Source organism: Talpa occidentalis, unplaced genomic scaffold (genome assembly GCF_014898055.3).
Source record: "Talpa occidentalis isolate TD23 unplaced genomic scaffold, MPIMG_talOcc4v2.1 talOcc4.9, whole genome shotgun sequence".
NCBI classification, from domain to species: domain Eukaryota; kingdom Metazoa; phylum Chordata; class Mammalia; order Eulipotyphla; family Talpidae; genus Talpa; species Talpa occidentalis.
In genome coordinates this window covers 12,167,182-12,308,292 of record NW_023605305.1, presented here as the reverse complement: position 1 = coordinate 12,308,292, position 141,111 = coordinate 12,167,182, and the positions used below count along the sequence as shown (strand labels likewise).

The 141,111-nt window shown below is 50.8% G+C and overlaps 1 protein-coding gene and 1 long non-coding RNA gene across 2 annotated transcripts; both read right to left on the bottom strand.

Moving 5' to 3' along the window:
* Positions 1-18,806: 18,806 nt before the first annotated feature.
* Positions 18,807-28,451, bottom strand: LOC119235723 (uncharacterized). The gene is made up of 3 exons (XR_005122900.1): positions 28,289-28,451; positions 23,907-23,999; positions 18,807-18,823 (listed from the first exon to the last, which is right to left on the bottom strand). It is a non-coding gene; the product is annotated as an uncharacterized LOC119235723 (long non-coding RNA).
* Positions 28,452-32,253: 3,802 nt separating this feature from the next.
* LOC129145120 (uncharacterized) lies at positions 32,254-101,858 on the bottom strand. The gene is made up of 7 exons (XM_054691170.1): positions 101,796-101,858; positions 101,467-101,661; positions 96,774-96,821; positions 96,420-96,549; positions 55,834-55,884; positions 46,213-46,322; positions 32,254-34,530 (listed from the first exon to the last, which is right to left on the bottom strand). Exons 1-7 carry the CDS (start codon positions 101,856-101,858, stop codon positions 34,360-34,362), a joined length of 768 nt encoding a protein of 255 aa, XP_054547145.1. The 3' UTR covers positions 32,254-34,359.
* Between the last annotated feature and the right edge of the window lie 39,253 nt (positions 101,859-141,111).

Here is a 141,111-nt window from a genome sequence, read left to right as displayed (position 1 = left end):
CTGGGAATTGTCCTTGACACCCTGCCTTCCCTCAACCCGTCACCACATCTTGCTGATTTTACCTCTCCATGCCTGAGATCCAAGTCCAAATGACCTTTCCCCGTCACCTAATATCCCCCTCCTACCTCCTCTTTGGATATCATTTACTTTTTTCTGGTAGTGTAGTATTTCATTTCTTTCAGAGTCAATTTGATAGGAGAATGTACTCATTTAAAGTGTTCTGAGAAATACAGACACCTATCACCATATCAAGATATAAAACTTCATATTTAGGGCAGTTTTAGGTTCCCAGAAAACTAAGAAGACGATCCATGGATTCCTCCTGCCTGTACTTTGGCTCAACACCCCCTGCCATCATCATCCCCAGCCAGAATGGTACATGTGTTACAAGGATGTATACACAGATCATTGTCGCTAGAAGTCCATCGCTTACATTAAGGTTCTCTCTGATTTGTGCATTCTGTGGGGTTCAGTCAAATGTATAGCATTAACCATTTAGTGTCATGGAGAGCAGTTTCACTGCCCCCAAAATCCTCTATGCTCTGTCTGTTCAAGCCTCCCCTTTCCCCAATCCCTGATAACCACTGACCTTTGACTGTCTCCACAGTTTTACCTTTTCCAGAAGGTCATATTGTTAGGAGGAAAGGATGTCCTGAGCAAACTCCATACAGGTTTTGTGGACTCCACCCCCACTCCATCAAGACACTGGGAACTACAAATCCCATGGCCACCGAAGGGAAGGTTGGGAGGAACTGAGGGCGGAGTTAAGCAACTAGGTTCTCGGTTTGAGTATTTAATCGGCCATGTGGCCATGGGTGGCCCTCTTGGCCACATGGCATGCTCCGTTTTTCGCCAGCTCTGTGGATCACTGGGATTCCACGTCAGCAGAGCGGGTAGGATGCATTTACAAACGTATTCCCTCTTTTTCTCCCTGAGTTATTCATTTCCCTATTTCCCCTTCCCTGTAAATAAACTTTTATCAACATTTTGTGTGTGTCTGCAGTTTAGCATTAATAAGGCCCCTTTAAACATGTGGGTGAGGACCCACAGTCAGGCAACCTGTTTTATATCAGGGTTGCTCTGTAACAATATAGTTGGAGAAATACAGTACGTAGGAAAATGTATTTGCCATGATTAATTTCCCTAATACCTGAAGAACTGCTAGAAATTCATAAGCAAATACCAAATGTCTTCTAAAATCACAGAAAAATGGGCAAAGACACAGAGTAAATCACACATATAACCTCACACACACACACATGCAAAGACATAAAGATGGCCTATAAATATGGGGAAAATTCTGGAAGTTTGACAATGTGCTGGCAAACAGGCACTCTCAAACTCTGCTGGTTGGAATATAAACTGGTATAATCCCTATGTAGATTAACAATATTATCCCTTTGACCCAACAATTCTTTTCGGGGTTTTTTTTTTTTGTGGGACCCTCGCCAGCGGAACGAACTGGCGCTGCAGAGGCTGGGGGCAGCCTTGCAGCCCAGCACTCAACCACTGCGCCACCAGCGGAGGCCCTCTCTTCCGGGTATTTTATTTTATTTATTTATTTATTTATTTATTTATTTATTTATTTATTTTTAATTTTTTTTTTATTTTATTTTTTTAATAGAGGCATGTTTTTATTTATTTATTTATTTGTTTTGTTTGTTTGTTTATACATGCACTGGGTCCAGCAGAAGCGCGGGAGAGTGAGAGAATTCACCAGAGGCAGAGAGGGGAGCAGAGCAGGCAGAAGGACCGAAGTACACTGCTGAGGGGAGCAGCGGGCGGCAGGAGAGGTCTGCACGCCATGTGGGACCCTCCTCCGGTGGCCAAGGAGCAGCCGGGGATGGAACCGGCACTGCAGAGGCTGTGGGCAGCTTTGCAACCCAGTGCTCAACCGCTGCACCACCGGGGAGGCCCTCTTCCGGGTATTTTAAATATATACTTGCATGTGTACAAAGTGACCCATGTACAGAGTTAATTACCTGAATAATTCTTAAAAGAAATAGAATTTAAACCCTATGACATGTTTAAGTACAATCACACATTGCCTAACAATGGGGACAGGAACATGCACAGAAGTGCCATCAGACAATTTCACCAGTTGTGCGAACCCTAAAAGGTACAACCTCCTGCATACCTATTCCACACCTAGGCTACCTAGTATTGCCTGCTAGGACCACCTGCATACATACAGTCCATAGTTGATTGAGACATTAAGTGACCATATACTGTAACGCGTCCATTCAGTGGGATATTATGCAGCTTAAAAAAAGAATGAGAGTGTACGAACACCCTTACAGGGAGAGAACTCCAATATATATTGCTAAATTTAAAAAAAAAATAGAACAGGGATCAACATACCTTTTTTGATAAAGGGCCAGGCAGTCAGTACTTTCATCTTTGCAGGACATCCACCCATGCATCACAGCGACTGACTGTGAACTTGCCTTGCAGCATGAAACCATTGCAGACATAGCAAGTGGGTATGGTCAGAACTGGCTGGGTTTGGCCTGCTGGCAGGCAGTCCTTTCTCAGATCTCTGTACTGTATACATATTTTTCCATTTTGTGTGAATAATGTGTGTGGGAAGGAGAGAGCAGAGATAAAAATATATGTTCTATTTGCTTATGTGTGCATAAGACGTGGACAGATACATATTAAGTGAGGGGGTGTATCGGATCAATCAGGAGGCAGAAAAACAGGGAAATATGAACAGAGAAACTTTAATATAAAGAATTGTTAATTAATAATATGACTAACATACTGTTAACATGTTTAACATAAAGAATTAATAATTAGTGAAGGAGATGAGCTCCTAAAAGGAATAGAGACCCTGAAGCAGTGATATCCAGTAGAGGCTGCCACAGTGATGGACACATGCTGTATCTGCAGGTCCAGCACTGTAGTTGTTAGTCACATGTGGTTATTAAACACTTGAAATGTAGCTAGTGTGACAGAGCAACTGCATTTTTAATTTAATTTGATTTAATTAATGTTTGTAGTATAAGTGCCTGACATTAAGCTTTGATTGCCAAGGCATCCACTTCAAAGACATTCATGGGAAAAGAATGCATTGCCAGCTATACAACCAGCTGAAGAGCCAGGTCTCCCCATCCCTGAAATTTCCCTTTAGAAAGCCCTGATTGACCTGGGTAACTGACCTATGGGGTGACCCTGCTTTTCCTTTCCAGAGCTTTAATTTCCACTCATGTTTTCAATTCACCATAATGAATGAACCCAGAAACCTTAGGCACCCCACGTTAGGCCCCAGGAAAGGCAGAAGTCCATGTCCGTGTCTTGCTTCCTCACCCCAATGTTTTTGTGTGACCCCAAGCATGCTGTGTCCCTCTGGTACTTATGAGTACAAAAGCTTGTTTTTCAAGGTTCCTTGCTGGTTGTTGCTAAGATGCATCTTACAATTATAATAAGACCCACAAAGGGGGCTCCAACCACAACACTGGCTGGGTGGGGGGGAAATGTCTGTGCAGGTTGCCCCACCAGTAGTATGGGCCCAGGTGAACCACCCCCCACCCTCACCACCACATTCCTAACCAACAGCATCACTATTATTGGGCTAAAACCAACACAAAACAATGGCTAGTGGCCATTGGCTAGTGGCCTATGGCTAGTGGCTACCATAGCAGGTGTGGGGATAGTCGCTACCTGTAAGGCAAGGAAGGGACAAACTTGGCAGAGTCTCTTGCCCCCTCAAAGCTTAAATTCACCTTATTGGAGAGGATGTGGCTGTAGCCCAGGGACACATGCACTACTGGAATCCTGCAAACTGCTGGCAAGGAAGTCATCCACTAGCAGCCATCCTGCAGAGTAGAAGCCAAAAAGAAAAGCACCAAAACTAGGGAGATAACGCCTTCCTCCTGCAGTTTCCCTCAGTGTCCCTACTAACAAGGTCTAGCACCAGGGCCTGTCCTGAAGGAGAAATGTTGACAGAGTTGGAGACTCCAGTATCACATAGAAACATAAAGAAGGTGATAAATTGATAATTGATACAGGATGGATGGATGGAAACTGGATGAGAACAAAACCTTTCACTATATCTCTTGAATTTTTTTCTTTTGAGTTTGAGTCATATAAACTTATTACTCACTATATTAAAAATAAGATGCAAAACACGCCAATTGCATATCAATCCAGACAAATCGGGGACAACAAAGCATCTATAGAAACAAAAAGGGCCACATAGATCAGTAAAAATAACTTTATACTGAGGAGATTAACAATCATAAACATATTTGCACTACTAATAACCACTGAAAAATATATTAAAAAGCTGATAGACTTACAAGGCAAAGTAATAGGTGAATTTACAATGGTAGTTGGAAATGTCAGCATAACCCTCTCAGAAACAAAAGAGGACAAAAGCAAGGATTTAACTTGAACAATTAGTGAGTGTAAGCTAATATATAGATAAATGTAGCCACACCCACAATACAAATCATTCTCAAAATCAGGCAAAACATGCAAAATTGGATCATGTACTAAACTAAAAAGGAATTACTCATAAATTCCTAGGAATTGGCATCTTACTGACCAGTTAGTACATCAAATGCACTAGAAGTAGAAATCAATACCAAAAAGGAGTGGAAGCTGAAAGAAATTCCTATGTCTGAAAATTTTAAATCACACTTCTAAATTGTCCATGGGTAAAGATGATATAATAATAGAAATGAAGAAAGACCTGACATTAAACAAAGATATACACAAATCAGCAAAATGTTTTCTAAGTATTTCTTATAGGAAAAATTATACTTTGAATGCATCTTTTTGAAAACAAGGAAGTAAATTAAAATAAGGCCAATATTAAAGCAGCTAAATATAATAATAAATTTCCCTGAAGAAAAAAAAATAGTACATATAAGGGTACCTATTAGTTAAAGGAGGGAGGGGGAGAAGTAATTGACAAAAACAAAAGTAGATTTGTCTTTGAAGGGAAAAAAAAAACACTAAAACTAAGACACACTCTTGGCAAAGACAGAATGGTGATGTATATAATGACAACAAAAATAAGTGTAGCTACTGCAGAAATATAAATTTAATTAAAATTAAATATACACTTAAATTAATTAAAATTAAAATAATTTTAAAGCTACTAATAATAAAACTTAAAAACAACAAAAATTATGAAAGAGTTTTGCAATATCAGGATGCTTTGGATTGCAAATAATAAAATTTATTTAGACTGATTTTCAGAATAGAAATTTATTATCTAACAAGAAGGCAAAAAAGTAGATCACTCAGAGACTGGTTAACTGTACCTTTGTGAAGTTATCAAAGTCAAAGTTCTTTTCACCATTCCATGTTTCTACCTTCAGTACATCTGACTTGTCCACAGACTAGCTTGTCTCCTGGACATAAGATCTTTACAGCAGCTTTAGGCTCCACATTGTTGCCATTACATTCACAATCAAAATGCTTCTTTCTGTGTTTCTCATTTTATCAGAGGAAAAAAAATCTTTCCCCAAAGCCCCTCACAGAGAGCCCCTAAAGACCCCCTAGACTCTTCTATCTCACTGCGTCACAGACCACATCGAAGCTCATCACTTACAAGGAAAAGAGGACCACTGTGGGGGCATAGGCCAAACCTTGGTCACTCTCCAAGTCCCTCTCCAAGGCTGGGATGCGCTGGGAAACTGAAGTATACAACTGAGTGGAGAAAAATGGCAGAAGAGAGAAATAACTGCCTGGGAGGAGTGGACACTGTCTGCTGTTGATAGAAGCAAATTTATGCTGCAGCCATTTGAAAACCTCAGCAATTGCAAAAGTTCTTGGGAACATATGAAATGCTCAAATTGATAAAAGAGAGAAGTACTTGAATCAAATGTTCATTTATCTGAGAAATTATTATTGGGTATCTGTTAAGTTCTAGGTCACTGAAAAATGTGATCAATAAGCCTTCCCACTCCCCCCAATCCACCCCAACTCACCTCGCACTGGGGGAAAAAAAAATCACTGGCTCAGGATGATTTTACAGGTAAATTCTAGTGAACTTTTACAGAGCACCTAGTTCTTCTATTATTCTAGTTTTCCTAGAGAAGAGTGGAAGGAAATTTTGCCAATCAATTTGGTGAATCTAGTTAAACCTTGATTTATAACCAGATATGACCAATATGAGAAAAGGTAAAATTTATAGGCCAGTTTTACTTATAAATACATATGCAAAAATTCTAATTCAAAAATCCTAAATAGGATTTAGTTTAAGAATGAACAGATAATTCAGCATTAGATAAATCTACAGAGATATTTCAGAGGAAAAAATTTTTTTCAATTAATACAGGAAAAAACATCTGTTTGTAACTAAAGTAGCTTTTTTTTTTTTTTAAAAAGATTTATTTATTTATTTATACAGCACTGGGTACAGTCAGAAGCGCGGGAGGGTGAGAGAATTCACCAGAGCCAGAGCGGGGAGCAGAGCAGGCAGAAGGACCGAAGTACACTGCTGAGGGGAGCAGCGGGTGGCAGGAGAGGTCTGCGCGCCATGTGGGACCCTCACTGGCTGCCGGGGATCAAACCAGCACTGCAGAGGCTGTGGGCAGCTTCGCAGCCCAGCGCTCAACCGCTGCGCCACCAGGGGAGGCCCTAAAGTAGCTTTCTTATCCTGCTAAAATTTTTCTGTCAAAAACCTACAACTGTTATCATAGTTATTGGACAAAACATAGGTTTCCCACTAATATGGAAACCAGACAGCATACTTCCCAATACTGCTACTGTCCAGTGTTGCTGGTAGCTTGGTGTACAATAGGGAGACCATCACAATTTAATGAGGAAAGAATGAATTATTAACAAATAGTGGCTTGTAATAAACATTGGCTTATAATGTGGAGAAAGTGAGAGCAGTCTCTTAGGCAAAGCAAACCTAAGCGACCTCTCGATGGTTTAAAGACACAAAGTGAAAAAGCAGTCATAAAGTTATTAGGGGCAAGTGTTGTGACTTTGGGATTGATAAGAATTTCTTAAAGAGGAAAACAGGTGGATTTGACTAATTCAGAACCAAAGACTTTTGCCTATATTAGTCAGACACACGTTTAGCTTGGAGAGAAGTACACAATTCAAGGCTGGCATCAGAGACCCAGTCCTTCCATCCTTAACACATGGCTCCTAACTCATGATCCAATACTCCAGCCAGTGAGATGGAGAAAAGAAGGATGAAGAGAATGCTTTCTTTTCAAGTATATGTCCTGCAAATTTTTATACTACTTACTTTTATGTCCTGCTGGGCATAACTTAGTGATATGGCCGCACCTGCAAAGTGTTCTGGGAAATGTAGTCTTTACATCAGGAAATCTCGTGTCTAGTTTAAAAATCAGAGTTTGTTGTTTTAGTAAAGGAGAACAATTGTTGGAGATAGCTACACAACCACCCCCCAAAACAAAAACACAAGACCCACAATACCATAGAGAGAGTTAACCGGCAACTAACAGACTGAGATATATATATTTAATACCTATAATTGATCTTAATATCTAAAATGTAGACATCAGAGAAAAGGAGAGAAGGAGAAGATTTCATATAAAACAGAGGAAAGGAAAGGACATGGGCAAGCAATTCACAGAAAAGGAAACCAGAATGGCTAACAGATATTAATCATGGGTTACTAAAGATTAATTAACAATCTCTGATTATTCATTATCAGAAAAATTAAAGATTAAGTTAGAAATGGATACTACTTTACATCCCAAGATAACATATGGGATAGTATCACACTGCCAAAGATGTGGGGGGAGGGCAGCAGTTCCTCTGCACTGCTGGGGGAGTAAAAATCGGGGTGGTCTTTGGACAGCAGTGCAAAGGTGTTTAGTGAGAGGAACAAAATGCATGTTCACTTTGCAATGCAAATTCTGTATTGTGAGTAAACCCCAGAAAAAACAATTGCTTAAGAACACAAGATATGTGTGGGTCTGCTACTCCTAAGTGGCTTGTTCGGCCACCATCTTGTTACCTACAGTTCTAAATCCTAAGCAAAGTCAAAATGACCTGTTTAGTTAGGTACAGGATCCCAACCCTGCAAGGTCCCTTTCAAATCAAACAAGAGCACAAAGCTGGATCATGGTGGGAATGCTATGTAATACGAGGTATGGGGAGGGGGAAATGCCTGAGGCAGGCGGAGGACCGATGTACAACAAAGGACCCCAGAAGCTGATCAGTGGAATGCCTGTTGATAACATCAAAACCATAGCTGGGGAATCAGGGTGTGATCTCAATGGCAATACAGAGTCACTAAGCAGATGAGAAGTGCCTGGAGGGCAGACTCAGAATCCCTGATCTTCTACATTCTTCTCCTTTCTTTAATCTCCTTCCCCTTTCCTTTTGCTCTGCCCCCTTATGTTGTATATCAATAAAAAGGCCAGGATCTTGCTCTTCAGCAGCATCCTGCATTATGTAGCCTACTCCACAACTCCTGTTTCTTTATCAGTGTAGTGTTGCCCGACACAACAGATATGTTCAAGGCTGTTTATTGCATCATTGTTCATAATAACAGAGTCAGAAATAACTTAAATGCTCTTCCAGAAGGAATTAGTAAATAAAATATAAAATGTGCAATTGATAGAATATAATATAACAGTAAAAATAAAAGTGTTAGAGCTATATTAATAAGATGAGCTGATCTCCAAGAAGCAGAATAAGCTAGAGAGCAACACATAGGTTACCTACACTAAATAACACACATAACAATACCGTGTGTCTGTGTGTTGCTTACAGAAATGCATATATAGCCATTTAAAATGTAAACGCATTTCTAAGTGTAAATCAAATGGGCAGAGAGGCTGAGAACAGTGCCTATGGGGGAAGGGGAATGGACTGGAAATGGAAGATGAACTGAAAAAATTAAATTAAATAATAAAATAAAGATGAATAATAAATACATGCCACATTGGGGCAAGATTGAAGCTCCTTAACCACAGATCTGGACTGGATTCAAGTTTCAAACCACAAAACACCCCATTTTACAAGTAAATGGGTGCTCCATAATGTCTCTTGAATGAATGGATGACTATTCCCCAAACAGAAAATCGCTGAGTCTGATGTGTTACAACTTGGGATTTGTGTAATGATTCATATGAATATTTGCCTCTTTGGGGCTTGCATCATTTGCCTCCAACTGTTTAATCTCATCAAGCAGTGCACTCACAATTTCAAGTTATTTCTTGCAAGGCCATTATCTTTGCTGGGGTTTTTTGTTTTTCATTTGGACTTGTGTTTCGAAAGCATCTCTTTCCCTGCAGGTTTTGAGCCATCTGTGATAAAAGAGGTACTTAAAATTTCAATAACAACAAAAACAGATTAACTAAAGGTTTGTCTTTCATGTAGAGTCTATTTCTGTTCAACTTGCAGGCACCGCACTACAAAGAGTCTTTATTTTGTTTCAGTCCCTTGAACGGGAGGCCCAGGTACTGGCTCAAGTGCATTTGTTCTCTTTTCAACTGTTTCCAAGTGTGGAAATTTCTTCCCTCAGATATCCATGTGGCTTCATTCACGTGTCTGCTCAAATGTCATTTTTTTGGAGCAGCTTTTGCTATTTGTAACAACATCCCCATTTCCCTCCTTAGTTCCTTGATTCAGCTTTTATTTTCTTTATGACACTTGGTATTATATCATATTCTATGTTTGTTTGCTTAGTACCTGTCTCTCTTAGTATCTATCTCACTAGAATGTGAGCTCCATGAGAACGGAGACCTTGTCTCCTCTGTCCACTGCTCTGTCCCCACGTGGGGTGAGGGGTGAGTGCCTGGAGCAGAGAAAACACTCACTAAGTATGCACTGGCTGCATGAATGAGGAATTTTCTGAAGAGTTTGGTAAAAACCTCTCTGTTACATTCTATTTAGTTCCCTACATTTCTCATAATGAACCCAATAATCATTTTCCCCCATTTGCTGTTCATCTTTCCACCCTGTCTATATAGTTCTTCACCCAGTATTAAATGAGCACCTACAATGTGCCAGACACAGTGCTGGAAGATCTTGTGGCAAATGTGATGGACCATGCCTCATAATTTTTGTATTTGCTATCAAAAGTGACAGGGACCTCACGTTTCTAAAATTGGGACACCCTTATAAAAGGTTGCTCCAGGCCAAGCTCTGAGTGATCTCATTATATCCCAACTTCACAACAATCCTATGAAGGTGATAGTATTAGAGTGTCTCAAATTCCTCTCCTGTAAGTGTGTGGTTGAAGGTCCATAAGTACAACAAGAGAATCATCTTGTCAAAGCCAGACAGAGGCTTCCAGAGAGAGGCACACAGGGTACAGTTACGTGCAACAGGCACAGAGCCCCTGCCAAGACACCCCTCTTCTCCCCTCTATTCCCTGTGGGCTCTAGATGCTCTTCTCACATCAAGCACACCTTTGCCTTCAGCTTCACAATTTGTCCCACCACTGTCTTATCACTCAAAATTTCCATCCAGAAGAAATGTAGACACACCTGGTCATGGGGGCTTTAAGACCTATTTGAAGGTGATGCCAAGCAGGTTCACACACAATCACCTTTTCCATTTCACACTCAGCACTGCCTCTTCCTTGGTATTTTTTACATTATTTTAGAGAAGAGGAAATTGGCAGTCAGAGAGGGTAAGAGACTTTCTCTACATTAGGGGCAGATTCAGGATTCACCCCCAGGCCTGCTCCTAGTCCCACTCAAATCCACTCTGCAATGGGACCATTTTGACCCACTGAGGCCTCCACCAGTTTCCCTTCATCTCTGCCTGAGGGCAGCATCACTCACCTGGAACACAGGAAATGTGGATTCTAGTCCTGACTTCGCCCCTAGTTTGCTGTGTGACCTTGGGCTGTGCATTTCCCCTTTCTGACCTTCACTTTCCTTATCTGCAAAACAAGAGGGGAAAGATCCACATGTGTATATATATACATGTAATGTGTGTATGTATAATACATATAACATTTTAAAAAATAGTCCCTTTCTTCAAATGAAATCACATAGAAATACGATACACAAATATGTATAACAGGTTAACATGGAGCTTCCCTTGTTGAATCTGAAGTGGGGGGTGCTGAGCTCTACCCACGTGACCCTCCCCCACCCCTGGGGAGAGTCATGAATAGGTTTGAGGGGTGTGTGAATCTCCCAGAATGTGTGCTGAGTTGAGTGTGTGCATGTGTACATTTTTCATCAGTCTCAAAGAGGCTCACGATCCCCATTGTACATGGGGACGATGAGCTATAGATCATGGCCGACATCCACCAGGAGACACGCTAAGCATCTCGTGTGCATTCATTCATTTCATCCTAACAGTCCAATGAGTAGGTCCTAGCGAGAGACTCTCCATTTAATAGATGAGAAAATGGGAGAAGAGTGGGTAAGCCGGTTACTAGAGGTTGTACAGGCTTTTTGAAATATCTCCTAGTTTTGTTTTAGGTTTTTTTCCGTGTGTGTGTCCATCAGTGTCCTCTCTCTGATCAAGTTTTATATTCTTGGAAAATGTTATCGTGCCTGCTATGGGATATCACTTTTATTAACTCTTATGTTTGCATTCAAGTCGGTGATCGTTTGAACCAGGCGGTGCCCAGGACACACCTTGCATAGCTCCAGCTGCCCCATGCCATCCCGCGTGCCATCAGCCTGAGTGTCCGCCTTCTCTGAGCCCTGGGATAGTGTTTGATCAAGAGTTACACTGGGAACCTCACCTGGGATCACCTGGAAAGTGACAGATCATCTCTGATCTGAGTCAGGGTCTTGCTATGTGTGTTTTTCAAAGAAGAGAAGTATGGCTTTCCAAGGCTCCAATGATGAGGTTCCACTGCCCGATTTCCTTGACTCAGGGGAGTCTTTGCAGAGAGGCTGTGGGTAGGGAGGGTGGAACCCATGTAATAGGCAGGTTCCCGCCTATTACAGGAAATACTGTTATCAAGCTTTGGGCTAAATACCATACCCGCTATTTTTTTAAACTTCACAGTAACCAGAGGTCGGTAATATTGCCCCTATTTTACAGAAAAGCAAACCAAGACTCAGGCAGGTTATGGAATGTCCTCGTGTTCCGTGGTAGGTGGTGGGGCTGGTATTTGAAATCTCTTCTTAGCAGTACGTCACGAGACTACAGTCCTGTACGTTGCCTATACACAGTATTCCTGTAACTTCCAGACATTTATTGTGGCCTGTCACATTAAGAGCTACAATCTGCTTGGATCTTGTGTGTACGTGGTGCGGCAAGGAAACAGTAGGAGGCACTTTTTTTTCCATATGAATATTCAGTTTTCCCAAAACCATTTAACAAAAGGACCATCATCTGCCCCCTTGTTGTAAATCTAATCTCCACATAAGTGAGGCTCCGTTTTTGGGCTCTCCAGTCTAGTCTGTGTTTCTTTTTCTAGTCTCCTGTCCACACTTTGTTTTCTTAGTTTCTGGAGATTTCTAACAATCTTTATGTACAAAAAGTACTTGTTTCACTTGTTCTCCGAAACTTTGCTCCTATTCCATTCAGGGCTCTACTCAGCGTCCCTCAGAGAGGCCCCCTGAGCACCTGCAGGCAGTGGCCGTTCTGGCCATCACTCTGTATCTCCTCTGCATAATTTTCCTTCCTAGCACTTACCACCACCTGACACCTGTCGTGTGTTTATTTGTGTATTTCTTTTTTTTTAAGGTTTATTTTTATTTTTATTTATTTATTTATTTACACAAGCACTGGGTACAGTCAGAAGCGCGGGAGGGTGAGAGAATTCACCAGAGCCAGAGAGGGGAGCAGAGCTGGCAGAAGGACCAAAGCACACGGCTGAGGGGAGCAGCGGGCGGCAGGAGAGGTCTGCGCGCCATGTGGGACCCTCCTCTAGTGGCCGGGGAGCAGCCGGGAATCGAACCGGCACTGCAGAGGCTGCAGAGGCTGCAGGCAGCCTCGCAACCCAGCGCTCAACCGCTGCGCCACCTGGGAGGCCCTAAGGGTGCATGAGGGCAGTTGTGGTGTATCCCTAATAATATAATAAGTCATGTTGGGGGCATAGTAGATCCAACATTCTACCATGAAGTGTTGAAGTAGTGGCTCACTGATCAAATGAGTGGATGGATGGGAGGGCTTTAAGTAGGGACATCGTAGTTTCAGAATGCTCACTCTGGTTGGAGGACAGTTAACAGATGACAGTGGGATGAGACTGCAGGCTGCTGGGCAGGCTGCTAGGAAGGTGACATGGTGCTTAGACTTGAGATGATGGTGCCTTTCACTAGGGTGGGTAGTGAGGGGTGGTGGAGAAAGCGGACAGAGGGAGGTTTGTGGAGGCCATAACTCCAGGACTTGATGACCAGGGAACTGGCGCCGGTGGGGGTGCCATTTGCAGCTTGTGGCTGCAACCTGCATGCAGGCCGGGGTACAACCTCAAACCCATGAAAATGATGCTGGGATTGTCCAGAAGACTACAGAAGGCACTGACAAAAGACACACATCTTCTTCGAATCCAACTCCATCTGCTCCTAGGGAGAGTATGTGTGTGGGCGGGGTGGGGGGCAGCAGAACAGAGGGAGCACCTGCAGTGAAAGGGGCTGCTGGGCATAGATTATGTCAACAATTTCAACAATGCAGGCATTTCAGACTTCCTGGCATTTGCACAACGGAGGCTCCCTTAGGATGCTGGGAGAAATACCATCCAATAACCAGCAAATACCCCTGGCCTCCTAGAGCCACAGCACTGCCAATGACCTTGGCAGTAATGACATTCAGAGGAAGATCCAAGTGAGCACAAGGTTAGGTGGAGGGAACCCCCCCACCAGGAGCTGTAGCTTCACTAACATCAAAGGGTATGACCGTCTGGCTCTCTGGCCTGGTAGCAATAGAATTTTTCTTTTGCACTGAGTGCACAGGATGAAACAGATCTGCCTTCAGCAGGCACCCCACTTTTTATTCTGGAGACTCTCTCGACACGGTATGACGCCTGACCTCCCTTCCAGGTTCAGTTGCCAATAGTGGATGAGTTGATACCCACAGCAGCACCAAGGCCGAACCCAAGCCAGCCTCCAAGACAGTCTCTCCTTAAGTGCCATCGATCTGGGTCCTGCTTGGCAGTTGTGTGAACAGCGGCTTCTAAATAACATGAGAACCTCTTTGGCTCGGCTGTTTCTTAAGCATGGGAGCAGCTACTCGCTGGAGGGGGCTTGCTACTTTGTACAAGTTGGGGCATCTCAGTTCACCCTGATATAACCCTGGCTCCTTATTGTGGGCCCTGCAAGGGTGGAATGTCTTTGTGGTCTGGCCTCTAGGCTTTGGCACAGGCTGTTCCTTCAGCTTGAAAGGCCTTCCCCACCCCTTCTGTACATGGCTTGCTCGCTTTGTCCCGAAGGCTCAGGCAACTATCATTTCCTCCAGAATCGCTTCTTTATCACTCCCACCTGCTCCCCAGGTGTCCCTCCTCCGGCTCCCACGGGCCCTGGGCTCCTTGCTCCTGGTGCTAAACATACTCTGGGGGTGGGAGGGGAGGGTGGGGCGGGCAGGAAGAGGGGAGGAGGTTGGGGAGAAGGATGTTTCTACTCTTCTCTCTCCCTAGACCAGCCTGAGGCCATGTGCCACTCTTTATCTTTTATCTCCATCTCTTATCCTCAGATTCTTTTTCTTTTTTTTTTAAAAGATTTATTTATTTATTTATTCATTCATTCATTCATTTAAGCACTGGGTACAGTCAGAAGAGCAGGAGGTGAGAGAATTCACCAGGGCCAGAGCGGGGAGCAGAACAGGCAGAAGGACCGAAGTACACTGCTGAGGGGAGCAGCGGGCGGCAGGAGAGGTCTGCGCGCCATGTGGGACCCTCCTCTGGTGGCCGGGGAGCAGCTGGGGATCGAACCGGCGCTGCAGAGGCTGCGGGCAGCTTCGCAACCCAGCGCTCAACCGCTGCGCCACCGGGGAGGCCCTATCCTCAGATTCTTAATAGGGAAACCAAGGCTCAGAAAAATTAAAGAACACCCTCAAAGTGACACAGCTAGAAATGGATGGAGCAGGGCTGTTACCCGACAATCTGTTTCCAGAGCTCCCTCTTCACGCCTCTCAGCTGCATGACTCGTGAGAGCCATTCCCATTTTACAAGGAACTGCTATTATTCTCATATCAAGGATATTTACATAGGGCGCCTCCAAAGCCCACTTTCAACTTGGCCACACAAAATTTGGGTCAGAATTATGCTAATGAATTACTCCTTGTTACCTGGTTCAAATTTAACTGGTATCCTGTATTTTATCAGACAACCTGACAAGCCTGCCCCCTGCAAGTGCTCACTCAGCTTCACAAAGGCTTTGCTGCAGCCCAACCCTTCGCATTTCCTGGGGACTCACACAGGAGACGTGGCTCAGACTGACACTCATGTTTGGATGCACCTGACTGGTGAGAACTGAACCCCTGATTAACTGTGGGCCAGGGTTGTCTGTGCTGGAGTGGACCACGCTGGGATTCCAGAAACAGGGGCTTAAAAACCAATTTTTTGGAGACACAAAAGCCCAAGTGTAGAGGTGCCCCTCTTTACCACAGGCAGGTGAAAACTGTGGCAGCCTTGTGGGCAGCCAGCGCATTCCCCCCGACCCCCACCCCCGCCTGTCCAGCTCTCTCCACCCGGTTCCCCAGCCAAGGGCGCCATCTTGTGCCAGCCTCCGGGCTGCCAGCGGAGGCTGCACAGGGAAAGGCCTAGAGAGGCCTGGATGGTCTCCTCCTGTTCCCACCTAGCAGAGTCTCCTTCCTAACTCCCTAACTCACGCCTTCTCTCCCGCCCACCCTGACGCCTCTACCCTTCTGTGGACACTCACATCGACCTACTAAACAACACCTGTTCTGGACCCTAGAGGTTCTCAGAGCAGCTGCAGGTATGTGAGAAACAGCACTGGGTCAGGTGACCAAAAAACTTAGGTGGGGACCCAGGGAAACCACCCACTAACTATATGACCTTATGGGGACACAGGTACCCCTCTGCAGCTATTTGTTTTTTAAGGCTGTGATAATAACCCCTGCCTTCCATATCTTGAAGGAAAACTTGTTTGGGCATGCAACAGTGCTTTGAAAACTATTCAGTGGCTTGGCAATGCGAGTATTTATAGTATCATTGCATAGCATCTCTCAGAAGTGTATGTTGTTAATAACAACAATGGCAGCGGCATTTCCTGGGCACGCTATGCCCCAGCTCTGGTTCCTGAGCGCGTGGGCCTCTGACTCCTACTTTCAGGCCCGGAGGCAGCCTACAGATTGGCCCCTCTGCGCGGCGTTACTGCCACCAACACTGCACAGCAGACAGCTCGAGTGACAGTACCGTGTCATGCATCTGCTCAGATGCCCCGTGCTTCAGTTTCTTCATCTATTTAATGGCGAATGGTCTCCTCACTTCTTGTGAGGATTAAATGAGATACAGCGTGAAGCATCTGACAACATTAGCAAGCTCTAAGTGAATCTAGTTAGTATTTTCTTCGGATGCTGGCTGCTAATTCAGATGATCCCTTTTGGGAAGCAGTGTGGAGAGATGGCAATTGCGTGGCGTTTGTAGTCAGACAAAAGTGACTTTGAATATGTCACAAACGTCATCACCATGGCAGATGTCTGCATCTCTCTGAGTTGGCTTTTCTTCCCCAAGATGTAGGGACAGAAATAGAATCTATCTCCGTAGTTGGATGAGGATGAAATGACATCATTTTATAAAGTGCACTGCATGTTTCTGTAACTGCCTAATTACCAGATAAATGTGACTTACAAAGTTCTTCCTCCTCTTTCTGTCACATTCAACCATCCATCGATCCTCCCATCCATCCATCCATCCATCCATCCATCATCCATCATCCATCCACCCTCATCCATCCACCCTCATCCACCCATCATCCATCCATCCATTCACCATGCATCCATCACCCATCCAACCACCATCCATCCATCCACCATCCATCCACTTCTACAATGACCAGATCCCATGCTCGGTGCTGGGGATATAAACATAAATGACATGGGTCTTGCCCTTCAGGAATCAGCAGTCTTGTGGGAGGAACAGTAATAAAAAGAACCACTTCTCTTTACTGAGCACCCACGATGCAGCAGACACATCCTCACAAAGACTGGGGAGGGCGGGCACTTAAGCTCCCCACCAAGTGAGATGACCCCAGAGGACTTGGTTTCAACCAGTGCCCTCTCCTGTCTCCTGGGACCCTGGTCAGGTACGCATGCAAACGCAGGTGGGAAGGGCATCCACCAGCTCTGAGAGGGGCTGACAGAGCCCAGCCTGGGGAGGAGGGGCAGCAGAGGGCTTTCAGGGAACGAGTGAGTGAGATGCCCTGGGTGGTGGTAGGGTGGGCAGAGGCTTGGAGACACGAAGCAGCAGGGCATCTTCAGGGGACCTGAGAGTTGTAGGGTAGCTGGTGCAAGCGAGTGGCGGCGGAGTAGATGCTGCTGGGGAGGTGGATGGAGCGGATCTTTGGCTGTCCGGATGTGCACTCCATGCTATGGGGGAGGGTGTGGGTTTCAGAGCCGGGGTGTGAATGCAAGGCGCTGATGTCATCACTATGGCAGCAGTGTTGGGGGGTGGGTGGAAGGAGGAGCCAGCCTGGAGGACTGAGCTGTAATCTTGTTCTGGAACTAGATTAGTGGCTGGAGAGGAGCACCTGGGTAGGGAGGATGTGACAGGATTGACCTCCTGGATAACTGGGGGTGACTGTCACCGACCAGGACAGGGAGTCCAAGAGGAAGAGCAGAGTTTGGGGTATGGGTGAGAGAAAGTGGTGAATTTGTTCTGAGTTGCTATTCAGTAAGCGAAGCACCATGGTCCAGGTACTGGGCACTTTACTCCAAACCTACCGGCTCATTATAATCCTATCATTGCCCCGACTTTACAGATAATGAAACTGAGTTTCAGAGAAGTCAAGTCTCTTCCCAAGGTCTCATACCTGGTGAGTGGCAGGGCCAGGATTTAACCCACCTCTGCCTGCCTCTAGGCCTGGTGGGAATGGAAATTGAGGTGGGATTTTCAATGTTCCCGTCAGGAACCCCAAGTCTGATGTGTCCAGTTGTCAGCGCTGGGCTCCTGAAAACCTGGGAAGGTGCAGATTATGCCCCTCAACCTGTTCTCCTCTTGCCCTCAGAGAAGCCTTGGGGATTTCAGCCCTTCTAAACTCATCCTTGGTCAAGCTCACCTTGGGCCAAGCTCACCCTGCTGACCCACGAGGTCTGTGGGGCCCACTCTCCAGCCCCCAACCAGGTCACCTCCTCTCACAGAGCCTTGCTCAAGATGACCTGAGAGACAGGTGCTGGGTTCTGGCTTGGCATCTTGGGGGCACATGAGAAGCAATGGAGTGAGAGAAGGATAGGAGGGGGGATGTGTCTGGAGAGCTTGCCACCCCTCAGAAGGGAGCTAGTGAACTAGAGTCACCAAATGATTGATAAAAATTGCAGCAAGGGTTTTCATGTTTGGGGCCTAGTGTTGTGCTACCAGCCCTTCTTACTTCCCACCTTACTTGGTCCTCACAACAACCCTGTCACTTAGGTCCTATTACTGTCTTCATTTGACAGAGGAGGAAACTAGGGGCCCAGAGGGGTTTACTGACCTTCACAAAGCCACACAGCCATCAGGAGCTTGAATGCCCATCACAGTTACTCTTCCTCCTCAACCTGTCCCCCTCTACCTTGGTGGGTCTGGTAGCTCCAGGGCTCAGGAGAACAGAGGTGAGTTGTGGAGTCGGGGGACAGGGTTGGTGGGTCCAGACTCCCGGAACTGGTGCTGAGGCTGAAGGGGGAGGCAGACGATCCGGGTTGTAGTCTCCACCTGCCCTGGTCGGGCTGTGACCCTGGACGTGCTGTCTCCGCTCTGGGTTCAGTGCTCTTCTCTGTGTGAAGTGCTCATTTGGCTGCTGTTTGTTTCTTCCTAGATTAAAAGGATGTCATTCTAAGAGCCTCCCACAGGGGGAATGTTGTCAAGGACCCAGAGGCTGGACGGCAGGAGCTGGCGTGTGCACCTGTTCTGTGCCCCAGTTTGGGGGCTTCAGGTCTTGTGAAACTGCGGTTTCTGGGACCTCAGCTCTGACGGCTGCTGCACAGAAGCCACTGGAGGGCGCGCTGTCCCCACAGTTCTGCCGAGCTCCCGCCAGCAGCTCTGGGCACTGAGGAAGAGGAGGCTTCTGAGTCGGAGCCCGCGCCTGGGAGGCCTGCAGGCACAGCCGGGTCCTCTCGGGCCACAAGGTCAGCAGGCCCAGGCCCTGGGAAGGGTGCACGGGACTGACCTTCACTGCTGGGTGGAGGTGTGCTGCTGACACGGTGAACTCTGGGCAGACTGCTTTGTCCCTTCCAGCCTCCGTTTCAAAAGCTGTGAAATGGGGACAGCTGTGTCTGCCTGAGGAGCCTGCTGTGGAAATGCTGTGGGGAGGGAGAGACAGCTCAGTGCTGTGAGGACTTGGGTGTTCTCTGTGCCAGAGAATCTCTTGTTATTACTATCAAAGAACCCTCGGTGGCCCTTTTCAAGGAGGATACTGTGTCTGGTCAGGGCCCACCGTGACCTGAGTGGCTCAGGCACTTTCCCTAGACACCTCCTACATATCCTCACAACAGCCTCATGAGGTACGAATTATGATCCTCCCATTTCAGTAGATCAAGTCCAGACCCACATAGGTGACATGGGCAGTGGTGAAGGGGGGTGGGGAGGGCAGACCTGAGATTCAAACCCACGTCTGTCTGCTCCACACCCTTGCCTTCAACAACTATGAAACCCCACCCTGTCTCCAGCCAAGGCAAGGGGGTCTGGTATATCCCTCTACAGTCTCTTGGGTTTCAGATGAAAGTCCTTTCTGTAATCCTTTGAAAGTGTGGGCTCCCCTTCCCAGCGCTCTCCCATGAAACAATATGTCCTTGATATGGAAACACATTTCAGTGGGGTCTGAAGTCCTTGAATTGACTTGCAATTTCCTCTCCCCTTGGACTTGTGACTGCCCTCTGAGGAGAGCTGGCCTGGGATGCAGGTGGCATCACCTGCCACTTGACCAAGCTCTCATGAAGAGTAATTGGCAGTGGGTAGAAGAAACTCAAGTTAGGGGCTGTTCTCAGACTCCCCTAGATGTTCGGGGTTCAGGTTATCTGTTATGAGGGAGAAACACACTTTAGGAGATGGTCCAGTTGAAGAGCTTCTAGTTTTTTTCAGTGTTTATTTTCTTTCTTGATGAGAGAATGATTGTGTTATTTGCACAGTTGTAGATAAACAGAAGGGTGGCCTAGTTTTCACAATTTCCATTCTCTCTGCCCTTCCTTTAGCTTGAGAAGGATGGAGAGAACAGCCAGGTGATCTCTAGACTCTTCCAACCTGGGGAGCTCTTGGAGTCCCAGCGTTATGGAATTCTGGGTTGGGAGAAGACGTAGAGACCAGACCTGCCTAAGGTAGCCGAAGGTCAGTGACAGGTTGGGACCAGCATCTGCCTGTTCTCCTGGGCTTGTGCCAACACATTTTGCTAAGTCATTTGCCACCTGGAGTGTGATTAGTTTAGAAAACCCAGACAAGGAGAGAAGGGATGGGACAGCGGAGGCGGACAAGGAGGTGCTGACCTTGCTCTTTGAAAGCTCTAGTGGGGAGTTGATTGTCTTCATCTGACGTCAGCCCCTGGACAAATAATGGCCACGCAGAGCAAATATTATGAGAGTAAATGTGTAAACACAGGCTGGCGGCAGTTTCAGTGTCAGAAATAGGCCGAGGACTCCAGGTTCTGCCAGCCCAGACCCCCTGATGCTGCCACTAAGTAAATACTGGGGAAGCAGGACCTGCCAGCAAAGATGGGGTGTGGGCTCCCCCTGAGAAGCTGCAGTGGGGCTGAAGGGCAGTTAAGAGGCTTCTGAGAGAAGTGGGAAGAAGCAGCTTGCCCAGGAACTAGGTGAGAATGCCCAGGGATGCAGGAAGGGAAAGAACTGTCAATTATTGAATGCCCAGACCTGATGGAGGACTTTATAGAGATTCTTATTTAATCTCCCCAGGAGCCCTAGGGATGGATTTTTTTTATCCCTGGTTTTACATGAGGATGCAGAGCTCAGAGAGGTTGAGTCACTTGCCTTCAGTCACATATATAGGAAATGGTGGAGCAGGGACTTGGACCCAGGTCTTCTGCCCTAGAGTAGTTCTTGGGCAAAGTACTAGTCAAAAAGGAAATACCCAGACCTAGAGAACTGGGGTTCTGGTGTGGACCTGGGAGTGGTACTTCCAACAAACACCTTGGAGGAAGGGTGTCTTTGCCACTAAGATGGGGAGTAATTGAGCAACAGCATGAGTTAGCCAACTTCTGTAAATGGATAGATAGTAAATATTTTAGACTTTGCAGGCTTTACAGCCTATTGCAACCATTTAACTCTGCTGTTGCAGTGTAAAAGCTGCCGTGGACAATTCACACCTGTGTGTATAATTGTGTTCCAACAAAACTTTATTGATAGAAGCAGGTGGTGGGCCAGATTTGGCCTGTGGTAGCTCACTGACCCTTGCTCAATCCACAGTCTCTCCAGCAACCCTGTGGGGGGGGTCCATTCTGTAGATGAGAAGACGGAGGCCTAGAAAGTTGGCCATCCAGAGTAAAACAAGGAGTGCATGAAGAACTGACTTTAGAACCAGACCTCTTGATTCCTAGCCCAACAGTGCTGAAAAGTGAGAAGCGCTGATAAGAGTGCTTGGCCTGCATGGATTGTTATTGTTTAATGAAAGCAGACACTGCTCATCAAGCTCATCCATGTGCCAGGCAAAGTCGTGAGTTCGTATCAGCTGTACCCAGATGTTGAATGTCATTGTCCCTGTCACTTGGGGCTGTCACAACCTCCTGGGAGGTAGAAAGGCATCTGCATTGTGTCAAAACCAGCTTATCTGGAGGGCTCCCACATACCTGATGTTCTACAGCTGGACAACGGGGAGGTGGAAGCTGTTGACAAGACACATTTGTCTTTCCATTCTCATGTTTGCGTGCACACATGTGCGCGCGCACACACACACATGCACACGCAAGCATACACTCCCAAAAAACACCAAATGATCAGTCCGGTGGTCTCCTGGTCACTGGTAGGAGAACACAGATTCCAGGACCTGGAAATGATCTGTCTGGTTTACATGCGACATCCTCGCTGAGAGCACGAACCGGGGAGCTTCCTGTTGTGGGGATAAGAATGTTGGACTTCCTGTTGGCCTAGATTCCACACCACCCTCTGCTGGGTGGCCTTTGGTGTCACTTTCCTATTTCATAAATGAGTGTAATTTTCCTAATTCACAAAACAAGTGAGAAACACGTTTGCCAGTTATAAGCCATTTGTTCATTCCTTCATCCACTCACTCACTATATTCAGCATCTACCAGGTGTCAAGCACAACGAGATCATCTTGATTTAAAATTCTACAGATCTGAGATATAATTCTTCCTAATCCTGAATAGGAATCAGCACATAAATGATATGTATTTGGGTCAAGGATGCCTTGGACTAAGATTTCTCTCCAGGTAAAATGTTTCTCTCTCTTTTGCATAAAGCAGGTCTTGGCAAGAATGCACAATCGGCTCCACCCCATCCATTCATCAATCCATCCTTCCATCCAGCTAGCTTCCTACCAGTCCCCCTACATTTGTATGGTTCTGGCCAATCATCACATATCTGGGTGCAAGCACAAGGGGATCCAGATGTGTCACCTTATTCCCCTCTCAGGGACCCTGTTACAAACCTGCGCTGTTACTTCTCATGGGCACCCCGATATTTCCTGGGGACTCATTAGTGAAATAGATGGGTGGGAGAGCAGATGTCCACCCCGCCCCACCCCCTGGACACTAAGGAAGCAGAGATAGACATAACAGGAGATAGACATAACTCAGGCCGGCCGCGCCACTGAGCAGGGGATGTGCAGGCTCAGGGAATGCTGGCGCCCTGCCCGTCCCGGGCTGCACCTGGGTCCCCCCCTTGCCTTGGGCTCTGCTGCCCAGTCCTCCATCATTCCTCATTTTCTAGCCACTTCCTGAGGTTGCTCTTTCAGCTTCCTGAAGATTCTGCGGGTTCCCAATAGCTTTCCAATACATTCCTTTTTGCACTCCTGAGACAGACTCAGGTTCTGCCCCATGCACCCATCACTCTGACCAATGTATCCTCTGAGATACTCTTAATTTCACCATGAGGAGGCTGAGGCTCAGAAAAGAGAAGTAAGTTCCTTGGGGACAGCCCCAGATCATGAGCAGCAATAAGATTTAATGCCAGGTGTGTCCGAATCCAGAGCCCACTCTCTCAACCCTACAAGAAGGAAGGGACAGCAAAGCCTTCCCGGGAGCAGGCACTGAGCTGGGCACATGTTCTCAACAGTGCAGCCAGGGGCAGCTCACCCACTTAGAGATATGAAAAGTGAGGCCCAGGGAGACAGATAACTGATTTGCAGGTCTCAGAGCGGAGATCAAACTGAGTTCACCTGACTCCAAATCCTGTGTAATTATGCAGAAGTGGGCAGTGAGGCTTGGATTGGCGGGGGGGAGGCTCCCCTTTTCCAAGTCTGCAGCGTTCTGATCTCTGCCCTTGGTGCTCCCCCTGCCAGACCCTGAGCAGTAGACCCCCACTCTGGCCATTGGCACATAAGCTCAGGGGGCAGCCCCTGGAAGGAATCCTCTTCCATGGCCCGGTGCCAACCTCAACCCCACCGGCAGTCTGCCTTGGTCAAGGGCCGGGGGCTCACCACACGGCTTCTCTATGCCTCGAGGCCTGGAAACCCTCCTTTCAACAATTCAACAAATGCTTATTAAATTCCTGCTCTTGCCAGGTCTTCTTAGGTGCTGGGGACACATCTGTGAATGTGAACTTGGCTTGGCCAGAGGGGAGAGATGCGCCCCAATCCAGGCCTCCCCCTCCCCATTTGGCCTCCCTCTTCCTCCATCTTCGCTCCCTCCCACCCTCCCCCCTTTCCCCCAGCCTCCTTCTTTCCAACCCCAGCCCCTCCCCAGCCTCCCAGCCTCCCGGCTCACCGCCACTCACCTCTGCCCCAGCCGTTCTCTGAACTTCTCCTGCAGGACCAGGCTTTGGGCTGTGCTTCTGGACAGATCTCCATTTCTCTGGGTCTCGAATAAGCTTCATATGGACAGTGTGAGAGAGAGGGGTTTGGACTACCTGTCATTGAGGTTCTACTTGCCTACAACCTTCTAGAAAGCCCCCAGGTATGCATAGAGATCAGCGTCTGGGTGGGGACAGAGGCTAGACTTTCTGGACTGCACTTTGGTGGTAGAGAGGAGGCTCTGGCATCAGGAACCGAACAGATGGTCTCTCTGGTGAGGTCTGGAGGGTGCAAACTCTCCTCGACCTAAACCCACAGCCCCGTGGGCGGAGGAGCCAAGCAGCCTGGGCCCAGGTCACTCACCCCATGACTTACATTCACAACCCTGCTCAGGTTCTGGGTCTCACCCTTCACCCCAGTTCCCCAGTTTCCTTTGCCTCTTCTGGTCCTGCCTCAGCCTCCTGATCTCACCAGTGGTCTCTCCTGCCCCTGCTTTCTCTCCTGCCCTCTGTGCTCTGTGGCATATTATTTTTCCAGTCCCTGTAGTAGTCCTGGGGTCCTCTCCGTTCCTCTGTCCCCTTCCCATCTTCATTTTCTCTACAACATTTTTTCTTCTCTGTTTGTCTCTTAATTCTCATTGTCCTCACCAAAAGGGTGCAATGGACAGCATCTGAACAGAGAAGTTGAGGAACGGTGAGGACTCTAAGCCCTCGGTACCCAAGAAGCTCTTGTCATTTTGTCCTCACAACACAGATGCCCTGATTTTCCTAGTGGGATGTGGCCCTGGGAGACCCTCAGCAACTTGTCCTTTGAGGTTTATAATGTTGCATAATCTCGCCTGATCCTCACAGCTACCAATAAGGTGGGGTGCACACTCATGTCCCCATTTTCTGGGTGGGGAAAATGAAGCTCAGAGTAAAGAGTGACCCACACATGGGTCTGGGGCCAACACTGACTCTGGGACCTCGATACTGGACCAGAGCACCCTCCTCCCAGATGGGAGCACTATTTCCATTGATTCTGGAAAGCACAGGGCTGCCAAAGAGGGTACTGGTAATGGTTCCCACCCAGCCCCCACTGCAGTCTCTGTGGGAATGTGGGAGAATCAGCACCCAGTTCATTCACCCCAAAGCACTGCTGTAGCAAATTTGGAGCAGAGGCTGCTGTTCTTCGAAGCCGGTAGAAACAGGAACCTGCTCTGAAGAGACTAAGGGGGAGGGGGAGGCTGGTGAGAGAGGCTGAAACCTCCCACCCTGGCACTCAACTCAGGAAAATGCCCAGCTGAGCCCAAAGAAGCCTGTTTCATAGTGCCCATCCAAGAGCTGGCACCATGCATGCTCTCCAAGCTCTGTCTCCCTCCAGGGTGACGGCAGGAAGGCCCGTGTGTGGCCCAGGATTAGCGCCCTTGTTAGTGCCACGGAGCAGGTACAGTGAGTGTTGAGCACCCAGAGAGCAGAGGTCTCGCTGTTGACCTTCTTATCCCACAACAACTTGAAGGAGTTTTGCCCAATTTGAAAAAGCTGTGAAATTTAAATTTGATTTATTCTACTCTTGGGAAAAACAAAACAAAACAAAACAAAACAAAAACACCGAGAAGCTAATAAACTATTTATTCAAAAAAACCTCGTGGGTAATGGAGTTGAAACTGGATGTGAAGCCAGAAGCTATTTATATGTGCTCTTCAGCCTCACATCATGTGATGTCAACGCCCCCATTTTACAGACGGAGGCTCAGAATGGTGAGCGACTCACCCCTTCTTGGATATTGGATCCAGAATGGGAACCCAACAGTGAGGGTCCAGAACTCACATTCTTTTTTTTTTTTTAAAAGATTTATTTAGTTATTTATATAAGCACTGGGTACAGTCAGAAGCGTGGGAGGGTGAGAGAATTCACCAGAGCCAGAGCAGGGAATAGAACAGGCAGACTGACAAAATACACTGCTGAGGGGAGCAGCGGGCACGGCAGGAGAGGTCTGCACGCCATGTGGGACCCTCGCCAGCAGCCGGGGATCTAACCTGTGCTGCAGAGACTGTGGGCAGCTTTGCAGCCCAGCGCTCAACCGCTGCACCACCAGGGGAGGCCCCCAGAACTCACATTCTTAACAGCATGCTCAACTATTATGTGCTGAGAACTCTGTCTACACAGCTCTTCAGTCTCATCTTAATTCTGCTAGATTAGAAGATGGAGACTTATTAGAGCTGGCCTGTGTGGGCCTCTCCTCTGTGGCGGCCACTTTGCAAAGCACAGCTCTCATATCGTTTCATTCACCCTAGCAGCGCAGTGGGAACGCCCAGTTTTATAAATGAGGACGCAGAAGCTCAACAATAAGGTTCAAACTAACCTCAGAGTAGTGTCCAAGCTCCTTAGCCTGGCATGGGAGGCTTGGGAAGGCCCTTGTGATTGCCCTATGGAGCGAGCTCCATAGTCTCATCAGCTCCCTTGTCCCCTCACACCCAACCTTCCAGCTCTATTTGCATTTCTCCGAGAGCATCTTGGCATTTTGTGCCTCTGAGTTTTTGCAAATCCTGATCTCTCTACCTGGCATACCCTCTTTATTGTCTAACTCCTATGTCTCCTTCAAACCCTAACTGGGATGTCACCTCCTCCAGGAAGCCTTCTCTGATTGTTTATACCTGGCTGTTTTGTCCTCCCATAGACTTGGACCCCCTCATTCCCCATATAGTGTGTCTACCTTGGAAGGTAGACTGTCATTTACTGAATTTTAAAGTTGGGAAACTGAGACACAGAGAGGTTAATTCTTTGTCCAAGAACACATAGCTAGTACTGGTGGACCTGGGATTCAAACCCAGGTAGCCTTCCTCCAGCATCCCTACACTATCCTGCTTCTGAGATACTAAAAAGTCGAACTAGTTAGAATGGAGCAAACTCGGTGTATAATGATCAAAATGCAATGATTGTTGATTATTCAAGTGAACAAGTGCTTTCAGAAAAAATGAACTACATGAAAATCCTTTAAATGCTCAGAAGATGGCAAAACAGGTAGAGGGGAGTCTCCCTAAAAGTTTAGCAGCATCTACATCCCCCAACATGAGATGCTGATTGAAATGGGGAGCAGGTATTGTGTGGGTAAGGTGCTGGCTTGGGTGATGTTCCAGATGCTTCCCTGGCGAGGAGGCAAGTGGACAGCTCCCGGGAACAGGTGGGGGTGTTCTGGGGCCACTTCCTCTCCCCTCCACCCTGGCCTGCACCTGGCTGGGCTCTGGATGGATGACATCATGGGAGGGGGGACTTCTGTCCCCAGCCTCGCTTCCAGGATGCATTTTCAGCTCTGGGACAGAAGTTCAGGGGTGACATTTATCTGTCTGGTTTGAATTAGATGCTCGGCTCTGCAGAACCTCTGACTCATTAGCAGTTTCATCGCCCAGCCGGGCGCCTGCAAGATGGTAACATTTTATTATTTCCTTGCCTTTTCTTTCTTTCTTGTTTCTGTCTCTTTCTCCCCCCTCTCTTTATTGCTTCAAATTTCCATCTCATACCGCAGAAATGCAAAGGCTGCCACAGTCCCCGTGGGACATATTCAAGTCACTGGCATCTCTAGTGCCCACACCCTTCATTCTCTTCAGTGTCGCAAGCTCCAGGGCAGGACTTACAGGAGAGTGGGAATCTGTATTTTCTGCCCCCACCCAAACACAATCTGCCCACACTTGGTCCTGTCTCATCAGCTTGTGTTAGTTGCAAAACTAACCTCATGCTGTCTTCTTGCTTCCCCCCTTCCCTGCTGTCCCCCTGTTCTGCAATCTTTCAATCAGAACTTACTGGCCACCCTTGAAACTCTCACATGCTTCCCAGCCTCGAAGTAGTACAATCCTACCTGGCAGCCAAATCCCTTTGGTGGGTACTGACTGCCTCTCAGCCCCCGTCTCCTACACACACAGATTCAGACATATTCGCCTCCTTGGGGTCCTTAGCTTTTTAAGCTTGCTCATGCCTCAGGGCCTTTGTACTTGCTGTTCTTCATGCCTGGGCTGCAGTGCCCGTGTTCCCAAGTCTTTGTTCAGATCACTTTTCCAAAGCTGCCTTATGTGAGAAGACTTTCCTGACAGGCTTCTCTAAAAGACTCTTCTGCTGAGACTCCCAACCAGTCTGTTCTAGCCCTCACTCTGCATTATCCTCCCCAGGACTTACTTCCACAACAAATTAAATCAGGTACTTACTTGCTTGTTTATCTCACAAGCGATTGTAAATGAACTGTGAGGGCTGTCTTATTCAGCACCATTTCCCCAATACTTAGCTCCATGCTTGGCACATAGCTAGAGCTCAATACAAATTTGCTGAGCAGAGAGTATATTCATGGGGCCATTCACACAGTGAATGTCAACTGAAGGTGAGGTGGTTGAATTTACCTTTTTGACAGCCAGTTCCTTGAAGGCAGACTCGTAAGGTCCTCCTCTTCGTCTTTCTCAAGATGCTATTCTATGCTGTGTGATGTCGGGCAAGGTACTTAACCTCTCTTGGCTTTAGTTTCTTCATCTGTAAAATGAGAACAATAATGGGACCCATGTCGCAGGGTTGTTAGGAGCATGACATGAGTCACTGCATGTCAAGGTCTTAAGACAGTGCTTGGCACAGAGTAAGTGCTCATTAAGCATCAGCTATCATTGCACTGCTGGTTTTGCACACAGCAGGTGCTTCAAACGCTAGAAGGGGACTGATAGACATCGAGTCGCCTTGAGCTGAGCCCAAAGAAGCCTGTTTCATAGTGCCCATCCTGGGAGCTGGAGAATGGTCTGATAACATAAACTGAACTGAACTAAGAAACCACATGATGTCGTCAACTCCTGCTGAGCTCGTGGTCTGCTCAACCCCAAAGCCTTTCTTCACAGTCTCACAGCTCAGCCAGCGATGCCTCATCCTGTATTTGTGGGTTTCACTTTACTTTTTGTGGTCTCTTGCTTTTTTTTATGTTCCGGATTATAAAAGTAATATATACCCACTGTGGAAGGTTTACAATGAGCATAAAATTACAAAGGGCAGGAAAAGAGCAGGCTACAAATCAGCATGAATGGTTCGAATCGTCTTGCATAAAATGTTTTTATATATTTATAAAGAGAGGCAGAGAGAGCAAAGGATGCTTGAAAAGATGTTCACGAAAATGTCTGCAGCATCTTTCTATCTGCTTGATTCCCATGTGATTTTTCTATTCTACCTTCTATTTTTTCCTTCGAGCTGTTTTTCTTTATAAGAACAAACATGCACTACCTTGTCAAAAATAAATTTTTCAACGATAATCATTTTAAAATAGAAACCAGATAACTTGGCTCCCTCACTTAAGATCCTGTAAGGGTTCTTCATTCAAGACATTCTCATTGTGTGGGTACTGAGTGCCAGGCTGGCTGTCCCCTCCGCCCCTTACTTTATGGTCTTCCAGGCGCCCATCACTATCTCAGAGTATTGTTCTTTATAGGTTTCCTTTTTATTGTCTAGATCCCCCTAGAACTTATGTGAAGACAGAGCTCTATATAATGCTAATGTCTGTGTTGTACTTTTATCCCCAGGGCCTATGACAATGCCTGGCTTGTAGTAGACAAGCAATTAATATCTACTGAATGAATGAATGAATGTTGAAGGGCAAAAACAAAGAAGTAAAAGAAAATTCTAGGGCCTCCCAGGTGGCGCAGCGGTTGAGCGCTGGGTTGCGAAGCTGCCCGCGGCCTCTGCAGCGCCGGTTCGATCCCCGGCTGCTCCCCGGCCACCGGAGGAGGGTCCCACATGGCGCGCAGACCTCTCCTGCCGCCCGCTGCTCCCCTCAGCAGTGTACTTCAGTCCTTCTGCCTGCTCTGCTCCCCGCTCTGGCTCTGGTGAATTCTCCCACCCTCCCGTGCTTCTGACTGTACCCAGTGCATGTATAAACAAAACAAACAAATAAATAAATAAAAAAGCATGCCTCTATTAAAAAAAAAAAAATTAAAAAAAAAAAAAAAAAAAAAAAAAAAAAAAAAAAAGAAAATTCTATTTCCACCAAGCAGCGATTATAGTTAGCATCGAAAAAAGTTTCCTTCCAAACTCTTTCTATTCTCTGTGTGAATATAGTTGAAAACACATTTTGTTCTTTTCCCTTTTGAACCCAGCACAATAGCCGAAGCACTTCCCAGGGTATTAAGAAGTATGATTTTCCTGGAAGGGGCCCAAGGGACACTTGGCAGTGTCAGGAGACACTTCTGGTTGTCACAGTTGGTGGGATGGGTGCATGGCTATAATGCACAGGGGACCCCCCCCGACAAAGAATGATCAGACCCCAAATGTCGATCACGTGAGGCTGAGAACCCTCCCATGTAGTCCATTGTGAGTCCACAAGACAAGATTTACCCAATCTTTTGTTGGAAACGGAGTTGTTTCTCGTTTTCTACTAATACAAATAAGGTCTTGAGAAACAACCTCAGACATAACCCTGTATTATTTCCTTAGTATAAATTGCAATGCTTGATTTTCCGGAACTTAAATGGAAGGACAACACTGACCTTGCTTGAACTTCATTTTGTCCTTTCAACTGGGTAGTCCAGCCCTCTGGGTATTCTGTCCTCTGCCACATGTGGTCTCTCCCAGCTGTGAGTCATGTCAAGGAAAACATCTAGACTCCCAGGGCCAGGGTGCACTCTGATCAGGGCTGCCCAGCAGCACCTCACCTGTCTGTCAGCACAGACTGCTCCGGAGCAAACTGCCATCAACTGAGTGGCTGAAACGAGTGACATTTATTTCCCACCATTCTGGAGGCTGGAAGTGCAAGATGGAGGCGGCTCGGATGCATCTAGCTAGAGCCCTCTTCCTGTTCGCAGACGGCTGCCTCGCTGCTATATCTTCACGTAACTGAGAACCTTCTAATCTCTTCCTTCTCTTCTAAGGGGACTAGTCATGGGGCGCCATCCTCGCCACTTCATCTAAACCTAATCACCTCCCAAAGGCCCCACCTGCCAGTACCATCTCACAGGGCATTAGGGATTAGGGTTTCAGCATATGAATGGGGGGGGACACAAATGTTTAGTCCAGAAGATCACCTATCTAAGATTTTAAATCTCATTTGGGCAAAGCCTGCTTAGCCTGGTTCCATGTCTGTCATGGCAGCAGAGGGCAGAATCAAAGCCAGGAAGCCTTGCTGTCCTGACTTATACTAGCTAAACCATGATTGTTCAAGCCAGTCTGGACTCCTCTCTGGTGGGAATTTCTTTTGGGGCTTGCAATGCCCTACTTCAATAAGAAGAACATCATCTAGATGGAAAGTGTTGCAATGTGTACAAATACAGCCTGTACAACACAGAACATTCATTTATTCAACAAATATTTACTGAGCCCCTGCTATGTACCAGGGACTGTTCTAGCACTGAGGACACAGAGATCAAACAAAACAGAGAAAGCTCTGCCCTCACTCTAGAGGGTACACAGCCTCAGAAACAAATGATGCAAATGCAGTGTCAGGAATTGAATAGTGCATGAAACAAGGATACAGTGGGGACGGGGACAGAGAGTTGTGGGGTGCTCTTTGAGATGCAGATGCACTGTCTGAGGAGGGAGCATTTTAAAATGATCTGAATTGAGAGAGTGAGTGAGCTCTGGGACTACCAGAGAAATAGCAAGTGCAAAGGCCCTGAGACAGGAGTGTGTTGAGCAAGGGTGAGGAACAGAAGAGGCTGGTGTGAAATGCACAAAGGGGAAAGCCTTAGAAGATGAGGTGAGAGTGGTGGCAGGGGCAGCGGTGGGTTCTATGGAGCCTCGTAGGCAGAGGTAAGAATTTGAGGTGGTGTTCCACTGGTGTGTGCAAGCAGGGAGGGTAAGAGAGCTGACGTTCGGTTTAAAAGACCCCTCTGGCTTCTCTATGGAAGATGGCCATAAGGAGTCTAAGGGGAAGAGCCGTGATCTTGCAGGTGAGAGAGGATGGTGGTTTGGACAAGGATGTCAGGTACGGGTGGTAAGACATGGTTGGATCCCAGATATATTCTGAAAGGAGAGCTGACAGTTGCGCTGGCAGGTCGCATATTGGGGAGGGGTGAGAGTTAAGAGGTACTGAGAATGACTAACAACTGGGAGTTGAGCGTGCACCTTAGAGCACTCTGCTGGGGTGTGTCTGTGTGATGTGCCCACGTGGGATGGAGCTCCAGGACAGACAGCCAAGCCCTGGACCACTGGACGCTGACCAGCCAGCTGGGCCAGGCAGCATCTAATGTTTTTTGCTTTTGTTTTCTACCTTGGGTTTTTTGTTTTTTTTTTTCATTCTTAATTTGGTGCCTCCCCTGCAGCCCCATGGAGAAATCGAGCCTCCCAGCCAGAGGGCTGTCAGAACAGGGGCCCTGCTGGCTGCGGCCCAGCAGGGAAGTGGTCTGAGCCGCTTCTCTGCTGCACTGTTGGCTGGACAGCGCACCGTGCACTTGATGAAAGCTAAGACACCTCAGGCCGGGGAAGGCTGCTGCCCGCTGGCCTCCCACCCTCAGCTTGGCCATATCATCTCAGTTGAGCTGGCCTGCACGATAGAGACTAAATTAATGCTCCCGTTAAGAAAAAAACAAGTCTGCTTTTATTGCTGGGTGATGAAATGAAGTATGGGGGAAATGTTTGTTTTGGTTACAGGGCCGGGAGGAGAGGGGTGTGGGGACAGGCCTCCAAGATCATGACCCATGATGGACAGGACAGAGGCGCAGCTGGCAGGAGCTGCCCTCCATCCGGCTCAGGAAGGGTCCTGGAGGTGGCACCTGGAGCTGCTGGCGGTCTCCCTGAGCTTCTGGACTAGGGTGGGATGGAGCTGGATTCTAGCCCCAAGTACGTGTAACTGCATGACTAGGGGCAAACCCCAACCCTCACTGGGTCTCACTTTCCTCATCTGTTAATGAGAGTCGGTTGCCATGGCCTATAGGGCACCCCCTCATTGCCACTGCCTATGACCTGCTTGACTGCTGGACCAGAGGCTTCCCCGGAGGTGGCTGGTGTCACTATCACCAGACACGAGGGGAAAGGCAAGGTGCCAGCTATTTTAAGGAAGGTCAGTGCCTACCTCTAAATATTATAGCAGCTAACAGTGGCGTTCCTTGTCACTGGAACCTCCTATCCACCTCAGAGAGAGTTGGGGTGCATTTAACTGTCTAAGCCAGCAGCTCCTGGAGAGCGAGGAGGCAGGACAGGGCAGGGGACAATGCCGATGGCATGGGGGAGGCTGGGAGCCCCCAGAGAGGGTGAAGGCAACCCTGATAGTGCTTGCAAAAGGGGAGGCTGGGGTAACTGACTTCTGTTACAGGCTGCGCTGATCCAAGGGGGGCTTTTAGTGGGTCATTAGCATCAGACGTGATGGCCTAAGACACGCCAATCCGGTCCAGTTGCAGGAACGGAGTTGTTGGCTGCCTCCGCCTTGATCGCTCTCACGCTACTTCCACAGACCCTGCCTTGTCCCCAAGGACATATCTGTCTGCAGGGTGGACGTGCTCTCTCGCCTCCCGGTCAGGTTCCAAGGAGACCAGCCAGTGACTCACAGCCCCAAGCAGAGTGCTTGGCACCTCCCTGCAATATCTGTCCCATTCCCAGGCCCTTAGAGCAGGCGATCAATGACGGGGTATGATTGGGGGCCACCCACCCACCAAATTATCTCCTTTGTGGATGCCTGAAATTCCACCATTAATACTTCATTCTTTTGGAGGACATTATTGCCTTATCTCAGTTCCTCTCATTCAATATGAGCCCCTTGGGATATATAACATACCTGAATATGGATGAGCGTGTCAAAACATTTTCCTTCCCAGCGGGAGGGATCCAAGTTCTCAGGCTCCACGTTCAGCACTCTTTCTAATACTCAGCAGGCACATTCAGTCACTCAACACTCACCACCCAGGTCTGAGTATGGACGGCACTCTCTGCCTGATACAGAGGTAAGTGAGACATGTTCCTGTCTCTGAGACACGTAGTAGGTCCTCCCTAAATGTTAATGGAAGGAAGGCCCCTCTCTGCATTCCTAGCATCTCATTCCATGCCGGATGCATAGTAGGAGTTTGCTACGTATTTGATGAATGAATGAATGAATGAAGGCAGCTACAAAAATAAAGCAGCAGTGTGAGGCGTGTGAGCACAGACCCTGGAGCCCACTGGCCAAGCCTGTCTTCTGCTCTGTCAGGTACCATTTATGTGACCTTCAGCAAGTTTCTGCATCTTTCTCTGCCTCCGTCTCGTGGGTAAAACAGGAATAATAATGGTTGCTATGTGGACTAATGGAATTAATCTCTGTAAAGAACTTAGAACATTTGCTGGCACCTAGTAAGTACTATGTAAGTGTTTGTTAAATAGCTAAAATGCAACCAACATTATTGGATGCACATGGAGGGTATTCGGTAATGCTTGTTGGCTGCTCCCACAGCTGAGTGTGGCAGGAGTGATGTCTGACTGTTCTCTATCTCCCGAGGCCGGCTCTATCTCCCAAGGCTGTAAGACAGCAGTACATATTGGTTTACTGGCCCGGTCCTGTCCTCCTGGACCCGTCCTTGCTTTTCCGACCAGGAGCTGTGTGTCTTACAGAGCTGGAGACACTGCGGGGCTGGTGGGTCTTGGCAGCCTGGGTTCTTGGAGACACAGCTGTAAATCCAGTGGCCGCAGGTCCCCCGGCGGGCTGTTTTTCTGCCTGTTTGGGTGCAGACAGAAGCTGTCAATACCAAACGGATCTTTACAAGGCAGAGACAAACGTGGGGGCTGTGAAACATGATGTGGAGACAAGGGGCTGCTTCTCACAACCTTCCCACACTTGTGGGTGCGTGATTAATGTTTGGTCGATATGTGCTAATGATGTCTGAGCCTTGTTCGGAGCAGCCAGGCTCTTCCTGACTCCCAGCATGGGTTTGTGCAAACCTCAGAGCAACTTTTCACAACCCTTTCTCCTTTCTAAATTCCCCTGCCCTTCAGGATCCAGCCTTGTTCACATGTTTTCCCTAGATCTCTGCTCAGTTTTTATGCCCTACCTCCCTTTCCATGCAAACAACCCCCGTCACCCCACAGACACTCACTGTGAGCCTAAACACTCAGCAAACATTCACGGAGGCTCAGTTGTGTACCCGATACTGCACCGTGCCCAGGGAATCCAATGTACAGGTTTGTGGGGAAAATGGAAAGTAGGCAAACAGCTTAACTGAATTAATTAAAAATTAAAATTAAAATTGCTAGTGTGCCAACAAGAGGTGGAAGCTGCTTGGGGTCACAGCATGCGGGGACATAACCCAGTCTTGGGGGTCAAGAAGGTCCTGTATTAGGAGAAAAGGTTAAGCTGAGTGTTCAAAATAACCTTGAGTTCACAGGTGAAGGAAGCGGGTGGGGGGGGGGGGGCGGGTGTCAAAGCAGGTTTTAAGCTTGATAGCAAGAGTAGTCAGGAGCTTAAAATTATAAATCAGGTGATAAGAGGTCAATTACAGATATGAAATGAAGTTGATGTTTTAAAATATAAAAAGGCTGCTTCTTCATCAGCTACATTGAAGTGTTATGTATATATAATAAAACTTGCCAATTTTAAGTGGACGAGTCAGTCATTTTGGACAAGGGATACAGTTGGGTAATTTCCACCACAATCAAGTCATAGAGCATTTCCATCACCCCCAAGTCCCTCCTGTCCCTCTGCAGCCATTCCCCTCCCCCACCCCATCCAGCCCTAGGCAAACACTGATCTGATTGCAAATCTATAGATTTGCCTTGTCCAGACTTTCTATATATTGAATTGCATACTACGTAGCCTTCTGCATCTGGCTTCTTTCACTTAGCACAGTGTTCTTGAGATTTTCCCATTTTTGTATCAGGGCTGGGTCTTTTTTTACTGCCGAGTAACATTCTATTTGTGGCTATACAATAATTTGGTTATCTTTTCACCATTTGGTAGATATTTTGATTGAGAAGGCTGCTTTTAATTCTCTTCTCCCATCCTAAAGTATGTTGCCTTGCAGCCTTTCCACCGTGAGGAAAGTCCAGGAGGCATATTGCCTGGAGAATGAGAGAACAAGTATTCTTTAGAACAAGGAGGCCAGCCTGGCTTTCTCAAATTTGCTGTGATAACAGTCTTGAAAGCAGCGTTGTGGAGAGAGAAAAAGCTTCCTTAAAAATGTCCAAAGCTCCCTTTGTATTCACAAGCCAGGCCTGACCAGCTTAGACCAGAGAACTTTATTGAGAATCTCAGACAGAAGTTACCTGCATTGGATGCAAGAGAAGCTCCAGTCCAAGAAGGGGAACAGGAGGAGGAGAGACCACCCTGGGTTAGAAATGCTCCCTGGTTTGTTGAGGAAGGAGGACAGAAACTCTCCTGGGATCCTCGCGGAAGCAAAGGGGAAACTGAGAGTTCTGACAGGTGCCCTGCCCCTGCAGCCCTCCCGACCCAGGTGGACACCAAGGGGGTATCCAGGTCAGCAAGCCCGAGGGAGCCTGCTAGTCCCCCTCGCCTGTGGGTGATGCACACAAACCCCACAAGTCAGGAGTTATCAGTACCTGACTCATCAGGCTTTGCCCTCGCTGTCCCTCACCTGCGAGTGCCTCCCTACAACACACTCTTGTGTGTGAAACCTTAACCCCACTCATTCTCAAGGCCTGGCCCCAGGATATCAGCCCCTTCTGGGGCTCTCCCTGGCATCCGGAGTTTTTATCAGACACCTCTCACACACTATCTTAGATTCTCTTGTCTTCACTGTCCTAAGGAAATGTCTCCTTCCAGGTTTCTGTGGGCCAAACACAAAATGAGGCCTCCCTTACTTGTGCCTTGGGGTACCGTGCGCCTGCACACAGGTATAAACAACCTAAAAGCATGGGGGGAGTCCTCAATCCACGTGTGAGCCTTTGGCCAATGGGAGATAAGAGTCAATGGATATATTTTATCCTTTTCTTCCCACCTCTCAAGCCCAAGGGGTACCCCAAGACAAGGATCATGTGGGTTTTCGGGAGGCAGTTCACAGACCCAGCCCGTAGATGCCTGATTATACATCCTCCTATGGCTTTCCCACTCTCCACTTTGTTGCTTTTGTCCTTTACTTCTGCTTCCTAGGTGTATTAGTAGGGTTTGCCAAGGAAATAGAACCAATGAGAGATTATAGCTATATTTATAATGGTATTGCTACAATATCCACACACCCATGTGCACACTTATATATATATACACACACATATACATATATGACGAGATTTATTATCATCAGAACTGATAAGGAATTGGTTCATACAATTATGGAGACTGAGAAGTCCCACCATCTTCCATCTGTAACTGGAGAGCCAGGAATGCTGGTGGTGATTTCCGGCCCATGTCCAAAGACTGAGAACCAGGAGTGCCGAAGTCTGAGCCCTGGTCCAAGGACAGAAGACCGCTGAGCAGCTCAAGCAGCCAGGCAGAGAAAGCAAATTCAAGTTTGCTTGCCTTTTTTGCTCCATGTGGGTCCTCAGTGGACCAATGATACCTGCCTACGTTGAGGAGAGCCATGACTTTGTCCTGTCCACCCCTTCAAATGTTCATGTCTTCCAGATACACCCTCACAGACACACCCAGAAATGTTTAACCAGTGATCTGGCTGTCCCACGACCAGTTAGGTTGGCACAGATCAGCCGTCAACTGGGGTCCCACCCCCTACTAGTGATAGCACTGGAGCCTGTGCCTCGGGTGCTGCTTTGGGAGAAGCCCCAGGACCAGGAGAGGATGCGTCCTGCCTCAGTACCCCCATCACTCTTGGGGTGTACTTCTCCTACAGTTCAAATTAAATACACAGTCGCATTACAGTTAGCGCTCTGTGACTGTTGGTCCAACTCAGCAGGGGTAGGAAGTGGCTAGTCATTTGAATTGGGCAGTTCACGGCATAGGGGATGACATGGATGCTATAAGAATGGGCATTTGGTATCAGTATGCCAAGAGACGCTGGATTTATACTGTAGAAAGCCATTCCTTCCCTGCAGTCTATCTGAGGTACAGCAACCTGCACATACTCCAAGGATGCAATTTTGGTCATTTTTGACATATGTATACAATCACCAAACCATCACTCTGACAGGATGAGAAACATTTCCATCAATTCCCAAACCACGGATCTGCATCTGTGCCTATAAATTGTTTGCATTCCTGGAGTTTCATATAAATAGAATCACATAGCATATATTCTTTTTGTCTGGCTCTTTTTGCTCAGCTTAATTATTTCAAGATCCATCCTTGTTGCTGCATATATCAATCGTTTTTTACTTTCAATTACCGAGTCATTCCCTGCTACGGCTTTCTCACAATTTGTCTGTTCTTTGTTAATGAAGATTGGTTGGTCCCATTTTTAGTTTGCACAAATAAAGCTGCTAAGCGCACCCACAGGCAAGTTTTCGTGAACATATGTTTCATTGTCTCTTGGATAAAAGTACCTAGGAAGGGAATGGCTGATCATGTGGTAGGTATGTTTAGCTAATTTAAAAATTACCTACTATTTTCCCAAGTGGTTGTATTATTTCACATTCCCATCGGCAGAGGATGAGAACCCCATCGTCACCAACACTTGCTATGGTCAGTCTTTTTAATGTTAGCAGTTGTAATAGGGGTGAACGGTATCGCATCATGGGTTTAATTGTCTGTTCTCAGATGACTATTTTGAACGTTTTTTGTGTGTTTATTTGCCACCTGTATATCTTTGCTGAGGTGTCTGTTCAAATCTCTTGCTCATTTTTCGGATTGAGTTTCTTGGCTGAATGCTCTTTATATGTTCCAGGTGCATATCTCTTCACAGGTACGTAATTTGTAAATAGCTTCCATAAATTGTTTTCATTTTATAGAAGCCTGTGCCTTATCTTTTCATTTTCTTAATGAGTCTTTCAAAGAGCATACGTTCTTAATTTTGATAAAGTTTAATCTATCCATTTGATTTTGGTGCTGAATCTAAGAAATCTTTGCTGAATCTAAGATCACAAAGATTTCCTCTTACATTTTCTTCTAGAACTTTCATATTTATGTTTTATCTTTAGGTATATGATCCATCTTTATTTCATTTTTGTATCTGCTGCAAGATGTAGCTCTTAGTCTTTCCCCATTAAATATGCTGTAAGCTCTAGATTTTTCATAGACACCCTTTATCAGGTTGAGGGTCTTCATATTTTTATGGCTCTCTGCAGGTCAAGTTATTCTGGATCATATGCTGGACATTGTGAATGTTCTGTTGTATAGATTCTGGATTGTTGTTGTCTTTGGAGAATATTGAGGTTTTCTTGAGCAGCCAAAGAACCCGGCTGGGTTCAGACCGTAAGTTCTGGGTGGCTCCAGTGGGTGGTGGGTCACTAACCCTGTCCGTTCTCTGAGCCTCTGTCAGACTGAATCTGCGCAGTGTTGACACAGTTCTGGGTTAGGCTGAAATTGATGTGAATTGTTCCCATCTCAGTTCAGGTCTCTAAGCCCTGTTCTTCTGATCTGGCCTTTATAACTACCCTTTGAGATGCTTGAGGGAAAAATGCATCTTCTTATCTGGAAGATGAGGCATTCCAGCCCCAGAGCCACATAGGTGCTTGGGGGCACACACCACAAGGAGGGTGCTCCTTCCTCACTGGCTGTGAGGGTAGAGGGGGGCCTCAGTCAGTGGCACTGGAGGGGGAGGCTCCCCCACATCTTTGCACCACATAGCAGAGACGAGAAGCCAAGTATTGACCTCTGCAGTCACACCCTGTCTCCGATTGAGGTCTCCCAAATTCTGGCCGTGTTTCCCCAACCCCCTAGTCAGATGACAAGCCCTCTGACTCAGATCGCGTGTCCTCATCCCTTCATCCCAGGGTCCAAGAGCATGTGGAGGGCAGCAGAGGATGGGAAGTAGATGTTTGAGGAAGGAGTTACTCCTGCTGCTATCAGGAGTAACTGTAATGGCAGCCCTTGTCACTGGGTGCTGGCTGTGTGCAGGCACATGCAGGTACATACGTGCAGCCCTCCACTCCTGCTAATGCCCATGAGACAGGGGCTGAGGGGATACCCATTTCAGATGATGACAATGAGGCCCTGGAAGTTGAATCCCTTGCTCCAGATCAGCTAATAAATGGTGGGGACTCTGAGAGGGGGATCTCAGAGTTGGATCCACCTCTCTGCAACCTGGGCTGCTCTACCAACTGACCCAGCTCCCAGTTGCCCTGCCATACTCCCTGGAAACCCCTTACCTTCCTAAAACTTCCCGCAGGTACAAGAGTCCTGCCATGGGATGCCCAGAGGATGAGTTAACCCAGCCCCCAGCCCAAAAGAGAAGAGGAGGAGGTATCCCAGGAACCCTCAGGCTGAGCAGGCCCCTGCCTTCAATCGGAAATTAACTCTAAGGGAGAAGGGAGCCGTCTCTGGAAGGGGAGAGATGGGGCTGATTGTTTTCTGTTCTTCATTAAGTAACAAAGGGGAAAACCAACCAGCCATGGTGTACAAACTTCCCCACCAGCACCACCCCAGACTCCTGGAACATCTTTATCCACTTACCCAGGGATTCAGGAAATTCTCCTCCAAGTTAGTTTTATTGGAGATTTTGGAAGCAAAGCTCACAGCCTCCCAATCAATAACAGATGAACAATGCTCGCATCACATTTTTTCGGGAGGACGTTTGGCCCCCACTGTCCCATCTGAGGGGCCTGGCCTTGGACAATCCCATTCCATTGGACATTGCTATGGAGTGAGATCCAGGATGATTCTAGAAACCAGAGTCATCAGCATGTGGGTGTGTTGGAGGGTTCTGGGGCAGCACCAGGGAAGCCCCGTGTCTCGGAGGGTTGGGGTCTGGCCCACACAGCTCCCCCTCTCCCTCTTCCTTTCTTTCACCTCCCCCCAGGCTCATCTTCCACGTGTGCTCAGCACAGTCATCGAATGTGTAGGCCATAAAGAGTCAATCCAACAGGGTCCAGGGCTGAGCAGGGGATATCATGCCAAAGTGCCAATGGGGGAGGGTGGGCAACCAGGGTGACAGCCCAATCTCCTCACCCTACCCACCTTCCATCTCACAGAAATGAGACACTGGAGAAAATGGCCCAAGAATGGGGACCAGGACCATCTCTTGGGCCTCCAGTTTCCCCACCCCCACAGTCACAGGAGCAGGATGAGAAGGGTCAGAGGGTGGAGAATGGTAACATTTTTGTTCCCATCAGACCATGTACAGCACAGGGAAGCAGGTGGGGAATGAGGTTCAGTGAAGCACAGGCGAGCAGGTAAGTACAAGTCCCGCCCGCAGAGCTCATGGTCCGGCAGGCCCACGGCAGGCCTGTCACCATCACCACGTTCTTCTCAAGAGAGAAAGCAACCAGGAAAACTATCGACTTTCTGGGATACCTCAAGGGGTGACGACTCTACCCTTGTGCCATTTCGGAGACTTTACCACACCTCTCCCCTGCAGGCCCCCCACGCAGGGCATCATTAGTCTTCTTTCTGAAGAAACCCTCTGGCTGAAGAAACCGCTAAATATTTTGGTCCTGCCACAGCTGTTCTATGGCAGGTTTTGATGAGTGTCAGCTAGATTTGGGGTCTGGAGCAGACATCCTTTCTGGAGAGGGGGGTGTGAAATGTTCCTCTGAGTTCTGTGAACTGCTCTAGCAAATTCACTGAACATGGTGGGGGGGGCCCTCCAAGCTCTCTCCCTGGTTGATCAGAAGCACAGATGCCAACCTGGACTTGTTACTGGCATCTGAAATTGGGGCTGGGGTGAGGAATGGCTTTGTAGGATTGAGGCCTTAACCTGTGGGATCTGGTATCGCCAGGGACATGGGGTCAGGACCAAACTGAATTGTAGGCCACCCAGCTGGGGTTGGAGAATTTTTTCTCCCCTCACCCCCAACCCCACGCTTTGGAATTGGTGATCAGAACCAAATTCTAGCACATCCATTGATTTCTTCTTGGGTTCACAGTGGAGCTGGAGACATGATCTCTTCTGACTTGGAAATGTCAAGCTGTGGTGTCCTGGGGGAAGAGGATGGCGTGACAGCTTCCACGCCCAGGACGCTCATCACATGGCTGGCTGAACGCTTTACTGACAGCCCTGTGAGGTGGTCTGCAGTCGTCCTCTGAGGCGACTGAGGAGAGTCATTCCCATCACACATCCGAGGAGCCTGAGGATCAGAAAAGTTAAGGACTTGAAGCAGCTGTGTCATCTGATTGTATGTGTCCACTTGCCTAGGCCAACAGATGCCTGGGTGGCTGGTACAGTATTTCTGGGCGAGTCTGTGAGGGTGTTCCTGGAGGAGATAAGCAGTGGAAACTACAGTCCAGCGAAGAGATCATCTTCCCATGTAGGTGGGCATCATCCAACCCGCCGAAGGCAGATGATGAAGGGCAAATCTGCTTGTCCTGCTTGGGCTGGGATGTCATCCTCTCCTAACCTCGCACACTGGCGCTCTTGGTTCATGGGCCTGTGGACTCAGGCCGAGCTTTATCACTGGCCTTCCCTTTCCTGGGTCTCTGGTTTACAATGGGTTGGGGGGCTTCTCGGCCTGCATAATCACATGAGCAAATTCCTGTAACAAATCCCATCTTCTCCATCTCTCCATATGCAGCTGGGTCTGCCCCTCTACAGAGTCCTGACTAACACAGAGACTGTCACACCTGCCAAGTGACAAGTCCTGTTCAGCCACACCCGCACATGTGGAGTCCACCGTCCATTGCTGTGTGGTAGAGGCAGATTCCTGCCCACAGGTGAAAGTCAGTTCTGTTGGGGGGCCAGAAAGTGGGGCAAGGGCGGGGTTGCCAATTGGGCACTGGTCAGAGAGAAGCTACCACAGTTCCTGGAGGCTGAGCCCTACCTCCTGCGTAACAAGGACCCGGTTTCTGCGGCACAGGCCACACTGTGCAGGCCACTGAGGCTTAGGCCCGCACACCCGGGAGGATGTGTCTCAAGCTTCCTGGGCTGTGGGGTAAATGAGGTCACCTGGCAGCTGGGGAGGGCCAGGAACCCAATGTTTGCAGAGCATCCACTGTGTTCCCAGAATGTGCTGAGCGGGTACCAGGAAGCAAAACTGTCGAAACCCCTGTGGGTAGAGATTCTTAGGATGTTAGCTCAGAAAACAGCCCCCAAGGCCATCTCCTTGAGGGCTGGAAACTCTGAATGGCTGTCAGGATTGTGACATCTGTGACAGGCAGGAAGCGTGGTATGGGTGGGGAGTCATGAGGAATGGGGGAGCACAGACGTGTCTCTGCAGGGGACAGCCGACACTCAGCATTTGCCATTTGGAAGTGTGGCACCTGTGCAATGTTTTGGCAAGAACCTAGAAACTGATTTTTGTGCCTCCAATCTTTAAGACATAGGCTCAAACTTCTGAAGGACACGATGTAAGCTAAAACACCATGTCTGCTGGTTTGGTGACTCCATCTCACTTTAGCATCAGGGGACTCTGAGGCCCAGAGAGGGTAGTAATGAGCCCAAGGTCACACAGCCAAAAGGAGAATCAGCTCTTCTGCCTTTCAGGTCTAAGACCCAGCCCTGGGCCACCGTCCCTTACACGTATCCAGCATATGGTGGTTTATACAGAGCTTTGCACCCCGTGTTTCAGGTAATTTCCAGGAGGAGACAGTAGGAGCAGTAACCCCCTCTTTACTGAGAGGGAGCAGAGGCTCAGAGGAACAAGACTATGTGCCCAGATCCCACAGCCAGTGAAAGGAATGCAGACATCTGGCTCCCAGTGATCTGTCTGCTCCCCTAGTTGGTGCTAAATCTTGTGGTCTGGGCCTCAGCCCGACTTAGGTCTTCCAGAAGCCTGAAGCCTATCAGGAGACAGGGGATACTGTTAGGAGACAAAACTCAAATTAAATATGCTCAATGGAGCACAAATGTTTGAGACAGAAAATGAGGGGAAATAATAGCAGCAGCTGACTTGGGTCTCGGGGTTTCATATGAATCATCTCATTGTCTGCGCAATGACTCCCACAACGGAGGTACTCCTGTTTTACTGATGAGGAAGAGAAGGCCCAAGGCAGTTAGGAGACTCACTCATGGCCATTCCTAGGGAGCGATAGAGCTGGAATTTGCACCCAAGTGGTCTGGGGTCCAAAGAGCTCATGCTCTGGAAATCTTAGGAAAGCAGCAGTTGGCTGGCATCATCAGGAGGATGCACGGCCTCCCTGGAGCTACTGGATCATTCCATGGTGGATCAGCATGAGCAAATATTTGGAGGTAGAAATCTGCACGTTGATTAATGATCAGCAAGGAGCCCAGTGAATCAAGGATGGCAGAGCAAGCTCAGGGCTCTGGGACCATGAAGCCCAAGTCCTTCGATGTCAGGAGGACACTGGTGTACAGAGAGGCTTAGGCCCAGAGCCACACAACACATTGCGGGAAGAACCCAAACTCAACTGCTCTTCCTGCCGTCCCAAGCTTCCTTCACACAGTGTCTTGCTGTGTTTGAATTTCCACCTGTGGTACTTTCCCAGGTAGTTCTTATAAGGGTCAAATCTTGCCTGTCTCACCTCTGTTACTTCATGATAAACCCCCCCAAACTTAGTGGCTTAAAACATTACCAGTTTTCTGATCTCTTGGGTGCCTGTGGATTGACTGGCTCAGCTGGTGATTCTTCTGCTCCTCATGGTGCTGGCTGGGGCTGCAGTCATTAGGGCCGCAACCGGGCTGGAACGCTCAACATGGCTCAACACATCTGGGGTGGGACCAAGAATCTGCCTTTCTCAAAAGTTCCCAGGTGATGCTGAGACTGCTGGCCGGGACCACACTTTGAGAACCACTGGTCTGATGGCTCCAGAAGAGGAAGGTGATAGTCTGTCTTGTATCCTAAGTGCTGCCCAGAGTTGGCGCTCATGGATGCATGCAGTATTTATCTGCAGTCCAGGAGGGTTGGGGAGGGAGGGGTTATAATGAAAAATGATCTGCAGGGGAAGTTTAAGGAGGTGAGGTGTGAGAGAATAAACAGGCACTTGGCCTGTTTTCAACCTGGAGTGCTCCCTGGAAGGTGAGGGTCCTCCAGGCATGACGTGCTCCCTCAAGCAGCTACACTAATATTAACAATAATATCCACAGGACGGCCTGTGGACAGGGCAGAGTGAAGGCACTCTGACATTATCAGCCCCTCACCATGGCTCCATGAGGTAGTTTCATGCTGTTCTCCCTATTTAACAGATGAAGAAACTGAGCCTCTGAGAGGCGACCCCTCTTGTCCAGATGCATAGACTAGTGGGAGAGACGAAGCTGGGGTAAAAACCAAAGTCTTTCTGACTATAATCTTGTTCTTAACCTCATACCAGTTTCTCAAACTGCTTTGGTAGATGCTGCAACGTGTTCTGTTGTGGGGGGGAGGAGTGCGGTGGCTTCCCTGATGTTTCTAGATCCCACCAGGCATGTCTACGCCTCAGGGCCTTTGCACTTGCTGTCCCCTCAGTTGGAATGCTCATCTCCCAGGTGTTTGCACGGTGAGCATCTTGGCCTCCTGGGTCTTAGATCAGGGCTTTCTCACTGCCATACTTAAAATTGCAAGTCACCCCCTTCCCCAGGGCTCCCCACATTCCTGTTGCTTTAATCTCCTCCTTCGCACTTGCCTCCATGTGACATGCTGTATGCTTTATATTACATTATTGTCTCTCTTCTCTCCCAGGGAGCGTCTGGGAGGGTTCTGAGGAGGCTTGATTCTGTTTACTGCGGTGTTCCCTAGTCCCCAAATGTTGGGCAAAATCCCCACACTTGGAATAGTTGCTGGTGACCCTCAGCTCACTGACCATGTGTTGAAGGAAGGAGAGAAGGAGGGAGAAAAGGAGAGAGGAAGACAAGGAGGGGTTGATAAGCATGGAAATTCTCACTTAAAAGTGAACACTTTCCCAACTGCAGGCCCTTCATCATACTATTGTACACACAGTAAAATTTAAGAAAGAGATAAACTTTGGTGTTTCTCAAGCTTATTTGATGTCAGAGCAGTTTTTGATGGTGTTCAGACTGTTGACTGTTCTAAGGCATGGTCTCTGATGCCCCAGGCTCTCCAGCTGCCTCATCTCACCCTTGCCCCACCTCCAGCCTAAGGTGTACTCAGAGGGTGCAGGGCACCTGCCTGCATGCTGTTTGCCAGCTACAGTGGATATCCACCTGAGCACCATGCATTCCCACCTCTGAATGGACCGATTGTCAAGGCAGAGAAAGGCCAGCTCACCTTTGAAGGAGGTCACTCTCCAAGCAAACCCAGGGAGGTCTGAACTTAGGACAACAAAACCAGGCAGACAATGCATTCATTAGAAGCAGCAGGAGCCGAGGGGCTGTGAGGTCTTCGTTTTCCTGCACTAGAAATGCCAACAGGACCCGGGTCACCCTGGGACAGCAGTTTCGATGCCTCTTTATCAATCAGAGCCCACATGCCACCTATTGAAGGATGCCAGAGATCAAGGAGGACTCACCATCCAATCCTTCAGTCTTGCTGCCCAGCAGGGCCTAAGGTAGCCAGACCCAGGCTTGGAACTTGTGTACTTTTCTTCCCCCTGCAATGTCACTTTTCCGAGGACTCCATCTATTTAAAGAGAAAGGGAGTAAACAGATCACTCACTTTGGGTAAAATCCTGGTGCAGACAATAACTGGGGTGACCTAGGGCTCTTCACCACACAGAGCCTCCACACCCTCCTCTATGAAATGGCATAATCATATCTGACTGACTTCCTCCTCCTTGCTCCCCTACCGTCAGATACATTCATTCATTCAAACAGAGCAGCAGCACCCAGTGCTGGAGAATAGCCTCCCGGGCACCTCCCTCCCTACTTCCCCCCATTGGGTCCTTTCAACCCTTTCCGATGCTTCTCCCTCCCTCCCCTTCTTTATTTACCCTCTTCACTCTTTCCCATGGGTGCTGACCCTGTGTGTGCATGTGTGTGCGTGTGTGTATGAGACCTTCATGGTGCTCTGAGGTTCAACTGGAATACTTCAGACAGCTAGATAGACAGACAGAATAGGATCTTTGCCCTAGGAAAACGAGTGGCCTGCCATCCTACCTCCTCCACTGTGCCGTGCTTTAAGGGTGTCTGTCTTCTTCCCACCTTGAGTTATGTTGAAAAGATCCTTCTATTACCTTCTAGGAAGAAAGCTTTTAAGATGACATCTCCAGGTAACCAACTGCTTTCCACCCAGTATTCCACTCATTTGTCTTAGGACAATGATCTGCTCAGTGACCCCACAGCCAGCCAGCCCTATGTTTCCTCACCCCATGGCCAAGTTTGTGACAGTCCTAGCTGCCGGGGCTGCAGACACAGGGCCCAAGCCCCTACCCAACTCCACCCAGGCCCTGCTGGGTGTGGGGAGCTGAGATAGTGGGGGAGATGCAGCCCAGCACCCGCTGATACCACCAGGGTGAGGTCAGCATTGGGAGGCCCCATGGAAGAAGTGAGCATTTGGGAGGCATTGGCAAGAGGGGAGGGAGTTCTGTGCTGATCCTGGAAGCTGAGCTGTTGATATGCCTGCTCTGAGCACTAGGCAAAGCCAACGTGGGATGTGGGATCAGGCGGGGCCTGGGTTCTCAGGACCGATGAGAACAACAGCAGCAGCACTGGGACAGTGGCAGCGTGCTGAGTGCCTGCTCGTGCCGGGCACTGCACATCACTACTTTGCTTTTTTCCTCTTTTCTGTAGGTAGGTATGCTTGTTTGCATTTTTCAGAGAGATGAAGTGACTTGCCCAAGGCCACACTGCTCATGCCTGGAAGAGCCAGCGAACTTGGTAGTTGGGGAATAACACAGTGATTCCCATAGTGTGTTCCTACGAGATACAGTTATCATGGGAAGGCGAGAGTTAGGTGGACAAGGAAAAGCAAAGTCCAGTTTCTTTCTTCATGCAGGACTTCTAGAATCCTTGCAATGCTAATGAATACTGTAACTTTCTAAGAGGGGGGAGCTTGCAGTATTGCCCAAAATACTTTGACCAGAAAGTTCTTTTTGACATACCACCCAGTGGTTCTCGCATTCAACGGAAAACACCTGCAAAGTGGCAAGATTACAGTGTTGGATCACAACACAGGTTGGGAGCCTTGTTCTCTGGATCCAATTTTAAGCCTGTTTCCTCATCTGTACAATGGGATGGTTAAAGTGCTGCCTTCGCTGCGATATGTTGGCTTTGTCGTAAGAGCCATGCCAGTGAAGCTGACTTCAGCGTGCCTGGCACCAGCTGTTCTTCTCTGACCTGAATTCGGCTCTTGCAGTGGAGTTACCAAAAGGGAAGAAACTTGCCCCTGGTGGTGGCAGCCTGAGTGCCACCCACACACAGAATTCCCGCAAACACAGGAATCTGATAACCTTGGGGACCGAAGGCTGGCTTGTGTCACACATCTTAAGGCTGTCATTCAGATGGATTAGGCCTCTCCCCTGCATCACTGGAAGCTTCAGGAATGGTAAATGCCAATGTCGAATGACTCTGGCCAAGGGGCTAGTGTATGTCCAGGGGGAAGTAGAGAGGTCTGGTCAGCCAGGAGCAGAGACTTTCAGGGAAGCTCTTGTGCAGTAGTCATTGCGAATCAGGCCTCAGGAACCTCTGACTTTCAGCTTAAGACTTCTTTTAAGTTACTAAAATCTTAATGTTGCAACCTTTATAAATACTACCTATGAATACAGGGTTTTCCAAAAAAATCAAAATTTAAAGGATGCTGGATTTGGCTGTACTGAAGTTTCGTATTTCCCAAGACTGGTTAAAAGTGAAATTCATAGGGGAAAAACGCTGTACCCAGAATCTGTCCTTTTGTGCTGCTCCACCTCTCTCTTATCTCAAGACATTGAAGCAGAGCTAGGAGGAAGTGATTCAGGAGCTGTCAGTGGCCATCTTCCCTGCTGAATCCAGGGGAGTCAAGTAGGGGTAAGAGATGGATATAGATGACCCTAAACCCCCAAACTGGTCCTTGATAGCTGGAAGCTGTTCCTGTGAGGCAACACATTTCCTTTCCCCTTTCAACCAGTTATGGTTGTATCTCTTTAACCAAGAGTCCTGATTAATAAAAGGGGAGTCTGAGTCACTCATCCATAAGCAGTTATTCAACATGTTTATGGAGCACCTACTATGAGCACAAAACCTGTAACAGGCACATCCCTGTTCTCTTAGATCTATCTGAAGTACAAAGTCACTGAATGGATTAAAATATCATCTTCTTATATCTCAATTAAAAATTATTTTAGGGCCTCCCCAGTGGCGCAGCAGTTGAGCTCTGGGTTGCGAAGCTGCCCACAGCCTCTGCAGCACCGGTTCGATCCCCGGCTGCTCTCCGGCCACTGGAGGAGGGTCCTGCATGGCACACAGACCTCTCCTGCCGCCCGCTGCTCCCCTCAGCAGTGTACTTCCTTCTGCCTGCTCTGCTCCCTGCTCTGGCTCTGGTGAATTCTTTCACCCTCCCACGCTTCTGACTGTACCCAGTGCTTGTATAAACAAACAAACAAACAAACAAACAAATAAATCTTTTAAAAAATTATTTTAAATTCCTGGTTATAAAGCTAATACAACCCCATCAGAAATATAAAAAATAGAAGACATATAACCTAATATGTCTTATAACATATAAGACATAGAAGGGAGAAAAAAACAACTAATAATTCCATCAGCTACAGACAGCCACTGTTAACATTTCCAACTATCTTCTTGTTTTTTTTTTTATAAAAACAAATGTTTTTTAAAAACGAAATGACATGAAACTTAAGCACAAATCCAACACCCTCAAAAATTCTTTTGTGGGGCCTCCCCGGTGGCGCAGCGGTTGAGCTCTGGGTTGTGAAGCTGCCCACGGCCTCTGCAGCACCGGTTCAATCCCCGGCTGCTCCCCGGCCACCGGAGGAGGGTCCCACATGGTGCTCAGACCTCTCCTGCCACCCGCTGCTCCCCTCAGCAGTGTACTTCGCTCCCTCTGCCTGCTCTGCTCCCCGCTCTGGCTCTGGTGAATTCTCTCACCCTCCCTTCTGACTGTACCCAGTGCTTGTATAAACAAAACAAACAAATAAATAAAAACATACTTCTATAAAAAAAAATTCTTTTGTGTACCCTGTAAGTAGAATATTGTGTACATCTATAAAAGGCATCTTGAATGTTTCCCCACGTCATTAAATATTTTCAAAAACATTATTTTGGGGAAAAAAACATGATTCAAGACAACTGCATTATATTTTATCACATGGATAAACAGACTCTTTGAAAACGAATCTGTTGTCGGGCCTTCAGGTGAATTCCAGCATTCTACTGTAATAAATAGCATGGAGCTGAACCACCTCGTACAGAAAACCTTGGTAGGAAACTATTTTCATAGTTTCTTTAACTATGAAAAACAGGAAACTATTTTCATAGTTTCTTTAACTAAATCTCCAGAGATGGGGTTTTGGTAGGTCAAAGCGAAGGAACTTTCCTGGTTTTCGATGTGTATCACTCTTAGCCTGTATTCTTCTGTATCTCCAACACTTGGAACGGAGCAAGCCCTTCCTTGTCGTGCTCTCGGAGCACCTAAACACCTCAGTAATCAAGACAGTATCTTAGTGCAATACTTAAAAAAAAAAAAAAGCCAAAAAATCCATGATGAAAAAATATCAAAATTTTAAATGAAAAAGCACACTGTCATACTGGAGTTGGGGGGAAAATGTGTGCCCTGATTTACACGAGATTTTATGTATTTTTTAAAAGATTTATTTATTTATATAAGAACCGGGGTACAGATCAGATGTGCCTGAGGGCAAGAGGACCCACCAGAGACAGAGCAGGGAACAGAACAGGCAGACTGACTGAAATACACTGCTGAGGGGAGCAGTGGGCAAGACAGGAGTGGTCTGCCGCACCATGTGGGTATCTCCTGGCCAGCCGGGATCAAACCAAACCCACACTGAAGAGGCAGCGGAAGGCTTCACAGCGCTGCGCTCAACCGCCTGCGCCACCAGGAGAGGCCCAATTTTATGTATTTTTAAAAATCCTTTCCCGAATGTTAAACTAGTTGAAATAAACTTAAAAGTAGCAAAGTAGAAGTATTAAAACTTACAATATTATTTTAAGTATTTCAAGAGTATATATCTTCTGATAGTTTTATATTTATCAAACATTCAAGGTTTTATTTGTTGTAGCTTAGTACTCTCCTTGGGAAATGAAATAAGCAAATAAAACAATGATGATAAAACCTCCCTCACCAAGTTGTTGTAGGTGAGGTCTTTGCATAGAGTGGGTGCCCAACACTCAGTAACTATGTCTACCCATCATTCTATAAACAATTCTCGGGCAGCACCCACATGCCAGGCATGGTGCTTGGCTCTAAGAGCTTCACACAACTTAACTCCCGCCTTCAAGGTGCTTGCAATCCAGTGGGAGCAGCAGACATGGATGGATACATCTCGACATAATATGGTAAGTTCTTGACAGAGTTGGATACTGCAGGATGAGTAGGAGTTGGGTATTGCAGGAAGAGTGGAAGCTTGCCAGGAAGAGAAAAGGAGAAAGGGCATTATGTCAAAGAGGACAACACGAACAGAGACATGAGGTTAAGAAGAGCTTGGCAGAAAAATCTGTGAGGTTGCAAATGGTGGGTAGAAGGACTCCAGCAGGCCTCTATTCACCCTTGGAAGAGATTCCTTGGAGATGCAGGTGGCCAGGGGTGAGCTCATGTTTTCTGTCTTCCCGTGGTCAGTGGCACTAAGTGGCTGAGGGATTTGATCCAGGTCACAGAGCAAAGGACTCTGGGGCAATCAGTTCCATGAAGGCCAAATTTTGTATTTGTTCTTTGGGAAAGCTGGAAAAACCATGACATTTATATCTGTTTTTCCTTTTGAAAAATTCCATCTTTTATTAATTTGCTTTCTTCCGCCATCATGCACATGGACCGTCCCTGACATTTGGCACTAGAAGTACTCAGAAGCTGTTGCCTATAAATAGCAGCCAGTCCACTTGGAACCAGTGTGAATCTGATCATTGTAATTCCCTCGCCCCACCCCCAACCTGAGAAGTCCATGGGGGTCCTGGGGATCCTATCTTGTCGTCTCCCCAATGTCAGGATTGTACGTGGTGTATAGTAGTTGCAAGGCAAACGTTTGTTGAATCGACACAATCCAGATGATTCTGATGGCCTTGCAGGGATGTTTTATCCCAGGCTGGTTAAGGAAGGGGGCCCTCTCCCTTTTTCTCTGCATCTTCGAAGTTTCCCTTGTCATTTAGTGGGGCCTCCAGCCTCTCAGTCTGGAAGTTACTGAGCTATAAACAGACACTTAAATGAAGGAGCACAGCCTTTAAAGAATCCTTTGAAGACAGACTGCAACGTGACTAATCATCCCCTAATTTATTGGTCTGTAAATTTGCATTTTCCTTCAATACATTTTTCTTAATGGATCCCCCCCTCCCACTCCACCCCCCGCAGTGGACAAAGGCAATTCTAGCTGGGGTTGAGCTTCCTAACATTTAGAAGCCGAAGCCGCAGATCTTCAGCATTAGAGTCATTATTGTTTTAATGTCTATAATGAGATCATAAGCAGGCAGGGGCCAGGAAAGAATGAAGTGGGTGAACACAAGGGAAGGGGTTGTGCTGAGGAAAGGAGGGTGAGCAGCATGGGCTCCATCTTTGCCCCACCCCCTCACTTGGTCCCATTGGGGGACCCCCCAACCCCCACCTTAGCCCCAGTCATTCAGTACCTGGAACTGCTCCTCGACCAGCCCCTTCTCATTTCCCCTCCCCCATCCCTTGGCCAGGGGACAGGCTCTGGCAGGATTTATGGGGCTGGCCCCTGCAGAGAGGATCCGGGGATAAATCTCAGCTTATTTAGGAGCGTGATCTACATTTATTGCACTTAATGTGATCTTTTACGTGTCCTAGAGGGACCCATAAATCCCAGCCTGGCCGGCTCCACCAGCAGGGCCCCTGGGCCTAGCCCCGCCCCTCGCTGGGGCGAGTCAGTGGGAGTTCCTGGGTCTGTTGATTCCCTCTGCTTGAAGTTCCTGCCCTGGCCCTGCAGCAGAAGCTGATGCCTTCCCTGAGCTGGCCTAAGCCACAGGGACCAAAGCCACAGGCTTAGAATGAGTGTGCCATGCTCCACTGAGGCCGGGGCGCCTCACTAGGAAAGAAACCATTCACCGCTTTGACTAGGTCACTTCCAAGATCCTTTCCCCAGCAAGATTTGAGAAGTCTAAGATTTTGCAACTAACATGATATAGGCAAGAGGACAGAGGTGAGCAGAGCAAGAATCTATTCTCCTGGCATTCCATCCCAGACCTTTAGAGGTAGAGGAGAGGCAGATTCTATGAATATTATAATTTACTATTAGTTTTAAAAATATCAGCATGAGACCTTCGATGTGGGTAGATTTCATATTTATGAACCAAGTCTGTACCCCTCTTTCCCACTTCCCAACCCACTTCCCAGAAGAAACAATGGCTTGGAGAGGCCACAGCTTGCCCAGATTCACAAGGTTAATGAACAGCAAAGCTGGGCTTGGGACCTGGACATCTGTCTCTTTTCATGGTACCACGCTGCTCATACATGTGGCAGCACTAAGAGCACATGTGCACACACAGATGCAGCAGACTTGGGAGCACACCTGTGTGTGTGCGTGCATGTGTGTGTGCATGCACATGCTGGAGCACTCCCAAAGGGATTCTGCAAACAAATGAGGCCACTGCTTGTCTTGAAATCCTTTGTCTCTGTTTTTCTCCCAGCAAGAAGCCATGCCTTGCTGTTAGGAGTGTTCGCACGTGTGTCTCTTGAGTGTGTGAGTGTATATCTGGGGTAGCTTGGAAAAAGAATTGGGGAGGGATCTCAGTGAATCCATCCTCTGAAAATGATTAGTCAATGATTGTTCCCTTCTCTGGGTTTGAGATGACTGTCCCAGCCCCTATTTTACCTCCCTCTGGCAGCATGTCCAGCCCCAAGAAACACATCTGTGTACATATCTGTCCTTACACGTGCATGCATGCCCACATGAGACATACGGGTACAAAGCCCAGGACCCAGAGGGGCTGATGATCAGCAAGACTACCACTTGGGGTTCAGGGTTATATGTTTACCTTGGGCAAATTTCTAGCAATGGTGTTGTTTCAGTAATAAAGGTTTGCAGCTGAGTGCTGTATAAGAAATACCAGGGGAAGGATTAATAACTGGTGCTCCATTGAATTTAAGGGAATGGTTACACTTCTGTGTATTATTTTCCAATTATAATATTATTCATATTCATTGCAGAAAATCAGGAGAGCATAATTAAGCCAAAAAAAAAAAGTTTTGAATCACTTGTAATTCTTCCCTACTAATTTTTCACACTTCCGGGGTCCATCCAATCAGATTTTTTCCATGTGTATATATATTCCTTAAAAACTAGGGTCATCCAGGGCCTCCCCGGTGGCGCAGCGGTTGAGCGCTGGGTTGCGAAGCTGCCTGCAGCCTCTGCAGCACCGGTTCGATCCCCGGCTGCTCCCCGGCCACTGGAGGAGGGTCCCACATGGTGAGCAGACCTCTCCTGCCGCCCGCTGCTCCCCTCAGCAGTGTACTTCGGTCCTTCTGCCTGCTCTGCTCCCTGCTCTGGCTCTGGTGAATTCTCTCACCCTCCCGCGCTTCTGACTGTACCCAGTGCATGTATAAACCAAACAAACAAACAAATAATAAATAAATAAATAAGACATGCCTCTAGAAAATTAAAAAAACAACAACAACAACAAAAAAAAACTAGGGTCATCCAGTGAATCCTATTTTGAAACTTTTTTCTTAATATTGGGAACTTTCTTCCCTGACATGACGTTCTCCTCCTCATCATCCCAGACACCTTTCATCCTAGGACAGACATGAGTTATGAATTTCCTTCCCAAGCAGACACTGAAGTTGATCTCTGTTGTTCACTCTTATGAACAATCCTCGAGGCTAAACCTCAGTACATACCACAGAGGACTCCTGAGACACAGTTCCTAGAAGTGGTTCGAAGGTTGTGCATATTCGAGGGAGATTTCCAGTAACTCTCACTGCGTTGCTCCCTGGAAACAGGACCCACGGGTGTCCGTCAGTGGGTGAGCAACCACTTGATGATGTGAAGGTGTTTGTGAAGGGGGAGCCTGGGAATGAAGCCCTTAGAAGCTAGGTGCTGAGGTCCTCCATTCCTTTAGCCAAGGCCATGACATGGGTGGCAGAGCTGGGCCAGAAAGAGCCCGAAGAAAAGCCCTTCGCTGAGGCCTGGCCTGGCCTTCCTGCCGCCTGGCGCTCTGTCCCCAACACCAGGCCGCCCAGCAGTAGGCACAGGGCAGGAACTGAGTCAACACTGGCTAGAGAACAAATATTTGCTGAATCGACCAATGTTTGTTGAATGTTCAGAAGTTTGCTGATAGAACAAATGTTTGTTAAAAGAGGCTATTGTTCTTGGAAACACCCCTGATGATTCACCAGCCCTCTTCCCTTCTCTGGGGTCCTTGGACTAGAATGAAAGCTCAAGCCAATCCAGCAGAGCTGCGCAGGGGACAAGAGCCCTGTCTGGTCCCACAAGCAGCTCCTGGAGGGCAGGCTGAACTTTGTCATGGCCGAGATGCAGGGTGAGGCTCTCAGCACTCCGCCCTGTGCTCAAGAAGTGTTGGTGGAAGGAATAAATAGGTTTTCTCTCCCTGCTGGACTGACCACTAACTCTCAGAGTAGCAGGGAGCAGTCTCCTTAACCTCTCCAAGCTGCCTTCTCAACTGTGAACGAAAAGACTGGCCTCTAAGTGTTTTTCCACCTTCTTTTCTTTAAAGTAGTTTTTGTCTTCAAACAAATCTCATTCCAAATTGCTGCCTACTCCCCCTCTGTGGAACCTCTAGGGTTCCCTGGGGCATGATTTGAGAACTACCAGTATTGTTCCTGTCTGAAGTCCAGACTAATCTAAAGGAGTCTTGACCGGGACTCAGTCTGCTCAGCACCAGAATTTACCCCAGACACTGCTGATTAGTCTAAGAATCCATGAGCAAAGTGACTGAGATCCTCAGGGAGAACTATGGATCAGATAAAAGCTTTGCATCAATGTTAAACTTCCTAGATTATAGGGTTGTGTGTTGTGGTTATGTTAAAAGGCGATCTTCAGTCTTCAAAAACTTACACTGAAATTGACAGCACAGAGTGGCATCCCACAGTCTGCTTTCAAATGGTTCTAGAAAAAAATATGAACATTCATGTGTGAGAGAGAGCGAGTGTAGCCAAATGTAAAAATGACGACTAAGGATAAAGAATATACAGGTGTTCTTTGCACTATCCTTGCATATTTTCTGTAAGTTTAAATGATCTCAAAATAAGAACTTTTCAAGAAATGTCTTTGTTTTTTTTTTAGAATGTTGGGCAAAAAAAAAAAGCCAAGGCTAAGACCTAAGTTCATCCCCGGTCAGGGAGCTGACCCACATGGTGCAGCAGACCTTTCCTTTCTCGTCCGCTGCTCCCTTTAGCAATGTATTTCAGTGGATACACGCCCCTCTCTGGCCTAAACCCCAGTTCTTCTATGCATAACTAAATCTTAAAAAAATAAAAAGGCTAAGGGCTGCTCCATTCTGGAGGAGACCAGAGAGTATAGGGAGGAAAGCTCAGCAAGGAGGGGGAGGGGGAGGCAGGAGAAGGGGGTGGGCAGAGAACCGCCTCAGCAGAGCTGGGTGACCACTTGGTGGGGATGTTGTCGAGAGGATTCAAGTGATGCCTCTGAGGCCCCTTTCAGCCCTGAGAGAAAGATGAGGATTCGGTGAGGGAAGACCTGCCCCTAGTATGCGTGTGTGTGCGTGTGTACACATGTGTGTACACGTGTAGATTTGTGTGTGCCCAACCCGCCTGCTCCCAGGAGGAGCACAGGGATCCTGACCCCCATCAGGAATAAGCAAATGTGTGGGTCCAACCGCATGCAGGCTGAGCAGCCCTCCCTGCTGGGGGCCTCCTGAGAGGTCCTCTGTCCCATACCCACAATCCTGAAATCCAAGAAGCTCCAAAAGCCAAGTTTTCACTACCTCCCGAGTCTGTAAAGCACAACTTGAACTGTCACGGGGCTATTTATGGTCTTCATTTTCCCCACTTACTGTGAATATTCATACATTTCAATGCAGAAATATTAATGTGTTTGCAGAGAGAGTGCTGCTCAGACCCCACAGGGGTTATTATAAACTGCAGTGTGTGTACCGGATTACCCTCCTAAAATCCGAGCTGTTCTGAAGTCTGAGGCACGTGTGGCCCTGCGGGGTTCGGACCAGGGATGGTGGGCTTGTACTGGGGTGTACTGCAGTTTCCAGAAGAGGAGTGGGGAGGCAAGGTGCAATGTGCATTGGGGGGCGGTAGGAGAGCAGAGTGATGTACCGGGCTACAGAGCTGATGCACAGAGTTGTACTAGGGGACAGAGCTGATGTGTTGGGTGTGGGGTGTCACATTGATATACCAGGAAGGACAGAGGTGATGACCGGGGGGCAGACTTGATGTACGGGGGGCACAGCTGAAGTACCATGGTTGGGGGGTTAGAGCTGATATACTAGCGGAGACAGAGCTAATGTACTGGGGGACCCCACTGAAGTACAGGGGTACAGAGCTGATGTACCACCTCTGTGCTATGCCTTTAGTCTTCTCTGCATTTGTCCCCGGCCCCGTCCTTCCTTGCCTGCTGCCCGCACGCCCAGAGCCTGCCAGCTGCAGTGGAGGGACAGGTTGCCAGCTCCAGTCCAGAGTCGGGTTCCTCGAGCTGGGATCCTGGCTCCACAACTGAAGGCCTCAGCCAAGTCACAGCTGCTTTCTGGGTCCCTCTTCTCAGCCACCCTATGTGCCTCTGGGATTCCAAAACGAGACCATATGTAGAGGCAATGGGGCATGAGAAGTAGAACTGGCACTCAGTGGTCACAGGGGGCAGTGGGTCCTGTCCCCAGGCCCCTGCCCCCTTGGAAGGCATCGTCACCACTGCCTCCCTCCTGCTGGACTGGATGCCCCATAGTGAGAAAAGGAAGAAGACCCTTTCTACCAAACAACGCGGTCACCTCAGCTGGACTGGATCTCAGAACAGAAAAAGGACACTGGTTTTTGGAAAAGCTGCTGAAATCTGAGTAAAATCTGCATTTTGGTTGATGGTCTGGTAGTGATGTCAGTCTTAGTTTTGAGATGCGAACTGTGTTATGGCAGACCTTAGCGGTGGGGAAGCTGCGTGAAGGGTACCTGGGAACAGTCTGCAGTTTCTGCAGCTTTTCTAGAAACCTAAAATCATCAAAAAATAATTTAAAAGTTTTCTCTTGATTCCACCCTCTCCTTCCAACTTTTGCTTCTTACTTTATCGAAACTCCCCCAAGGAACTGTCTGCACTCACTATCCACTGCTCCTTTCCGCCTCTCCTTTGTGACTTCACCTTCCAGTCAGCTTCTCAGCCTCAGTCTCCCAAACGCCTCATGGAGGTCTGCCCCACCCACAGGCCCTTTCTCAGCCTCACCTTCTTGGCTGGGGGTTGGTGTCAAGCCTCCTTGAAAGGCCTCCCTGCCTTGGCCTCCTTCCTCCTCCACCTCCTTTGCTTCCTCCCTTATCTCTCAAACCTCTAGACGTGGCTGGGGCCGCAGACTCAGCCTTGGACTGTCTTCACTCGCTCCCCAGTGACCTCATCCTGCTCCAAGACTAAATACCACCCACCTGCTGACAGTTTTGAGTCTGTGTCCGCAGCTTGGCCGCGCTCTCCCACTGCCCACTCATCGGTTCCACTCGGATGAGCAACAGGCCTCAGCTCCAACATCCAAGCCTTGATCAGGCACACCCGTGCCCCACCAAACTTGCTCCTCGTGGCCATCACAGTAAACAGCAACACCATCCTCCCAGTTGCTCTGGCCCCAAACCTCAAATTTGCTCTTGACTCCTCTCTCACCATCCAGTCTATCTCAAATCCCGTCATCTCCCTTCACAATATGTCCCACATCTGACGACCTCTTGCCATCTCCACTGCTGCGCCCGCCTGAGCCACATCAGCTCTCATCTCGATGAACTACCTCTTCATGGGTCTCCCTGCTTCCACCCATGCCCCCCTACAGTCTATTCCCAAAACAGCAGCCAGCAGAAAATAGGTCAGGCCAGGCTGTCCTCCATCCAGACCCTCTAATGACTTCCCAGTTCATTCACATGAAGAGTCACAGTCCTTACTATCAGGTCTGGCATGACCTGGCCCCCCATTTCTGACCTCACCCCTTAGAGCTCCTTCCCTGACCCACTGTGCTACGACCACGCTGGCCTTCTTCCTAACCTTCAGCTGTACTGGGCATGTTCCTGCCTCAGGACCTTTGCATGTGTCTTTCCCTCTGCCTGGGCTGTTCTACCTCCTCACTTTCTTCAAGTCTGCACCCAGAGGATCCCTCTCAGGGTGGCCATCACAGCACTCATCACAATGTGATGCACTATGGCGCCTGCTTGTTGCTGACTGGGTGAACAAGAGCATCGGGCATGCTGGCAGCTGCAGGGCCCAGAATCTTCATGGATGCTAGAGGAGACTGCCATTTCCTAAAGGACCCCAGTGACCTCCCAAGGTGAAGTATGTTGGGATGAAGGCCCTTGGTTGGGAGTCAATCTCCTCCCTCCTCTTCTCGCACCCACCAGCCTCCCTCTGGCTGCTACAGGTCCCAAGGGTGAGATGTGGGCCTGAGTGCTGGTCAGGCCCAGCCCACAGAGGAGTCAGGACCTTGTTGGGGTTGGGTGGGGGCAGTTCCAGGAGGGGCCAGGTTCTACTCCCCCATCGGTCCTCTAGCTGGTCCAGCATTTCACCCCTACCCTGGTTCCCAGCCAAGGCCCCCATCTGACAGCGCCCTCTCCATCTCTTGGTGTGGCTCCTCTTGCTCCTTTCATCTTTCAGACTCTCCCTTTGCTCACTGTATCCTCACTTAGCCTGTTTCTGCCTTTCGCTTAGCCTAATCTCTTGCTGTCCCTACGTCTGTCTCTTCTGTCTCTGAGTCTGTTTCTTTTGTGCCTCCTTCCCTACACATCTGCCGGCCCCTCTCTCAGCCCCCCTCCCCTTTCCCCTGCAGCCTCTCTGCCTGGTCTGTCCGTCCCTCTCTGATGGTACCCCACCTCACCTACCCTTCTGCCTCCCTCGCTCCCGCCCTCCTGTCCCGTTGTCTCTTCCTCACCCGGCCCCGTCTGTCTCCCCGGCACCCTGTCTGTCTCTCCCTCTGCTTTCCGGGAAGGCGGCCATGATTTACGAGCTGCAGACAGGGCCAGCTGCGGGTGCGGGAGGCCCTGATTACAGTTTCCCGGAGGAAGCTGCCTGCTCGGGGATGGCGGGGTGACAGCATTTATACAGAGCGGCCGGCTAGCGGCGCGGCTGTCAGCCCGAGACGGATGGAGTGGCTGAGAAGGCCCATTACTTCATTCACACCTCTTTGGGCAAACAATAAAACACTTACACACGGCCTTGACACGGGTGGGCGGGCCTCCCCCAGAACATTCCCAGCCCTGGCCCAAGGTCTGTGCCTCTCTGATGGGGAGGAGTGTGGCAGGGGGCAGGGGTATCTCTGCGGAGACCTACCAGGCCCAAGCCCCAGGGAGAGACACGGACCTGGCTCCCCAGCCTGGGCTTTGCCACACGCTGCTGGGCCAGTCACTGCTCTCTGGGCCTCAGTTTTCTCATCTGTGAAATAGGATGTCAAGCTTACACAGAATGAATGAGGTGAAAAGCAAGTATAAACTGTAGTGCTACACAAAGCAAGAGTTGCTGTCAGTTACAATTCTAAGTAATATTCATATTATCCTGGGTAGAAGAGATGCCCAATTCTAGAATCTTCATTCCCTTGGAGGTGAAAGTGATAAAATGATTATCAGTCCGCCTCACTCCCAAGTCCACCTATAGGAATTTACCCAGCAGCAAAGCTTTCCTGAAAGGAATCTGCCCAGGCACCATCCAGGATGCACCATCCAGACTGTAGGCACCATCCAGACTGTAGGCACCATCCAGGATGCAGAGAAAGGCTTAGAGGACGAGGTGGGACGGCTGTACCAACATGCAACTGACCCCATGTTTCTAGAAAATGAAAGTAGAGTGGAAATCTTGTAGTACACTGGACACCCCCCCCACCTGCCCCAAGCTGCAATCAAACCCCCTCCACATGCCAGGCACAGACCACATGCTCCGTGCCCATTACCTCGTTGAGTGCCCTTGTAGTCCATGTGTAGGGAAGATGGAGTAAGTCAGGCTTTCTCGTCTCCCGCAGCCTGCCTCTATGGCTGCCATCTGTGGCCTTGATTTTCTCCCAGGTCTCGTTACCCATACGCGCTATTGTGTCAATGCAAAAAGTGCTTGGGAGTGTGAGCACGGGCACACACCTGTAATTAAGGCAGAGAAGCCAAAGAGCACAGGGCATGTGCGTATATAAATACAGATACCTGGGCAGAGAGGGTGACTGAGATAAAGAAAGAAGCGAGAAGATCATGGGGCTGGGAGGCTTGGTTGCTGCCTGCCTGCTGCTCTGCCTGTGTATCTGGTCCCCTGCTTCAGCAGTAAAGTCCTGTCAAATCTATGGAGGGCTCCAAGATTCTTTTCCATTTGTCCCAGTCAACCATGAACCTGCTCAGCTTGGGACGAGTGCCCCAACACCGTGTCAGACAGCCGAGGAAACTGAGGCTCAGAGAAATTAAGCCAGTAGGCCACAATCATACAGCCGAGTGGAACTAGGGTTGGAATTCAGCTCCCGAACCTGTGTTCCCTCAGGCATGGAAGAGCAGTTAGCCGCAAGGCGCTGGGGCCAGTGCTGATTTCACCACACTGCAGCCACATGACTTCAAATAAGTGCTTCCACCTCTCTTGGGCTCTGCTTCCTCATCTGCACACGGTGGGGAATAATGAACACCTCCTAGCCTGGCCCCTAGGGTTGAATAAGATGCGTGGGAAGTACAAGAGCAACAGTTTGATCCCACAAAGGTGAGGCCGTGGTGTAGGCAGCAGTGTCCGTCCAGCAGAATCAGGCACACCCTGGGCCCTGCCCCTCCCGGCTCCTCAGCCCCCACTATTGGTCTCTGGGGTCAATTTAAAATGCATCCTTTTAAGAAGCCAGGCAGGAGAACAAGGCTGTAACCTAGAGACCGGCCCGCAGATAGACTTAACTGGAGGAATAAAATCCTTCCCCAACCATCCCAACTCTTCCCCTGCTCCCCCAGCCCCTCCCCAAAGCTGCACATACCAGCCTGGGGAAGGAGGGGGCAGCAGAAACCAACCAAAGTGTTATCTGTTTCTGTCCTTTCATTGAACCCACCAGTTGGTGTCATCACACACCTAGCCGGGTTCTCAATCAAGAGCCGAAAGCCTTGGGGTTGGACCAGGCTCCAAGGGCCAGACCAGTTGTGTAAATTGACCAATTCCCAACACTTTTCAAAGCTGCCATTTTCCCATTTCCAGTGGTATTGCTCATACCTTCTGTAGGGTAAATATGTGAAAAGTCAGGTTTTTTTATGCTCTCCCGCCGTTAGCATCTATGACCAGCACCTGCATTCTTGCATGCACACCTGTAATTATGGACCCCTGTGCCAGGAGAGCACGGGCTGCATCTGTGTAAATGGAGACACCTGTGCCCAGGGGCGAGGGGCTATAAAGGCGGCGTCACTCGGAGGCAGGAGTACAATGGAGAGGAGGCAGCCAGAGAAATGCTGAGAAAGAAAGCTGGTCTGTCCCTGATTCAGCATTTAAGGGCTGTAATAATCTAATGAAGGCTCCAAAATTATCTTTTCACCTGTGAGAACTGACGATGAACCTGCCCATTCTGAGCTGGTTGCAAAACACCTTCTGTGAAGGCTGGCAGTGAAGATGAAATGAGATGGTGCAATAGCGTAGCCATTAGGCCAGTGACATTTAATGAGCACCTAATATGTGCCAGGCAGTGGCACAGTTACTGGGGATATGGTGCTAACTAGACAGAGTGTCCCCCAGCAGCTTATGTTCTGATTGGGGGATTTCAGATTAAGAGGCCTATGGAGAAGCTAAATGGAGAAGCATAGCAGGGAGTGGGAGAGGGTTCCTGCATCCAGGACAGTCAGGTCACTTCCCCATTTCCCACCTAAACCATGAGGCCCCCCTCTCTCCAGGGGGCTGCTCTTCCTTGTCAGCCATCCAGGATATCCAGGGGGGTACAGACCATCCACGCTCCTTCATCTCTGCTCTCACAAGTGCCCTGACCAGGCCTCCAGGCAGAGGCCACAGGAGAAGCATCGTTCTTTGGGGTCTTCTGGACACTAGACCTCCCTCCACTCCCAGTACAAGTGGCCCCATCTTCGCTCCTGCCCCATCTGGGCCTCAGAAGGGAGGCCCCTAGTTTGAGTACCACCCATTTTCACCAGGGTCACGAGGCAGCGTTTGCACAGAAATAGGACAGCCTCAGGCTAAGGGCAGCGGGTGTCACGGTGGTGAAGGCAGCCGGGCAGCGGGTGTGCTGGTTGTGGGCAGAGCCAGGGCAGAGCTCAGACTCCTGTTGTGGGGTAGCTAACCACCAGCAAATCCCACAGCCCAGAGGGACTTCTGGACCCCTGGGTGAATTTGCATATGGTCCCCATCCTCTGGGGTCCCCCTTCTACATATTTTTTAAAGATTTATTTATACATACAAGAACCCGGGCACAGGGCAGAGATGCGGGGTGGGGTGGTGGTGGTGGTGGTGAAAGGATTCACCAGAGACAGAGTGGGGAGCAGAACAGGCAGACTAACCGTAATACACTGCTGAGGGGAGCAGTGGGTGAGACAGGAGAGGTCTGCCGCACCATGTGGGTTGCTTCCTGGCTGGCCAGGGATCGAACTCATGCTGCAGAGGCTGCGGATTGCTTCATAGTGCGGTGCTTAACCCCTTGCGCCACCAGAGAGGCCCCTGGGGTCCCCCTTCTAATGGAGACCGCTAAGGCCCAGAAATGACCCTCCCATTATAGAAATTAAACTCTCTGTTCTGGGGCTTGGGCCGGGGCCAGGCAGCTTTGCTGTTCTCAGTTCTGTCCTGAACTGAGAGATTAAGAGCCATGAGCAGCAGGCTGCTGAGCAGAGGAGAAAGGAGGGAAATGTTCCCTTGGGCTCAGAGAGGCTTCCTGAAGAAATGGATGTTTTAAGGATATTAAAAGATGGTTACAAGTAACATTTATTGAGAGCAAACTATAGCTGGGCACTATGTGGAGTTTAATTCACATCACATCCTGTTTATGTCACCTAACAAGCTCATGAGACTGTACTTCGGGGTCCTGAGCACAGGTATGAGCACTGAAGCTCACTCATGGCAGGTGAGAGCCAGAGTTGGAATTCAAATCCAGGCCCATTGGTCTAAAAGCCCATGCTCTTAACCACCACCCCACCAGGGCACCCCAAGTCTAAGTAGCAGCTAGGGAGATAGACGTCATGCGACTCCAAGATGGAAGAGACCCCTCATTATCACCCTCCCCTCTGTTCCCTGCAAGCTCAAGGGGCAGGCTGGGCCCTGAGAACTCACATAGGAGGGAGGGTAGAGGCATGACGACCTGATCCCTACTGTTTGTGCCCCTGCTGTGTTCTGAGCATGCCCCATGTCAGATCCTCACACCTACAGGGACACCAGCCACCCATCTGCTCAGCACCCACTCATTCGGTGGATTAAGCCTTCAGGATTGTGCTAGACATGTGGACCAGGGGAGGGTGAGTGGGGGACAGTAAGTGTAGGGAAATACGACATGACCTCTGCCTTCAAGAGTCCCTGGGCAATGGCAGCGTTTGCTGAGAAAGTTACACCAGGAGGTGGTTTCTCTTAAATGTCTTCAATACAATCTGCAATTGCTACAGGAGGCTGGAAGGGCTGCAGGGCAAGTGACCTGGGGCGGTGGCAGGGAGGTGTTCGAGAGAGGTCTTAATGAAGCTTCTGGTCTCTTCTCGCACACGGACATGCCAGCCTCTACTTATTGCTCATCCTCCAAGGGGCCTCCCTGCAAGGGTCTCAAGGATGGGCCCCTTTCCATCGCTTCCTCCCTCCCCACACCCTTCAGCAGAAATGGGGTTCCACCACTGAGGTCTGAAGGCTACAGCTCAGGTACGCTCGAGCATCCTGCTGATGTCAGAACATGGTGGCTTCTTTCTCCGAAGGCACCATGGAGGTGAGGAGTCAAGAAAAGGGGAGCAAAGTGCCTACTCAGCACACCTCCCACAGAAGAAACTATTAACACTGCAGATGCTATTGACAGAACTCAATGGATATGTGAGGACAGGGCTGGGATACGTGGGATGGGGGCTGGTGACCAGAAGTCTGCCCAGGGGCTGGCCGGGAAGGTATGAGGCACGCTGGGGGCCAGCAGCGAGAAGCTGAAGTGGGGTGCGGATCTTTGGGCAGAGATGCCTGGTGGCGAGGGGGAGGAAGGAGGGAGGCTGTGTGATCCTTCACCCAGATGGATGGTTCCAGCAACAACCCAGACAGGTAAACAGTGGGGCTAGGGCCAGACAGCGCCCCCCCACACACACTCCTGCAGGCTCTGTGCTGGTGACAACTCCTGTCAAAGCTTGATGAGAGGCTGCTGGCTGCTCCTGCCCCTTTGGCCCTGCTACGTGGTGGGAGTTTTTCCCAAAGTTGGGGGAATAGGGGCTACCTCAGTGACCCTGCTGCCAAGAAAGCTCAGGGGGAGAGAGAAGAAGGGCCCTTGTTTTCTCTTTGTCTCCATGGAAATTCAGGAGTACGCTGGTCCTTCCAGATCCTCTGTAATGGTCCTAACCCCCCCCCCCCTTTCAGGAAACCATCCCTGACCAATCTCTATTCCCCTCAGGTCACCCCCACCCCGCAGGAATTGATCCCCTGAGTGAAGGCCCCAGGATCCACTGTCTGTGCCGTTCCCCTCACACTTGCCCCGGTGTCTACTACTGAAGCCCTGCCCCACCCTCACTGGCTGTGTGGCCTGGGCCACTCGGAGCTTCAGTCATGTCATATACTTCACGGGGACATGAGACTGTTTCCTGTTAAAGCAGATCTTGATCCTGGATCTATCACTTCTTGGCTTTGAAACTCAGTTTCTGCATCAGGAAATGGGGGTCATCACAATGCTCACCCCACTGTGTTTGCATATGGAGATGAGGCCTTGAGTTGAAGGGCTCAGCCCAGAAAGGTGGGAGACATCAGGAGGGTAGCAATGACCTTTTCATGGACAGGTAGGCACAGGGGCTCATGTGGACAGTCCCCGACGTGGCCGAGGGTGGGGGCTCACGGTAAGGCACTGGCTCCCATTCCTGAGTTAAGGTAAGAGACTGGGGGAAAGAGGGTAGTGGGATCTGGCACGTTCCATAAAGCCCTATGACCCCAATGCCTTTCTGTACAATTTCTACCCTTTTTCGGTGTATTTATTTTGTTTGCTCCATTTTATTCTTTGTTGTTGATGGTATCAATGGCTATTTATCTAATTAGTCTAAAAACATTCTGGTTTAATCCGGGGGTGAAGAATAAATATCTCTTAACTAAGTAGAGTTTTGGTTGGGGATTCAGTCCTTTTAAAATTACTTAAATTACTTTGGAATTCTTCAAGACAATGTTTTGGGGTTTTTTTCAATTAGAAAATGATTTATTCCTGCTCCTTTCATACATCTTATTGTCCACGAAACAATGTCGTGCACACAAGTCTGCAGTAAGTCACGCCGTCACGCTGAGTAAGGGCAAAGGGCCAGGGGCAAAGCCCAGCAGTGGTCCAGAGGCCCCAGCCAGGCGCGTCTCCCGTCCTGATTTGACATTCATTTCCGAAAATCAGAAATGTCATCTCTGAAAAATGCTAAGGAGGGTTGTAAAAAATAATCACTTTCCTCAATACTATAGTTGTAGAAACGGAGTCCTCTTTAAGGAAGAAAAAAACTAGGAAGAAAGTGCCGCTCAGCGTGGTTGGGAGGGCAGGAAAAACACTGGGGTGTGTCTGGTACCAAGAAGACAGTCCAGGCCCAGCTTCCATATTCTACAGTCCAGGCCCAGCTTTCATATTCTTCCTGTGGCTTTAGATGTTCCTTCTCTTGCTTTCCATCCTTTTCTGTGCCTCATATCAGAGGACTGGCCCAGCCTTTAAAACGCCACGAACAGAAGCAGGCACTATCGCCCATTTCTCCCCACAGGCCGCCCTGCAGGCTGCCGGGGGTTTCAGCCTCGTGAATGCTCTCGCCATGAAACAACTCAACAAGACACAGACAAATCCAATGAACAGAAGAAGGAATCCACCGCGTCTGGGGATATTTGGTGCACTGGCTCAGTCGGGGATCCAGAGCCCTAAGGAAGCCCCCCATTGTAAACAGGAGGCTGGACGCAATCGTCCTATGAGACGTTGTCACCGACACTGGGGGCCAGCAAAGCTCCGATGCCCGTGCCCAGGGGTCCAGAGCCAGCACTGAGGTGCATCCACCACACCACAGATTATTCTCCGGTGTGAGGAAGCATGACACGCCACCAGCGCGAACCCCACCACAGCGGCAGCAAATGCGCCCAGGGCGGCTTCTTCGGCCTCAGGTTGGGAGACTCAAGCACTAAGAAGGTGACTCATACCAGGTCTCCACATGGCGGTGATGGGGTCGCTCTCGGACTCATGCCCCGCCTGTTTCTAGTTTTTGGTTCCCTTAAGTTTAAGGCCTACTCATTGAAATGTAATTTCAGTTAATTCAATTTAAATTGTATTGCACTTTGGGATAAATTCTAGTTGTGTTCTCCATTTCAGGACAACTAAGGAGATACAAGCTCTCCCTTCCCGAGCAGGAATGGGCGGCCAGGGGCTCGTGCACTTCAAGTATCTGCAGGGAGGACAGAGGCTGACCTCTCTTCCCCAGGGCGGATCTGGGGATTCTGTTGCATTTCTGAAGGGAGCTGTAATGACACCCTTCCTCCGAGGAGAATCAAAAGAATGAAGCCAAAGAAAGGACCACGGGTATCTCCCAGTGGTTTCCCCATCCCACTGGGGGAGGGAAGTTACAGTCCAGGGTGCAAACTGTAGCCACAGGTCATACAGGCAGCACAGAGAGGGCTGGATCTCAGCAGAACCTAAGCTGCACCCCTCTATCTCTCCCCTCCCTCCTGTCCATCCGTCTGTCCAGCCCCCACTCACCTATCCAGTCACCTACCCACCTCTTCACCCACTCAGATATCCATTAACCCTTCAATCTCTCTCTCCAGACGTTGGTCCATCCCTCTGTCCAATCATCTACCCACCCATGCATTAATCCAGTGAATAAATTTTAGAAAGAGGAAAATACCAGTAAGGTCCCTGGAACAGGAAAGAACAGGGGGTTGAGGATGTAAAAGCAAACAACGTAACTGAAGGTGGTGGGTAAAACAATGCAGAGACAGATGAATGAGGAACTAGGTGGGCCAGAACACAGTTCTGGGCCACAGTTAAGTGTGAGTTTGGGATTGAGGCTGAATTGTAATGGGGTGAGGTCAACAGGCCCTCGGCTCTGCTGTTGCCCCCCATGACCATGGCACAGACAGAAGCTGGCCCTGGGAAAAAAAAAAAAGAGAATTGACTTGGAAGGAGTAGACCCGGGTTTGGGCTGGGCTCTGCTGCTCACTGTCTGTGGGATACCTGGGGCATCGATCTCCTCCCAGGCAAGCAGTTATTCTCTGTTTCTGGGGGTGCTGGGAGGAGGTGGTGAAGAGCTGTGAGGTTATTGGAAGCTGAAGAAATCCAGGTGGGCTTGAAAGCAGCTGGGTCCTAGAGGGGGCAGAGTCTGTCAAGGACTTGCCCAGGTGGGGGCCTTGAGGGAGGAATGGGCCTGGGGTCCTGGTGGGGGACCCCAGCTCTAGCTACAAGCATGTGATTATGTTCAGAAGGAACATATTCAATCCCACTTGCCCAGGGAAGGGAGTGGGGGGTTTCAGAACCACCACTCTGGCACCCTCTGGGCTGTGTACGCTGTTGGGGAGCACAAGGCAGGGGCCTCAGGAGCGGAGCTTTGGATCAGACACAGCGGCCTCTCCCTACGACTCTGAAGGAGCAGATCACCTCATGGCAAACTGAGGGTGGTTGAAAGGAAATTAGCAAACATCTCTCCCTCTCTGTCCTCAATTTGTTCCAGAAAAGTATTTAAGGCTGATGTAAAGTACCTGGCACATAGAGCGAGCACATTCATCCAAAAGCCTGCGTGGAGTGGCCCCTCAGGGGCTGCCCCTGTGCCCTGCAGCCCAGGCCCCTGAGGCCTGCCAGAGCCTCCCTCCCAGCCCCCAGGACCTGTGGGCTTGGGGAGAAAGCAGGAGCAACATCCCCAGAGGTGGAGGGGATGTGTGGGCCCTGGCAGCTGTCCATGGGTAATCTCTCAGAGATACAAGCTGGGCGGGAAGTGCGGGCTGGATCAGGGAGCACCCCGGGATTGGACCAGGATCAGGAGTGGCTGTTTCTTCCCATGTACTCATTCATTTAACAAACGTCTGGTTCTGGCTTCCCTAAGTATGGGGGTGGGGGTTCTGGCTGGTTCACGGAGCCCAGATTGGAGAGAGAGAGGTGGGGTAAGGGTGGGAAATGTGTCCCAGACAGACAGACCGACCAAACGACCGACAAGACGAGCTGGCCCCCCAAGCTTAGTCACCGTTTCAACTTTTCACATTTGAACCCAAGACAGCGGATGTCAAACTCAGGCCCCTGCTCAGACTCCCACACCCTCCCTCCCTTCTCCCGGCCCCTCGCCCTTCTCCCACCAGCCCCCCACCTCTGCCGGGAGTTATGGATGGCTCCCAACCTCGCCCTGACACTGTGGGATCCTCACTTCCTGTGTTTATCTTGGAGAGGGACCGGGCTCTCTCCTCTCACCTAGCCGGTCGCTGACAGGGCTGCCCCACGCGGGTTACACGCGCGGGGGGTGTGGTGGTGGTGGTGGTGTGTGTGTGTGTGTCTCTCTCTCTCTCTCTCTGCAGGTATGTGTGGGCTTATGAGTGTCTGGGTGCCTGCATGTGTGTTGGGGTGCAGGCAAGCACAGAACGCATGGAGCACAACCACACACAGCCTCAGGCACCGGCTCGTCTGGCCTCCCTGCATCCAGTGGTACCCTCATTTTCCTGGGAGAGCAGTGTGGGTGCAGGGGAGTGAGAGCCCAAGTCATTCCTTTTACTTTTCTCTCCTTGATAGATGTGTTATTTCCCCAATAAGAAACAAAAAGTAGAGGGAAGAAAAAGAAAACCATCTATAATTCCAGCAGAGAACCACCGCTACCTTCTCCGTGCCTCCTCCCCGAGTCTCCAGCCTGGGTGCAGACACGCGCGTCACTTGTTTGATTAAGCATGGACTGTATCACACGCACTGCATCCTCTGCTCCCTCCTTCCCGCCGTCTCTTCTTACTTTTTATTATAGAAAAATTCCACATATTCAAGAGCAGAGAGAAGAGCATAAAGAAGCCCCATCGCACATTTTAAAATCTCTTCTATGTGCAGAAATAGAAGCGAGGTCTTGAGACAGGACCCTCAGCCCTCAGTGACCTCTCAAGGGTGGCTGCCTCCCGGGCAGAGGTTTTGGGAGATGTGTGTGATTCCTCCAGTTGTGGGGGGCGTGTGTGGTCTGTTTCTACCTTACCCAAAGCCCCTCCCCATAACTCCACCAGCTGGTTTTAGACACTCCAGTCAGGAGCTGGGCATGGGGTTCTGGGTGGTAAGTCTGGGGGAACAGCTTGTTCAGAAAGTTGCTGTCCTTGCCTGGGTCATTTTCTCAGCATGGGTCCCCCAAGAACTCTCTCATCCCAGGGGCACAAAGGGTGTGGGAGATGCTGCCCCTTAGGCAGAGGTGCACCCTGGCAGAGAAAGGCAAACGGGGTGCCAGCCTCTTCCTGCCTGCAACGCAGGGAGGACTGATGCCCTCCCCTGGGACACATCAGAGGCACCCTTGTTCTGCAGACAAGGACATGCCCAGGAGTGGGGGGTGGGGTGTTATTGTGGGTGCCTTGCAGAGAAAGCCCAGCCCCTCCCATCTTCCTCTGTAGCACCCCCTTCCCCACAATTGTGCCCCAGCTGCTCCCAGCCAGCTCTGCCTTCCCTCCTTCTGGACTCCCTCTCCCCACCCCAAGGAAAACCTGCTCAGGGGGTGAGCAGACCAGCTGGAAGGAGTTACTGCTTGATGTCCCCAGTCTGGGGCCCTAGGGGCTCCAGTGGCAGTGGGAGTAACAGCAGGCCGTGCTGGGAGTTGCAGCCTAGGTGCCCCTTCCATCTCTCTCGGCCTCAGTCTCCTCGTCCATGAAATGGGGACAACATTGGCACCAGCCTTGTGAGGCTGCTGGGAGGACTAAACAAGGTCATACTTGGAAAACGCTTTGCACGTGACAAGATCTAAACATGCATTCCTGTTATTATCAAGAGGGCTGATGCCTAAACCCAACACAGTGACTTGGCAGCAGAGCTGACCCCCTGTGTCCAGGGCATGTCCTCACAGAGCTTACAAATAAATCATTAAAACAAATGACTATAAATTGTGCCAAGTACTTTAGGAAAACAAAGTACTGGAGAACAGACAGGTCTAGCTGGAGACCTCCCCGTGGAGGTGACATTTGATCAAAGACCCCAAAGCATGAGGAGGTTTTGTGAAAGGTGGGCGGAGAGTGTTCCAGACACAAGGAGTTGCATGTGCAAAGGCCCTGAGGTGGGGGACGAGCTTGCTGGGTATCAAGGAACAGAAAGGAAGTCAGAAAGCTGGAACAGAGTGAGCCAGCACAGGGGGCAGCAGTGGGAAGGTACCTGGGGGTCATCTGCCTTCATCCGGTCTGAATCAGGCTCTGCGGAAACCCTCTTCCTGGCACACAGTCCACTGCCCCTGGACAGACCCTGGGTCTCTTTCCTTTTGCCTTCCCTGGTACTTTATTGTAGGCTTAGTGCTCAGGACCCTCGAAGTCCCAGACCCTGGATAGGTAGGTGCCTTCTCTGGGCCTCTGCAGATTTTGCAGCCCTGGTTTAGCCTTGACCAGAGTGTGCCGTGGGCTCAGGGCCAGGCCAGGGCTGTGGGAGGCCAGTTTCCCTCCCACTTCCATCTGCGGGCGAGATCTCTTTCATCGGATCTGTTGTTTTTAGACCATGTGCTGGGCAGTGGATAGTGAACAAAAGTTCAGGAACGCACCCCTATAAATCTTCATGGAATAAAGGCAGGGTCCAAGCATCGGGGTATCCCTCCTCTCCCCCACCCCTTTCCACTGGGGATCCCTTGGGGCCCGCTGTCAGGGACAAGACAAGAAACTGAGAAACCCGGGTGGGTGGCAGAAAGATTGGGGCTGGGGGAGAAGGGGATTTAACAAATCTGGCACCAGAGGGGCAGGGATTTGCCCAGTGTCACCCGACTAGAGCCCAGGAGTTCTGACTCAGTCGGTGCAAGACCTGAATACCCACTGGATGTTTTGCACCCACTGGGCACTGCGAGGAAGTGCAGGAGAAAGGCCAGCCTACGGGATGATGGACCACCAGATCAGAGAGGGGTACTCTGACCAGCCGGAGGGCTGTGAGCCACCCTACCCATCTCAGCCTGTTTCCTATTCTGTCCAAGGCCTGCTCCCATCATGCAGGGAGAAATGAAGACCTCGGAAACCTGGCTGCCTGTGGCCTTGCCCTGTTGGCAATAGGAAGCCACTAAAGTTTCTGGAGAAAGGGGGGGGGGTGTCTCCACCCTGTGTGACCTTGAAAAAAGCATAATCACATGAGAGCACATGTGCATGGGGATTCTGGGACTACAGACTGCCCTATCAGTGACAAGCTCTTAAGCCTAATTTCCAATTATTCGTATTTTTTAACCAGTCAGGTGCTAGCAGGTATATCCTTACTGTCCAGCTTGGGTTAAAGCTGTGGAGTGGCCATCAGACTAATTCACAGGAAGTATTTAGCCAGCAGCTCAGTGTTCGCGCAGCTTCTTGCATCTCCTTACATGCCTCCACTGACAGGCAGCTCGCTACTGCACAAGACTGCCACATTCCATGCTAGAACTACTGACACTGAGCTGAAGTCTGATGCCCCCCCCCCCAGCTGATGCCACTGGAATCATCCCAGCTGCTCGCCCATTTCTGGGGTGATCCTTCCAGAATCCCGTGGCCCTGAGTATGCTGCCCTGCAGCTCCAAGAGGCCAGTTGACTCTGATTCTGGGCCTTTCCCGTCTCTTTCCTGAGTTTTCTACAATGAGTATGTGCTATATTTTTTCTATTTTTAAAATTTGTTTTAAATTATGTATTATTTGCAATAACCCAAAAATACAGAATCTAAGAAAAGGAAATAAACATCTCCTCAGACCTCTCCCTCCAAACCCATTCTATTCAAGGTCAGAGGAACATCCTTCCAGCTTTTCTGCACCCTGGGTTACGTGCAGGCTCAAGCACAGCAGTGCAGAGACACAGAGAGCAGTGTGGGAGGGGCTCGCCTACTCAAAGGCCGGGGGAAATCCCACCTCCACACCTCTGTGAAGCAGAGCGGTCCTGCAGCCCCGCCCAGGTCACTGTGAGCGCTGAGCGAGTCCATGTGCTAGAAAGGCCGGCCAAGGCCAGTGCCACACACACGTGAGTCATCACAGGTGAAATGGGATCACATCTTCTTTTTCTTTCTCTTTTTTTTTAATAACTTTTTTTCATGGTGGACCCTCTGCAGCTATTAAGGAGATGAGTTCGATTGACTTCACAGGTGTTGGGATTGACTTGGGGGAGGTGTCAGAGTTACTTCAGGGGTGAAATTTGGGATCAGACCTGCTTCCTATAATCAAGGGGACCCATAAGAATGGGGGCAATCCCAGAGGTCAGGTCCTGCCTTCAGATCCCTGCTTCACAGAATTCAAACTGTTTCCTTTCCTTTTAACCTGCCGGCTTTCCAGGGAAATCTGATTTTGCAAACATGTTTTCTTAGCCTAGGGGAAATGAGAGCTATGCAAACAATGAAGATAGCTGTGCCTGATAAGGGCCTCTGGGCTGTTCTGGCGGTCTGACCTGAATGGAAAAGAGGCTGGGGTCGGGCAAGGCTGCCACTGCCTGCCTGGGCCTCAGAATGCCTAAGCTAGATGGGTGGGGCCTTGGGCATTATCTAACCCATAGATGAGGAAAGAGAGGCCCATGGAGGGCAGAGGGTTGGGCATTGCCCAGGGGCACACAGTGGGAGGATCTGATCTTCCGCTGCTGTTGTCTCCCCTCCAGCTGGGGGACTGGGCCTGACTCCCTTTCTGTCCAACTGGGCTGGCTGAACCTGCGGTTGGATTCAGGTTCTGGCCCCTGGTGGCTCTGGTGGGTCCTCTCCAGGCAGGGATTCATGGGGGGGGGGAGGACTTGGGTACTCAGGGTCAAGGAATGGGAGCACTGAGGCAAAGGGATAAAAGTGTGTTTTCTACCTTGAACTGGCTGACTGTTGGCCAAAGTCTACCCCCCTCACTGTGAGCCCCATAGTCAGGTGGCACCCTTGCTCAGGGTGGTGTAGGTGGAGGGTGAGCTTTTTGGAGAGAGCCCCCGGGACTGAAGCAGGCACCTTATCAAGATGTTAAGAATATGTTCATACTTGTTCCTGGACATGATGGGGAGGCCAGAAGCAATTGACCTTCCAATTCGGGATGGCAGGGAGTTGGGGGTGGGGGGGCAGTGTTGATAAGGTTGAAGAACCGTCTTCATCTGGGTATTAATGTCAGGGTGACCTAGTGGGCACCTGCAGGCCAGCACAGCCTGGGGACAGTTGGGGTCCAGTGAGTTACCACCACCTTTCACTCTGTGGCAGTGTTAGGGGGAACAGGATGTCCTAAAGCTAATTCCATACAGGCTTGAACCCGTTTAATATCGGGGCTGCTCTATAACAGCAGGACTAGGTGCACAGAGTCTGCTGGGCAGCGCCTTAGTTCAGGGTGAACGACCTCTTTTGCTTCTGGGTGTCGCACTGGGCTAGGAACTTTTGCAATCCAGTGGGGTTGGAGCTTGTTTCATTTTCCATATAAACTGCCCTGAGAGGCCCGACCTGACACCCAGTACCCCAGCAGTGTTCCTTCCTGCCAGCAGCTTGTGCTTGTTCTGGGAAAAACTGTTAATGGTGGAATTTCTGGCACCAGCACAGAACAAAGGTGAGGAACATGGCTGGGCTATCTGCACTCCCCAGGGCACCCACATAGTACAGCTGAGGACCAACCGAGGACCTACTTCCTGGTAGCACCATCTCCCCTCCCCCATGCCCTCTGCACCTGCTAGCTCCACTTTGGGAATCAGGAGAGTGGGAGGCCCTCCCCATTCAGAGACACTGCCCTGCAGGGAGGAGCATCTGTGTGGCACAGTGAGATGCCAAAGGCAGTTCAGCCAATATTTCACATACAAGGCCAGCAAAGACTCACGTCTGGGCCTGACTTAACCTTGGACGATGAACAGAGGGGACAGAGAGGCCACTGTCCTGTCCTTTCCTGGAGCTAATACCCTTTGGGCAAACTTGACACCTCAGTTTTCCCACCTGTACGATGAGGGTCACAAAGATAACGCTATAGGTCTATATGCCTAACACGGTACTGAGCACACTTAGAGACCTGCTTCCTGTCCACTCCAGGGCTAAGGTGGCTGTCAGACTCCCATCTAGGTCAGAGCCCCCAGCTTACTTCCCAGGGATCTTAGAGAAGACCCTGTCTTTCTCAATGCCCATGTTTCCTCCTGACTAGAATGGGGACAGTAGCAGCACCCCACTCTTGGAATTCTTTGAGATCAAATGAAACTCAGTCCAAGGTTTATTATTCAGTTGGTGCTCAATAAATATCAGCCACGAATGTGACCCAAAAGTGCCGTGAGCTTGGGGAATGGAAAGTGTTTCATCCCCAGGGAGGCCGCATCCATCTCACTTTATTAGATCATAAGTGCTTTTAACCAGGCAAACAGCAGACAGCAGGCCGCCCGCCAACACGGGCCAAGAACCCCAGTCCAATCCTTCAAGCCCCCGGACATCAAAAACAACAATAGAACAGATCGAACTTCAAAGAATGAACAACAAGTCCAAACATTTCATGGTGCTCTTATCTTAATTAAAGCAAGTCATACACAGGGGTTTTGATGACACAAGTTGAAAAGCCTGAGTCTGGTTTTATTAGGTTTTGCTGACACCCGCAGAGAAGTCTGTGACTTGCCCAAGGTCACCTAATACCCTGGGGCCAGAGTCGGGGCTCAAACTCAGGTCTCAGAAGCTGGAGCCAGGGCTCCTTCTATAACCCCCATTTCTCCACCCCTGGCTGAGCAACTGGGATCCAGACTTGGAATGTTAGGGGAGAAGCTTTAGAGCACCCATTCATCCATATTTTTAGTAATATCACGAAGCCTTCTATCTTCTCTCTTCCAGGCACCGTTCTAGGTTCTGAGATTACAGTAATGAATAAGATACTCACAGGGGAGAGAAGGAAAGCAGATGTCAGTGAATAATGACATAAATAACTGTATCACCGCAATCATGGTGAAATCCATTCCCTGTGCCTCGTCTCGGAATCTAGTCCCTATGTTCAAGTTCTCCCACTGCCGAACAACAGAATACAATGGAAGTATTACTATAACACTTTATGTATGGGGCCAACCCAACTTCTTGGAATGCAACCTCGATGGTATGAGGAAGCCCTTGCTGCCCCGTGGAGAGGTCCATGTGAAGGGAAGCCCACCATGGGACATCTTGGAAGGGATCCTCTGGCCCCAGCAACCAGTTCCAGCTGACAAGGTCACTTGGCGTCCTGGCCAAATTGCAAATTCATGAGCGAACCAAAGGACTGTTACATTCCAAGCCATTGTTTGAGGGTGGTTTTTTATGCACCAGTATTTTTAACTAGAACGTCACATTTCACATTTGTGGTGAAATGTGGGTTGTCCATTTGATAGATGAAGAAACAGAGGCTCAGAAAGGTAAAACGACACTGTTTAAAGTCACACAGGTAATGAGTAGTCAAGCCAGATTCAAGGACTACTGTGTTTTTTCCACTCTACGCCATCACTGTCAGCTCAATAGGGTGGCAACCAAGAGCGTTTCCATTTACCCCTTCCTGACTTAAGAGCAGTAAACTCCAAAAGAAAATGATTGCAGTAACCACGTTCAAGCAAGGGAGCGTCCCATCTTCTTAGACCCTGCTCAGTGCACCCCCCTGGTTAAGCAGTTGTAATCCAGGCTTGGAGTGTCAGGAGAGAAGCATTAGATGACTCATTTGTCCATATTTTTAGTAATATTGATGGAAGCCGTCTATCTGCCAGGTACTGTTCTAGGCTCTGGGGTTACAGTAATGGGTAGCTACTAGTTGCATTATAAGGAGAATCTATGGTGGCTTTTTGAAATGAGCCAACAAAGACTCCTTTCTCTGTTCTGAGCCTCTGCTTCCCCATCTGCTAAAGGGGTGTGAGAAAACTTCCCCTGTCTGCACAAGCCAGGCTGGAGATGAGCTTACAGATAACATATACCATCTTCCCCAGAGCCTCGTTGTCAGAGGCCGACATTCCATTTGGAAAGGAATGAATAATAGCTAGACTCCCACAATGAGAACTTGAATCAAGAAGTCCATGGCAGGCAGGCAGGCAGGCAAAGAGAGGGCAATACCCACTCCTGACAGCTTTGTAAGTAAATGTCCCTCCCAAATGAGCTGCTTCTGAGGCTGGAAGCCTGGAAAACTCAGGCTAAGAAGCAGGGGTGCCCAGACTCGGTCCCAGCTCTGCCTCTGCCATGCTGTGTGATCTTGGGCAAGTCACTCTACCTCTCTGGCTCCTCATATATAGGAGAGGAGGATTTGAAAGACTCCAGCAGAGCTCAAAAGGCAGGGATGACCAAACCCCAAATTACCGTGAGACATTTCCCCACTCCTTGCCCCAGGAGCTCACAGAATTGAGCATTCTGTACAGAACCAAGCCCTTGGGCCATTTCTAGAAATAATGATGTAGGTGAGCTCTCTCCTCCTCCTCCTCCTCCTTCTTTGTCATCATTATTATTTATTTGATTTTCAGATGGACCACACAGAACTCTTTATAAAGATAAAAATATCATAACTCATAGCCTCCACCAGCAGCCCAGTCCCCTCTGCAGGATGGGGGGTTGCACACAATGACTTCGTGCCTTCCAGTTCTGATCCTTCTAAGACATAAAATGAGAGAGTGCACTTTAAGTGTTAAATGGAAGGTACTGATGCCAATGCTGGTGCTGATGGTGGTGGCCGTGCCCTGCCTGCACTTTCTCTTTCCAGGCATCATCTAGTTAACACTTTACCATAAGGGTCAAGCCTGCAAAAGGGTCAACTGTCATTTATTATTTTTAAACAGACGAAGAAACTGAGGCTTGCAGAGGGAAAGAAATCACCCAGCAACTGGGATTCAGACCCTGGCAGTCTGCCTCCAGCGTTTCAATTCTGAATAATTGGGCTAATTTGCTCCCAGCAACACCAACTACCCTAACACCGAGCTGTGACTATGACTCCTTCGCTGAGCACTTATTACGTGCTGGGCCTAGGGCCAGAGCTTTATATTTTAGTCTTTAAAAACCCATGCTGCAGAACAAATCAGCCGCAAACTCAGCGGTTTAGAGAAACGACAGTTATTTATTTTGCTCATGAGCCTGCAATTTGGGCTGGGCTCAGAGGGGACTGCACCTTCTGTCTCAGCTCGGAAGACTGCGGCACCTTGGGCAGGAAGAGCTGAGGGCTGACTGGACGTACACCAGGCATCGCGCCCTCTCTCATCCTGGGGCCTCAGGGCCTGTCCCCGCCATCTCCCCAGCATGGAGTCCCCAGACCGTTGATTTCTTATGAGGTAATTGGGAAGCATCACTCCCTCCACAGTGTGTCGGTCAGTCAGTCCAGATTCAAGGGGAGGGGAACTGAACCCCTACATGTGGTGTCTTTAATCTACCAAGCTTAGGCCTGGGAGTTTCATTTATTCACTCCAATTTAAGAAGTGCCTACTGTCAGACACACTCGCAGGCCCTGGGAGAAAGCAGTGACTGGAGATGTTCTCCCCACTTTACAGATGAGGACACGGACACTTGCAAAGGCCAGAATGCCGATGAAAGGGCCCAGCACTTTCCCCACAGATTCTCACTGATTCTTGACAGGGCTACCGGGCAGGCACTGTGATTGTCAGCTTTGAAGTGGAGGAACCAGATTCAAACCCTGGCCAAAGGATTCTAAGGCCCAGCAGTCACCCATCACCCAGTGCTGCCACATCGTGCACATTCTACACCTGTGCCGCACTGGGACACGGACATACCACCGGACATGGGCCACCCCCTTGCCCCCCAGGGAGACCAGGCTCCTGGAGGAGAAGCCCCTGAGAGTTGTTAAAAAGCCAGTCCCTGTGAGAGTGTGAGGGAGGGGCAGGCCTCAGATAATGGCTCAGCCTGAACCAGTCACCAAGGCAACCGCAGGGGCTGTCTGGAGCCAGCAGCTTGCCAGGCCTTGGCCCCACAAAGCCCTGGAGGGAGGCAGAAGGGGCGGGCCTGGCGGGGCATAAATCAGGGAGTTCTATGCCCCTGACTCAGGGCAGACGATTTATGGGGCTGCTCAGGGCCCACTGGATGCACTGGGGAGAAAGGAGAGGATCTCCCTGTTCCCACCGCCCCTGGGGCCCCACTGGGTGTGGGTTGGGCAGGAAGAGGCCCCTGAGCCTGGGAGCCCCTCCAGGCCACCCTCAGTGCTGATGGAGGCCCCAGCCCCCAGCAGCCTGCACCAACCCCTCTGTGCCCACCATTCACACAAGCTCACAGCATGTTTCAAGAAACGAGGTTTATCCCTAATGGTTGGAGGTATGGGCTGGTATTTTCTACCCTATTCTGTTCTACTCCTTTAGTCACAACGACTGAATTAACATCATGACTCACTAACGCAATCACCTCAATGAGCCAAGGAAGCCAGATGCAGAAACTGAGGTTCACTTGACTCTCCCTCCCTTCTTACACAGCTGAAACAGACTCACGTTCATCACCTCCATCCTCCCACATGCACCTGGGTCTGCCTCCAAGGTCCAACCAAGCACCTCCTGCCCATCTGTTGGTTAAAGCGACCCAAGATGGAGCTGGCCTCCCTGGAAGGTCAGGCCCCACCCATGTCTGGAATCATGCAGAAGTTGAATGACCACCTGCCGGGATGCCTCCTGGGGTCCCAGCACCCATCAGAGAGGGAGCAGACCTGATATCTCTGTGCTCACACAGGATGACAGACAGGTAGATGCTGGCATCTATGCCCCTGTGAGGACAAGCCAAACAGCATCCAGTGAGGAAGGCTCAGAGCTTCAAGCTGGCTCAGACAGACAAGGGAGGAAGGAGGTTCATGAAGAACCCAAGGCTGGGATGGTGGGGAGCCTGGCAGAGGAAGTTGGAGGAAGGGATAGTCTCTTGAGGGCCTTGGGGACAGGGGTCCTGTGGTTCTTGTCAGCTTCTACCCTCGGGGTCTGACAGCACCCAGCATGCTTGTTAAGTGAATAATGAACAAAGAAAGAGGAATGAGCAAATAAAACAATGGCACTCTGGGGCAGGGGCAGAGGCTGCCCAGAGCCAGGGAAGACCTCAGGTCTTGGAGTCAGAGAAACCAGGGCCCAAGGGCCGGATCCCCACCTCTTCCTGGGAGACTGCCCTAAATAGCAATGATGATGCTATCTACTTGGTGAGGTGCCTATGAGGATAAACGAGATCACTTGCCTGCCACCAGCCACCTACTCAACAGGTATTTAAATGCAGGTGGCAGGTGCTGTGGTAAAGACTTTCTATAGATTAACTCTAAATTTAAGTGCTATAACAACCCTATGAAGTAGGTACCATTTTTATCAACCCACTTAACAGATGAGGATACCAAAGCTCAGAGAGGTTCAGAAACTTGCCTAAAGTCACACAACTAGTGAATGGAAAAGCTGAGATTTGCACCACGGTCTGTGCTAGTAACTGATCTTCTGTTCAGCCTCTCCCCTCCCATCCCTGCTCCTCTAATCAGAACGAGGACTTGAGAAGGAGCATGAAGATTTGACCTTTCCTGCTGTCTGCCTAAGGCTGGAGACCTACGTGGGGACTGGGTTCGAGGAGGGGGATTTGCACAAGTGACTCTGCTGACTGCCCCCATCGGTGCTCCCCTAGTGGGGCTGCCATCACCGTGAAGGGAATCTCAGAACAAGCCTCCCAGAGCCAGGTGGCCCCTGTGCTTGAACAAGAGCCAGCTGGGCCTGTTCACTGCATGCTCCTGTGAACCTTGGGACCCACAGCCTGCCCTCCAAGAGCAATCCTTGCTGGCAGTGACCTGCCTGGGTGGGGAGGAGACCAAAGAGGTGCCTCGGCTGGTTGCCTGGGTGGGTCTCACGGCTGCTGTAATTGCGGGGCATAAGAGCCCAGACTGGGCCCTTTTATGGAGACATTTATAGCCTGCCTGTCCGGGGGACAATTCAAGTGGTTTTCTCTCTTTTGTGTCCCTTTAATAAACGAGAAGTAGAGACATCAAATTAAAGCTGATTCTAGAGAAACTTGGCGATGCTGCAAGGTTTTGGGGAGGTCAGGGGAAGGTTATTCTGCTCTGTGACCCCATGGCTTGGATTTTTTACCACATACTTTTAAAATGTACAGACTCAGATGTCAGGGCTAGTCGGGCCTTTAAGGTCACCCAAACCAACTCAGCCTCATGCAGCTATTCTCACTGGCACACTTGTAGCCTTCCAGGGATGGGGAGTTCATTACCTTTCAGAGAAACCCTGCTGCCAGTAGATGGCCACACTCTCCCTCCGCTGGGTTGTGGAAGCAGGTAGACCTGGGCTAAAGTCCCAGCTCCCGTGCTCACCAACGTCTATGTCAGATCATGAACAGGGCGCTCACCCCTATGAGTTTCCTCCTGTCAGACATTACTCATTCATTCATAAATACTTTTAGACTGAGCTTCCCCAAAGTGGACTCCAGACAAGGATTTCCCAGGAAGAAGCATGGGGAATGGAGACAGCAATAGGAAAGGTACTATGGATTGAATGGGGGCCCTCTATAAAGGATGTTCTAACTGTGAATGTGACCATCACTGGAAATAGGGTCACGTAAATGTGATCTAGCTAAAATGAGGTTGAATTAAATTAGGGTAAACCCTAATTCAATGTCTGGCATCCTTATAAGACGTGAGAAAACTTTTGCCAGTTTTGTTGCCTGAAGAATACCCAGATCTTACAAGACTGTATGGCTATAAAGAGTGTACGTAGAGAATATGACAGTATAATAGGTGCTCAAGAAAATACTTGCCTATTGTTACTTCATTGAATGCACAGATCTCTGTATTCTAAGATTGCTTTGTAAATAGTGGGATATAGTTTGTAAATAGTAGAAAACCAGCTGTATTGAGCTACAATTTTCTACACATATTTAAAGTGTACACTTTGTTAAGTTTTGACATATATATGCACCCATGAAACCAGCTCTACAAATAAGACAGCTCTTCTCATTCCTCCTTTTCCTAACAACAGAAGCAACACTTATCACTAAAGGAAGCTTTAGTCATTAAACCCAAGCTTTCTATCACTAAAGTTAGTTGCGTTTTCTAGAATTTTTACCTAATAGAAACATAGCACTGCTGGCCTTGTAACTCAGCATACCTATATTGAGATTTATCCATATTGTCTCATATATCAGAGTGTATCCCTTTTTGTTGCTGAGTAGTATTCCATTGCATGGATGTAACATAATTGATCAATTCAACTGCTGATGGAAATTTTGTTTCCAGTTTTGGGCTATAACAAAATCCTCTTGAACTATACCCTAACAAAATCTTATCATTTTTCTTCTTTTTTCCAATTCTATACTCTTAATGCGCTACATCAGCATTGACATTTAATATTTTCATGTACATAATGTTTTAATGGATTGCCCTATTAAGATGTAATAATGTTAATCATGAATCTTGAAGGAATCAGTGCCCAGAAAGCAAGTTACAAGCAGCCATCAGAGGAAAGAATTTTTAAAACTCAAAGCTTCCGTGCTACCCCTCTCCTCTGTCCTTATCTCTTTTCTCTCTCTCTCTCTCTTTTCTCTCTCTCTCTTCTCTCTGTTCTCCTTTCTTATTCCCTGTCTTTCTCGCCCTGCCTCTCCAGATCCACCTAAGATAGAACTCAGAGACCCCTGGGGTTGAACCATGGCTTCACGTCGTCTTGTTGGGTGACCTTGGGTAAGGTGATTTCTGAAACTCTCAGAACCTCATTTTCTTTATATATAAAAAGAGGGCCCAAGACAGTGGTCATGGGCATGAAATAATTATGTATAAAATACCTGGCATGTAGTAGGTATATAGTAATAGAGGACATTATTTATCTGATAAACATTTACTGAGCACCTACTCTGTGTCAGTCCCTGTACTATGTGCTGGAGTTACAGGAAGGGAGTTAGCTCAATAAGGGAGACAGGTGGACAAATAAATTTGAGAGATATTGTAGAATAAATAAGAGATATTGTAGAATAAATAGTGAAGTTCAAAGGACGGGGTCCCCTAGGCTGGTAAGCTCTCCATCACTGGAGAGAGATGAATGGAGAGCATGGTTACTATTTTATTGGTGAGAATATGTGTATGGTCCTCCTGCCTGGTATCTGGGAGTGAAGGATGGGTGAGAGAGGTTCCTCTGAACTTCAGGTAGTCTCCAAGCTTAGCTTGGGGTGCGCAGGGGAGGCCTGTGGTACATGTAACTAAGCCTGAGCAATGGAAACATCACACCTTAAGATCTTCTCAGTACTTAAAGATGAGGGTCTGGAGCTGCTGGCACCTTCTAGTCTCCTTTTGATGCTGAGAATGAGAAGCACAAAGGAGCAGACCTGAGGGATGTTCAGAGACCCAGACTTGATGACACGATTGAAACTCCTGGGTCCAGCCATACTTGAAGCTAAACTAACTCTTCTTGGACTTTGAAGTGAACTAAGCCAATAAAACCCCCCTTTGTTTTCCATCTAAATCAGCTTGGATGCTTTTTCTATTCCTCATGGTCAAAAGGGTCCTGCAACTGACATGACGAAGATGTTGAGCTGCTCAGTAAATATTTGGTGGCGAGAGAGGAGAAAAGAGGAGCCTGATGACCTTTAAGAGCACTTCCGGCCAGAGAGGCTCTGACTTGGGCATTGAAGGGGCTGAATTGGTGGTTGTTTGAGGGACAGAAGACCAGCACTGGCAGAGCAGTGCCCCAGCATTCCTCCGACTCCAGTTTCCATTCCGGGGGCACTTCCTGGTGCATTTAAATGTACCCCTGTGTGTGAGTGCCTTCAGGGGGTTTCAAAATAGCCTGAAATATAAACAGGCTAGAAACCCACTCCTTCTCTTCCTCTAGCTGCCTTTCCTCTCTCCCCGGAGCAGAGGGAGTAGGGGGCTGTACAACCTCTATTTAGAAGATTTAAAAAACATTTCAAATGAGGTCTCCCTCTTTCTGGCTTTGGCAAACCAATCCTGGCTGGGGGGTGTCCTCCCCTTCCCCCGAGTTCCAGGCCCAGGTGTGTGGGCAGGGAAAAGCAGCCTGGAATATTCCAGCTTGGGATCCTTCACATCCCAGGACCTGGCACCCACATGCCTCTGCTTCCCAAAGAAAAAGGGTCTGCAGGGCAGCAAAGAACCAACTGAGGAAGGGGCTGGAGTGCCTGTTACTTCCCTGCTGCTGAAGCAAACCCCTTTACAATATAATTTGATATAACAATAATTTATTAAGCAATTGCCCTGTGCCAGACCCTGTGAACTACCCAGGGTGGACAGAGCAGGTTTAATCTAGGGTTCAGGACAAGTGTGAGCTTGCCGTATAACTAGGTTTGTTTCCAAAATGTTGGAAACTTGTTTCCAAAAATGGTTTCCAGCATGCCTCCAGGCATTCACAACCTGTGTGGTCCCCTCCCCTGAATCTGCACTGGCTCTGTGACTTGCTCTCACCAACAGAATACCGCAGACGTGACACTGTGATTTGGAAAGCTACTCAAAAGCAGCCTTGTGCTTCTACCTGTTTCTTTCCGAACATCCTCTTGCTAGGGATGCTCCCCCTAGAATCTCAGTTACCAAACCCAGGGAGAAGCCAGAGCAAGCTATGGCTTGAGCTATGCCCCTGAAATTCCTACATTGAGGTCCTAGCTCTAAGTTCTTCAGAATTTCCTTATCTGGAAATAAGGCGATAGCAGACATCACCGATTCAGGTGTGGTCATACTGATGTAGGGTACACCCTAACCCAATATGAGGATATCATAAAAGAGGGAATTTGAAAAGAGGCACCCACAGGGAGGGCACTGTGTGACAATGAAGGTAGAGGTGGAAGTCAGGACGCGGGCGACGGCCAGCCACCCACGAGAAGTAGGGTATAGGCATGGAGCCCCTTCTCTCTCACAGCCCTTGGAAGGTTTCAGCTGTGCTGACACTGTGATCCTGACCTTCTGGCCTCCAGAAGCGTGACACAATCGCCATATGTGAGCCACCAGTTTGGGGGACTTTGCAATGCAGCCCCGGGAAATGAATCTGGAGCTCTCTCTAAGCTCCATAACAACCCTGAGGTCAGAGAAGTTACGTGGATTTCTCAGGGCCACGCAGCACCAGGGCTTCTGCCACAAAGTCTCACATGCACATGTCCTGACTCCTAAGAGACTGTGAGTTTCCAGGGCAGACTCCAGGCCCTGTCAGTGTGTCCCACGCAGCAGTCAGCACGGGGACCTGGGCACAGTGGTGCTCAGTACGTGTCTGTGGAATCACATGTAGGGTCTTACCAGGTTTCCACCCTGGCGTGCTGAATGTGCCCTATTTCTGCAGGACCTCGCGGCCATAGGCATACCCCTCTGAGTCCTACACGCTCCTGCAGATGCTGCTGGGTCCCCCCAGTGCACTTTGTAGGTGCTAAATGATGGACTGGCTTCTCCGTACCCACTCAGAAAAGAAACTGAGGTGATGCCAAGGCCTAAGTGGGCAGACCACAGTATTCATAGCTAACAGGTGGCCAGGTGGGGGCCTTTCCCCGCTCCATGATGCCAGAGCCATTGTTTTGCAGGGAGTAGGAACAAACTGGCCACAGAGAACTATGCACTCCTCAGGCAAGACCAGGCTGAGCAGAATTTAGGGCAGAAAGTTCAGTGCTTGTGAAATGCAGTGTGGGATTCTGGGCTGGATCCTGCAACAGGAAAGGGCCTTAGTGGAAAAACAGGTGAATCCTGAAGAGTCTATAGTTCAGTGAATAATAATACACTGACATTAATGCCTTCGTTTTGAGCAATGTATGATGGTACTAGAGGAAATGCAGTGAGAGGCACACAAGGGCTCTAAGTACTCTTTGCAGCTTCCCTGTAAATCTAAAATTGTATTAAACAAATAATCAGCTCTAGCAATGATGAGATGTGTTTTTCTTTATATCCATCAAAAGGGAGTTGGCTGAAGCCCTTACTGATAAGAAAGCCATACCAAGATCAACGTCCTTGTCCCTCCACCCTCACATGACCTGAGCTTCTCCCCCCACAGCCAGAGCCGCATCAACATTTGCTGAGCCCTGGGAGGGCAGAGTTGGCAATACAGACGGAAGGATTTGGGGCTAGGAGGCCATTATCACTTTGTGGGGCGGGGGTGGTGGGGACAGGTGCAGCAGAGCTGATGGGATGACCTTAGAGAGCAGGCTAGGGGAGGGGGACAAACAGGTTTGGAGAAATGGAGCAATGGGGAGGTGGGGGAGTGTCCACGCAACCCCCTCCTCCCCGCCCCAACACACACACACCGAAGGCCTTTCGTAGGGAGCCTTGCCCTCTGCCCGCTTCCTGTACCAGGAAGGCCAGGCCTCTGCTTCTGCACCACTTTGGAGGAAAGTTCAAACATTCAGGGAAACTGCTATTTAAACCCTCTTCCTGAACTCAGGGTGGATCTGATTTGGGGACACAGGTGTCTTGCTCTGAACAAAATGACCCCCACCCCCCACCTTCGGAAGTGCTAAAGCAGTGGGCTGGAGATCAGCAGAGGCCTGTGCCTTCCTCCTGTCACCCTACTCCCCCCCAGGCACAGCAGCTTCCGTGGACAAAGGGCTTTGTACTCATCATTTCCAACAGAGACCTGAAGTCAGTGGCTCAGCAAGAAGCGGGTTCAGGTCTCGCTCATGTCCACAGGCGGTGTATGGTTTACTCCCCACACTTGTCGAGGCTCCCAGATCTTTCTATCTTGTTGACATTACCCCATGTTAGAAGTCACCTAAGCAGCAGAGGGCCCATTCCAGCCTGCAGGAAGGGGAAAGACAGGGTGGCGTGCAGGCAGCTGCCTTATCCAGACAGGATCTGGGGTTACAGGCGCTTCCACTCACATTCCATTAGCCTCACCTCCTTGTCACAAAGGAAGCTGGGAAATGCAGTCTCTAGAAGTATATATGTGCACCCAGCCAAACTGTTCAAAGGAAAAAGAGTGGAGAGGGACAGCTAGTGGTCTCCAGTTCAAGTTTAATCACGGAGACCATATTATCAATCTCATATTCTAGAAGGAAAGGGCTCACAGAATGCTGGTGACTTGCCCAAGCTCACACAGTTTGAAGCAGCAGAGCCAGCACACAGATCCAGGTCTGTCTTGGTTGCTGAGCCTGTTGACTCAGCCACAACCCTCTATGTGGAATTCAGACCCCATTACAAGTCCAGTAGGGAGCAGGGGCCTGCCTGTGTCTGCTGATTTTGGAGGCCCCCAGCCCTCAGCCTTGGGAAAACTGGCTGAACTTCTCTGAACCTCAGCTTGGCCACTTGTTTAGTGGGGTGAGAGTCATTGCAGATGAACTTGAGCGTGGACAGGTGGCATGGAGGAAGGAACATGGCAGACATGCAATAATTGCTAACCATCATTGTTATGTCAGCAAATCACCTTGCTGCAGGCCCACGCTGCCATACCAGCTGTTCTAAGGAACCTATCATTCTGTCATCCCACTGCAGCTTTGCCCTAACGTGCCTTCAGGACGTGCATGAGTTAGCTGTCGCTGCAGAACAATCTTAGCATAAACGTAATTCCCTGCCAACAACACATTTATTATGTCCCAGTTCCTGTGGCTCAGGAACCTGGGCGTGGCTTAGCTGGGTCACTGCAAGGCTGCAGTCAGGGTGTTGGCCAGACTGAGGCTCATCTGAAAGATTCATGGGGAAAGATCACCTCCAAGCTCAAGGGTTGATGGTAGGATTCAGTTCCTTGCAGGTTGCCTTGTTGGCCATAGAGCCCACACTCAGGTCCATACTACAAGGGCTGCTCCCTGGACAGGTCACAGTGTGGCAGCTGGCTTCACCCGGCTAGTACGGGGAAGCACATCCAGGAAAGGAGAAAGTTATGACTTTGGGTGATGTAATCATGGAAGTGATGGCCCATGGTCTTTGCTCTACTTAGTTAGAAGTAAGTCATACGTGAGAGGAGGGTATTACAAGACATGGTTGCAATAGGCCATGTCTAAGGGGACAGTTTAGAGCCTACCCCAAGTGTCTAATCAAGGTCAAGGCAATGGGCCAATGCACAGCTGCCTGGTGCTGTGTGGTGTTGGAGGAGCTGAAGCAATACTGGGATGTTCCAAGGCACAGAGAACAGCAGCTACCATTTATTGAGCATTTACTGTGCACCCGACACTAAGTGTCTCATAACATTTGCTCATTTACTCTTTATATAAACCCTTTGAGAAAGGAATTTTGACTTCCTACTAATAGACCTACTTAGACTTAGATTAAGTGATGGGTCCAAGGTCACAGTGCAGCGTGTAGCAGAGATGGGATTCAAGCTCAAAGGGCCTCATGTCGAAGCCCTACATCTAAACATCTCATAGTGCCTGTCTGTGTCAGTTGGCTAAAAAAGATCTGAAACCATGACTGCTGAATCTGGATATGTCTCTAAAAATAAAGTCCCTGTCATAGGCAAAAAAAAGATGAAAGAATTGAGTATGCTTGATTAGAGAAGAAAAGAAAAAAGGGGTCATGGTCACTGACTTTACACCTCAGAGGGATGGTATGGGGAGGAAGAACACTTTTTCTGGATGGCTCCAAGGCATTGGTGGGGGAAAGCCATGCGCCAGAGAGCTGGGGGAGGGTCAGGTGGGACCCCACCCCAGGCCAGTTTCTCTCCCCTTCATGTGGAGGGAAAGACTTGTGAGCTGGTCTTTACAGCTGAGCAAATATTTCTGCTGGAGTCTCCTCTTCTCCAGTCAGCTCTGTGGGCCTTCAGAGAAGCGGCCTTCAACTGTGGGCTGGTGGTCAGCCTGGCCACCTGACTGGATGGAAACAGAGTGAAGGCAACCATGCCCAGGTCAGAGGACACTGTTGACACCTGTGTCCCTCCCTGGGCCCCATAACCTGGATGACTGCAATGGGCTCCAGGAGGTCCCCTCCTGCCTGCTCTGCAGGCTGCAGCTGAATTACCCTCTACAACTTAAAACCAACCTGGTCGCTCCCCTGTTCAAATTCTGCCATGGCTCCCTGTTGCCTTCAGGATCAACTGGACTCAGCTGCAAGGCCCTATGCGACGCGACCCTGCTCCCCTCCATGTCTTACCTCCTGATGATTCTTCCCACCTCTGCTTCTCACCCACCTTCCAGACCTCCTGAGCCATATGTTGTTTCTCACACGCATCCAATCCCAGTTCTCCACCCCTCTGCCTGAACAGTCCTCTTGCCAGGTCAACTTTCTATACAACTTCTAGAAACCAGTGCAAACCCCGCCTTCTCAAGAAGCCTCCCTGGGCGACTCAGAAGGAGCCTAGTGGAAGCTGAGCTCCACTGAATGCCCGCTCAGTGCCAGCTCTGCGCTCAAAGCCTCACATGCCCACACTCCCAGAGTCCTTCCCACTCTTACCAGCTTTTTATTAATCCCATTTTCCAAATGAAGAAACGAGCACAGAGAGGTTAAATACTTTATCCTAAGACACACAGCCAGTAAGTAGCAAAGACAGCACAGGAACCGTCTCACTTTGACTCCAGAATCAGCGTTCTTTGCCGTGCACGTGTACATGTGTTTACACAAAGCAGTTAGTCATGTAAATGGCAACAAATATGTTAGTAGCAAAGAACAAAAAAAGAAAAGAAATGGTCTCTCCCCAGTGTCCGCCTCAGCTACATTATCCAGAAAACCTTCCCACAGTGTTGAAGAGCATGATAATCAATGGTTAAAAGCAGCCTCTGGGAGTCAGATGTCTCAGGGTTCAGATCCAGTAAATCCACTACTAACTTATGCTGTGTGACACTGAACCAGTTACTTAACATCTCTGGGCCTCGGCTTCTTCATCCATAAAATGGGGATGATGATGACGATAAGAGCATCTAGCTTGTAAGATTGTTTAAGGATTCAGTGACTCAACCTCGTGGGGAGGCGATGAGCACTCAGTAGCCTCGACTACCCTGCTCCACCCTCCCACTTCTATTCCTTCCGTGTCCACTTCAGACACTGGCCCTGGACGCCTCATCATTAAAGACGAGCATTCCTCTTACATGCCCCCATCTTCTCTCCCTCATGACGGTTGACAGTTCTATCATTTTCTCTCTCCTGCTCGGTGTCCACACTCTCCAACCCGCATTGCGGTCATTGCAGACACGCTGACCCATCCCATGACCCACTCGACTTGACTGCCGGGAGGCGAGGACCCAGGCAGTGCGTCTCTGCGCCCGCAGCACCAGGCACAGAATGTTCCCCCTGCTAAGGGCAATGTGTGTTTCCCGAATGCGTAAATATCTCAGGCAAGGGAATGGAGGCCCAGCAAGGGAAAGGGCTCCTCAGACTTCCAGCCCTTCCCACTCAATTCAAGGAATAAACACAGCTGTGGCTTCCTGACTGTCCTAACGTTTCAGTCATATTAGAACAAGAGGCTCATCCCTTGTGGACACAAGCAGGAACTGTCCTAACTCACCACTGGGACCCCCCCACTTTGGCCATGAAATCTGGCCCAAGAGAGGAAAAGTGGGGTGACGACCTGGGCGGGAAGCAAAGGCTGGGCAGCGCTCCATCAGCTGACATCGAATCTCCCTCCCCAAGACCAGCTGGGAAGGAGGCACCCATCCTCATGGGGCCAGTGAGTCTCTTTCTATCCTTGAGAGTTTGGGTAAGATGTTCTGGCTACGGAGGGGAGGAGCAAGAAGCAAGAAGAAGCTGGGCCCGATGGAGCCCCAAGCTGCCTGAACACGTGGTGAACTAAAGGGCCCTCTTTCAAGGGAGACCAGAAACCCCAGTGCCCAGGGGACTCAACTCCTGCACGCTGGTCACATGACCAGACACCTTGAAATGCCCAGGTTGACAACAACGGTGAGGAGTGAACAGAACGGGAACATTCGACAGAGAAGAAATGTGCCAGAGAAAGACTCTAGAGCTATAAGTATAAGAGACTATGCCCAAGTGAACAGGTGGGCCAGAGATTTTCAAGCATTTCTTGAGCAACAGTAAGGACCCTTCTTTTCCCTGGTACAATCCATGGAAATGCAAGATGTAAACTCACAGTCACAGGTTCAGTACTCCGCGACCTGCAACATGCAAGCCTTGTGTCCTCACAGCACCTCTCTGCGCTATCACCACCCCCACTCCACAGATGGGGAAACTGAGGCACAGGGTGACTTATCCACAGTCACACGGCTCTTAAGCAGTGGAGACAGGATGCACCCAGCATTGTTCCAGGGCCCATGTTTCTTAACTATCACACTAAATAAAGCCTCTCCTGTTAAAGTGGGCAGGGTAATAGGAAAGGAAGGTGGCGCTTACACTCAGCTGCCCATTCAAATTCCAAGGGCTCAAACTCAGGGCTGCAGAACTCCCACTGCAAAGGACAGAGTTCATAAACCACTACTGTCAGCCAATCTTTTTGCATCTCAAAGTTGGAGTCTCAGATGAATCCTCTAACCTGGCTGGTCCTACCCAGGTCAATCTTAGGGCTCCCAGGTAACTCTGGGCACCAGGTAAGCAGGGTGATGCCAGGGGAAGAGCCCCAGCCCAGGGGACAGTGAAAGTGAGATGCAATTTAACCAGTGCCCGGAATGAGCCAGGTTCAAGCCAATCAGCCCTGCCTGACATGAGCAGAGGGAAGCTAGAAGGGAATGGGGCCATCCAAACCTACGGCACACTCAGGAGTTGTAACAGGGTGGTCCCCAGGAAAGGGGGAGGTTCCAGGTTCCCTGCCCCACCCAAGGGAGGGTGGAGCTGAGCAGGAAGAGAAGAGGATGCAGAGGAGACTGAGGAAGGAAGGAAGCAGGATGGAGATCCAGAAGGAGACCTGGAGGAGGCGCATGGAGCCTAGAGACATGTGAAGAAACTGCGCTTGTCTTTTGGTTGTGGACTGGGTGACACAGATGTGGGTGAGACCCATGGGGAGGTGACAATGGCAGCTTTTATCTTGATGTTGATTTTGCTCTTTTCCTTCCAGGCTTGTCTGGTTGTTTCTGACCCTTTCTGTGGGTCCCCACTGGAAGGTGCTTTAGACTTGTGGCAGGCTTTGGGGCCTTGCTCTGGGCCGATCCCATATGGATGGATTTTACCCACGAGGGGACGGGTAACTTTGGGTGCTTCATTTAGAAACTAGACTCTTTGCCTTTCCTGTATTGTTTCCTAGTTTTATTAAAGTTCCTTCCCATTAAAGTCTATATGTTTTGTGTTGATGCAGCGAATGACAAAACCCATTTAAAATAGGCAGGTTTGCGGGGTTTAGGCTGCCCCTCTCCCTGCCCAATAACAGAGTGAGCACAGGAGTGACAGGTCCTGGGAGGCTTGGGAAGGCTGGGAGGGAGGGAGCAGGGACTCTGCCTGTTAGGTGTATCATGTGTCCTGGGGCCCAGCCCAGGCTCTGGTCCAGAGCGGCATTCCCGGGATAGCCACCAAATGAATAGAAGAGCATCTGGTAGCAAGATAAGGCTGGGGAAGACACACTGCCACCATGATTAAAAAAGTAAAAGCCCCAATTGTTGTTGAGTGGTCTTGAATCACCACTCAAGACTCAAAGACGCAAGAGCACAGCCCACTGGTCAACTCGGGGTGTGTCCTCTGCCAGGGATGTGAAAGGATCCCTCTACTCTGGTGGAAGGAGGGGAACACCCTGAATCAGCCCTCCCTTTACCCCACCATCACTAAGCTACCACATAGGGCAGTGCCCACTCTCCCCAAGGGATCCAGAGGTCAGACTCTGGCAGTCGACCCAACAGAAAGGTCTGTTGTGGCTGCCTGATAATGCAGACAGTGGTGACCGTGTTGACATCACCGCTATTTGCAGGGACCATAAATATACTCCAAGGCTGTGCTAAGCACCTGCCGTGTGCTGTCACCTCCCATGTGTTATCTCACTGACTCTTCATAGCAACTACCCCCATTTTACAGATGAGGAAACCGAAAGACAGAGAGACAGCTAGTTACTTAGCGGAGGCCCCACAGCCAGCGTGGGTGGGAACAGAACCCAGGGCTGTCTCCTCCTAGTGTGAAACATGGCATCCTCCTTTGCCCCAGGGCAGTAACTGACCCTCAGTTTTCCCATCTGTGAAAGGTGGCGAGTAGCTCTGCCCTTGCAAGACGTTGCGAAGTATCACATGTCACTGAGAAGCTGGTGGCTCACAGAGCTGGGCTAAGCGGCCACCACATCCGGTCTCAACCTCTGCACGAAGCCCAGAGAGCTCAACACGCATGCAGCGCCTGCACAGTTGGTGCCTGGGACTCATCACTCAGCTGTTCAGACTCGGGCAAGTCATTTTCCATCCTGGGCCTCAGTTTCCTCACCTGTCAAAGGAGGGGGTGGTGGAGGCCATCTCCAAGGACACTGAAGTGTTGACATCTGATTTTAAGCAGTAAAATACCCATGCTCACTGCCGGAAGGTGTTCCTTGCAGACTTCATGATGTCCTAATACCTGGCCAAATGAATGCTGTAAATTTCCCTTCCTCTGAGGACCGCTCTCCTTCCACACCCTCCTTCTCGAAGGCTCACACTTTCTCTGCTTTCCGGGGGATGTTTTCCAAGCGTCCCTGCATGGGGCCCTGGTGACAGCGGTGAGCAGAAGTTCAACCCCAGCAGTAATCACAGGCAGAAAGCGAGCGAGAAGAAATGCAGGATGGAGATGCCGAGCCAGAGGCTTCACCCTTGATTTTCCAGTGGCAAACTTGGAGTGGAGGCCAACGATGCCTTGGGGGAGGCCAGCAGGTCCTCTGAGACCCTCACCAGGACTATTGATAACCCAGGGTCCTCACTGGAACTGGCAGGCAGTGCAGGCACCGAAAATGAAATTGCTTGTCTGTGGCACAAGCTGAGTTGTCAACACTGATTTTTCTTCTACTCCTCACTTAGTCTGAGACACCATCAGTTCTGGTGCCTGAAAGGGTGTCCAGAACCAAGAATGCATTCTGTGAGTTGTTTGCAGTAAAATGAGCTCTAGATTTGGGGGAGCAAGGGATTTAACTAGGATTTGGTAAGACACTGGATAGGCTGCTGTGTGTGGTTGTTCAGCTTGTGCACTGAACAAGGGCACCTGGGGTGATGAGGCGACTCCATCTAATACTCTGGTTACCAAGTCATGACCGCCAGAGGGGCATGTCTGCACATGCACAAAGGTGCCCTATGGGCCAGCATAGGTGCTTACCCTGAACCTGAGTTTCTACCTCTCCAATGACCCACGCATTTTCTCCCACAGGGATATGGTAAGGACAAAGTCATATAACCCTATATGAACATACCTAGTAATAATTTATAATGAATTCTCATTATTACTATATACAAAGTCTTGTTCCACAAAGATTTAAAAGTACATTATGAAATTATATATGATTGAATAGAAAATATGAATACATACAATTTTATATACTGAATGAGTAAGAGAAAGCAAGTGAGGCATACACACCAGTACTTCCTTCCCTGTGCCCATAACAGTCATCACTAATCAATGTGAACCCTGGTACACACTGTCCATGCTCTGAAAGCGCGCTCCATCCTGGCACAGGGAAATGAGAAATCTGCTATAGGTTGTACCTGCTCCACAGGAGGTGTGTGATAAATGCAAATCATAATTCGGAACTGGTGGAGGGGCAGGAGAGGTATGCTGAATCAAGAAGTCCTGTGTGTATCACAGCTTTAGTCCTCAGCTTCATGGTGGGCAAAACAAAGAAGTAAACCCTCAGACGTGCACAAGTTGCCAACACACACATACGCACAGTGCCTAACATACAATTACACAGTTTCTCAGACTTCATTCAAGCTGCCTAGAGGGAATTCTGAGGGACTTTTTCGCATGGCTGTTCCTATCAAGGCCATGTGATAGATGCAACCATAGCATCACCAGCAGCCTAGAATAAGCATTAGCAGGTCTGCTTTGGTGATGCCATATAGAACGAGCCCAATGCAAGCCCAGGAAAGCTGTTCCCACCCATACCCAGCTCATGATAGGGTGCTAGGGGTAACAGGAGCCAACCTCCTCTTTACTTTCTGAATCAGGGAGTAGACCTTCAAAGGACCCTTAAGCCCTTCTCTAGATGAGGCGACAGAGACTTCAAAAGTCAGGGAGGAACCCCCAGCCCCAACCTCCAAGTCTGGGAGTATTTCTGTACTACCTGCTACCTCACAAAAGGTTGCTCACCACTCAGGAGCACTTCCTGCTCCAACTTGATCCATCATCAGGCATGGTGGTTGCCTCCAAATCCTACAGCCCAGCCCACCAAACAATATCCACCAAAAATTCCATTGGATGGCAAGAATTTGGGTAAGGCTGCCCACAAAGAACCCCTTAGGATTTTTTGCAAGTACCCAGAGGAACAAAGACCCAGAATGGGGTCTGAAGGCATGGTTGGGGGGTAGCATTTGAAAGGACCTTCAAGAACTAGCCCTCCTACCTATAGCTTGAAGGGATGGGCAAAGTGTAAGCTTTGGGATCATGCAAACCTCAGCTCAAACCCCCACCTTCCAGCTTGCATGCTGTGTCCTTGGCAAAGTTTTTTCACATCCTCTGAGCCAGCCTTATGGTTAATAACTGAACCCCTTTATGGTGCTACTGTGAGGACTGAATGAGATCAAGTGCTTTACAAAATTACTGGTTTATTAGACATACTGCTACCCTTACCAAAGATAACTGACATACTGCTACCCTTACCAAAGATAACTCTGGAGGTGCAGCTCAGAGTCAGGCAGATGTGAGTTTGAGTCCTGCTCTGACATACCTGGCTTAGCCTTTCTGAGCCTCAGTTTCCCCATGTGTTAAATGGGAGGCAGGATTATTTTAAAGGCCTGCAGCCTGCAAGAGTGCAATTCCAGTTAACACACCAGCACCAGGCAGCCCAAGGGAGGCTCTACCTCGGCTGGAGGAAGACAGCACAGTTCACCAGCAGCTTCCCTCCTGAGCCTGGGCTGGGAGAATGTGTAGGAGGAAGGTCCGGGGAGGGGGCCCTGGAGCTGGGAAGAACAGCCCTGGCGGGCAGGCAGCGGCAGTGACCCAGGAGGGAGGGAGCGCTTGGCTCCAAGCTCATCACTCAGCGAGCTGTCTCCCCCGGGCCCGGAACCCCGGCGGCCTGTCCTCCCCACTTCCTGCGTGCTGGGTCAATATTGTGATTTCCACCATGCAGCCTGCCTGGGACGGCCTGGCCCTGCACACAGCCCAGGGTCACGGAGCTGGGGGGAGACAGGGGTATGGAGAGGTCACTCACTGCCTGGAAGATGACTCAGGACCTGCAGGCTGCAGGCGGTGTGGCCAAGAGCCAGGAGCCCTGACACAACCATGCAGCCTCACCTCTACCACCCCCTGCCACAGGGGCTGCAGGCCCAGGAGCCCCAACATGTCTGCATTCCTCCCATTAAGCAGAGGGTTAGACTGAGGCCTGGGGAGTGGAGGGGTGGTGAGTTTACGACTGTTAGGACCCAAATCCCACCTCCTGACTTCAAATCCAGACCCAAACTCCCATCTCCTATCCTCCCTACCCCAGCTGGTCGACTTACCATCCTTATTTCCTCCTCCTATGTGTGGCACGGAAGAGAGAATAAGACCAACTCTGTAAAGAAGCGTTGGGGTGAGGCTTCTCCTGGGATGAGAAGCTATCAGGGCAACGCTGGCCAGGACCTCAGCATGCTGGAAGATATGGAGACAGTGGTTAGACAGACCAACTCTGAGAAAAGCAGGGCCTGTGGCTTCATTTCTGCCTAGTGGGCCAGAATATCAAGATATGTGGCCTGCATCTCCCCCTGGAGCCTCTCAGTCTCCTGTAGTCTGCGAGAGTTGCTTTCCCCCCAACCCCCAATCTGCATCCCCATTAGAACAGTGGTTCCTGAGGGCAGTGGCCTTGGCTGTCTCACCTCCAAATCCTCGTACTGAGGCCATCCCTGGTGATCAGCTGGGACCAACTGAAATGAAGAAAGGAACAGATGAATGAGTGGGCTCATGGTCTGTGTTCCCACGCCACACAGTGGCAGGAACTCTGTTGCCTGCCCCCATCACAGGAACTCCACGGGGGCTGAAACCATATTCTCCAAGTAACATGTCTTCTGGAGAGTCCATCCTTTACCTGGATACTTCCTTTTACTCTTTTAGGTTTCTCCTTAGTTGTCACTTCCTCCTGGAAGCTCTCCCTGACTACTTTGCCACAACGACATTAGCTGGTCCTGCTCTGAGTAACTTATACTCCCCTGTCAATTTATTCCAGGAAAGTTTAGGTTTGTTTAACGTTCCTCCCCTCTTGGTCAAACTAGGTCTTGAATTTCCATCTGTGAGATAAAAAGACACTGGTGTCCTCATTGTGTCTGGTACAGAGTTAGTGTATGATGAATGAATGAATGAATTCCTCATGGAATCTGGCCCATACTAGGATTCAGTAAATGCTGGCAGATGGCAACAGTGGTGTGGTCACGGCGGCTGATAGCTCCTGCTCTTTTCTGTCCAGCCATCTCTGTCTCCTACCAATATCAGCCTCCCCATCTGCTTTGGGAAATTGACTTTCCTCCTCAACATGACCCCATCAATCATGAAACCTGAATGTTCCACCCACGCGACCCAGATTCGGTCAATGATTGCCCCTCACTTCCCTGGCAGCAGTGATTGATCCAAGAGGGGGCATGTGACCCAAGAAAGACCAAAGTCCTTCCTTGCTTCCATTGACATGGAGGCAGGAAAAGGCAACTGTTTAGTTCTGAACGGGGTGTGGTATGGGGAGGAGGGCAGGGAGTGACAAGCTGGGCTGCTGGTCTAGTTCCTTGCCCCATGAAAGTGGGAGAATAAGGCCAACCCCAAAGGGGAGCAGAGGGGAGTATGAAGAGAGAATTCTGGTGACCTTGAGACTTGATTCCAAACCCCAAGCCCTCCCCAGGCCAGTTCCTGGACCAGCAAGTCCCCTTTTCACTCAAGCTGACGATAGGGGCTTCTCCCGCGTGTAATGGAAAGATTTAAAGGAGAAACAGTGAGAAAAACAGCGTCCAAGTGGAGACACAGATGTTGAGCAGCTATTGATCAGCAGACTCGGAAGAGGCAGGCGCTGCTGCTGCTGCTGCGGGCAGAGCAGATCCCCAGACCCACTGTGGGCAGGGCCAAAGGACACAGGCTTCACAGCAGGAAGGACCTGGGGTGGGCGGGGTGCAAAGGACAGAAACCAACACAATGGGGCTTGCTCAGCAGGAAGGAGAATTCAACAGCTCACATAACTGAAATGTCCATGGGTCTCTAGCTTCAGACAGGGCTGGATTCAGGTGCCCAACCGCTGTTGTCAAGAATCTGACTCCATCCCCCTCTAGCTCTCCATCCCTCTCCGCCTCTCCAGCTGCCATCTTCGGTATTGAATTAATTCTCAGGCAGGCTCGCTCAAGCCCAGCTTGGGCTTTCTATCCTAACAGCAACCTCAACAGAAAGACAGCACCTCTCTCCCCATCGAGCAGCAAATCTCCCAGTATGTCTTCTGACCAGCCAGGTCCCGTCTTGTGCCCACCCCCAGCTAACACCAGCCAGCAGAAGATGGACCTCTCATCAGCCAGACTTGTGCCACAGGTCCCCCCCTTGTGGTAAGCCCCACACATACCGATGGCCTGGGGGGAGGTCCCCCAAGGTGCTGCTATGGAGGAGGGAGCGCATGTCACAGGCAGAAATAACATGTCTACAATCCTCACCAAGAGATATCTGGTTGCAAGTTCTCCCCACAGGAAGGAAGGCCTGAGGGAGAAGAGTTCTTTGGGGAAAAGATATTCCCCCTTGGCTAGGCTGGTCTTTAGAAGAGGGAGGAGTCCCCCCCCCGCCCCCCGAAAGGCAGAGGATGAATGGGAGGACCTTCGGTTACTCCCATCCCTGGAAGTCTCTGGTTTGTAGCTGTGACGCCAATTGTCTGCGGACAGACACATTCCTGGACTTGCCTAAAAGGGCGGAGATGAGATTCAAGCATCTAAAAGCACCTCCAATTTCCAGATCTACATGCTCTAAATGCGTGGGTGCCAGTCCTGTGGGTACTCAGAAAAATCGGAGTCTTTTCTGTGCAGGCCACCTGAGCTTGCATTTGGTGGCAGAGAAAGTCAGTGGCTTTGGGTTGACTGAAAAGGCAACAACCAGAACCACAACTCTGGGGTGGTCTCCAGGACCCCTTGGAAGGAGGCTGCAGATGTGGGGCTCAAAACCCCACATCTTGGAAAAAGACAGGGAAATGGTCTCCTATAATTTCAAGGATGCCAGTAATTTACAGTGATGACCCTGCCTCACCCCCATATCACACGTGACCCAGACTGGCTTCCCTCAGTTGGGTTCCTCCCCATTATGCCCTGCTTCCACTCCACTGGCCTTTCAAGGCAAGAATGGACATGCCTTCAAGGAAGCTGCACACCTCCTCGTGAGCAGCACAGTGCTTCTCCACAACTCAGCTTCCTCATTTGTACAACTGAGGAATACCTGCCCTGCTGATCTGCTAAGATGACCGGTGGACAGGGACCGAGACCAGGCTTTGGAAATGATAGCCTCTCAGCAGGGTGCAGCACCCAGAACCCCTGCATGAACACCTGGGCAGGTCTGTAAATTACTTGGAGCTGGGGCTTGGAGAAAGGAATGTGTCTGTGTCTGGTCTGGGGGCAGGAGGATGGGCAAGATGAGATCTCGAAATGTTTTCAAGCCCTGAGTGGGCTGGCACTGCCTGGGCATGATGTGGTCAGGCTTAAAATCCCCACTGATGGTCCCTCAGCCCTTTGACATCTTTCCAGAGTGTTCTGGGCATAAAATATGAGCTCAGAAAACATAAGATGGGGGAGAGCAGAGGATCTCGAGTGACACTTCTTCCTGCCTTCCCGTCCAGCCCTTCAGCTTGTCCTGCTCTCCCTCCACTATCTCTGTTGGATCCACCCCCTTCACATCATATCCATGTCTACAGGCCTGGTCCAAGACAGCCCACTGCCCTGGACGGCTGTCCAGCCTCCTCACTGGCCTGATGCATCAGCTACCCTGCTCCAGCGTCCTTTCCTCAGAGCAGCAGCGAGAGACATATAAATGCAAAAAAACACTTATCTACACAATAGAAATTAGCCTTAAAAAGGAAGGACGTTCCACATATATCTCAATAGCTCCCAGCAGCATCCCATCGTTCTTAGAGAAATATCCAAACTCTTGATCAAGGAAAAAAAGATGATCTATTTCCAAAATACAAACAATAAACAGTGTTACCTCAATAAAAGTAAAATTATCTGACGTTTCTCTTTATTTTAATTGTGGTAAAATGCACACAGAACTTACCATCTTAACCATTTTGAAGTGTGCAGCTCATCACCTCCAGGACTTTTTCATGCCCCCCAACTGAAGCTGTTCCCATCAGGCACACACACCTCCCCTGCCCTCCCCCAGCTTCTGACGACCCCCCTTCTTTTCCCTGCCACTGTAACTTAACGACTCCAGGTAGCTCATACGAGTGGGCACACAGAGAACCTTTTTTTGTGACTGGCCTGCTCCACTTAGCATCACATCCTCAAGTTTTATCCAAACCTCCTTCCTATTCAAGGCTGAGTAAGAGTCATCATAAGGAGGCACCAACGTGGTATTCACCCATCGAAGAACACTTTGGGCTGCTTCAGCCTTTTTGTGACTCTGAGTCACGCTGCTGTGAATATGGAGGCACAGACAGCCCTTGATGACCCTGCTTTCAACTGTTCTGGATAGATCCCCACAGGTGGAGCTGCGGGACCATACAGGGATTCTGTGTTCACTTTGTGAGGTGCAGCGTACTGCAGTCGGCAGGGACGGCACCATCTTTCATTCGCTCCAACACTGCAGAGGTCTCCGCATCCTCCCCAATACCTGGGCTCTGCTTTTTTGGTGGCAGCCATCCTGCCATCCTTAGGTGGAATCTAAGGATTCCTGAGGGGGATATCTCAGTATTGTATGGAAGTGCTGTGTGTTAGGATGCGTGTTATCTCTCCCGGCACTAAATGCCAGTGGCCTGTCCCCAGTCTTTGTGACAACCACAAAACACTCATCAGGGAGGTGGCACAACCCTGATGGGACACTATCGACCACGCTCACCTTCCCTGCTTCATTCGTCGCTCCAACCTCACTCTCACCTCAGGGCCCTTGCCTTCTTTCTGCCCCAAATGCTCTTCTCCTGGGTCTTCACATGACGGAGCGCCTCCTTCAGGGCTCAGTTCAAACACCACCTCCTTGGGAAGCTTTGGCCCCGGGGTAGGCAGCCCCTGTGCTCTCTTACATGACCACCTTCTACTGTCACTTCTCACCTTCTGAAATTACCTTGTTCATTGGTGTGTTCACTGCCTCCTCATTAGGAACACAAGTTCCTTGAGAGCTGACCTTGTCTTTCCCCTTCATGTGGAACCCCAACTCCTACAGCCATGCCTGGCACTCTCTCAGTAAGTGTCTGCTGGCTGACTGAATGAGCGATAGTATCCTATGCTAGACCTGGAAGATGACCTCTCTTGCCACCACTCCATTTCTGAGGGGGGCCACGAGACTCAGTATAGGTCACACAACACATGGTCCAGGCCAAGGTGGGTCTCTTTTGGTAACCCCAGCCAGCATTCTCACCTCATGTCTCACACCCGGAGGACGTCTGTGCCCAGCTGGCGCTGTGCAATGAGGGTCACAGTTTGCTGACCCGAGCGGGGGGTGCAGTGTCTCCAGCTCTGGGTTTTCCCTTCCATGGGTGTTCTTTCTTTGGTGATCAGATAGAGTAGTTGGCTTGTCTGGAGCTGGGGCGGTATAAAAATTCAGCGTTTCGTACTGCAGAAGCACCTGAGCTCAGTGAAAGGCACTCTCTCTCTCTTCCCAAAAGGAGTACAGTTGAATTTGTCACAAAAACCGTACAGTCAGTGATCGTGCCTCCCTTCTCTGGAGAAAGGCCATACTGCCCATACATGGCCTCCACAGATCTGCTCCAGCCCCAGTCCACTCAGTAAACCCCTGGCCTCCTTGGTCATGGAGTCCTTGGCCAGTGTTAACCTGATATGGGGTGGAAGGCATTTCTCCACTGAGACTGTTCGGCCTATAGTCAGACTGACCTTCTTCAAACCCTAGCAGCCCCTTGGAAGTCAGAGTCAGGCGACCAGTTCTGGATGGGGGTTTCCTCATCTGCAGGGCAGGGCTGCTTTGGGGTGTTGTGAGGATCGGGTGGGACAAGATAATGTGAGACTTGGTGCCATGCTGGCACAGATGGGGGCTTGATTAGTCACCATTCCCGCCCAGCAGTTGGAAGGCCTACCCAAGCCTTGGCCCAGCTTGCCCTGGGAAGTCCCTCCCACCCCATTTCTAGAGGATTGGATAAGCCTCAATGGCAAGTGCCTCTATCGAGCCAGAGAAATAAAAATGGGATCAGGGCAATAATGCTGATAATGACTACAGCCCCATTTCTCGAGCACCAAAGGCATGCAGGGTATTATCTAGACCCTCTGCCATTTGGCATGCTCAGCTGCAGCAGCAGGTATCCAGTTAGTCGATGAGGAAACTGGGGCAAAGAAAGACTAATCTAATTGTCCAAGGTCACATAGTCAAAGTGTCTGGGCCAGGCAGCCTGGAGCCAAGAAGAAGGGGCACCCACGGTCATGAGGCACCAGGGAGATGCCCAGAGCAGCTTGGAACATCAGACAGGCTCTGCTCCTGAGCTTGAAGGGGCTGTTGATGAAGGAGGAAGGCTAGATTTAAGTGTCACCTTTTCAAGGAGACCCCTCACTGACCCCCGCCCCAGCCTCCTCCACAGCCTTTGCCGTGCTTTAGTTGTCTCATAGCACTTAACATTATCTGACATAGACTCAGAGGATCAGAGACATAGACAGGGTCATAAAGGGCTTAGTGAGGCCCTTTATAGGGCACGCACACACACACACGCACACCCCACCCTCATCCCAAACAAGGTCTTCAACAGTCATTCTAAAGGGCAGCCTTCAATCCATTTGAAAATCTAATCCAGAGCTTGGTCATTTGGTCCAGGCTGTGGCTGGGCGGTGAGGACAGCAAGGTGGGATGCTCACAGTCATGCAGGGGACACAGACACATGAACTCACATGTACAATCACTTTTTATAGACAAAGCGGTTCCTCCACCAGTGACAAGGATATGCCTCTATGATGTCCCTGCCTCCCGAATGCCATCCACCCACGCAAATATTTACTGTTATATACCAGGCATTGGGGAAACAAGGAAAATTCAAGGCAATATGGTTCCTTCCTTCACAGAGCCCTGGTATGCCTAGAAAACTCCTGATCATTCTTCAAAACCCTTCTCCGATGCCCTCACACCAGCATGGAACTTCCCCTGCCCCCTCTCCCCCCCCACCCCCAAGCAGCTGCGTCTTTGCCGGTGCTCCCCTGGGGCTCTGTGACTTAGTTGCAGAGCAAAGAGAAAGAAGAAACAACCAGCCCTTGACATTCGCTCTGAACAGACCCCACGCCAGCTACCTCACAGACAACCCCGCCCTTGCCCCGCTTCAGGCTCTCCACAACCCTGCAAGGGGGAAAGAGTCCCCCTTTCCAGATGAGAAAAACGGGCTCAGAGAAGTTAAGTCTCTTGCCCCAGGTCACACAGTCAGCTGCTAAGTGAGAAGCAGGGACAGGAAACCAACACAAACCCTCCCCTCCATCAGCCAATGGCCACGCACTGAGGGCCTGGAAGAGGGGGTGGTGGCTATGTGGGCATTGTGCCCTGTGCTCAGCCCCAGCACCGGCAGAGCACACAGTGGGTGCTTGGGCAGGCGGGTGTGGAGGGAGCGAGTAGAAGCCGCCCTGGAGCTGGGCCTGCCTGCGTTGCCCCCCTCCGGGCCTAGGTGGCGGTGTGCACACTCCGTCTCCCCAGCCCCGACAGGCAGCCACCTTCAGCTCCTGGGCCAGAAGAGGTGCCGCTCTCCTTCCCCCAGCTTCTTCCGCCTGGCGGCCCTGGACCTACCAGTTCAACCTCTGTCCCTGCTGACTGGGGCTGCCCCTTACTGACACTTAGCCTAGCATGATGGTGAGGCCTCGGGATGGGCCACTTCCCTTCCCCAAATGTTGCAGAGGGGAGGGAAAACCGACCCACTGGAGATCACGGTCAGAGCCATGAAGCTCACCTCGTCAGGCGCCCAGGGGGGCCTGCCAGGGACACATCTCTGATTGGTGTTCCCTGCCCTATTGGTCTGAGTAAGGCCCCCCACCCATTTCCACCCCACCCCCACCAAGGCCATGAGTTGTCTCAAAGCTCCGGAGGCCATTTCTGAGCTGCTCAGCCACTCGGCTTCAGCCCCATGGGAGATGGAAGCCAAGAGAGGGAAGGATCTTGTGCAAAGCTCCTCACAAGTCAGGCAGGAGTCAGAGTAGGGCCTAGGTCTCCTGATCTGAATTTCCAGCACAGTTTGAAGCTGTTTCTGCAGGGCCCTGGGGCAACTAGAGAAAAATGCAGTCCAACCAGTTATCTGATGTAGTAATAATAAAAATAACAACAACTCCCATTTCTGTCGGGTTTTCAGCCTTTCACCTGCATTACCTCACTTGTCCTCACACCTGCCAGGGGAGGTGCATGCCACTGCCCCTCATTTTACCAATGCCCACTTCCCAGAGGGTTGGGACCAGGCCGCAGCTCCCAGGCTGGGAGTCTCACCAAAGGGAGCGGAGGGTGAGGCCCAGTGGGAGTGAGGGGTGGGGCAGCTGCACTGTGAAGTGCAGGTGGGGGAGTCTCAGAGTGCAATCCCTCCTCCCTCCAGACTGTCCCCCACACCACCCCAGGCCAGATAGCCTCTCCTCACTCCCTTTCCCTCCCAGAAAATCATCTGGGCCTCTCTGAGTATCAGGTCTGGTTTTCTCAGCCCGCCCTTAGGCAAGTCCCTCTCCTCATCTTGGACTCAGTTTCCCCATCTGTAATAACAACTGGGTTGACCTTTGAGTTTGGCCTTTCAGCCCTCGTGGTCTGTCCTCCCAGAGGAAAGGGTGAGGCAGGATCAGCAAAAGAGTACAGAAAAAGCTGGGGTGGGGGGTGGGGGCAGCTAGCAAGTGGCAGGTGCCAAGCGCTGGCTTCTCTGCTGGTGGCCCAGGACAGCCAAAGGGGGATGCTGCCCAGGGGGCTCAGAGTCAATGCCTGCCATCTGCCCACCTGCCTGTGTCTCAGTGTCCTCATCTGTCTAGTGGGGATGATAAACCCATCCAGTAGGTCATAGGAAGAGCCCAGTGCAGCCATGTGCATAACATGCTTTGCAACCCCCACCACATAAGCACTCAAAGTGCAGCAGCAGCATCTGACTTCTTCTCCCATGCTCTGGCCCAATGCATGCCCGGCTGAGCCTTAAGAGGAAGCGCCTGCCTTGGCATCAGCAACGCCTGAGCAATACCCCATCTCAGGTAACCTGCCCAGTCACCCAAACCTCTGTTTGTACACCTGGAAAGTGGAGCCAATGAGATCTGCATGGGCAAATATGGACGTGCAGCAAGATGGATCATGGAAAGGTGTCTGATACAGGATTTGGCCAATGGAAAGAGGCTGCTGAGAACTTGTTCCTTCTTCTTCATTGAATCAAATGCAATTTTACAATTGGAACAAAACAACTACAAAACAATGCTACTGCTAATATTTAATGAACACTTACTGTGTGCCTGACACTTTGCTAGTTTAACTCCATCCTCATAAACGACCCTACGAGGTATGCAGAGATGTGATGCTCATTTTACAGAGAGGGGAACTGAACCACAGGCAAGCAGCATGGTGTCTTCTTGAAGCCTCCAGTGCTGCCTGCAGCCCACCAACAGTACGTGCTCATTTACTGAGCAGCTACTGTGTTCCAGGCAGTGTTCTAACCCTTCCCTTCTTAGTGCTTTCAATCCTCTCAACAATGCTACCCTCGTTGTCCCCATTTTACAGATGAGAAACTGAGTCACAGAGAAGTAAAGACATTCATTCGTTCATGGAACAAGCAGCCGAGCCACGATTCAAACTCAGGTGTGGGTAACTCCTCCACCTGGTCAGGTAACCACTGCCCCAGACACTGTCTGGAGTCCAGCCCTGCCATGAGGCCTCTGCAGCACCCAGAACCCATGGTCCTCAGAGTGGATGCCCTCGAGGAACTGGGGGTCTTCAGGTGGAGCAAAGTGACACTATGCGGAGGGTAAACATACTCCCCCAGCCCCACCGATGTCCCAGACACACAGGGAACAGGTGCACAGCTCCCGGCCCTGGGCTAGGTAAGGGGGGAACTCGTTTGGCAGCCAGAGCTCTGTGTGAACAAGAAGAAACCCCGCCTGCAGCCCCTGGCCCTGGCAGGAGATTAACAAAACAAATACCCGAGCAATCTCGATTTCAACACTTGGGGAGGGGGCCGAGTGTCAGGGTGCAGGAGGCGGGAGGGAAACACGGAGACATTTTACCACCTAAATAACTTTCCCTCTGTTTAGTTTCACACGAATGTACACTCAAGTGCTCGCTCACTCTCTCTCTTTTTTACATTTTTATTTTATTTTTACAAATGCTCAAACTTTCCTGCCACAAATTATTCTTGGCCAGGTTACAAGCAGAAAGGCCGTGTGTATCCTTTGCTTGACAAAAAGAGAAGGGGGAGGAAGGGAGGGCTCTTATGAAATATTTTGGTTGTGGGTTTGAGGTGGGATTTCTTGCTTCATTTTCCCAACTGCGTCTTTGCCTCTGCATTCACCAGCAGTCTCGACATGGTCTACAGCCTTCCTCTGCTCTGCACACCTCCAGCTGCCCCAGCGGGATCTCGTGCTTCTAGTTTCCACGCGCCCACTGGAATGGCCCTGGGAAGGGTGGTCTGGAGCAGAGTGCGTCTCACCCTGGCCAGGCCCAGCCATGCTTGAACGAGCTGGGGACCTGGGGACCAGGGCACCAGGGCAGAGCTGCCTAAATGCCCTGGCAGGAGGCTGGGTGGGCCTGCCCCCACCCCCACCCCCAGGGGTGCAGAAGGAGGGGAGCTGTCCAGTTCACCTCCACCTTGCCCCAGCCTCCAGTCTCCCTGCCCTGCAGACCTGCCCAGGTCCCCTCCCCAGCCTCACTCACTGCTCTGCCCCTTATCACCTCACTCCAGAAACATCATTTCCCAAGCGCACCAAGCTTTTCTCTCCTCTAGGCTGTGGCAAGCGCCCTCTCCTCTTCCCAGCGTCCACACCCCTGCACTCTCCCCATAGCACCCTCCTGAAGCCTCCAGGCCTCCGCTGGACTGCCACCTCCTCAGAGAGACTTTTCTGATCACCTCATCCAAAGGAGAGACCCTACCATTTGTTGGGTTTCTTCATGATACTAAAGCTATTTACCTTTATTTGTCTACGTTCTGTTTTTGGCTGGCCTTCCCCAACCGGAGTGCGTGAGTGAGTGCGTGAGTGCGTGAGTGAAGAATGAGTGGGTAAAGAATGAATGAGTGAAAGGATGAACAAATGAGTGAGTAAACGAAGTAGTGAAGGGAAGACTAAGTGAGTGAGTGAAGGGATGAAGGGATGAGTGAGTAAATGAGGGGATGAAGGAATGTCTGCGTGAATAATGGAATGAATGAGTGAGGTCCTGAGGCCTGGACCAATTTTCCATCCCTTACGCTGATGCCCACACTGGACTGGCCATGCTGCCCTTTGTGAGGGCTGCTCCTCCTCCGGCTATTTTTAGGAGGGAAGGCAGTGGCACAGGTTAAAGGCTTCTGGTGTCCACCAGTGCTGTGGCGGCATCCCCAGCAAGGAGGGTCCAGGCCCTCTTGAGACCTGACTGCATCACCAAGAATATCTCACAGGCATTCCTTACAAAGCAAACTCACGCAGCCACAGAAAGCGGCGTCCACCTCTGTGCCCAGGGCCTATTGGTCAGGCCACGGTCATTTGATTTGAGTCAGACAGAAGCAGGTAAGATCATGCGTGTTAAATGGACGGTGTTGTGGATTTTTCAACGCACGCTCACACACACAAAGATGCTATGGAGGCAGAGATTCCAAATCCCACTTGACAGGTGTGGAAAACAGGCTCGGTATGGGCCTCACCTCCCTCTCAGCACCGCAGGGCCTGTTCTCTGCTCTGATTTGCGCTTGCCCAAGCCCAGATGTGCAGCCAGACACCCGAGAGGTGTCCTGGTGCTTCCCTCCCACAAAGCCCAAACAGCCCCGAGTCCGGCGAGGTCTGCTCCCAGTGCACCCACACTCCTTCTACCCACGACACAGCAAGCCACAGGCAGAGCCGTGACCCCCGGGCTGCTGCAGGAGAGTGTTGTTTTACTAGTGCGATGACTAAGTTTTCGGAGTTCTGTGGTATCTAATTAGGCAGTCATTTTATTGATTAGCAGCTTGAGGCTGTAACTTTCTTATCCCTTAATAAAACCCTGCTGCTCCTCTGCAGCAATTATAATGGAAATTAATAGCTATTTGTATATGATTGAGCTCATGAGCAGTAATTTGGGGACCAATTACATGTGAACTATGAGGAATAAAACTGTGTCTTTTCAGACAGGTGGCCAGCCAGCATCCAGGCCAGCCTGCACTTAGCTTTGTTAGGGTCGTCAGTGGGGTGCAGGGCAGTTACGGGGTGGGGGGTGTAGGGGTTGAGAGTGGACAGCTTCCTGGCCCCCATTCCTACAGGTTGTAGAATGGATTCTGTTGGCACTCCACCCATCCCTAGTCAGGAAGGAGAGATTAGTGGGGTCCAGGGCTGGGTGAGGGCTGTGAGGAACAGTGGGAGCAGGCATGGGGTTGGAGACAGATGAGGTGAACAGCTTCTCTGCTAGACACCCTCAGTCTTGGATCTGGGAGTCTGGGTACATGGCTTGTGTCTCATTCAGCCCTTGGGGCGTGCATGCTCCTCCCCTCCCCCGCCAACACACACCCCAGGCACCTGCCAATTGCTGGTCATATGCTGAATGGACAGGAATCCCTGTCCTCAAAGAGCTTTATTTTGATGGGTGGTGATAGACATGAACAAGGAAACATGAAATCACGATGGGGTGTTGGGTCAGGCATGCACAAAAAGAAAATGGGAGAGAGTAAAGAGAAGCTAGTCCTTGAGAAGAAACCTGTAAGCACTGAAAAGAAATCTTTCCGTGATTTTAGGGAAACATTTGCTCAACAATAAAGTTCAGAAACCAGAAAGAGAAAAATGGATGCATTTAAATTTGTAAACATTAAGCGTTGAGGAGCAAGAAGGCCCTGAGCAGAAGGGGCCAAGGCCATGGAAGGGTGAAGGAAGGCCATCAGGACTATAGCCATAAGGCCCCTGGCCCATGAGGCCCCAGGGCCTGGCACACAGCCACACCACCAGTCAGGCCATGCTGACTCTGGTCCTGCCCTTGCCACTCCCGCCTCCCTTGGGTGAACTTGTCCTGCTCCTGCCCAGGTCAGAGTCATCCCCGACACTCCTTTCTCAAGTCTACCTCCCCAGTCAGGGGATTTGTGCTCTGGCCACCTCTGGCCTGGCCCAGGCAGCCATTCAGGCCCCTGTTCTTCCCCCCAGTGAAAGAGGAAGAACTTGTCACTCAGGCCCTGAGAGAGGCCCCTGTCCCTGCCCTGTCCCAAGTCTACCTGAGACCTCCCTTCCTGTGCTGAAGACACCACCTGTTCCTCCCCCTGGCTGCCCCCCTACCCTTACCTGGATTTCCTGAGAGGTGGCCCTCTTCTGCCCCAGAGCCATCCAAGTGCTCTCCTAGGACCGGCCAAGAGGCCTTCCCTACCCTCAGCACCTCACTCAGCAGCAGCAGAGCTGGGAAGTGGCAGCACCAGGACTGAACCCAGCTCTGGTGGCTCTACCCTCCCTCAGCTTCTGCACCTGTTCACTGCTGAGCAGCCTGTAAGCCATGCCCAGACCCTGCCTGAAAGCTGGGTTTCTTCACCCCTTGAAATCAGAGAAAAAGTTGAATTTGAACTTGTTGGAACACTCAGATCCTTAAAACATCTGGATTGGGGTATAGGTGTGTAGGGCAGGGAGCAGGGGAAGAAGATAGGTTGGAGGCGGAAAGAGAAGGATCGAGAACCAGGAGAGTTGGCACAACGGAATGGAAGCAGAACCAGAGCCAGAGAAGCAAGTGTGGGCCCGAGGCCCAGAGGGGAGCTCTGGATGCTCCCAATGGGACAGGGAGCCCTCATAGCGCCCACAGCATGAAAGCCAGGACACTCATGACAGACAGAGAAACAGAGACTGGCAAAGCCATTCCAGAGAGAAAGAAAAGAAGCTCTCAGAGTTACCAAACCGTGCTGCCCCAAGCCAGCTGGAAGCTCCCCTCACCAGGCCTCTTGCTGCAGCCCCCAGGTGTGGAGGAGGGTGGCTCTCTAGGGAAGCAAAGAGATCAAAAGGAGGAGACACTGATAAATCACCAGCAAGTGCCTCCCTCTCTGCTCTCCACGCCCCAGGGAGCCTTCCCATAGCCGCTCTGATGTGGTTCAAGGACCCCTGGGAGATCCCAACCCAGTGCGGCTCCCTCCAGCCATGGCCCAGCCCAGGCAGGTCTGACCTACCTCCCCCCTCCACTCTCTCTCTCTCTCTCTCTCTCTCTCTCTCTCTCTCCTCTCTCTCTCTCTCTCTCACACACACACTCTCTCTCTCTCTCTCTCTCTCTCTCTCTCTCTCTCTCTCTCTCATTGGATGGGTCACACCACAGAAGCCACAGAGCAAGGGACCACCACCCACACCCACTGCCGGGGGGAGTCCAACTTTGACCTCCGCTACCCAAACTCAGGCCACCGCAGGGGACATGTATGTGCCTGGGACCCGTGCTTCAACCTTCACTCTAGGACATGGGGTTGAAATGAGCACCAAGGGCTCTGCTCAAGGGGGGATGGAGGGGTGTGGTAAGACTATGCCACCTGGAGTCTCCCCACCCCTTCCCCTGGCAGTGCACCTTCTCCTGCCTGGAAGGTCCCGAGCACCCACAGCCATGTGGGAACACAGTACAGAAGCTGTTCCAATGCCAGCTTTAAGCTTTCCGTGTGACCCTGGGCAAGTCACTTAAACTTTCTGAGCCTCCAATTCCTCAGGGTCAGACACATAGAAAACAGCACTTTCTTTTAAAAACCCTGCTCCCTACCCCCACCCCTGAACAGAGGAAGAAAGTGGATCCTCAGAACAGGCTCCCGCCACATATTGGGGTCAATCAGAATAGCACGGGGGTGCCTAGTCTAAGCTCTGCAGCTGTACAGGCTCCCCGGGGGCTGCGCCAGAGCCAGGGAGGAAATGTTATTATCTCCACTTTGCCCAAGAGATGGCGAGGTTGAGGTTGACCTTGACTGTCCAAGGTCACACCAAGATGGAAAAGCCAGTTTGTCTGGCCACGCCCAGGTCACGCTCATGTGCCCTGAATTAACCCCCAGGTCTGCCCCCTAGCTCATCTCTGCCTGCTCTCACCTCACCATTAAACCTCTCCTGGGGTCAGAGTGGTGACTGGCCCCTTTGCTTCCGCCCCTCAGTCACCTCAGGGCACATGCACACAGGGACACAGGCGTGAGGACTCCAGGTGAGCTCAGCTCTAAATGCTCTGCCAGTGCCAATGGTTCCCAAGCATGTGTCACCAGCTCCCAGTGTGGGTTATCAAGTCCTGTGCGGTCTAGTAATGACATGGAACTCAGCTTCTCTGAAATGGGGCTTCCCTCACCTCCCCTCTCTCTCCATGTCATTTGTCAAAGGATTTTTCCAACAGTCTCCTCACTAGCCCCTCTGTCTCCCCCTGACTCCCAAGTGATCCTGCTCAAAGTCCTGCGACAGGTCCCGTCACTCAGAGCAGACCCCAAAGCCTCCTGTCAGGTGGTACTGTGACCTGTGGCTTCACTGACCCTCTCCCCCACTCTGCATCATTCACCCTCCTCCAGTCATATTGGCCTCTTCACTGTCCCTAGAACAACCTAAGCACATGCCCACCTCAGGGTCTTTGTACTTGCTGTGCCCTCCAGAAACATGCTTTCCCGTCTGTCGTGCCTCAGATTTCTGCCAAATATCCTTATCAGCAAGGCCCTCCCTGAGCAGCTACGTGGAATTGCCCCCACCCCAGCCTCACAGTCCCTCTCCCCTCACCCTGTTAATTTCCCCCACCAGCCCTTGTCACCCTCTGGCATGTCACCACATGCTCATTGGTGTATAAGAGACTATGCTGGGCTGTGAGGTCAGGAAGCTCTTCTGTCTTGCTCATCTGCTCGGAGCCCGGAACAGTGCCCGATACAGAGCAGACCCTCACTAAACACTTTCTGAAGGAATGTAACATGGTGGTGAGCTTGAGGATGTGGAAGGGGGGAGGGGAGGGGAGGAAAAAGAGGAGGAAAGGGATGTCCATAGGAATAGACATGAAATAGAGATCTGAGCTCATGCAAGCAGAGACAGCCATGCCAGACCACACACACACACACACACACACACACACACACACACACACACACACACACACACACGTGCGCTGAAGCCCAGGCACGGGCACTCGCACAGCAAGCATGGCTGAACAGGGGGGCAACATGCCAACGCACAAATGAATCTGCTAACACACACGCATATGCTCTCACACAAATGCATCCCCAAATACACATATGAGGTATATATGCAAGAATACACCTTTGCACACATGTGTCCCATACCGAGCCCCTGCCGACCCTCTCTACACTCCTCCAGACAGAGAGAGGCTTTTCCAGGCCGCCTCACTGAGCAAGAGGGAAACGCCACCTGCTCTTTTTCAAAACTGATTCGGCTCCAGCCTTCCTTGTAATCTGCTCCCGGATCAGTGCTCACACGGGTGCTGGCCCTGGCCTGAGGTCGGGACCTCTTACCTTGTCCCAGGAAGTCCCACTGAGCCCCAATTCCAGTTGTGGCTCCTTCCCCTGACCAGCATAACCTGCTAAGCTGAATTCTTGCTGGGCATTTTCAAACAATTCCAGTTATTTAGGGGGAGGGGTGGGACTGTGACTCCCTGGAAATGATGGAGAGAGGCTGGGGAGCAGAGGGGGTGCCTCTAAGTGGCTTGCTGTGCAGCCTGGCTGGCCTCCTCTCCAACCTCCTTCCCTGAGAGCACCACACTTTCTCAAGCCTCCAGACCTCTGCTCCTGCACTGCCTTCAGCCTCTCCCCTCACGTCCCCAAATACGTAACTTCTCCACGTCCTTCAAGGCCTCAGTCAGGTGTCCCAGGCCCCTCCTGTTTGGGGTCCTCTGCCTGTCCTTATCTCTCTGTATTCTGGCATGTTGAGGTGTCTGCCTCCACAACTGAACAGAGGTCTCTGGGGTCAGGAAGAATGATGACCCATCAGTGCCCACCAGAGATGCCAGCATAGGGCCTGGCCCAGAGCTCAGATCCAGGAAATGCTTGTGGAGTATGAGGAAAAGGTAAGGCATTGCTGAGACTGAACTGGATGTCAGAAGTCCTGGTCTGTCACCGCTTTGCATGTGACCTGGAGCAAGTCACTCACCCACTCCGGCCTGCTGCTTCCCGAAGCCTGGGCTCACTGAGATCTCTGAAGGGCTTGAGGTGACCCTGACCCCAAAGGGAGAGGGTGAGGCCTTGAGGGAACTGTCATGGTCAAGTGCAATCCAGACACTGCTTCAGAGTTGAGGGAGAGTCCAGACAGAAGCAGAAGGAGAAAAGTGAGTCTGGTGTGACCTTCCTTGTGCCTTTACTCTGTCACCAGCACCCACTAGAAGACCACTGCCATGTCTCCGCCACCCCTAAAACACCACCAAATCCCCCATGACAGCTCCAGCCCCACCAGCACCTCCACAGCCATCAGCACCACCTTTCCTGCCACCCACACAACCCTTACATCATCCTGTCTGCACACACACGCACACGAGCACATGTATGCAAGCAAGCAAGCAAGCAAGCACGTGTGCACACACATACACACATACACACACACGTAATTTTGTTCTCCTCCAAAGTAGAACTGTTTTCATTCCTCTGGGGCCTCCATCACCTGGCGGGAACCTGGCACATTGTGGAAGATCCATGCTGTGGACTGAGAAAGGGGGATAAGGATGTGACTCCCTTGGTTTGGGCATCTCACTCGAATAGGGGGAGCTAGAGCAGAGCAGTACCCAACGGCTAAGATGGTCCCAGTGACCCTCCAGGGTAGGGCCCCTTCCCTGGCTGCCCAGGACCAGCAGGGCCACATGGAAATGATTTCTCCTTGAGTGCCTACATTGTTATACGAGAGCTGAGCTGAGCCTCCAGCCTGAATTTCCAGAACCCACAGAGCATGTGAGGAAGCCCAGGATACAGTGAGAATGGAGGGAGTAAAGCCCCCACCTCAGTTTCCTTGTCTGTTAAATGGGGGTCGTGTCCCTACCTTGGGCTACTGGGTGGATGAAAGGAGGACAGCAGCTCAGGGCCTGACAGCTGGCAAGTGGCACCCCCTCAAGTTCGTCAGCCTCTAATCCCCAGTACTGCATGGCTATTGGTGGTAGGGTATTGGTGTTTCCCTAGGGCTGGGGCTCAGGGGTCCCTATGAGGGCCCTTCTGTATCCCCATTTTGCAGATAAACACATGGTGACTCCTTCCAGGTTACCCAGCCAAGCACAAAGGCCTTAAGGCAAGTGACTCCCATGGCCAGTCGGGCAGGGGACTTGACAGGGAATTGTATTGTGAAGCCCAAGCACCAGCAAGATGACAGACAGAGAGGACAGAAGCCCGGAAGCATCAGCTTGGAGCCACCCAAGAAAGGGGTCTGCACTGCTCCTTGCAGTGGTGAGCCTGGGCTGCCAGAGGGGGTTCTTCCCACCACATAGCTTCCATCAGAACTTGGCGTACCATGTGGTTGGGGGGGTCATCCCTGCAGAACCCCACCTCTATGCTCATCAAGGAGACAGGAGGTGGGTGGCCCAATGACATTCCCCTGGACCACTTCCTCTGCAAGATTAAAGGGGTCAGGGCTCCCCCATGCCTGCCTATCCCATCACCACTGCAGGAGCAGCTTCCTGTTTGCAGGGATGGGTGCCCGTTGCTATGGTGACAGAAGGAGTTGTCCCCTCCAGGTGGCTGATACCAGGCCTGGCTGCTCCCTGGGACTGCCCCTATCACTGCAGCTGCTCTCCAGAGCTGGGTTGGCAGAACCATCTGGTCTGCAATCAAAGAGGCCGCAGGCAGGCACTACCCATGGGCTTGGGCAAAGCAGCCCTTATCAATTCCCAGGCCTGGGAACTTTCCAGACTCTGGGTACAAGGAGCCCAGTGGGGCAGGAGGGGCAGGTCAGAGGGCGTGGGAACAGACTAAGGGTCCTTGAGAATAGCAGGAGTACTTGAAACATGCCAGGAAGGAGGCCAGAGATTGGAGACAGGCAGGAGGGGCTGGTGGTTCATCCTTAAGGTTCTTTATCCCCTCCCCCTGCCCCAGCTCCAGCCAGCTGTGCGACCTGAGGCACGCACCTCACTTCTCTGAGCCTTGATCTTCTCTTCTGACCAGTAGGAACTTAGCAGTGGTCTGAAGATCCGAGGCCCACAGGACATTGGTGGTACTCAGTTGTAATAATAAAGATGAGATTAAGTCTTTCAAGTGCATTATACTCATTTAGTTCATAAGCAACCTGGGATGTGGCCATCCCTATGACCCATATTTATAGAAGAAAGCACTGAAGTTCAAAGAGGTAAGGAAATTGCTCCCAAACAACACGGCTAATAAGTAGCTAGTAAATGTAAGCTAATAATACTACTTTTCTTCCTTTATATTTTGGCTATTTATTGTAACAGCCCCCAACCGGTCTCCAATTCTATCCTCCCCCCAAAGTCCATCCTGCCAGACCACCAACACAATCATCGGTTCACTTTTAAATTCATCTAATAATAATTATTATTATGAATAGCAATTATAAGAGACTAATACGTATGGTCCTTGATAATACTAGTAAGAGCTGAGCCCAAACACTGAGGCAAGTGCTCCGTGATACTGTGACAGCCCTATGAGGTCAAGCCATAATAGAAGTGAGAAAACTGAGCCCCAGGTAGAGACAGAAGTTTCCCCAGGGTCACACAGCAAGCTAGTATCAGAGCTGAGGTACCCAGCACAAGCATGCATGTGGGATTTGTGGGGGTAGCCCCCTAAAGGACCACAGCCCCTGCCTGGGGTGGGAGTCTGAGAAGGCAATGGTGAGGTCAGACATGAGGGTGAGTCTGAGCAGAACTGCATGGAGGAGAGGAGAGAAGCCACTCCTGTCCTCCGTCCCAACTCCCTCCCTGGACTCCCAGAAAGCCTTACTGCCCCCCAATACCACTTCTGGGGAGAGAACTAGTGGGTATATGGTTGGAAGAAGTCCATGCTGGAAACATCCCTTCCCTGGGAAGCCCTTGCTGAGTCCTCACCCCTACATCTTGATGACCTAGTCTCCACAAGTGGCTAAACTGATGCTTCTAAATTCTCAGCCGGACCATGCCCTCCCTAACTCTACTCGCCCCCATCCCGAAACAACCCATCCTCAGAGGGTGTGTCTAGACTGGAAGGTGAGCTCCAGGAGGACAAGACTGGTGTCTCTGCCATTGAATTCCTAGCACTGAACCTCAAATAGAGGAGATTTTGAGTATAAATAATCCAGACTTAATAAAGAAGAGCTACCCAGAATCTTACTCACATAAACTGTGTTTGTCCAGATACTCTCCAGATAAAACCACCTGTTTCTTTAGCATTTCTGTATTATAGCTCATAGAAATCTGAGCCTCTAGTAAATGAATGAGTGAATGAAGAAGTGACTGAGTGAATTAAGCTATCAATGAGAGAATGAGTTAGTGAGCAAACAAGTTAATAAGCTGGAACTGAATTAGAAATTTACTCAGATAAAGAAGTGAGTGAATAGATGCATGAGCGAATGCACAGGAAGGAAAGAAAAGAGGAAGGGAGAGAGGGAGGGAGGAAGGGAGGAAAAGAGAGAGGGGAAAAGAACAAACCCACCCAGGAGGAGGGGGCAACCTCCAACAGGGTCAAGTACATGAAGCAGGTCAGTAACTTCCAATCCGCAAGCTCCTGGAGAGTGCCCCCAACTCTTACCTACAGACCCCAGAACCATAAGCTCTATAGGGCATCTAAACTATGACTCAAGGGTCAAATCTGACCTGCTGCCTGTCTTTGTAAATAAAGTTTTATTGGAACACAACCACAGAACGGCAACTTTGATGCTACAGCAGCAGCAACTGCTCGCTGCAACTGAGACCATGTGACCTGCAAAGCCTAAAATATTTACTGCTTGACCTTTACAGGAAAAGACTGCTGGTCTCTTTAGGAGACCCTCCTGCTGGAGGGACCTGAGCTCGCACCCCATCTGGGACCTCCCCAACCTCCAAAGGGTCCTTGGGACCCCGCCTGCACACACCTCTAGGCCTGGGCCCTCACCACCTCTCCAGGCAGCCCCTCCTGCCCTAGGGTAGCTCAGACCTTCAAGAGCACTTCCTTCTGCTGAGCAGAAACGTTCTGTCCTCTTACTTGTCCCCACCCTCATCCCGACCTCCCGTCTTGACCACGGCTGTTTACCCTGACCTCGACCCTCTGTCTCCTTCCCCACCAACCATGACAGCTCAGGCCGGCTGGATCCCTTTCTCAACCAGGGAGGCAAGTGAGTCACAGAATCCAGAGAGGGGACATCTGCTGGGCTCTGGCCCTCAGCTAATCTCGCTAATTCTGCAAGAGAGGCCCAAACCACCCCTGCTGCTTCTTGTTTGCACTTGGGCCCTGATGTGGAAGCCAGCTGAATTGAAAGGAGGCTCACTCACCCAGAATGGTGGGGTGTTTGGACCCCAAGTGTTTATTTCAAGTTTGGTTTTGTCTTCTGTTCCTGGGATGATTTCCCAAAAGAGCTGGGGAAATCTGGCTTCGCCTGGGCCAGAACACCGGGAAGCAGAGCTGTTCTCATTTGACCCCCACGCAGATTCCTGCACCCACCTTACAGAAGAACACACACACAGTTGGCTATGTTGTTGCCTTTCCCACTCTGGAATCTTCTAGAATCACTGGAGAACCATACAAGCCTCAACAATGGGTCCTTTCAACACACTTCTACCTTGCTCCATTGATGTGTGGCTGGTCCATGGAGGACACAGATGGGAGAGCAAATACGGTTTCTCAAATATGGTTTCTGTCAAGGTCAGGGGCAACAGCTGGACCCTCACAGGTTTCCCAAGGCCCTTTCCCTGAGTAAAGTAAACCCACAGGACAGCAGAGCAGGCCACCTTAGCCCCATTTCACAGATAAGAAAACTGACACGCCTCAGCCATGCTGGTGCTCAGGTCTCCCATTTTAGTGGCAGACTGGGCACCCGGAGGGATGGTGTTTGGAGAGGCAAGTTGGGTGTCAGCAAGTGGACGGTTTATGTTGCTAAGCCCAGTGGGATGAAGGAAAGGCATGGGCTAAGAAGGAAACAGTATGGTCGAAGGTGTGGAATCTAGAAGCCTCCCTTCCCCGCAGATTCTGTCTTTTTCCTTCTTCAACGTGCCGCTCAACTCTGTAACTAGCTCTGATGCACAGAAAGGATGCACAGATTTGGGGGAGAAGAAGAGGGAGAGAGAAATAAATGAGGAAAGCACAACACTGGAATGAGACTAACTGGGAGCAGGTCTGGCACTACCAGTTTTTCACGGGGCCCCACTTTTCTTGTCTGTCCAGTGGGGCTCATAATGCTGAGTTCACAGCTCTCTGAGGGTGAAATGAGGTAATAGATGTCAAATAGCGGACCCCTTCCTTCTGCAGGGGTGCAGAATGTTCTTATCACCTGTTACTTGAATGACTCTAGAGTTGACCTTGAGCCTGGGCAGGGGGGTGGGGTGGGGTTACATCTAATCATCATTAGTGTGAACCCTCCTCCATCACTAGTCGAACCCCACATGGTCTGGGAGGAGCTACGCCACCCTGGGAGCATACCTGGCCTGCATCTGCCCCCGTGGCGTCACCTGCGCACATTAATGAAAAATTCACAGAGCCAAGCAGAGCCAGGCCAGACCAGGAAATTGCAAAGTCGCGGGTGCCTTACCTCAGCCCTGCTGCACACTCTCTGCTTTTATAGCTCCACGTGTAATAACATAAAAGCATAATTTATTAAAGTATCACTTTAAGTGGAGATGGCAGGAGGGGCTTGTGAGTGACCCAAGATGCCAAGGGAGGGGGAGGACTGTCCCCAGAGGGACCCTTGGCACAGCGGACTGGGAACCAGGAAAGTGTCCAGGAGCAGCAGGAAACAACGGTGGCATGGCCTGACTGCATGGGTATGTGCTGTGTGTCCTTGAACAGGTTAGTTGCCCTCTCTGAGCTGCAGTTTTCTCATCTGTAAAAGGGAGGAATTGCTAAGAGACCCTGAGTCCCTCCTAGCAGCTCTTCCACTAGGCCCATTCCTCCCAGAATGAAAGGGACTTCCAGGCACTGAGCCGTGCCAGGAAATGGCCCTGGGATCGCCTCATTAAACATGGAGGGGTATTTACACTGGGAGAAACAAATATTTATCTCTGGACCAAAAAGGAGGAAGGTCTTTGGAGCTCCAGTCGGGTATCTGACTCAGCCCTGCTTGGAGGAAAGGGACGCAGAGGAGAGGAGATGGAGGATGGGGCGGGAGGGAGAGTGCAAGTCAGAGGCAGGATGGGGAGTCAAGCAAACCTGGGAACCCACGACTGCCACTCTGGTGCCTCTTTGTCCTCCCAGGGAACACGGGGCTGAGAACACTGCACTCTCTCAGGGCATGGAAGCTTCTATGCAGTGATGTGTCCCTGCCACAGGGGTGGGGTTCAGATATTACCTACTTTGTGTCAGGCCCTGTCCAGGCTCTCATGATCCTGCCAGGAAGAAGGCAAACAAGCAGCAGGTACTTTTATTAGGAAAAAAGGAGGAGGGTCTCACAGGGTGAGCTCAGCTCTCTAAGGTGTGGGAGGCATTGGGGGAACAGGGCCTTGGAGCACATGTCCACAGAGCATTAAAGGAAATCAATCAATGAGCACCAAATGGGCAGACATGCAGACCTCTCACGGTCCCCCCTGGCCCACCTATCCAGTGGGCACATTGGGTGGGCCGCCTCACCAGCCAGGGTGCAAATGCTTAGAACCCAATTCAAGGGTCCTAGTTTGGCCAAGGAATTGTGTGATATTCCTGCTTGGGGTCTGATTGCTGAAGTGGGAGAATTTCTGGAATCCACCTGCACAGCTACCACCGTGGTCCAGGCCACCATCCTCCCCACTCTGGACTGTTTGGCTAGTATCCTGACCGCCCTCCAGCCTTGCTCCCTCCAGCCATTTCACAGCAGCCAGTGTGTTCGTGCCTTGGAGGTGGTTGGAGGTGACTGGGGCATGAAAGGACTGAACTGGGAGAAAGAGACACACGGCATGGGAAAACATCCCAACTGCGGGAGAAAGCTCTTCAACACACCCTTGTCAGGTGCTGCAGAAGGTTCGAGCTCTCTGTCCTGTGGGGAGGGGGTTATTTTGTCTCTCAGTGGGCCTGAGGCATAGGATGGACCAGAAGAATCCACAGAGTTGCAAACATCAGAACAGAGGCAAGCTGACGGTGTGGCCAGACCAGACTAGGGGGCAGGAGCAGAAGCCTTCCCCTGAGCTCCTGGGGCTGAGCAGCCTGCCCCCTTCCCCACCAGGCTGTCAGACCTTACTTATTTAAAGTTGTGGTTGTTGAGTTTGGTGTTTGTTGAAATGACTCTGGGCCTTTCTTCCCATGAGCTCCATGCCCCCTGAGAACTTGAAAGTGACATTTTTCACCTCAGCTAAGATTAGGGCAGGAGCCCAAGACTGAGCAGTGAGTAAAGGTGGGGGCAGCTGGGCACAACGGAGAGGGAAGGAGACTCCAGGGTCCCGGCAGGAAATAGCCTCTCAACAAAGGCCTAACAGAGCTGTGGTTTTCAAGAGTGGGTGCAGTCAAGGGAAACCAACAGGGATGTGTGCCCCCGGGGACTGACAACAGTGGGGAGCTGTTACCACTTCTATGCCCACAGGGCAAAGAGAGGAGCAAGTCCTGGAACCCAGAGAAGGGCCAGAGGAATGAGACCGCCAAGGCCACTCAGCAGAGAGGGGCTGGCCCCTTCAGCTCCCACCTTCCTGGGGGTGGACCCAAAAGCCAGAGCAAGGGGCCAAAGTGGAGCGCAAAGGTGCCTGAGTAGAGCAGTCCGGGGGCTGGAGGGAGTGCAGAAGCAGCTCTCACAGGGCCCAGCCTTCTGTAGGGCACAACTGGAGTGGGGCCTCAGCCCAACCCTGCCTCCTCTTCAGGTCTGCTCTCTCATGCTCATCTCTCCACTAGACAGAAGGAACCAGAACAGGAAGATGAGCATCACTTCTCTTCCTCCAAGTTCAAGATCATGGATATGCCCAGGTTCAGACCAGTTTGTCAGGAGAAAACTTACGAGTGGCGAGAAAGGCAGGATTGGGTGGCCTCCACCTTGCAACGTTCTCCCCACCCCATCAGACTCACTACCTCTTGCCCAAAGAGACCTTCATGGTGGTCAACCCCCCCCCCAGCCCCTAGAAGCTAGGCTCTCTTTCTTTCCCAGCCGCACTCCATGAGCGCCACCTGCTTAGGAGCAAACCAAGTGCCCTTGCCTAGCATTCCAGCCCCGATGACCCAGCCCCCCCATATGCAGACACCTCCCCTTTCCTAGGACACCTTCATAAATTCCAGAAGCATCTTCAGGTCAGGGGGGGGTTCTATCCACCCAACCCCCTTCACCTGACCCTGTGCCCAGCCCACAGCCAGTGCTCAGCAACTGTTAATGTTGAATTGGAGTAAGTGACCTGGGAGATCTGAATTCTGGTCCCAACCTGGTTCCACTAATTTATGCAGATACATCCCTTCCCTATCCCTGAGGTTCAGTTTCTCCATTTGTACCAGGAAGCATAGGAAAAGCAAGCTTGGGGGGTGGGGGCTGGGGTTCAAATGCTATGGAGTTTGAGATAACACACACACACACTGGGGGGGGGGTCAAATGCTATGGAGTTTGAGCACACACACACACACACACACACACACACACCCCATGCCAGCCTCTCCCCAGGACACTGAGCTTCTCCCTGGATTGAATTACCAACATTTCATCGGAGGGAGGAAGGGAGGCGGGGCAAGGGAAGGAGCTGTGAATTCCGTGCACCAAGCCTGTCCCCGCAAGGCCTGGACGGAATGCCACAGCATGTCTGTGCCCATCTGCCTCTGGGGCAGAGTATGGGTGGGGGTAGAGGTACAGGCAAGGAGAGGTTCCCCAAAACCAGAATGCCAAAGGAAAGACACCCCAGGAATCTCACACAGATTCTATATACATCCTTCCTCAGAGATACTACCACACACTCATGACTTCACACATGTACAAGCACACAAGCTTAAACAGGTACACATGCCTCCCACACACATATGCAAATACTCTCTTATATTCGTTCAACAAATGTTCATGGAGTGCCATCTCTCACGCTGTTGTGAAACCCATATTTGGTCACATGCATACACATACACACACACGCCTTAGTACCCATGCAAATTCACATAGTCTGGGCTTCAGCTATAGCTCAGTCCAGGGTCCTTCAAGGACTGGCAACATGTTCACATGATGGCCAAGCCAGAGGGCAAAGAGATGAGCAGCACAGAAGCATCCCAGCCAGCTAATTAATAAGCTATCATGATGTCTTTCTGGGTTTGGTCATGTGTGCGCTATCTGTCACTTTAAAAACTGTCATTTGTTATGGCTTCTCTTTTCATTTTGAATACTCTTGCAGCATTTGTAAGTTCGTGTTCTTTGTCGTAAAGGTCCCCCAAATTGAATCCATTTTCAGCCTCAGCAAGCCTGAAGCTGCCCCTGCAAACGCCAGATGTTCAGTCACACATCACACCCACCCCCTCCCACACTGCGGCGCACGCCTTCACATCCCACGTGCTCTCTGTGTCAAAGACGTGTCACACAAGCCCCGGGCACAGTTTCACACTTGTCCTCCTGTCCTCACCTCAGTCAGACAGGTGGGCAACCCAGGGCTCCTCCAGCCCACCTGCCTGGGGCAGACCCTCCCCGACGCCTGCCCTCCTGCCTGACTACCCCCACCCTGCACTCCCAAAGCCACACAAATATCCCCAAAGTCCACCCTTCACCCTCCCACTCCAACCCAGGAACAGAGTATCCACAAACCCTCTGCACTAGAGAGGATCTCCATTGCCACCCAGCAGGAAACTGCCAAATCCCATGGAACGTTCTGGAATTTTCTTGGAGACATGCTCATTGCAACAAATTGGCTGCTACTGACAATCGAGAATTAGAATTACACACTCCTTCCTGGGCTCAAATCCTGACTCTAAGGCTTATTCTATGCTCACACAGACAAGTGAGTAAACCTCAGTTTCCCCATCTACAAGGTGTGGGTATGCCCCTACCTCATAGACACGTTGTGAGGTGTAACATCAAGCCCGAGCAAAGCCTGGAGCAAGAACCCAGGAAAAGGTAGTGGTCATTCTACTCTCCTCCCCATGGCTGCAGGAAGGCGGGGTGGGAGCCCTGCCCCTCTGAGCTGGCCCCTCGTCCGGCCCTGAGCAGGGTCCACCTCCACTCCCTGTTGCCTCAGCCACATCATGCTCTTGGCCACCCGAGTGTTGGGCTCACCAGCGCACCTGCTTCCAAGGGCTCTAATTTCCTGTAAGTGTAAGAATTCAGGTCAGACACGGCTCTCGGCCCAGGGCCTCCCTCCCGGCGGAAACCCATAAATAACCCAGCTCAGGCTGCCCGGCCAGGGCACGAGACTTTTCCTCTTCACTCAACTCACCAGGGGCCAGAGCACAGCCCCACGAGGCAGGGATGGCCATCTCCACGAACACATGGGGAAACTGAGGCCGGAGAGAGGAATGAGTCTGGGGTCCTGATCCATGCACTAGAAAGATACGCTCTTTGCATCCTGCCCCTTCCCCCAATAAAGCACCCTCTAGCCTTGCTTGACTGGCCAGCGAGGGATGCCTGAACTCCATCCACGAAGGAGACTTTTCCCATAAATGGAGGGAACATGCTGGGGGCCAGACTGCGTGGCAACGACCTAGCTCTGTCACAGGCGATACATAAACAAAGAGAAGGGGGCTATGCCAGCAACGCTATTTTACAAAAACAAACCGGTCCTGGTTTGCCCACCCCTTCATGGGTGACCAGGTCACTGTGCAGGAGTCAGGTCTAGAACCCTAGCCTGTCAGACCTTGAGGGGCCCTGAGAATCAGAGATTTCAGCTCAGCACTGAGCTCAGAGAGGAGGCCCAGCCTCCAAGGTGCCCCAGCTGGCCAGAACACGGGCTCAGATACCTCCAGTGAGCCCGTCCTCCAACTCAAGGCTGTGGCTTCCTGCGTGCCTGTCTCAGGTTCCTCGCTCTGGGCTGAGATGGAGCTGGGTCCTGTCTGTCTCCCTTGCTGGACTGGGGGTTTGCTGAGTGCCACCACACCGCCTGGTCAGGGACTTAGCACAGCGTGAGGCTTAGCGAGAAAATGCAGAAAGAAAGCAGCAAACCCCTATTCTAGTCCTAGTCCTGGGTTTCTCCATTTGGGGACTACTGTCATTTGGGGGCAGATAATTCTCTGCGGAGATTTCCCTCTCTGGGAAGTGCTCCCGTTCATGGGAGGATGTTAGCAACATCTCCGGCTGCTAGCTTCTGGATGCCAATAGAATAGCAAGTGCCCCCCCCTCCAACACACACACCCCACCAGCTGTGACAACCAAAAATGTCTCCAGACATGGACAAATGGGAGGCAGAATCACCCTGGGCGGGGAACCACTGCCCTAAGCCAAGCTGAGGGGAGAGCATGTCATAGCGAGGAGGGTCTCTCCTTTCCCTCCTTCCCACGGTGGTGGCTCCGCGGGACACCTGCACCCGCCCCTCAGCGCCTCAGTCTTCACAGCCCGGGATGGGTCTGTGCATCAGCTGCAGCGCCTGCTGGAGGGGGAGGAGGGGACGAGGAATGTGACCACAGCTGCAGGGTCCAAAAGTGCTGAGGAGACACGAAGACATTTCCCTGTGAGTCAGGACCCAGGAATGTGTCGCCCAAAGTGGCCACGAGCCAGAGCCCCCCAATCCTCCCCCCTCCCCAGAGCATCCGCCTTTTATTAGAACAGAAAAGGCGGCAGGTGCCAGGTCTCCAAGAGCCCTTAAGGACCCAATAAACTTGGAGTGCTCCGGGAGGGGGCCCGCTGGGCAGGAAGCCCCCCAAGGAGCCCCTGCCCTGGGCCGGCCTGGAAGAGGGCATGCAGGCAGGGAGATGGAAAGTGAGGGATTCAGACTCCAGCTCTGTCCCACCCTGCCCGTGCCACCTCAGGCTGGTCAACCGGCACTCCGACCCGCACATCTTTCTTTTTATAATTATTGGCTATTTAATCTTTACTTGATTGGGGTTTTTAATTTCAGTTTTTGCTTGGAACAAAACCCAACATGCCACAAGCAAAAACTGTGGAAGGCAAAGTGCCTCACCTCCATCTTTCCCCTCACTGTGGGCTTCAGTTTTCACATCAGTAAAAGTAGGTATCACCCATGTGTCTCCCCACAGGGTTTTTAGAAGAATTTGAGAAAATGTGGATGCACTAAGACTGCTTATTCCCCTCTGCTTCTTTTCCTTCTATCCCACCCCCTAGTTTTGAACAGACCCAGCAAGCCCATTCCCCAAACTCCCCACATCACCTTCCTCTTGCTTTCATTCTCAGAAATCCACCAGCAACCCCTTGAGCTCCCTAGAACCCCCCCAGGAGCTCACTGATCCTGACTTCTCCTAGTCCTATTTGCACAGGCTTCCACCTGAACTCTAACTTAAAATTGCTTTGCAGACCACACCTCCTCCCAGAAGTCTCTCTGGATTACTCATTCTGACAGAAATCAAAAAGGAACTGCAAGAAGCATCTCCACAGACCTTTGTCTTCTTGGCGTATGTCATGTGCCAGCTGCCAGGCAGGCCCTTTATAAACACTCTGTTTGCCCCACATCACAGCCACAAGGCATGAGCTACTTTCCCCAACTTGCAAATGAGGAAACTGAGTCTCAGAAAGGTAGAGTGAGTTGCTCACAATTAATATATTTCCCACAGCACCAGGAAGCCCAATCCAGATGTTTTAATTCTATATATTATTCTTTTGAATTATAGATATTTCTCACAGCTTCATTAATGCTTTGTGAATCAATGCTGATTAGATATAAAGAAATTATAATATAAAATAAGGTAGAACATATAATAGGGTAGAACTATAATAGGGTGGAATCTATATGGAACCAGTTAGAATTAACACTCCCGCATGTGCACGCACATACACAGCTGAAATTAGGGGGCCTGGGACATCCTGGGGACTCACCAGCCCCCTGCACCACCTCCCACTTCCTGGGGTCTCAATGCCACTTGAGGAAAGGCCAGTTTTTACCCTGACGCTGTCTTCCCCACAACTTCAGACCTGGAATTGTATCTTCAGCCTCCTCCTTACATCGGGCCCACATCCAGTTTTTCATGGACTGATAAGCGGGGATGTTTTCTTTTTGAAAACCCAGGGCACAGGGAAAGGCAGCCGTGGGTGCTCTGGACTGAGTCCCAGCCACAAGGCCAGAGACCTTCACGCTGACCCTGTCCTTCAGGAGGCACTGGGGGTCTCAGTTCCAAGGTGTCTCCCCTGGGAAGCCGCTGCCTCCCACAGAGCACGTGTCTCCCTCCCTCAGCTGCCTCCCCTCCACCCTGCAGATGCCCATGAACCTTGACTTTGCAAAGCACTGTCCACTGTTGATTACACTTAATCCAGGAGGGTGGCTGTTCCCACTTCACAGATGAAGAAGCAGGGGCTCCAGAGAGGTTATGCCATGTGTCTGGGGTGGGAGACATGGGTGGGGAGGACCGCCTGCAAACTTCCCCACCTGCCTCCTCCCCAACCCCTGACATGGCCTAGACTGGCCCCAGTCTCACCTTTTTCCCCAAAGCCCTGGCTGGACAGGGCTCAGTGAGAGCATATGCCCAAGGAAGCTTTGTCCCAGGGCCCAGGCGATGTCAAGAAGGCAGCCAGCACTGACCCTAGAGGCTGCAAGAAAGGGCTGGAGCCCAGCTGCCCTCAGGGGCTTCTCCTCTCTGCACCTCTGGCAGGCACTACAAGGAAACAGCAGCTGCCAGCTGCTGGGTGGGTCCTGGCAGAAAAGCCAGAGCAGGCAGAGGTCTGGGCTGCTCTCCTGAAGTCGGCTTAGGACCAGAACAGGCCACCCCTTAGGACCCAACTGTGTCAGCTGAGATTTCCGGCACCCATCTCATGGGTCCCCCTTCTCCCAGCAGCCACTTTCCCTTCCATGGACTGTGCTCTGGGACAAATATGGCTTCTGGGCAGGCCTAGTGACAGTAATAACCCAACTCTGCGACTGCCAGGGACCCAGGGACCCCTTCACTAATCTTAGCTACCTAGTCATCCCTCCCTAAAACCCAGAACTTTAGGAACATTCTTTTGATTCTTACTGTCCTAGAGTTAGAATTCTTTATTTAACCTTAGAATATGAGAACCATCTACTTTGACCCCAGAAACTTAGAGCATGAGGGTTTTTTTTCCCATTGTTGTCAGAATGGGAGAAGCCCAGAGATGAATAGAACCTTAGATCTCCAAATGACACAAATGAAGAAGCTATGGGCCCACAGAGGGAGAGTGACATGCCCAAGGTCACAGAGCGAGACAGTGACACAGGTGGAACAAGGACCAGGTGTGCAGTTCCTTTAGTCACACCTGTATCCCTGGAGCCTCCACACATTGAGCAAGGAAGAACCCCTCTGGGACTCTGCATACCAAGGTTTCCCACCCAGTCCCAACAGGAAGTTCCCCAGCTCCTACAATCCCTACCCTCAAGGTCTCTGGAATGGCCAGTACACCAGGCCCTATTCCCAAGCCTGCATCAGGGGCAGGAGGCACCTCTTCCCCCAGTCAGGGTGCCTGGGCCTCTGGTGCCACCCCCGAAATAGCCCAGCTCTCCGGCCCACAGATCAGGTTGCAGCCTCCCTGTCCAGATGGGGCGCCTGGCAGGGCGGGAAGATCTTCCCCCTTGCACTGCCTACACCTGCTCCCCCCTCACACGTCAGCGCGGGGACCAAACCTTAAATCACAGCCTCCCTCCAGAGGATGCAGCCTTTTCAGGAGGCTGTGGGGACAGCAGCAATGGCAGTGGCAAGGGTAGGGAGTATTGGGGAGAGATGTTTGACTATTAGTAATGGAAGAAATAGAGAGGAGTCCCAGACACCAGAGTGCTTTGAGTTCTCGTACTGCCATGGACCTGCTGTGTGATCTTGGAAGAGTCAATCACCTCCCTGATCAGTTTCCCCATCTGTAATATGGGGAAAGTGTGCCTGCTCCAGCCCACCCAGGTGGTATGATACACAGTGAACAGACAAAAATCCTCATCTCCAAGGTGCCCACAGTCCATGGTCAGCAAGCACTGGTCCAGGCAGTCGGGCTCCAGAGCCCATGTTTGTAGGCCATGTGCGGTATGCCAGTGGGGACTGGGGAGCCAGGAGGAAAAGGAGTTGTGCTGCCTTATTTAGGGTGGTTCAGAAACATCTCTCTAAGGATTCAAGCAGAGATCCCCAGAGAGGTAGGGACCAGACAGGTGGGGCTTATGGGTCAGAGCAGAGGAACCGCCCCTACCTACCCCAAATCAGACTATAGGATAGCACTGGGCTTTCCAGTGCCTGCCTTCAGCTGGACTCGACCCAGCGGCCCCCCATGACCCTGAGACTCAGCAGAGGAACTCAGCTAGAATGAGGCTGGAGAGGCGAGGTGCAAAGGCTGGAGAGGCGAGGTGAAAAGGCTGGAGAGGCGAGGTGCAAAGGCTGGAGAGGCGAGGTGCAGAGTCCCAAACTAAACTAAGGCAACAGGAGTCCCAGATGGCTTCTCACCTGAGGCCTGGGCTGCCATGAGGACACACTGCACTACAGGGCTGGGGCCCTGAAGCTTCAGGGGTGCAAATGTCTATGGTGGGGGGGAGCTGTGAAGGTCTCATAAGAAAGGGTTCCCTCCTACTATGGGCTACACCCCCACCACTCCAGCCTCATGGTCATCCCCGCTTCTACCCTGTCAGCAACCCTGTGAGGCTACAGATGGGAAACAAAAAGGAAGCTACTAGAGTCCAAAATGTAAATGCTTTCCATTTTTCAGAGCCAAAAAAAAAAAAAGATGAATTCCATCTTTGTTTGTTAAAGTAGTTGCTTACTCTGTGTGCGTGTGTGTGTGTGTGTGTGTGTGTGTGCATTTTGAAACAAGTGACCCGGAGGCACAGAGAGGCATGAAGGCGAGTTAGTCATCTCCCCACCCTGGGGTTAGCACCCGTGCATCTCTTCCCCCGCCTCTCTCCTGGCACGGGTGCCCTCCTCACCCTCAGGCATCACCTGCCTTCTAGGTGGGTCCTTCCTTTTTCATAAAGAAACATATCCTACTGTGTGCCACGCTATGCCACAAGCCCCAGGCAGGCTCCCCACAAAATCCCACCTGCCGAGCCTTAAGGACAAACTCAAGAACAGATGGGCCCTTGGTCAGCTCCTCAACGACAGGGCATTTGGTTAGTTTGTTCGCTGATGTTCCCCAAGCACCTAAAGCAGGAACTATCACATAGTAGGTACTCAGTAAATATCTGTTGAGTGAATGAATTCAATGAGCTGGAGAACCCAGGTCATGGAGCACTTCGGGGGACTTGACGTTGAACTCGAGGAACCCAAGGACCCGAGGGAGGGGGTTCGCCAGATATCCGGCAGTGTTACATGTCAGCCTGTGGAGCTTGGCAAGGGAACAGCAGGGAGAAGTGTCTGTTTGGCTCAAACTCAGCTGCCCCACCCCCAAAGCTGTCCCCTCCTTCATGCCCCACACGTCCCTTCCCTGGGCTCCACAAGCAGGGTCTGAGCTCTGCCTCCCTGTGGAGCCCCCTCCATTCCCAGACTGGCCAATCCTGCCTCCCTCCCTCTCCTAAGCTGTCCCAACAAAAGCTGCCCTTGTAGGAGCCAGGACCATCGTAATTAAAAAGGAAACATAATAAAGCCTCACTCTGAAGCCAAATCCCCATCCTGAGAGCGGAGGCCCGGGCCCACCCCTCACTGCCCAAGGAAGACACATGGCCCCTTTGTGAGCCCCCCGGGCAAGGGCCACTCCTGCCCTGCCCCACCCTGCCACTGTCCTTCCTCTCCTCCCTTCCCGAGGACCCCACCTCTGGTGGCCCTGGCTGAGAGAGCCCACTGGCCTTTTCATGGGGCAAAACAGAGGCGCAGAGAGGCAGAGTCTGAGCCCAGGCCTCCTGACCCCCAGCCCAGCGTGTGCTCAGCGCATGTCTCTCCACGCCCTGAGCGCGGAAACCAAGACATGATAAAAAGTCCTTGTCACGCAGCCTCTGAAAGGGACCTTGGCAACCGAGAGCCACCCGCCCAGTGAGGATAGGGTGCTAAGGCCCCCCGCAAGGTTTGACTTGCCTGAGGTCACACAGCAGGGAGGAGGATGACCTGGGACGGGAGCCCAGGTCTCCGGGCCCAGCATGAAATGGCTGGGAGCAGCCACTGTCCTCAGCACAGAAGCAGGGCGAGCAGGCCTCAGGGTTGGGATGGGGTCTCTGTGGCCTAAAGGGGCTAAAGGAAGGCAGATGCTCCAGCCTTCCTCCTGCGGCTGGAGTCAGGACCCCTGCAGGGGCAGGTAAGAACTCCCAGGGGCCTCCCCACACTGACAGCAGTGACTCGCTGACAGGTGCTTTCGGCAAGGACAAGCCTGGGTCACCCCTCCCGGAAGCTAATCTCCAAAAGGCCCCGCTCAGTATCTCCTCCAACTCCAGCCACTTGGGCAGCCTACTGGCCTGGGATACAGATGTGAGAACACCTGGCCCTTGGCCATTCCCAGAGGCCCTCTCCCCTCAGTGGGGGACAGCCCATGGCCAAACTGTGGCACTGGCAAAGACTGTCTGGGTCCTGTCCACCTTCCCTCGCAGGGGTCCTGTTCCTGACCCTGTCTGCCTCACCTCCCTATCACCCCAATACTCCCACTCACATCCCCCCAGGTGGTCAAGGAACCCCCAACAAAGGTGATCACGGCCAGCTAAGGCTTGAAGAGGGCCTGGGGAGATGCCACAGCCTTCAAGCAACCAGGGGTCAGGACTCTCCCCCAAGGTGCCACATTAGGTAAGATGGCAGGGACCTTTGGGGGCCGGTGCACCACTGCCCTGCACCTGTAAAGATGGTATCTGCTTGAGACGTGGACATCAGTGGTGAGCAGAGGGGCAGGCCTGTGTTGGGGCGAATTGTTTAATTAGTAAAAATAAGCCACTGCCATTTCTTGGGTATTTTGTCTAAGAGTTCTGCCTGTTTGGCATTTAAGCCTCCTTCCTTTGGGAGAAAACGCTCTCATTATTCCTATTTTACAGGAAAAGAGACTGCCAAGGCTACACAGTCAGCGAGATGGGGAGTCTGGATTCAAAGTCAGATCTGTCTGACCCGCACCCCCACAAGGAGGGGACAAAATATTATGACCCGACACTGGTGTTAGCAATCCTGTCCTCTGTACTGCTGAGCCCTTCAGGACAAAGTGGGGGTGGGGGTACAGAGGCACCAGTCATCTACCCACTCCATTCACATCAGCCAACTCCCACACACCCCCAGAGCTGTGTGCACATGTTAAGAGTGAATGTGGGGGTACACGTGTGCATATTCAGGGAGGGGCTGTCTGGCCTTACCTGGGACCGGCCTGCAGTCTGTCATTCCTATCTGTCCCCGTGGTCCAGCCCCCTTGGCCAGAGGATGGAAGAGGGGACACCCTGGGCACCCGGGCAGGGAGCAGCCAAGGAGGGGGGCAGCGGGAGCCAGCCGGGGCGGCAGGGATTAGATAGATAATGCCTCTTGTAAGAACAAGGGATTGTTACAAAGGGGAAACCAGAGTGGGGGGTCGGGGGGGCCAGTTCAGATTTCTCCTGGGGTGAAAACTGAGCCCCCCGGGAGGAGGTGCCCTGCCTGCCAGGTCCTAATCCCCGTGGTTCTAACCAAAACCCCAAAGAAGAGGCTGTTCACGGGCAGCAGATTCCTGGGATTCATTAATTCGGGATTTGCTGGGAGTCCCTCCTGCAGGCGGTTGCTGGCGGGGGGCACGCTGGGGGCCATGGGGAAGCGTGGGCAGCCACAAGCTTTGGGCCCTTCTGTCAGAGCTGGGGCTTCCTGGGCTGAGGCTGGTCCCTCAGGCTGCCCAAGGGAGCAGAGTCCGCCTCCACCCTCACCTCACCCCGGAGCAGTTTCTCGTGCCAGTTCCCAGCTCCTGGGTTTTTCCTTCTCTTTATGAGCTATAATTTATATGCAGTAAAATGCATGGGTCTTAAGTGTGCAGGCTGATGAGTTTTGACAAGCAATGATGAGATATGGAACATTTTCATCACCCCACAAGGGTACTCTGTACCCGCCCCCGCCCCCGCATTGATCCCCCACCCAGGTGACCCCTGATGTGCTTTGTCATCATGAGCTTTGCCTCTTCAAGCCCCACAGCCCCCGCGCTCCTGTGTGTGCTCAGCAGAAAGTCTGCAGACTCGCCTGCCTCATCACGTGAGCTCCCGGGCTGCCGTGGAAGAGTTCATCTGAACAGTGGGCTCCTGAGCTAAAAGCACTTTGCAAATCCCGAGATCTTCCAGGTCGAAGGATTCTGAACTCCAGTGTGTCCAATCCTGTCGATTCACCTCCTGGGTTTTTCCCAAATCCTGGCCTCCCCCGTCCCCATCCTGTCCTGTGTCAATTCCTCCTGCTGCCACAGCCCCCTCTGACTTCTCCCCCCACGCCCAACTCTAGAGCTGCTGTTCAAACACACGTTTCTCTTCCTCTGGACTCCACGATGTTCCCTTATTGCCCAGAGGAAAAGGTTCAAGCTTCTCTGCGTGGCATCAGAGCCCCTCAGGATCCAGGCCCTCTCCATCTTTAAATCTCAGCCACCCGCATCTCCCCTCACACTTCAGCTCCCACCCACAGGCCCACTCCAGGCAGCAAACACCTTGCTCTTTCTCTCTCTTTCTCTTTTCCACATCCCATGCTGTTCCCTCTATCAGGAACACCCTCCTCAGAGCCATCCAGATCCAGCTCGAGCACCGCCATCCCAGAAAGCCTACCTTGAACTTGCTCATCAGGTGGGGCCAGCTTCCCCCCACCCCACCGCCCTGTCACCAAGTCGTCCTTCCCTGCCAACCCTGCCTTGGCCTGCACCCTTCTCCCACCCTGACTCCCAGCATACAGGGACAGGGCCTTGCTCTAGATCCGGATCCTGGGCTCATGCCAAAGCTGGCACATTCTAAATCTCAGTGAGACCCTGTCACACGGCCCCCCTCGCCCTCCTTAGCACACACCTGGGCACAGAGAAATTGGATTGAATGGAATTGAATCAGCAATGTGACATTAGGGTAGAACTGAAATCCAAGGTGGCGGGAGGGGATCACGGCTGGTTTTCCAAGGACCAGCCCAGAAGGGGTTCAAATCCTGCCCCAGCAGTTGCACGACTCCCACTCCCTGAGCCATGGTTTTGCTGTCTGTAAACTGGGCACACACAGCATGTCTGTCTCACTCCTTGTTGATCGTGTGCTGTTTGATATTCGGTATACAGAGGCAACTCCAAAAGGATGCAGGGAAGACATGGATTGCCTGCCTGCCTGACTGTCCCCCAACACTGGCCTCCTGGCTAGAGGTCAGAGGCTAAATGATCAAGTCGGACAGAATCAAGCGAAAGGAAGGTCAGACATGAATGTTCGCAGCAGCCAAAACATGGAAGCAACCATATGTCCCTTCAGCAGATGTCGGGATAAACACAGTGTGGGGTACAGTAGACCCCCTTATCCAAGGGGGCTACATCCCAAGGCCCCCATGGAGGCCTAAAACTGTGGAGAGTACCAAACCTGCATCTACTATATTTTCTCCTACACACCTCTGGTAACAGCAGTCAGAGATTAACAACCATAACTATTCATAAAATAGAACAATTATCACAATATACTGTGAGGAAACTTACATGAATGTGATCTCTCTCAAAATAGTTTAATGTTATCCAACAGCAGGTGACTGAAACCATAGGAAGAAAAATCTGGGGTAAGGGGATGCTCTGTATCCATTTAACAGGCATAAAAAGGGAAAAAACACTGACAAAGGCTACAAGATAGGTGAACCCTGTTCGGTGAAAAAAGCCAGTCATGCATGTGGGGACACATATTATATGATTCCATTTACACAAAATGTCCTTGAGATGGAGAGAAAGCTAACAGTGGCTGAGGCGTGGGGGCCGGGGCTGGGGAGGAGAGGGGAGTGGCAGCTAAAGGAGACAGGGCTTGTCTTTGGGGTGATGAAAATGTTCCAAATTGCCTGTGCGGTGAAGGCACTGCCTATCTGTGAATATACTAGAAGCCACTAAACAGCACGCTTTACGTGGGGGAGAATATGGGGTGTGAGTCATAGCGCCATAAAACTGTTTTCAAAGGACAGGCAAGGGCAAGAGAGGGAGCAGGGCTAGAGGGAGCAGGGCTAGAGCCAGGGGGACAGGGATGAGGCGGGGACTAGGCAGGAATGCCAAGCCCTGGGTTTCACAATATCTTACTTTTTCCTGCACCAACCACTCAGGGGAGGTTGTCGTCATACCCATTTTACAGAGGGTGAGAGCTAAGGTTCAACACAGGCCACCAGAGATCACACGGTCGGGAAACTGGGATTTAAAATTAGGCACGGGCCTGGCCCAGGCCTGTCCACCTCGCCTCTCCTCGGGCTTCCCCGACACTCCAGGAATGCGAGGCTGGCACCCCCAGCCTGGTATGGGCTGTCCCACAACAAGCTGGAGGGCTGAGGGAGTGGCCACCATGCTGGCACCAGCCCCAGGCAGATCCGCACAGGTGTGGGCATCCCGACTCAGCCCACACAGCTGCTGCCCAGCCCTGCACCCCAGGCCGGGGCTGTGTCCCCACCCCGGGGCAAGCCCAAGCGGCTGGAAACACCTGCCCCACCTGACAGGAACACCCTGGGTTCCCCAGGGAGCCCAGTGCCCTTTGAGCGGCATGGGGCTAAGGTGGTGGCGCCGGGAGAGGGGTCCTGGGTGTGTGACCCAAGAGGGCCAGGAGCTATGTGTGAGTGCGGAGCTGCGCTAGAGTGTCTCAGGTGCGTGCCGAGCGTGTGGCTGTGTGTGGGAAAAAGCACGGGCATGGGGAAGGAAGGGTGTGCCCAAATGAAGGTGGGGGTGTGTCTAGGTGTGTCCCTGGCCTTGAGAAAGGGGTGAAGGGGGCGGTAGTGAGCACCCACGCTATGTGAGGTATGAGTGCTGGGACATGGAGTGCGAGAAAGCGTGAGGGGCGTGAGGCAAGGTCACCCCAAGCCTGAGGGGGTGGGTGGCGGACCAGGGACCAGTGTGACCACATGTTGCTCGTGCAGTATGTGAATGAGGGGTGCCCTCGTGTGCGCCTGTGGGCTTGCCTACGCTCTAGTGTCCCCTCCTCCTCAGTGGCTGCTGGCCTCCAGGCCCACCCCCCACCTTTTACAAACTGTGAAGCTGTCGGGGCACACGTGCCCGCTGAGCCCTGGTTTACACATCTCTACCACGGATAAGACAGCTGCTACCCTAGGAGGGTGGCATGAGACATCAACAGGAGCAGATAGCAATATTCAGGTAAGGAATTCCGCAGCCGGACAATGAGCAAATCAATGACTGAACAGAGAGTGGTCGCCAGTCCTCTCTCTGCCCTGATTCTTCTGGGGCCACCGCCCTCAAGTCACAGCCCCAGAAAGTTTGGGACTCCAACCCTCTCCTTGCTTAAGCAGCTTTGAAAAGTCGGCGACACTGGGGTCAGGATCTACCCTCATGGGCAGGCAAGGGCAGGCCCCAAGGAGTGGAGGCTCTTGGGGAAGGGACGCCCAGAATCCCAGGTGCTCAACCCCACCTGGAACAGGTAGAGATTGGAGAATAGGGTGTGGGCTCATTACCGACATGTATTCATTCAGCAAACCCCTTCTAGGCACCTCCTCTGTGCCAGGGCCTGTGTCAGGCACTGGGGATGCCAAAATCAACAGGGCCCCTGCTGCTGCCCCCCAAGGGTCTGGCAAGGGAGGGAACATGTAAATGGAGGTTTTAATAAGCCAGTAAAATCAGACATTTTAATCATCATCATTCTCATCCCATCTTAACAGAGGTCTCGTGATTTGCAACATGCTTTCATATCCAAGATCTTGCTTGTCCTCGTAGCAATGGAAATGCAAAAAAAAAGCCTACTCATCCCTTTTTACCTTGGCCACTAGGAAACTCAAAGACTAAACTGAGTAGTGTTTGTCTGCAATACAAAGACATCCCAGAAGCCTCTTCTCTTCCTACACCCTCTCTAATATCTCCTTTCTCTCTTTTGCTTTTTTGCCCTGGAAATCTTTTGGAGTCTATGAGGTAAAGAGGGGGCAAATCAACTGTGACCCCCTAGTATATATCTCACTGAAACGAGGGAAGTGTGTGTGTCCAGATGCACATACCATTGCTCATATGTGAATGTGGATGTCCGTGAGGGACTGACATGTGCCTATAGCTGATGGCTATGTGAGCATGTGCATCCGTGTGCAGGAGGGCCTGCCCACAGCTGCACAAAGGTGAGCATGTACATGTGCTTGTGGGCCTGGCAGGACTGGGGGACACACACCCTGACTCCACCAGGCCCCCAACTCCCTCGTGCTATCTCCCATCATCCCTCTTTCTAACCTCTGCTAAACATTCAATCATTTCCAAGGGAAATCAAGCCCCAGTGCGGCAGCACCTACCCCAAATCGCTCAGCAAGGGCAGATTTGGGGGTCTCTCGAGACCTCTGTTTATGGGCTATTTCACCCTTCGCCTGCTGAACTAGTCCTCCCTGCTGTGTGGCCAGGGACATGACACTTAACCTCTCTGATCCCCTGCTCCAAGCTGACTTCCACAGCAACTGGGAGCAGCTGAAAGAGCTTAGAGAAGGGACTTGTTAAATACTGGTTGATTTTCAACCATGAACAGGCCCTGCCTCTATTTCTCCTCCAAAGGAAATTTTAGCCCCACAGCTGTGAAAGTGTCTGAAATCTAGCTAAAAGGCCACATGACCTCAGGCAATAGCTTCTCCTCTCTGTGCCTCAGTTTCCCCATGTGCAAAATGGAAGGGAAAGCCCACTCTATGTGCCTGTACTCCCCAACTTCACACTAGTGACTCTCGTTGCATCCTCTCCAAGACATTACCGACAGCAATTGCTGTACCTGCTTTTCCAGATAAGAAAATTGAAGCTCAGAGTGGTGAAGTCACTTGTCCAAGCCACAGAGTTCCCAGTCTTGGTGAATTCACAGCCCACTACCTTTGCCACCAGGACCCTCCACCACCCTCAGAGTGGGAAATCTCCTGCGCACAGAGATCCTTCTTAAGGGTTGGGAGACCTCTGGGTCCCCAAACACCAAAACTTTAGGAAGGGGGCACTGGTCCCTAGGGGCTCAGGCCCCACCCTGGGAGTCACTGGGCCAGGCGCAGCATCAGCAGGCCCATTAGGGTTGTGTACATGGGCAAGGCAATTACACAGCCTGATGGAGAGAAGGTGCTAAAAATGTGTATTTACAAACTGCTGCCACACAGCCAAGCTGCAGCCCAAGAAGGTTGGCAACACAGCCTGGCAGAGCCATGAAGAGGTGTCTCTCAGGTTGGTGCTAGAGCCAGACGGGCCCCACCCGAGCTAGACAGGCCAAGAGCTGAGCAGGGCGAGAGCAGGACAGCAGGTGACATTCAGAGGGGGCAGGCAGAGGGCAGGCCAGAAAGCCAGCACCTCCTCGTCAGGGTCCTTGACCCTTAGGTTCCCATTGGGGAAGCCAGAGGCAGAGCTAGGTCAGAGCAAAGAACTCCTTAGGCCATCTTTAAGGCTCCTTCTACCTCAGCTCTTTGAATGTTAAGTCCAGCCTCCTTTGTGGAGAGGAGATAAGAAAAAGGCCAGGACTTAGAACTCCCCGCTGCTCACCCACACACCTGTAACCCAGGCACCCGTCTGCTCTGAGCAATGACTTCCCCTCTGTTGGGCCTCAGTGTCCGCCACTGTGAAATGGGCCAACGGTGCCCAGTTCATAGAGCTGATGTGAAGATGTGAGCACAGAAGTCCTCGTCAGCATTGGGAAGTCCTGCTAAGTGAACTGGGGTAAACTGGCTCTGGGAGGCTTTGGGAGGGGTCACTGGGGAGTAGCATGCTCTCACCCCGAGCAGCACGGCACCCCAGGGTGAGAAGGGATGGGCGCAGGTTATGTTGTATTTCCACTATACAAACAGGCGGCAATAAGAGAACAGTTAATAGTGAGAGCACTAGGAAGCAACAAGCGCTGAGTGTGACCTGTCTTTGTAACATGATTTGTTTAATTGTAAGTTTGTATCATAGAATCTTTAGTGCTGCTGATGCCTCACAACCCACATGCAAATTCCTGAGAATTTAATGCTTGGTCTTGTGAGCCAGGGCAGGGCCACTCGCTCACCGCTAACTTTTCTATTCATTTTGGGTCAGACCTCCTTGTCTTTGCACAAGCTGCTCCATCTGCTTGGAATGCTTTTTGCAACACCCCTTTCCTCGTGGCAAACTCCCACTTCTTCCTCAATAGTCCAGATAACGGAATTTAAAAAGCCCTTCTCTATAATGACAGTGTAAGGTTCGTTGAATCCCATTGAATCCTCATGACTCTGTGAGTCAGACTCTCGTGGCCCCATTTTTCAGATAAGGAAACAGAGGCTTACAAGGTCAGCTGAGTGGTGACCTTCCTCGGTGGAGACAGACCAGGCCTGGGAACTGACTCCTACAGAGAGCAGGTGGATGTCTGCCTTCTGGACATGGTTCGAAGAACATTCCACTGGCCTGCCCACACTTTCCTGTTATGCCCTGGACTCAAGCACTGGACCTCCACGCCTCTGGGTTATGCACACTGCCCTATCTGGGCAAAGACCTGTTGGGGCAGCCTAGGTGCAGGAAGCTGAGGAAGCCCCCCAAGATGCACCAGGAAAGCCGGGCAGGTGGTGGATGGGACTTCAGAAGCGAGTGGCACCTGGACCCACTGCCAAAACCCAGGAACAGAGCACAGGGCGGTGCTAACCCACCCCCAGCCTGGGGGAGAAGCTTCTGGAGGAATGCAAGCTATGAGGGAGGAGGGGGCAGGCAGGCCCAGGCAGTGGCTGTGTGGCCCCCTGGGGAAAGTGGTGGGGGGAGGGGGGGACAAAAGCCAGAGAAGACCCTGGCAGGGCTTTGGCCTTGGCAGCGGCACGGGAATAAAACATCCCTAGACCCATCCATCATGGGGGCTGGACCCCAGTGGGGTCTGAGGGAGAGGCACCCAGTGAGCCCAGAGCTGCCCGATAGGGAAACTCTGCTTGGGAAGGGTGGGGAGAGGGAGGTGGCACTGGAAAGCCAGCCACAAGTGGGTTCGAACCCAGACCCGTCATTTTTTGGATGTGTGGCACCTCCCAGCCTCAGTTTCCACTCCTGTAACCTTCCTCTCAGTGTCATGGTGAAACGTAATATCCGAAGTACCTGGCCCATGGCAGATGACAGTTTAACCACAGTAACAATCACAACAGCCAACTCCTAAAGTTAGTTCCCTCGGGGCACAGGTGGGAGCTTCACCCCAGGAGGAGATAAACTAATAACTGCACTGGAAAGAAGAAAACTCAGGCATGACTTATGCAGTGTTCAGGGGCCACAACACCCAACCGCTGAGGGCCAGAAGTCCAGCCTTAATCCATGCTCCCTCTAGACAGCAGGCTCCACAAGGACAGAGACATACCCCATTTCTGAGACCTCAACCCCAGCCTAGGGACTGGCAGGCAGCAGGGCTCAGTGACTGGGGAATGAATAGAAGTGCCCCCAAATGTGATCCTTGGGGTCCCACATTTTTAAGTCCCTGCCCCAGTGATCCCCAATATTTGGTACCAAGTTAGTTTGGGTCTCTCCAGGCCTCCTTTTGTCAGCAAGGACCCAACCTTTTGCCCCCAAGCCCAGCCCAGCACTGAGGTGCTGTGCAACCTCGGGCAGGTCTCATCCCTCTCTGGGCCCTGCGAATGGGAGACAGGGTGGGGAATTCAGATAGGGCAGGAGGTCTAGGCGGCTGGGGTTGGAAGAAGAGCCAGAGGGCAAACGGACCCGACTGGCAGAGACACAGGCCTACAGGTGTATCACTGCCATCACCTCCTGAACCATCCTACAAAACCCAGAGATGACCTGGAGTGCCTCGCACCCAGCCCTCAGGGGACAGTGGGAAGCTGAGCAAAGACAGCCCCTGGGAGCGGGGTTGGGGGGTGGGGAAGGACTGCAGGGAGCAGGAATGAGCCGGTGACTGGCTGCCCCCGCCTCAAGACTCTGGCCCTGAGTGCACAGCGCAGACACACTCGCACACATTCACTCAGAGTCAGGCCGGGGGAGGCCCCACGAGTATCCACGAGTCCGTCCCTCCCTTCCATACTTCCTTCCCTTCCAAGGGCTGGGACTCCAGGAGCCATCACTCTGTGCTTCTGGGGGCCTTGTGGGGATCCTCACAAATGCCTTAAGGATCAAGGGGCACAAGGGGGCCTAAGGAACATTAACAGTCCCCCGCCCCACATTTATGGCACCATAATGGGGGGAGGTGCCACTGCTGGCCACAAGTCCATAGGAAACTGGTCCCTGTTTCCTATGTTGGAATCTGAGAAGTTTCATTTGGAGAAAGAGATTTGTGCTCTATACTCTGTGAAAGCCACAAATGAGACCTGGCTCGTAAGAGTCTCTCTGAGCATGAGAGCCCACTTTAAAGATGAAATACCACTGATTGGTAATTAGCACTGCCAGACCTTAAAATGCACAGACAGAATTTGCGTCTCTATCCCTCTCCACCCATTATTGGAGCATCTCTAAGCTGGGCACAAGGCATGAGGCACATTCTGTCCCAGCGCCCACCTCTGCCCCCACCCTCCCTACAGGACAGGTGCAGAAACAGAACTGCTGGGAAAGGTGAGGTGACACAGCAAGGAAGGAGCCAAGCCAAGACCAGAGCCCAGCTCTGTCCTATCCTGAACTGGTGCTCCACCTGCCAGGGGCAAATCCAGCCTTTGGAGGGTTACATGTGTCACCTGCCCCCTCTGCCACAGCCTTTAGGCCTACCCAGCTGCGGGTGATGATGATGGTGCTGATGGAGAAGGGGAAGTTCTCATGGGGTCGGAGCCTGATTCAGCTATGTCAGGTGCATTAACTGAAGCCTGGACTCAACGTCTAGGGGACCAGGACTTGAGTCCTGACTTTGTGACCTCCAGGAGGACACTTCCCCTCTTGGAGCCTCCCTCTCCTTAACTGAGCGGGTGTGACATGAAGGTTCAGAGAGACCCACCATGCAGAGGGCCTGGCACCCAGTAGGTACTCAGTGATGACTTTC

What these genes read in the sequence shown, in the direction of transcription:
- LOC129145120 (XM_054691170.1), bottom strand. Translation starts at nt 101,858, where the DNA reads ATGACCAAGGAGGCCAGGGGTTTACTGAGTGGACTGGGGCTGGAGCAG. An exon ending in CTCCGGGTGTGAGACATGAG is followed by an intron (nt 96,822 to 101,466) that starts GTGAGAATGCTG and finishes TCTTCATTTCAG; the next exon opens with TTGGTCCCAGCTGATCACCA. An exon ending in AGGAGGAGGAAATAAGGATG is followed by an intron (nt 55,885 to 96,419) that starts GTAAGTCGACCA and finishes ATTTTTTTCTAG; the next exon opens with AACCATTTGAAAGCAGACTG.